The 144179-nt window shown below is 31.2% G+C and overlaps 5 protein-coding genes, 2 long non-coding RNA genes and 2 pseudogenes across 8 annotated transcripts; 5 read left to right on the plus strand and 4 right to left on the minus strand.

Moving 5' to 3' along the window:
• Positions 1-9297: 9297 nt before the first annotated feature.
• On the plus strand, positions 9298-11459 carry LOC137810736 (expansin-A10). Of its 2 annotated transcripts, none has more exons than XM_068612148.2 (4): positions 9298-9436; positions 9569-9711; positions 9851-10163; positions 10534-11459. In XM_068612148.2, the coding sequence occupies exons 2-4, from the start codon at positions 9573-9575 to the stop codon at positions 10838-10840; spliced, it is 759 nt and encodes a 252-aa protein (XP_068468249.1). In that variant the 5' UTR covers positions 9298-9436; positions 9569-9572; the 3' UTR covers positions 10841-11459. The 2 variants fall into 2 exon arrangements, with proteins under 2 accessions (XP_068468249.1, XP_068468248.2); XM_068612147.2 differs by having other exon boundaries at positions 9400-9474.
• Positions 11460-17118: 5659 nt separating this feature from the next.
• On the minus strand, positions 17119-24818 carry LOC150029012 (uncharacterized; annotated as a pseudogene).
• A 2658-nt stretch (positions 24819-27476) lies between these two features.
• Positions 27477-29185, plus strand: EMB93 (Mitochondrial transcription termination factor family protein). The gene has a single exon (XM_068612149.2). It carries the CDS (start codon positions 27520-27522, stop codon positions 28372-28374), a length of 855 nt encoding a protein of 284 aa, XP_068468250.1. The 5' UTR covers positions 27477-27519; the 3' UTR covers positions 28375-29185.
• A 3046-nt stretch (positions 29186-32231) lies between these two features.
• LOC137810738 (uncharacterized) lies at positions 32232-34480 on the plus strand. Its single transcript, XR_011080959.2, has 2 exons — positions 32232-33833; positions 33987-34480. It is a non-coding gene; the product is annotated as an uncharacterized LOC137810738 (long non-coding RNA).
• Positions 34481-71794: 37314 nt separating this feature from the next.
• On the plus strand, positions 71795-74373 carry LOC137810741 (transcription factor MYB117). Its single transcript, XM_068612154.2, has 3 exons — positions 71795-72586; positions 72788-73327; positions 73624-74373. The coding sequence occupies exons 1-3, from the start codon at positions 72067-72069 to the stop codon at positions 73950-73952; spliced, it is 1389 nt and encodes a 462-aa protein (XP_068468255.1). The 5' UTR covers positions 71795-72066; the 3' UTR covers positions 73953-74373.
• A 3539-nt stretch (positions 74374-77912) lies between these two features.
• On the minus strand, positions 77913-78891 carry LOC137809625 (putative calcium-binding protein CML46). The gene has a single exon (XM_068610731.2). The coding sequence runs from the start codon at positions 78591-78593 to the stop codon at positions 78042-78044; it is 552 nt and encodes a 183-aa protein (XP_068466832.1). The 5' UTR covers positions 78594-78891; the 3' UTR covers positions 77913-78041.
• A 32567-nt stretch (positions 78892-111458) lies between these two features.
• LOC137810742 (cyclic dof factor 1) lies at positions 111459-114792 on the minus strand. Its single transcript, XM_068612155.2, has 2 exons — positions 114589-114792; positions 111459-112953 (listed from the first exon to the last, which is right to left on the minus strand). Exons 1-2 carry the CDS (start codon positions 114790-114792, stop codon positions 111715-111717), a joined length of 1443 nt encoding a protein of 480 aa, XP_068468256.1. The 3' UTR covers positions 111459-111714.
• On the plus strand, positions 112793-114927 carry LOC150029013 (uncharacterized). The gene is made up of 2 exons (XR_016518459.1): positions 112793-112930; positions 114603-114927. It is a non-coding gene; the product is annotated as an uncharacterized LOC150029013 (long non-coding RNA).
• A 26282-nt stretch (positions 114928-141209) lies between these two features.
• On the minus strand, positions 141210-144068 carry LOC150029014 (uncharacterized; annotated as a pseudogene).
• Between the last annotated feature and the right edge of the window lie 111 nt (positions 144069-144179).

Below are 144179 nucleotides of genomic sequence, written 5' to 3' on the forward strand. Positions count from 1 at the left end.
TGAACTTCTTTGGTGGTTATGACCATCTGCAAAATGTACAAGCAACTTCGTTTATTGGTGACCTGTTATTGCAGAATTTTTTATATGAAATTTTGTTTGTTTTAAAGTTATAAAAATGTGTTTTAATATAAAGTGTAATTTGAAAGAATTGAAATAAATATTTTGATTACAATGAGTAATTCGTTAAACTAATTGGATAATCCGTTGAAACTTTTAAGTTTCTAAAATTAAATTATTTTAATATTTTTTATAGACACATAATACGATGGTGGGAAGATTCTCAAGTGGCTTATGATCAACTACAACTAATCATAAAGTTAATTTTATCCTTAGGTAACAATGCCGCACACAGTGCACCAGATTCATCCATGCTTGTCCACCGGATCAAAACAAAAAAACAAAAACATTTTGACCAACACTTCTACGATAACATTTATGTTGGAGTTTTAGGGTGTGTAAAAATTATATATTGTATAAAAACAGTAAATTAAACTCATTACGACTTTATAATCTAATTGCATTCTCATCACGTTTAATTCAATCACATACAACATCAAGATTGAATATGCTGTCATATTGAACAAATTTGCCCACTTACACAACACATAATGCACAAGGATAAACTTATTATAGAGGAGGAAATGTAGAAATTTTAAGAAATGTTAATTAAAAGTAATTTAATTATCAACAAATTATAAAATTATTTGATCTTCTGTTCATAATGCATATCACCATATTATGCAAACTCAATTTCATGAAAATCATATTATGCAAACTCAATTTTATGAAAATTGTAAGTGAGTTGCCTCCATGAGCAGGAGATTGAATGAAATAAGTATTGTCTAGTAGACTCTCACGTGAATTATCTAATAGATCATCTAGTAGACACGTTCTTGTAGAATCATCTAATAGATATTCTATTAGTAAGAATTAAAACATAAGCAAGAACAAGAGTAAACAAGAGATCAACACAGGAATTTATCTTGGTTCAACCAAATTTAGACTATATCTAGTCCTCTTAAGCAACTACTTAAAAACTTTCACCAACCAATTGGTTATAACAAGTAGTCTCCCCCTCTGGATTATCTTTAGGTTACACCTTCTTAACCTTTCCTGATATTAAGAACCCTCAATAGAAACAAAGAACACTCTTAAAAATAGTACAAAGAAAGCTCACATAGTGAAGAGTTACAATGATTTTGCACTCAACCTAAAAGACTAAATGCTTTAAAAAAATATATTAAACGCTCATTGCAACTCTTTATATGTGTACTTGGACACCTGAACTAGTTAAGTTTGGATATTACAATACCTCCGTCTTTTTCGTGCTAGATGCTCAAAATAGAAAACTTGGATTTATAATCTTTCAAAAAAAAAATTGCTTCAAATTTGTTTAAGAAACTAATTTGAAAGTATTTTTAATATGACTTAGCAAAAACAAATCAAAACATAATAAAAAAAATTGTTTCATTCCAGATAACACATGATACGAAAATAGGGTACTTGAGATTTTCAATTTATTCAAATTGCTTATGTTTAAAGAAGATTGAGAGATATTCACAATTAATTAGATAATATATTTCCAAAATTTATGTGAGTAAATTTGTTTAGGAAAAGATGGATTTTTAAGATAAACGAAAAATAGGGTCGAACCCCAAAATAAAATCTCTATAATTGAACACGTTTTTAGAAAATATATGAACTCAAAAGATTTGGTTTAACATTTATAATCAAAACCTATTACTCGTTAAACACATGCGTCAAACAGTTTAGCATGAACAAAATTGTAGATGCTTGAATGGTCTATTTTATACTATAGTTGTGCAAAACATTGTTATAACCAAGTAACACATTCATTCTAAATTATGTTATGCACTTTTATCATGTTGTCTAATGAATATAAGTTGTAGAAACTCAAATCTTCTATCATGAACTTATATTGTAGATGTTAAAATCGTCTCTCGTAATTGATACTACAATTGTAGAAACATTGCTTAGATATTTCAATATGTAACTAATCCATCCATTTAGTTTTTGTTATCATTAAAACATAAGAATGTAAGGACCACATATTATATCGTGGTTATTAGACTATGTAATGTCTCAACAGACCGAATAGTCGATGATGAAACCATATAAGGGGCTTATCAGACCATCCAAGGGCTTGGTCATTACACCGTCTAGAGGCTTGGTCATGAGATCTTCTAATAGCCTGATCAAACCATCTAATGGACTGATCATGAAACCACTTAGGGCTAAACAATTTTTACTTTTGGACAATCAACATAAACTATTTTTTTATTATAGTCATCCTATTCTAAACTCTCAGGAAATGTCTATAATTAATTATATTAATGATACATGTGGTTTTTCTAAAAATAGATATATGTCAATGTTTAGCTGGATAAGGTTTGAAATACCTTACATTTATATGGATTAATTGACTCGTTTCCATCAACTAGTGTGAAAACTCATGGTACTGGACTAACAGTCTATCTAACACACTCACAACTTATATCCTGCATAATATCCCTCCTTGATTATATTACATAAATGCTCTAATTTACCTGCTTAATATCCCTTATTATATTACATAAATGATCTAATTATATTACATAATACTTTGATTTATATACATGATATTTAGATTTTTTGAAAGGATATTCTAATATGCCACATTAAAACCTAGAGAAACCAGGGTCAAAGATCCAAGCACATGAAGGCTTATGAATACATGACCACTCACAGGGAGTAGTCTGAACTCGCATCTTTGCACTATATTCACTACATACACAGTATTTGGTGATCTTACTGACTTGAGCTTTTTTGGAGTGTCATCGCAGGAGGAGTTCTCATCGTTCCCTGAATATTGAATCACTAAAGCATGAAGGGAAACTGCTAGTAGCTCATCCAAATTTCGACCGATCTCGATCTCGAACCGACGAAAATAGTTTCTTAAAAATGTTACATGTTTCTCCACATTGGATTCACTTCTTTGATGAGTTTTTTTCTTATATATGTACATATATATAATATGAGTTTTTAAACTAGTAATGCACTTCTTTATTTTTTTTTTCCACCAAATATCTTTTCTCTTCCATGCAAAAAATGGCTCAAAGGGGAAATGATTTAGAAATCTAACACTTGTCTTTCTTATGCATAACACCTCTTTTAATATTTTTAGTTTTAATGATTTTAAAGTTTTGTGAATCTTCTTTCTAGTACATTCTCTGCTTCAAGAATAAATGATATCCTCCTCCTTGCATTTGTTTGATTTTTGTCTTTGGATGGAGAATGAAGAGATATGAGTTGCAGAAGCTTCAAGAAAATCAAGAGAAGTTTTGATGCAAGGAAATGAAAGAAGGTGAAAGTGTTAAGTGAGAGGTGACACCAACTCACTAGGAGATTTTTAGTTTTAAATAAATAATATTTTTTTTATAATTTATTCTAAAGATTTGGATTTTTTGTAATATATAATAATAATAAAAATTTAAAGAATAAATTATTTTAATAAATAATATATTTATTTTTGTTTTATTTATATAAAGAATGTTTTGTAATCATTTTAAGACATGACAGTAGTTTTTATCTAATTATTAACATCACCAAACCTTTGGGCCTCTTTCCTAGGCTTGTGTGAAAGTCTCCTTCCCCTAAGTTTTCTGTTTTAAAAACGGACAGTGTAGCAGCAAAATTAACAGTAGCTTTTAAAACAATTTAATTAATCCGTTTTATTTTTTATTTTATTGTTTATTTACTACTATTATTATTATTATAATTATTATTATTATTATTATAAACTAAACACATTTGTGTTTCTACATATTCTTATCAAAATGATATAATTTAAAAATATAAAAATAAATATATTTATACTAGAAGAGTTAAACAGTTATAATTGAGTTAATATTGCTAAAACTTATGCAATTATGTGCTTTATTGTATAATAAAATTATTTTAAATTAATAAAGGGTAAGATAATCTTATTAAAAACCAGTTACAAATTACTTATGTCATTTTCATTGTAAAAACTATTATATCTTCTCTTAATTTAATTTTTAAGTTCCATCATTTCTGAGATATTTTTATAATTTTTATTTGAATATAACATATCATAAGTTAAATATGTTTTCAAGACTATATTCCTTATTTTATTGACTCACAAATCTTATCTAAAATTTAGTGTCTTAAATTTTACCTCATGTTATCATATTTTTATAAGAAAGTCTTATAAAATCTAAGTACTTAAAGTATTTTTATCATATTTTTGCTTAGACTACTACTTTATTATCGTTAAAAAAATTAATTAAAGTTAATTGTGTTTATAAAGTTAGAAATGGTAAGAGAAGTTGTAAGAAAATGGTTAAACAACCCACATTATTAATTGCTATAAATTATTATTATTATTATTATACGAATTTTTCTAATAGATAAAACATACTAAAAAAATGTTTTTTTTTCATAAACTAAAATTAATTTATGCATAAATTAAAAATAATAATTTATAAAATTATTTTAAAAGTATTTCTACAGCATAATTTATACACAAGTAAATTTTAACTTTTTCTTACAAAAAAAAAGTAAATATTTTTTTATCTTAAAACTAGTTATAAATTTTTCTATTTTCTAATCGTCTTTTTAATATCATAATATATAAATATAATATGATTTTTTAAGTAGTGATATATATAAATAAAGCATTTAATTATTTTTATATTTTTATAATTAAATTTTAAGTTTAATTAAGTTTTAAGTTTCTAATAAATTTAAGTATTTTTAATTTTTTATTAATTATTTTTATCTATTGACTACTTAAAAATTTTATATTTTTTAATCGAATTCTTGTAATTTAGTATTTTTTTAGTTGTGTAATTATTATTTTGTCTTATCATCTTACTTACTTGTCTTCACATATTAAAAATATATGATATTTTGTTTTTAATAAAACAATATTACAATTAATAATAAATTATTTGTTGTTTTCATTGAAACCATATTAGATAATAATGGATCATCGTTGTCACCTACCTATATCATATAATATCTCAAAATATATCTCTTTTCATAAGAATTTTAATATTTACATAACATTTAAAACAAAACATTTCAAAAGAAAATAAACATGTCATTATGCTCACTGTGAAGCTCTCTCACCTGCAGTCTCACCTACTCCCGTGTAAATACACGATCATCACAAATAAAAAAACAAAACACAACAAACAACATGGTAAGCTATATATATATATATATATATATATATATAATTTTAACTTCAATCAACAATCATAAAGTCATCAACTCTCATACATTTTCACAAAACCACCAAGTTTCTATGAAATTCATCATTCACATTACTCATATTAGACTTCTACTGACCCATATACTCACCCACTCTACATTTGCACTTGTTATACTATCTCACTATGAATCCACACAGCTATGCTCATAAAAATCTCAATGTCTTCAATAATCTCATAAGACAAGGTTAATTCATATGAATATGAAAGACCAGGTTCTTTTTCACACTCCAGCCAAAATCATATGAATCTCCTTCGACTTTCACCACCTGAATAACTTCATATATACGATTTCATTAGAGTCATGATACCTCCTTCTAGACGCATCACTAGTCAATGCACGTCCTAACAATCTCAACACGATATTTCTTTTCCTGAAAATACTATGTCTTGATCTCAACTTCATAATTCACATCTCACATTATACAAAATTACATCATTTAATCAAACCAAAACTTAGAAATTCAAAACACATAAAGATCTATCCAACAAATCACATAAACATCCTATTTATATATATATATATATATATATATAACACAATAAAATCTTGCATAAAATTAAAAACAATAGAACAGGAATAACCCAATCTTTTAAAAGCAAAAATAAAATTTTAAGTTTTTTTTAGGCTAGCTTGAGCAAAAAAACATCTAGCTTAAGTGAGAATGGGCTTGCTTAACCGAAAATGGGTCTCGAATGAGCGAGATTCTTTCTCGCTTGAGCGAAAACGGGTCTAGAACTCACTGTCCCAAGCTACCTCGAGCGAAAATATTTTGCCTAAGCAAAAATACCTCGCTTGAGCGAGATATGCATATTAAGACTGCATAAACCTGTTAAATTTTTTTGATTTATCAACCAAAATTACATTCAAACTCATATTTTTATAAATCTAAAACATTAAAACGATAGTTCTTACTCAGAAATATTCAAGCACTCTCGTTGAGCTATTATGTCAACCTACACTACAAGAAAATTATTAAATAACAACCAAATTTAGAAACAAAAAATAATTAATCACTACATTGACTAAATTAGATACTATTTTAGAGACTAAAAAATTATTCGTATGTAAAGGGATTTCTATTATTAATAAAAAATTATAAAATGGTTTCTAAATTAGTATCTAAATTAGCTACCAATGTTTTAGTTACTAATTTTTTGAATTCTAAATTAGTCTCTAAAAGATTAATAGAGACTAATTTAGAATATAAAGTAGTAAGTAGGTAAAACCTTGATAACTAATAGTTAGATACCAATTTAGAAACTATTTTGTAAATTTTTATTAATAATAGAAACTAGTTTTAAATACCAATAATTGTTTTAGTTTATAAAATGGTGTCTAATTTAGTCAAATAACAATTAATCATTTTGGTCTCTAAAATTAGTTTCTATTTAATGATTTTCTTGTAGTGTTATACATGTACACATATATATATGCTCTTTAAACCAAAATCATTCAAAATCAAACAATCAATTCTCATCAAACATTACACTTTAAGTGATTCAACAAACTATTAAATACATTTATTAACTCATTCAAATAAAAACCAATATGAATTCTACAACATTTTCCATATCTACAATTTCACATTCCAATCTCAATCAAATTCTAATATACTAAAAAAACAAGCAATCCTATAAGAAAATTTGAAACTGGTGACCACATCACCCCCACATCCAAATCTTCTAACCTAGGATTCTATTTAAAACTTAAACTAGCTTCCCTTACTTAAGTTTAAGCAGATGCTCACTAAAAGTTCCAACTCCTACAGACCCCAAGGACAACTTAACTTGCATCAACATAGTCTTAATCCTAAAGCTTAAAGCGTCACATGCAAAAACCTATACTAAAGGCAAACTTAACCAAAACAACATTGACTCAAAGGAAAAGGAGTGAGATGAACTTACTTTATTTGAGATTTTGATCGAGAAGTCTTGTGGGGATCGTTGTCAAGAGTCCAATGGCGGATTCTGATCGTAAATTTGATGACCGAGGAAGTTAGAATTTTGGAGAGAAGGTAGAGAAAGGAAAAATGAAACTTATAGAGAGATAGTGGTTCTTTTAAAATGAAACCTGAATAATTGAATTTTCTATTTATATATTATTTTTACATTAATAATAAAATATTCAGGTATTATTTAAAATATACTACTACTACTCTAAAGTTGTTTTCTAGATCCTTACAACATTCCATTTGTCGCTATGTGGAAGCCATCAAAGAACATGACAATTTTATTATCCAACATGCATTCAGTTAAAATAATAAAAGATTCACTTTTCGTTTTACATTAATTAAAATATTGTTTTATATTAATTTCAAAATCTCGCACTTATTGTATAGATAAGTAAGCAAAATTACATATAGATAATTGACACATTACCTAGTTAATGAAAAAAATTAAAAGATGGAGTTTTTTTAATAAAGATTCATTTGAAAATATCCAAATTTGAGAGAGATTTGAAATTTAATTAAGACTAAATTTTAAGAATATGTGTGCTTTTTTATTAATAAATATCGAGAAGATTAATTTTTCAAAGTAATTAATCTATAATATATAATATATAATGAGATATCCTATTTTCTGGGTATGTTTTATTTTTTTTTCTATTTTTTTTAATTATATTTTAAAATTTTAGTATTTTAAATCTCAAAACTATTATTATGATACATAAACAACATAAAGAAAAAAAAAGAGAAAAATAGTAGTAATAAAGCACTAATCTACTTAACATAAAAAAAGACATCATTATTCTAGAATATAATTTTCCTATTTTCATGCAACTCTTCGATTTATATTGTTTTTCAACATCATTTTCCTTCAAATTATAAATTATCCATCAAATACAAAAATAATAATATATATTTTTATTAAGATATATTAAATTAAAATAAATATAAATACTAAATTTAGACCCATTAAAATAAATAAGATAGTATGAAAAAATATGGGTTCAAACTTTTTAAACATGTATTTATTCTAGTAATTAATAATACGAGTAGATTTTATACTTCTTTATTGTTAAATTCTTGATTCTTAAAACCTCTCAAATTTATTCCACATCTTGATAAGTTCTCAAGTCTCATCATTCCTTTTATCCAAAATATACTCTTACTTAACTATAGTACTTATCATTATTTTCTTAGGTTGTAACACGTGTTACTTCCTTTGTTTATTTTTTCAAGTATAGAGAACTAAGAAAATTTAGTTTCTTAACTTTAGTAAAATATTCATAAAATTTTCTATTTTAATTTTTTATTTCGACTTTACAAGACATTCAAATATATAAACTAGTTAAAAATTATATAAAAGATCATAAGAATATAAATAAAAAGTAACTAATATTGTCTTAAACTTTAAAAGTAAAAATTAAATAGATTTTTTATAAAAATATAACACTTAAAAATGGACGAAGAGAATAATGATTTTAAAACTCTAAATAGTAACTAAAAATATTCTAGACCAACTATGATATTTATATTTTTTTAAAAACACTGCACCGTTTTAAACGTGTAACTTTTTCAGTAAGGTTACTAAAATTATGTTACTCTTCTAACAAATATATTATATTTGTTAAGATAAAGGGCAACTCATATTTGGGAACAAATCAATATTATATTGAAAAATAAGACTGTCCAAATGATATAAGATTATAAAATGGATACTGTAACTAGAAATTAAACTTTTTTTTGTTTTACTTCTAAATCCCCATAAACTTTTCTTGTGACAACATTTTCCGTATGAGAAAAAAAAACAGAAAAAAGAGTTGAAAAAAGCGTAGGCAAAAGGGTATTTGCGGCAAATGGAAGATGCTTGCATGTGGCAATGGCAGAATAACTTAAAACCGCTATGTCCCACATTGATTTCGTAGATTTTCCAGCAACGAAAGCTACAAAACCACACGGCTTCAGCTACAAAACAGCTTTTAGTAGCTTCAAATGTGGGCCCCATTCGCAAATTGCACTGTTTTAAAGTGTTTCAGAAACCGCTTATAACCTCTGCAGTTTTTGGTCCCAACACTTTTAAAAGCGTTAGTTAAAGCTATGGCTGACCCTATTGCTTATGCCTATAAATTGAGTGCCACACCCCTTCACTTTTCCTTCACTCATCCACATTCCAATTCAAGCTTCTCTTTCAAAGTAATTGCAAATTTGCATTGCATCATGTCAAGTATTTGGTGCACATTTCTGGCTAAATGTTGCATGCAATTTCAGAGAAGCATTACTAGAAGGAGATGAAATGACTAATTGTTTTGTTTTGGATTTGTTCAGGAAAATGGCTCAATTTTTTTTGCTGATCTCGGTGGGGCTCCTTCTCACAATGTTCTCCTCTGCCTACGGCTATGGCTATGGTGGAGGCTGGGTTAATGCACACGCTACCTTCTATGGAGGGAGTGATGCATCTGGAACAATGGGTATGTAGAAAGTTAAAGCATTATGAAAAAGATCCATTTTTTTTTGTGGGGGATGGGTGGAATTTGAAATTTGTTAACTATTTAAGGCCTAATGAAGTAACTCTTTTGACTGATCTGTTTGGTAATGAAATTGGTGTAGGCGGGGCTTGTGGTTATGGGAATCTCTACAGCCAGGGGTATGGAACAAATACTGCTGCTTTAAGCACTGCTCTGTTCAACAATGGTCTGAGCTGTGGTTCATGCTATGAGATAAGGTGTGTGAGTGACCACAGGTGGTGCCTTTCTGGCTCTATTTTGGTCACAGCAACCAATTTCTGTCCTCCAAACAATGCCTTACCCAACAATGCAGGAGGGTGGTGCAACCCTCCTCTGCACCATTTTGACCTCTCTCAACCTGTCTTCCTGCGCATTGCACAATACAAAGCTGGAATTGTGCCTGTGTCCTACAGAAGGTAATAGCAATTGTCTCCATTTTTTGTTCTTTGTAGTTTTAGCAACTCAACCTACTTTGCCCTCCTGTCACCTTCAACTTTTCAAAAAGGAGTTTTTCTTCAACTTTTTTTTAACTCAAGTTCTTGGAAGTGTCCCTGCTTTCTCTTTCCAAGTGGTAAATGACCAAACCACTTTCTTCTTAAAGTTGGCAACTTTACAGTGAAATTACTGTTTTCCACCTAATGGGTTAATGTTTAAATTTTTAAGAAATCTGATTTCTGTGTACTATATAGAAATAACACAAATTATGCTATTGGGTACGGTTTAGTTTATTCCACAGAGGCAACAAGAGTAGCATGGTTAATTTTTCTTTGTGTGGATTTTGTGTAGGGTGCCCTGCAGAAGAAGGGGGGGCATAAGGTTCACAATCAATGGTCACTCCTACTTCAACCTGGTCCTCATAACAAACGTAGGAGGTGCTGGGGATGTGCATGCTGTGGCCATCAAAGGGTCCAGAACTGGATGGATGCCAATGTCCAGGAACTGGGGTCAGAACTGGCAGAGCAACAACTATCTCAATGGCCAAGGCCTCTCCTTTAAGGTCACAACCAGTGATGGCCACACAGTGGTGTCCTACAATGCTGCCCCAGCTGGGTGGTCCTTTGGCCAAACATACACTGGTGCTCAATTCCGCTAGGAACCATAATCATTCACAAGACCAAGTTCCAAATATTTAGATACACCACTATATATAAGAGTATATGTTTCTATAATTTCTCAGTTTAAGTGTTAGTATAACTCAATAGTATACTAGGGTATTACATAGTATGCTACTTGGTGGAGGGGTGGGTGGGACAATTGGCATTCTTGGGATCATAAAATGGTTAAGGCTTATTTTAAGCTGGCTCTTAATCATAAGGGGTTCCCCATTCTTAGGGTCTTTTTTACTATTGGGGTATTTTTTTTTTTTCATTTTTGAAAGCCTTTTCAACCTTTCTGCAGCTGAAAGCTAGCAGAGATGGAGTTTTTTATATATATTTTATGTAACCTACTAAATTGGAGGAGGTGGACTATGTTGTACCACCCGCCATTAGTATTTTTTACACCATTGTGATTTTCAGAAACATTGTTGCTTACTCATAATGTTGTAAGCACCCTTGGTTTCAAGTATATGTATTTGTTGTATCCAACTTTCATAGTGTTTTAGTATGTCTTTGGTCTTTGGTTGTATTGAACTTTCAAAGTGTAAATTTCACTATTTCTACATGTATGGAAGGTTGCTGTAATTTACAAGTACTATATGTTCCTTCTCTTTAGTTTATTCTGCCAATTATTTTGTTCTGTACATGGAAAGGAATGTATATATTCTGAAATCTAACACTGTGATGGCAAGTTATTTTATTAATTAAGAAAAAAAATATAAATTGTAATGTAAAAAAGTTAGCAATTGAAGCTTTTAACTTTTGAAATTATATAGATGATATATTATCAGAGGTTAATTTATTAACTCATTTTAGAATATTTCATTTCAAAACTGCCTTCAAAGAAAAGTATCACAAAAATTACAACAATCTTTCATTTCACACTTGTGCTATTGCTAATTGCATATATAATTAATGTGAGTGGATGTTTCAGATATCTTTTGGTTTTGTTTTACACCGTTTTAAAAATTATAATATCTAACTTTTAAAACTGATAGAAATATGCTAACTTTTAAAACCACATCATAAGGTGAACAAACGATGCAAATGTTTTTTTATGGAGTTTTAAACACCTTGAAGGCGTGAATGGTTAAAGTAACCACCAAGTTAGCTAATATTTAATGTTTGTAAAGACTAATTGTAATAATTTTATTATTATTTTAGTAGTGGTTTCAAATAATACATATTAAAGCCACAAAATCTCCAAGGTCATTAAAATATGCAAATATTGTGTCCACTTTTAAAGTCGGCCAAAGTTTAAAAAATAATTTTATATATATATATATATATATATATATATATATATATATATATATATATATATATATATATATACTATTATTCAGTGTACGTTTCTGCATTTCAATCATATAAAATCCAATACTTCATGCTTATATTTATCTCACATTATTTCTTAAAATAATCTTACTAAAATATATATTTTTTCATTTCCAGAAAATGCTTTCTGAAAATAATTTTTGAGAAAAAAATTTAGGACGCCAATTATTTTTGAAGACTTAATATTTCCAAGAATTTGTTTGAATAAAGCTACGCAAAACGAGAAAGAAAAAAATAGAATAAAAAATAAAATTATTAGGATTTAGTAAAGAAAAAATAGTAGAAAGTTTGTAAATAAACGTGATTGAGATATGATTGATCATGGATTGAGTTAAAAATAACAATCTATTTTATTTTTTGGTAAACCAAAGATTTTATAACTCGGCTTGATTCATTATAGTTAGTGAATTAGGATTCACTTAAATATATTTTGTTCTTTTAATTTATTTTATATTTTTATTGTAACATAATGAATATGAATTGAATCAACTCATCTATTTAATCTATTTATAGTCACATGTCTAAACCTATTTTGATACCTCTAGATAAAAATAAATAAAGTGTTATAACACAAATAAATAAATAAAAACAGAGAATAGCTTGAGACTACTTTCCAACCTCACCTAAAAATAGTGCCAATTAATTAATTGGCACTAATTATTAGTAACACACTTTTAGCATATGTATGTTTTTTTCAAGGATTAATGTGGATCCCATTGATTTTTTTTAATAATTCATGCACATAATTAAATGAGGTTCGTTAAATTACGACCAATAATGTGTGTTATCAGTATTTTTCACCCAATAATTTAAAACTTATTCAAAAGAGAGTGTAAAAGATATGTTAAGGCCTTTTTTTATAAAAGAATTTGCGGCCCAAAAAACAATATACAAAAGAAAAAAATGTTTCCAAATTTGGGGAAAATTCATTTTGCACCTCTATAGTTTTTTTTTTGGCATTCCCATATTTTCAAAATTATCAAAATTACCTATTCTAAATTTTACAATTCTGTTTACAATCTAATTCAGAATGAATTGCATTATAAAATTTATTAAGAAGTAAACTTAATTTTATAAAATAAACTTATAAGGTGAGATTTGCACCTATTTATATTTTATGAAATATCATAATCTCTTAACAAAATTTAAAATACAAATTTATACTTTAAATTTATTTAAAATATAAATTTTGATTTATATTTTGGATTGTAGAATTCATAATATAATAATCTAAATTTCTATAATCGTTTTCAATAATATATTTAAAAGAAAAACCACATAACTATAACCATTTTTGAAACTAAAAAATTATGGGAGTTTCAGAAGAAAGAAATAATTTGCCTCGTAATGGATAATTGGTACAACGATTAGGGCTTCTAGTTTCTGCACCCCTTAATTTCTAATTGCACCCAACAAGTTTTGAAATGATATTTTACCCTTTGCAAAATTAACTTCTGGATTACCTGATCAAGAAATATTTTAGAATAAATTTTTAAAATATCTAAAATATAACCTCTAGAACAAGATTTTTAATTCTTCTTCGTGACAGTAACAACAATAACGACGACAACGGTGTTATACATTGAAAAACGATACGTTAATCTTTTTCTATTAGTACAGAGATACAATTATAAATAATGGGGTGCAAGAAGAAAAGGCTTACAATTAGTCTCTTAGATACATCAAGATGTTATGCATCAAGATGTTTAAAAAAACAAAGATAGGTAAGGTTATCATACTCACACAAACTCCTAATATTATTTTGTTTTATAAATTCATTTGTTCAAGTAATAGAAAATTTATACAATATATTTACAAAAATTTATTACGGTTTTAGATTTGTTTATTGAAATATAAAAGGTAGAATTTAATCTATTAAAACAAATACAACTTTTAAAAAAAAAATCAAATAAGCAATAGTGTTTGGATTGAACTATATCAAACATAGCTATTATCTATTGATTTTAAAATAGTTAAACTTTAAGTTTTATTAAACATTAATCTTTCCACATAATAAAAGAAATTGTTTTAAGATTGAGAATGCATAATAATTAATTAATCAAATTCATTTCAGAAAAGATATAAAAAATATTTTTTAATCATATACCATATATAAAAATAAACCATGAAGTATGAAACATAAACATTGAATCACTAAAATGGAATAAAGATGAATTAATTATATATAAATGGATTAAATCCAAAACAAAACTATTGGTTGATTATATTGAATACCAAGAAAAATGAGCACTAGTAATACATAATGAAAAAAAGGAACAAACTATTTTGAAGCTTCGAACGGTTCTAATGATGTTTTGTTCATTTTTTTTCTTGGTTGATGATCGCTTGCATAAGCTTAAGGTCCCTACAAATACAAAGCTCACATTTCAAAATAAAGGAAGTCATTTTCAAGCAAATCCACTCATCAGATTATTTTATACTAAACGAGTAATCAAATTTCAGATTTTCGAATTTCTTCAACTTCAAATTTCATTGAGCAAAATAAATTCACTAGTGACTTTTGTCCAAATTTTCTCAATCTCAAATTCGCAAATAAAGCTTTTTTTAATCATTTTTCAAGGTTTGCTGAGCAAAATATATTTGCTTATCAAATATAGCTCTATAAGTTTTTTTTTTTTCGTTATTCCTTCTTCATCATCTTTCAATAGTTTAAATCATTGTAGAAAACAAAATTATGAAAACAATGCACCAAACTACATATTTTAAAGACATACCTTTTTTTATTTAATCACTTACAAAACTAATAAATTTAAGCATAACAAAGCTTTAAATATAGGGAGAAAGATAGGTATTACCTACTAGAAATACGCAAGTAATATAAAAAAATCGTAGGTAAATTAAATTATCTACATATTATCTATAATAAAAAAAATAACTACTAGACATTTGTTACATGAATTTTGAAAATTCTTATGTAAATTAAGACGATTTGGGTCTATAAAAAATATTTGTAACTAACTAGATATGGATAAATTCATAAGTAATTACGTATTCGTACGATAACGTGGTATTAGCCATAAATATATCTGTAGGAAACTTTTTTTTGTAATTTTAATACAAATTGGTCTTTCCTACTAGACATATATACGAATCCTGCACATATGAATAATAAACTTTTAAAAAAATATCTCAATGAGACAGGAAAAATTATAAGAAATTTATAAAAACATTTTAAATTTCATTAAAGCTAATTCAAAGTAAGAAATGTTGAAAGGAATATTATCTAAAATCCCATCTAGTATGCTAACACACCAATAGTTATTATAACTAGTTCATTGTCCTATGCTCCTTACTTGCTAATTGTTATCTTAGTTGATTAATCTTATGTGAAACTTGCTAACTAAAACATGCTTGTGTTTGTTATAGGTAACTTTCGACACAATCATCATGAGCATCAACATGCCTAAACCATACATTTGTCCTTTATACCTTCCACCTACATCCTCTAACCAACATTAATTCCTAAATGTCTCTTTGTCAACTGGGTCTAGAGGAGTGCATTGTGAGATACACGCATATGTAGACGCAAACAATGCTTAAGAAAATCTACTTTCAAAATCTTCCTATTAAAATAAGAGATATCTTGTTAAGACTAATGTTCCATGAATGTTTTGTAATCGATGGAATACTTGTCTTAATTACTGTGAGAAAATCAAGTTTAGGGTTATTCATATTTTTCGTGAAGGGAATGCGTGTGCTGATAAGTTGGTTAATTTAGGATTTATTCATAGATAATCATTTCATTGGTATAATAGGCTTCCATCTAGTTTGTTCTTAGAATTCTTTATGAATAGGTATAGTCTACCTATGTATCGTTTTTGTTAATGATGACTTTTTACGGCAAGTGTACTGCGTTTGTCAGAAGTAATAACTGTCTCTAAGGACGAATATCAATCCGACAAGGAATGGTGAATTATCAAGTATAATAATCGCTAAATATAGAACAAAACAATTAAAAGTGTGTTGAAAGTGATTGTGTTGACAATGATTAATAAGAAAACAAACAAAGAATTAGTTGCTTCAATTGAAAAAATAGGGATTAAGTTTCATCTCTCCCACTCTCATGTATTTTTATTAACATGTTAATATTGAGTTCTTTGATTGAAATTGATGCCCGTAGAAAATTCATTTATATCGATCCCTCGCATATAAAATTCTTAAGAATGTTTCCTAAATATCGATCCCTCGCATATTTATAAAAACAACTTAGAATCACACACGTTAATGGCAATTAACATTTCAAGTCTATCCCTAACACTCAAATATGTTAAGTATTGTTGTTTAGGTCCGAACCCTAAAAATACCTCCCAGTTTAAGATTCTCAATTTGTAACGAAAAGTTAAAAGTAAAACAACAATACCAATAATCAATCAAGAACTGAATATTAATATATAAGATAAATCCTCATAAGTGTCTATATTTTAATATGAAATATTACTGAAATTAGATACTTATCAGTTAACATATGAGTTTTGGTCTAGTCTCCCCATATTTTTTTTTTGTATTTTGTTTTTTTCTTTTTCTAATAATACTTTTTTCATGTGATGAAAGATGATTGTTGTTACTTGAGGTATCGACCTAGCTAAGATGTCAAGTTGCATAGTGATGCATAACATGAAAGTTTTTATAAAAAAAAATATGATATCACAATTAATAGACAAAACATATTTAAAATTTAAAAATAAAATATAAAATATCCATTACATTCTAAATGACAAAAACTAAAATATCCAATAATAAATTTAAACATGCATATATGAGATGAGACTTAACTTTACTTATTTGAAAAATAACAATAAATTCTCTTTAGTATCTTCAAGGTTTTTGATCTGCAAAATAAATAAATAAAATAAATAATTAATATCAATAAAAATTTAATTAATAATATTTTAGAAATGTGTATTTGAAGAAACATTTAAACTTTAAATGATAAAACTCCTAATAAAGTCGTCATTTGACATTTCATTTCCCTTTCAATGTCTTGCTTCATTTGGTCATGTTGAATTTTGATATCAAGTTTTTGATCTTCAATTAATTGATGTTGAGGTTGCAATTCACTTTGAAGTTGAATATTAGTCAAAATTTGCACTTTTAATTCATTTGCTCTTTTTTATGCATTCTCCCCTTGAATTTGAACAAATTGTCTCTCTACATTTGTTTTTGTCACTGATACACTGACTATACCTTGTGAGTGAGTTGGTTTTGTTCCTAGTACAAATACAAAATGTTTAACCAATGGCACACATGCTTTTGCAATTTCTTCTCCATACACTCCATCTACATTTTTCAAATCGTCCTACACAATGTTAACACAAAATAATAAACATTTATAATATTTCATAATATTAAAATAAAGGTGCTATGAATAGGATGTTGAGTTTTGTCTTAAAGTCATGGAAAAAACAAAATCTAACTTTTAAATATATTAAAATAAAAGTTAAAGTAATACTTGTATTTACCATAATTTCTTTTCCATTACGAATACACCAAGTTCCATTAGATTTCATACATTTAGCCTTCTATTGTATTCGACCACTCGTCACTTTTTAATTATTCTTTCTGTTGAAAATAAATAAATAAGGTAATATAATGATGGATTAAATAAAAGAACAAAAACAAACTTGTATATGTGAAGCATAAAAAAACTATATAAAACCTATATAAAATTTGCACAAATTTGTATATATGAAACATAAAAGCAACATTACCATTTCAAATGCCTTTTGGAAAATTTATTTTGTGCCAATAACTAATTTAATTTCGTGTTTACTTCGACTAGTTTTATTTTTCAAGCTCCTTTCCTATAAATGTAGAAATAATTTAATATTATAATACATAAAAAATAAAATTCAAATTTAAGATATAGATATACAAAGAAAGTAATCTTACCTTAAATTTAGAATCATTACATTTGTTATGTACTAACCAGTTCGAATTGTCAGGACATACATCATTTAGTCTACAATTGTTTTTTTATGTAAGTTTGATATTCTACCCTTGTTTTTGGATGTAAGTTTGATATAAATGGTGATGTCTATTTCTATATTGGAATTGCAACTCTTGCATTGCATGTTCTTTATACTCTTCCATTAAACATAATGCATCCTAAATAAAAAAAAAGTACCAAATATTCAAAATACATTAAATATATAAATAAAAATTGAGTATACTTACATTAATAGAGTATACTAACCTTTTTATGTTTCTACATTAGAGTTAAATCATGCTTAGATATCTCCTTCAAAGTTTTAACTTGTAAAAGAGTTTTTTGCCGTATACACACAGTTGCTTCTACCTTAAAATATTTTTCATATTTTCCATAAAGTTTAAAATAAGGAGGGGGAAATTGGATGTCAAATGTCTTTCCCATTACCATTAACTTTTCTCTTTTCTTTGGAAGTTTTGAATTAATAGTATGTCCACGTCACTTCTTAACAACGCGTTGACCTAAATTAAATTAGAAAAAATAAGTCAATACCAATTTTAATAATGATTTATTCAATCTAGAAAAACATGTTATACAAATACCTGTAATTTTTTCATGTTGCTCAATGTTAACCAACTCAGAGGAATTGATTATTTTATAATTTAATTTTAATGGTCTTGTTATCTAAAATTATAAAAGTAAATAATCACAAAAAGTTTAAGAAAAATATAAATTATAACAATTATTTTTATTTGAAAAAAAAGCACTTAAAGAAAAAGTGAGTTATACTATCAACCTAAATTAGATACATCAACCTAAATTAGATACATATTACTTGTGTAATTAAACTAAACACAAACATTTACAGGTTTTAAGAGTCTCACACCTTTTTTTTTACTGTATTTTCATCTTTTTCACTTGAATATTGAAACTTTTATAATTCTTTGGGTTTATACCCTTCATCATGCTCTTCATCTCTTTTTTCTTTTTTTTTATTTATTTTGAGTTGAAACTTTCGAAAAGTAGACTATATCTGATAAATACCGAAGTCTCTAATTTCTTTTTTCTGCAATTCTTTATAACTTTTGTTCTTGGGTCAATTTTCTTCTATTAACTGTATATTTTATCTTGAAACACAATGATAATAGATCTCACATATTATTAATAGTTTCTATTTTCTTATCTCTAAATTAAAGAATTATACAATTGAAAAAGAATCACGTTTATTATACAATAATAATAGATCTCAAATTAATAAAATCAATCACAACTTGAAAAAGACAAGTTCTGTTTTGTTATCTCTAAATTAGAGAATTATACAATTGAGAAAAAATCACGTTTAAAAGAAAATAGAACGCACCACTTTCAAAGTCATAATTAAATTCTTCCAACAATATTTGGTTGAATAGTGCTTGTTATTGTATTTTAATCGTCTTTTGATTCTCACGACAGATATTGCAATGAAAAAGAATAAAAAAGATAAAACAAAGAAAATAAGAAATAAAAGGCATGGTTTAGTCTGGTGAAAAAACTGGAAGAGAGAAACATGTGGTCACATGAATGTTTTTAATGAAAAATTTATTTTTGACTGAAAAATTGAATTTGATAGTCTCTTTTAAATGTTATTTCTTATAATAAACATTTTTTTAATATATATACATATATATTTCTTTTATCTTATAACAATTACATGACTGAATTACAAGATTTTTTTTAAATTATATTGCAGCTACTATAATATTATAATAAGCATCAGTATGAATTCATATTGGCAATATATATATAAACCGTGAACTATATAATCTGTAACAAATTTAAATTCAAAGGACATAGCTTTATTTGTTGGGGGCTGAGACATTATGATCCTTCACTGTCATCTTAAAATGCTATGCAACCACTATTTCAAGAAAACCATGCATTTAATTCATATGACCAGTCAACGAAAAGGGTAGCGATCTACTGAGAAATTTCAAGTATTTAACACTCTTCCAGCATTCAAAATATAAGATAATCATGGGATCTGAATGGAGAGGATTATAGTATTTAAACAGACACACATCGAAACGGACACGGATATGATACATATACGGATACAGAGATACGTATAATTTTTAAAATGTATGATACGGAGACACAAATCTATATATTATATAATTATGAATTATATAAATTGACAATAAAAATTTATATGTATAAGTATGTTACAAATTATTTTTTTGAGCAGAAAGATGTTTTTTATTACTGGTTCAAAAGGATTTACTTTTTATTTTTATAGTTATAATAAAAATTTATACAATAAATTTGAGTTTTTAGAAAATTAATGTATTTTTCCTTTTTAAAATTGTGTTAGAACCGTACTAGAATTGTCATAAATCCAACAAATATTTTTTGAATTAGACACTTTACAGATACGTGTCCTACAAGTGTCATACGAGTATCGGTGTCCGATACGAGTATTCGACACCGTCACGCCATTTAAGAGAAGTGTCTGAACTTCATTATAAGATAAAAAAAATGATAAATCAAGTATTATAAATAAGAAAGACATTATTATGTTGAGCACGTATTATCTCTATTTTTCAACTCAGCTTCAAGAATTAGAAACAAAATCTATACAAAACAAAAAATAGTAATTGAAAACTAAAATTGAAAAAAAAAATAAAAAAAATTCTGGTTGCATTTGAAACCCATTTTGAAAATAAAAGACAGTTACTCACTAATTTAAAATTAAATTAAAAAACCCAAATCAAAAACATAATCAAAGAAGCTCACCTCCTAAACCCTAACCATGAGAAAATTCCAAATTTCATAATAAATTCACGTATAGTTATTGGAATTAAAATCATTGGATTTTTTGTTTCCATACCTTTCTTTGTTGGTGTCTTTGTTGCGGTTCCTTTTCAAGAATTTGCTAAACTTTCTAGATAGCAAGCGAAGGTTCTCTTCATCACTTTCATCACTGGATTCTTGCTTGCTTTTGTGCTTGACCGCTTTTAAGGCAATGTTTCTCACATGCTTGTCTTCACTTTCTTGAACATTGAGTCTATTCATCTCTAACTCATGTTCCCTAAGCTTGCCAAACAAAGAAGCCATACTCAATGATGTTAGATCTTTTGATTCAGATATAGCAGTTACCTTAGGTTGCCAAGATCTATCAAGACATTTGAGGATCTTGATGTTTAGCTCTTCTTTTTCAAAGATTTTCTCAAGGCTCATGAGGTGGTTGATGATGTGAGTGAACCTCTTCTGAACTTCAGCAATAGTCTCACCCTTAAGCATTCTGAACATTTCATACTCTTGGATTAGAGTATGCTTTCTGGCTCTTTTCACCTCATTGGTACCTTCATGAGTTACCTCCAAGGTGTCCCACATTTCCTTTGCTGATTTGCATTGAGAGACCCTGAAAAATTCATCTGAATTCAAGGCAAAAGTTATTATGTTTTTAGCAATGCAATCAAATTTGGCCTTCTTGCTTTCAGAATCAGTCCATTGAGACCAAGGTTTTTCAATGGAAGATCCATCTTTTTCAAATTTTGGAACAAAGGGGCCATTTTCAATTGCATCCCAAATTCCTTTGTCAAGGGATTCCACAAAGATTTTCATTATGACTTTCCAAAATTGGTAGTTCAAACCACAAAACAGAGGTGGTCTGTTGATTGAAGCACCCTCTCCAAAGGGTAATCTATCAGCCATATAAAAACAGTTTTAGGATCACACTTTAATAAATTTCAATAACCAAGCTCTTGATGCCAATTGTTAGAATGTATGGCTTTAAACTAGAGGGGGGTGAATGGTTTAAAGAGGGTTTTTGCAAACTTTTTAGTCTAGAATGAAATTCCTTTGAGAAAACTTGATTAAGAACTCAGTTTGCCAAAAACACAAAGCAATTTAGCACAGCACCAGAAAAACAATAAGTTGTTTCGCAGAAACAATCGGTTGTTTATACCAGATAAAATATACAAATTGAATTTAAAGAGTTTAAGGGATAGAGAGATTGCACACACAGTTTATACTGGTTCACTCTTAAACCAAGAGCTACATCCAGTCTTCCCAGAAACCACTGGGGGAATCCACTAAGCAATCAAACCTAGATTACTTACACACACCACCAAATAAGTGACCTTGATCCCCTCAAGACACACACTTCCTTTGGCTCAGCACATACACCACCAAGAATGCTGATCTTGACAACCTCAAGAGCACACAACACTTCTTAAATTATCACACCAGATTTTACACAAAGTATAAAAGGATTACACTTGTTACAGAATGATCTGAAATCAATACAAGATGAAAATCCTATTCCACTCTCTCTTGATCAAAGCAATCTCAAAGCAATCTTTAACTCTTCAAAAGCAAAATCAGTGAAAAACTCAAATTTGTTTTTCTTTGATTAAATCTCAGTTCCTTATTTGTTACAAAAGTTGAACACACTATTTATAGCTTTAAAAGATTTGTCAAAGCATTTAAAACAGGAGTGCATTCAGTTATAAAAACATTTAAAGCTCAGTCAAAGCACAAAACAATTTTCTATTATGGTTTCAAAACAAACAATCGATTGAATGCTCGAATCAATCGGTTGTTTTGGTTTGACAGCAAGTCAAAGAGCAAAAACAGTTTTCAACCTTTCTGAAAACACCTAAGTATAAAACAATCGGTTGTTTCGACAAAACAATAGGTTGTTTTTCACTTAGTTTGAAAAACACTTTCAATTCAAAAGGTTTGAGAATACTTAAGCTTTGGATTCAATCAAGAGTGGATTTACACAGATAATCTACCCCAGATCCTATTCTAAAACACCTCAGCAACAACAAGCACATCAGGCCTTCCATCAAACTCAAAGGATTTGGATTCTTCAAAGCTTTGAACACGCTTGATTCAACAAAACCCGCATCCTAGGCTTGTCCTTCTAGAAACTAGGTCAAAATGCCTTCCAAAAGGGCTAGGAACAAGCTAAAATGCTACCCACAACCCTTATTATGCTAAAGACACCTTATTCTAGCCTATCTTTGCTATCTGGACCCCTAAAGTGAGCCCAAATTATTTACAACGTGTTTTATTCTTAAGTAGACCAACAGAGAACTTGAGATGCTCTGGTCTTTGTCCATTTCTCCCTTTAGTGAGGTCTCCACTTGTATGCTGAGATGACTTCTCATAGTGTAAATGGTCATTTGCATCCTTGGTCAACTTCTTGTTGGCTTGGCTTGTATCACGACCTAACTCGGTGTTACGACTATCCTAGTACAGGCGTCTTGCGTATAAATTGGTTATTTAGTATCAAGTAAGACGACCTAGCTCGGTATCAGTAAAACTACCCGAGTATAGGTGCCATGTGCGCAAAATTGATATAAAGGAAGTATTTAGGCAAGGTAAGAGGACCTCGCTTGGCGTAAGAACGACTACCCGAGTACAGGCGCTCTGCAAAATAATTTGTTTGACTCAATGCAAGGTAAGACGACCTAACTCGGCGTAAGAAAGACTACCCAAGTATAGGCGCTCTGCAAATAGATGTTATGGATAAGTTGTTTTGGTACATGGTAAGTTGGGTTAACGCGGTGTGTGAACGGTCACCCGAGTTCTATCGCTCTGTGAAATGATTAAATGATACGTAGGAAAATCATTCGCACAAGAGGGGTTAGCTCGGTGTACGAGTGGTTATCCGAGTTTAGTTACCCTGAGTGATGAATGAATCATTCTTAGCACGGAATAAGACGACCAAGCTCGGGAAGGTATGGTTATCCGAGTAGGCGCTCAACGAAGCAAAGCTTGGTGAGATCAAGGTATATGGCCCTTGGCCAAGTTTGTGGAATACACCTATGCAATTTGAGATTGAGTATAGGCTTGTCTTAACTGTGGGTGTATAGTTCATCAAAAGGTTAGTTCTTTGTTAAGTGGGAACTCTACGATTTTTCATGCTTAGATTCACCTAAGTTGGATTCTTGCTATTTTTATTACTTCATGCTCAAGAGGTAGAAATCAGTTAGTGTAAGTAATAGAGTATCTGCATGTGTGTTGATAGTAGTTGTTATACTTAAGTTAGTCGAAGTTTGCTATATGATAAGTTAAGTAGCGAGGCATGCATTTGAAAATGAGAAAAAGCAAAGATGCTAATAACATAAAGTCAAAAAATGTTCAAATTGTTCAAGGGGCAAGCAAATTGTAGCATATTACAGACCATTACTCTTCAAGCTAAGCATCCCTTAGTTGGCCATCAACCACGGTTTTACCCTGGCCGAGTTCGGTCAAGTCCAAAGAGGAATGAAGTGTCATTTCTTGTTCAATAGTTGCCTTGAATCCTACAAGGTAGGATTGGGCAGCATCTTGCTTAAAGGAATCAGTGGTTTTGGCAAAGGTTTCGTCCTTGAGGGTTAACTCCCTTTTAACTTGTCAACTTCGATCAATAGTGTGTTTCTTTCTTCAGCCACGCTAGCTGCCTCTTGGGCTCGACCCGCTGCTTCCTTAGACTTCTCAGCTTGAAGTCGTTCGGCTTCTTGAAGTAGGCCATTTAAATGTTGGAGCTCAAACTGAAGGTGTTCCATCTTTTTGCGAAGCCCCAAATTCTCTTGGACTGTTTGATCTTCTGCTGCCTTCCGAGCTCTTGTTTTTGAAATGACCAAGCATCCCATGGCAAAGGCCTGCCCGATTTGCTTCATGCAGTCACGATATAGTTGGTCTTCCTCGTTGGCCATGAGCCTATCCTTGTCGACGATAGGCAAGAAGGTATGTTCACCATGGGTGGGGACGTCGAAGCTCGGATCCCACAAGTTCTTCCCCTTAGAGCTCTCCACTTTGCCCTCTTGGATAACAATCACATCTAGGGGCGAAACCTGGCCTTCTGAAGGAGCAACATGTTGAGAAGGAGCTCGTCCATCCAAGTGAGAGTGCTCGGTAGGGGGAGCAGTTTCCTTCCTTTTTCTTTTGAAAACAAGCCCCGAGGTGGTTTCCTCATCTTTCTTAGTTGGGGCTTGAGCAGTGGTGGTTGGAGCTTTTTTTTTGTGCTGAGGAATCTTTAGGCATGATGGCAGTTGCCCTCATCCTTTTGGCCATCTCGCCTAGCTCCTTCTTGTTGATATGGGTCAACATCCTCCCAGTAAAGAAAATAAGTAAATGGATATCAAGTGGTGGCAGAGTTATTTTCACTAAGAGTGGAAAATAGGTGTACCAGTATAAGCCTTTAGAGCACCAGGAAGGTACTATTTGGATATTAGATAGAAGGTGTCGAAGACAACCTTCAAGTCTATCAAATATTGGTAGATCCCTTGGTCTTTGGAAGATAGTTCTTCCAGGCGCTGAGCACTCCGAAATTTGGGTTTGAGGGTCCAATACAAGGGAAATCCATCTAGAAGGGTTGGATCTCCTGTGGAGGATCGGACTTTAACGAACTTTCCTTTGAATTTTTTGTATGGAGACTAGAAGAGGGTAATTAAGGCTCTTCTAGGGACACCTTGAGGGACACCCACAGTTTGCTACTGACGTGTTTGGCTTCAAAGAAGTATAAAAAGACTTTGACAAATGGTGAGATGTCGAAATGAGCACACAGAATAATAAAAGAGCAGATGAATGCCCAAGTATTAGGGTATAGCTGGGTAGGGGCGATGTTGAGCTCGATTAAAAGCTCTTTTTCGAAAATGGCCAAAGGGAGCTGTAAGAGGACCTTTTTGAAAAAGGTAGCATAAAAGAAACAAAACTGACCTTCGGGATCCGAGGACTCATCGTAACAGATAGGTTTGCCCTCTCTACATTTTACAGTTTTTACATGACTCTCATGCCTCTTACTCATGGTACAACCATTTTCTCTAACTCTCTAAGACGCTGATGGGTGGTGTAGTAACAGGTTCCTTTCAAAAGATCATTTTTGGTCCAGGGGTACAAGACACTATAAACCATTGTCGAAAATAGCTAAAACAAGTCAACACAAACAGAGTATAAATACAGTTCAGGCCAGGCGGGTTGAACAAATCAATGGTAGAATAAAAAACACATTATATGCAAACGGTAAAGGAGAAAGCGCGACAGAACTTCAACAAGCAAGAACACCAGAGGAAGTGAGAATGTGAAAGCTACATAGAAAGTTGAAGTGAGTTTCGTAACGTTAATCAGAAATGGATGGTTTGTGCCAATGAAGTTAAGTTGGATACCTGGTAATGGCAGTGACCTTGGTGCGACGGTGATTGTGGAGGCACGAGAGTGAGAAGGCAGCGTTAAGGAGAAGTTTCTGAAGCAAGGAGAAATGAAACAGTGTGGTGCTAAGTGAAACTCGAGTAAGGTATAAGTGAAGGGTGGAATTCGAAACGGTAAGGTTTTCTCCACCGTCGATGTTGCGCCACGTGTATACTCTTGATCAAGTGCGATGAGACGTCCCCTCAAAAGCACCTCATTCATCGTGCCTCACCTACCTTTTGGGGAAATTGTCGAGTCAACCGCCAAAACGATAGAGAGCCTCTTCGCCTAGTTAAGCTCAGCTTGAGCCCGAGGGGGCTTGTCTACTGGACAAGAATGCTCGGGACCTTGGTCCAAGCATTTGGTTGTTATCAGCTTGGCTTTGGACCCAAAAGTGAGTCATGGACTCGACCCAGTTTTAATGGTAAGGTCGGTAAAAGAACAAAAAATATTAAGTTTGGTTATTTGATATTACAAGGCATACGTTAGTTAAATATGTATGTGTGTGTAAGTTGTTAACTAAGTAGCAACATAAAGATGCACGATATTTTCTTTTGTTGTTAGCACCGTGAGTAAAAGTGTCCATAGGCAAAATATTTTTGTGTTATATATGCTTTCAGTTGAGATTATATTCTCATGAGAGTATTAGAGACTGAAACTGATTATTATTTTGTATGCTCTCACTGACTTGATTGTCGGAGTGTGATCAACAGGGTTGTCTCAGCGGAGTGTTGTTCTAGTGCACCAAGAGGAGACATACTAGAAGCGGAGCTTACCCATCAAATTAACCCGAGATCAACTGGCGAGAAAAATGACAACTGTCTTGTGTGCTTAATTTATGAAAATATTGTTATTATTAAAAAAAATTATTAAGAAATTTTATTTTAAAAAATAAGTTTTGTATTATATAGCTTAAAAAAATAAATAAAAATTTAAAAAATGATAAAATATGTATTTTAGATTGTGGAATTCAAAATAAATATTTCTATTCCATGTTGTATTTCAGGGTGTATGATAATTCATATTTCTTAATAATACAATTGCAAATTCAATTTTTAGTTTTACGAAGTGTAGCTTTAAAATATGGGGTGCAGAATGTAATTACAGTCCTTCTAACGAACTGGTTCAGCCAAGCCCAGTAACGAAACGACATCGTATCTTAAAAAATAAACGACCAGTGTTTCTATAACCGCGCCAAGTCACAAACATCTTCATCGTCATCCACTCGACATGGCGATACTCCAACTATTTCCAACAAACTCCCAGTTTTCTTGCCACCTCAAACCTCCAGCAACATTGGACCGCGGCATCGTATTCAACGAAAAGGTGCGCTACCTTAAAGCCCTCAAAGTGAAGCCGGAGAAGGCCTTCCACTTAAACCCCATACTCCGCTCCTCCCCTCTCGCCGTCCTCGAATCCGTCACGCGCTGCCTCTACTCCCTCGGAGTTCCACGCACCGCCATGGGTCGCATCCTCGACATGCACCCTGTGCTCCTCACGTGCGACCCCTACTCCCAACTCTATCCCCTCCTTGACTTCCTCCTCCATGAGGTCCGAATCCCCTTCCCCGACGTCCACCTCTGCATCCTCCGCTGCCCCAGATTACTTGTTTCCAGCGTCGATAACCAATTGCGTCCCACACTGCTACTTCTCAGGGAACTAGGTTTCTGTGGGCCCCACTCCCTCACGTGCCAGACTACCCTGCTCCTCGTATCAAGCGTGGAGGACACCATTTTGCCCAAGTTGGAGTTTTTGAAGAGTTTGGGGTTCACCCACATCGAGGTTTGCAACATGGTCGTCAGGTCCCCTGGGTTGTTGACTTTAAGCGTGAAGAAGAATTTGGTGCCCAAGGTGGAATTTTTCTTGAAGGAGATGAATGGGGATGTTGCTGAGCTCAAGAGGTTTCCTCAGTATTTTTCTTTTAGCTTGGAACGGAGGATTAAGCCGAGATTCGGGAGGCTGAGGCAGCTTGGCGTGTCGATGCCGTTGGAAGATATGTTGAAGGTTAGTGATGGCGGGTTTAATGCTAGGTTGCTTGAATTGAGGTTTAAGACTCTTGAGTTTGGAGTAGGACAATACTTGTAGTAGTTTGTTGTTGTTGTTGGGAAGGTTTAAACCATTTTAGTTAAAACATCAAGGGTTTTAGGGTCACCCACATTTGTCTGCAATTTTCCACAATGTTGAGTGTGATGAAACTGAAATCATGATGGTGACCGCAATTTAAACCCTGGATGTTGGTTTTGCTAAAGACTAAAGTATCGTGGTTGATACTGATAAACATATGGGCAATCTGTTAAAATAATGTAGAGAAGAAGCTGATTGTGATTCAGAGAAAAGGAGATTTTGGTGATGGAAAATAATAATAAGGATGTATGTTCTTTGAGATTTAGGAGGGTTTAGGTAGGACAACGGTTGTAGTAAGTGGCTATTGTTGACAAGGTTTTCAAAAATGTTCCGCTATTTCAGCTGCAACATCAAGATTTTTTGGATTACCATGACCGTATACCGCTATTGCAGCCCCATTTGTCTATAATTTCCTAATATCAAGGATCGCAACTGCTACCTAAAACATTAATTGGTTGTAAATGCAGTTGCTTTTGTCTGCAATTTCTAACAATGTTAAGGTGAGTGAAGTTGGTTTTGCTGAATTATAGTGACTGATATAAAATGTGCAGTGATCAGTGTGGTTTAAATAGCCGCTAAAGCTGCAATACTCTGAATTTCAAGGATCCGCTATTGCGTCCACAATAACTGTTGTGGTTGCAGCTCAATCCTGCATCTACTTTCATCTTTGGCTAGCCTCCAGCCAATTGAATTTTTAGATAACATTATGCCAACTTTTATGTATTTTATTTTTAATTGCATACAACTTAATTTTTTATACATATATAATTGATATATTGGATATATAGTATATTTCAACCGTAATGATTTACTCTATATGATATAACAAATTATTGGCTTTCCGCTATTCGCAATATGATATAGCAGGTTATTGGCTTTCTGACGTTTTCTGCAATCCGCAGTTGATTACACTGATTGCGGTTGATTATTATATCTGTGTCTTTTAATTTGTGATAGATAAAGCGCTGTTTGTGATTCAAATAAAAGAATATCTTGGTCGTGGAAAAGAAAGATTTTGATCGACAGTAAAGTGGGAAATTGAGATTGTGGAATTGATTTTGATAATAGAACATGAACTATAGAATTTTCAGAACCCAATCAGTTAACTTTCTATTGAAATAGTATAAGCCTTGAAAAGGAAGAGTCAAAAACCAAAATTTAAAATATCCAGGAATCCTTGACACTGAGTGTATACCCCATTAGTGGAAGCCTCACAAATGTGGCGCACTTTGATAATCCTAAAGATTTATCAAACCAAAAGTGTAAGTCTTTGGTGATAAGGTCTTCTCGATTTGGCTCAGTCTTGTTAAATCTCGAAATCGCAATCAAAGCCATCAACAATTTAGGTTCTACTGTAGAGATTATGTATATTTCATGTGGAATATTGCTACCACTTTTGTGTGCTTGCATGATAATTCTAGATTTCTGAATGTTACTATACCCTGTTTAATTTGTTCTTAATTTAGCAAACTTGAGTTTCTTTGATGTATATGTGAAATTATGTTGATACTAGCTCATGTTCAATCTCATTCTTAAAACTAGATTTGTGTCACTGAAGTCGTGTAAAATGGACAAGGTGTTCTCGATGCTAATGCGCAAGAATAGTCTTTGCATATTTTTTGTTTTTGTTTCTGAAAAATATAATCTCAATAATTGATCTTGAACGAGTAGAACTGACCTGCATATACAATGTTGTATCAAGTTTCATCTTTGAAGTTGTGTAATGAACTGATATTACTCAAAGAAGTGTAGAACCAAAAAAGGGGTTGCATCGGTAGTCTTTTTATCCCAAAAGAAAAAAAAGAATCGAATAGTGTATTTGGATAAAATTAGGGTCGTCATGGATTTTTCGAAATCCAAATAAATGGATTGAATTTAAAATCCATATTCATTTTAATTAGATCAAATTTAAATGGATCTTTTTAAATTCATTTAAAGTGGACTAAATTTAGATTAAATCCATTTAATTAATTAAATTAAATCCACTTTGTCAATTACATTAAATTCATTTTGATATGGGCACATACTAATTTGGCTTGAACCGGGTCTAAGCCGACTTAACCTGAATGCGGACCAACTCGATTCGACATCGGTCCGGGCCCGGACGACTCAACATCGGCCTGGGCCCAGATGACTCGACAATGGCCTGGGCCCAGGCCTGGATGATTCGACATCAGCCTAAGCTCGTTTGACTCGACATCGCCTCGGGCTCGTTCAGCTTGACATCGGCCCGGGCCCACTCGTCTCGACATTGACCCGGGCCCGTTCCACTCAACATCGACTTGAGCCCGGTCGACTCAACATCGACTCGAACCCGAACGACTCTACATCAGTCCGGCCCCGGACGACTCAACATCAGTCCGGACCCGGACAACTCCGCATCGGTTCGTGCCCGGACGACTCCACATCGGCTCGGGCCCACAAGGCTTTTCATCAGCCCTAGCCTGCTTGGCTCGACATTAGCCAGGACCCAATCGGCTCAACATCAGCCCAGACGACTCGACAATGGCCAGGGCCTGAATGATTCAACATCGGCCCGAGCCCGTTCGACTCGACATTGGCCCAGGCCTGCTCGGCTTGACATCGACCTAGGCCCGCTCAACTCGACATTAGCTAGGGCCCAATCGACTCGAAATCGACCCGGGCTCGCTCCACTCGACATTGGCCTGGGCCCGTTCGGCTCGACATTGGCCCGGGCCCAGGAGACTCAACATCGACCCGGGCCCGGGAGACTCGACATCGGCCTGGGCCCGGGAGACTCAACATTCGCCCAGGCCCGTTCGACTTGACATCGACACGGGTTTGCTCAGCTCAACATTGCCATGGCCCGTTCAGCTCGACATCGGCGTGGGCCCGGCGACTCGACATCAGCCCGGGCTTGTTCGACTCGATATTGGCCCAGGCCAGCTCGGCTTGACATCGGCCGGGCCATCTCGGCTCGACATCGACTCAGGAATGCACGGCTCGACAATGGCCTAGGCGTGCTCAGCTCAACATCGGCTGGATTGTCTTGACTTAACTTGGATCGGGTCAAGTCAAAATTCATTCCAAAATGCAATTTGGATAATCTAAAAATGTATTCAATTTATATCTAATCCATATTCAATTAAATGGATTGGATTTGAAATCCATAAATATGAATTTGAATTTGAAATAAATTCATTTAAATGAATTAAAACTAATATGAATATGGATAATTATAGATTGAATTTTGTAATTTGAATTTTTTTGCTTAGATAAGATAATCAATCACATATAGCATCATATATAGCACAAAATCACAGTATTTACCATAAAGAATAAAACAGAAGCAACTGTTTCTCACCTTACCTTCACTGTTCAAATATTAGCTTTTGATTTGAGGTGAGAGCATTCTCTCTGAACAAGAGAGAAATACAAATAGACTTAATTCATGTTCCCCTCTTAGATTACTAAAATGGATAATACCCTATAGTATATCACTGTCATGCAAAAAACAGAAACAATAACATATTCCTAACAATTTCCGTCTAGAACCTAGCTCACTCATATTTCTTATTATTAATTAATGAAAGATAAAATATGCTCGAAAGATTACATTGAGCCTTTTTGTAAGAATTAGTTGGGCCGTTTCATTCTCCATGAAAAGAATAATTGATTATTTCTTTTTATGAAGCTGAGGATTGTAACATGGCCTGATATTGGAAAGAAGAAAGTAACTAGATTCTCCTCCCTCTGCCTTTTTACAAACCAGAATGAAATTGTGATGTAATGTTACATGTGTTGAAACTTGATTTAAAGTAAAGATAAAAGAAAATGCATTAAAATAGGTATATAATTAAGAAGATTGTAAGATAAACTGAGAATAGTTTGATATGGTTGAGAGAAGTTTTTAACTAGTTGCAAAAGGCTGACAATAATGGGTGAAAGGTTGAAAAATAATATTGAAAAAATGAAATAAATCAGGCTTTTGTTTGTTTTTAGTTATATATTCCAACCTGTATCCATGTGTTTCTTCATGGAATTCAATATATGTACATGTGGTCTTGCTTCTCACTATAATCTTCTGGTGTCGGTCATGATTCTTTCTTTAATCATAATTTTCTTCTTTCTGTTTTTTCCCTCCCAGAAGGGTTATTATTACATTAGTTTCATCTTCTATTACGATATATATACTGGGTTGGTCCTTGTGTATAAGTTGTAAAGAAAACCAAGTGAGGAATTGACTGTCTCTTGGATGTAATAATGTAATTGATGATGCTATGTGAACACAATTAATATGAGCATATGACATAATAGTAGTTTAAGATGTTGTAGTTGATGGAAGCATCTGGGTCACAAGTGGACGAGGTTACTGACAGGTTGGTGCCAAGTTTTAACAACTATTAATGGGTTTGTATCCAGTTAGATGAAATTGCAGGAGTACTATCTCCAAGCAAAGTAGCAATAATTCTCATGGCAGTCCGTAGAGTAAGTTAAATTCAGACCCTGTTTCTTTTTCACCCTATCCAATTTTTCCACTCACAGTTATCCTGTAACCATTTCAAATTAACTTTATGCAACATACAGATAAGGTAAATCATTAATTTATCATTGTTTTCGGTTGTTTTACATCCTTGAAAAGTTATCTCATTAATTTATACACTTTTGATAAGTTTCATCTATATGCTGATATGATTTTTATTTAGCTTTTCAATAAATTATCTTACAATAATAATCACTGCTATACTATTCAGTATATAGTGACTAACCAATTAATATATCTAGGATACTCTTGAACTTTGAGTCTAGACTTAAATCAATCTTATAGAACTGATTTTTTGTAAGGAAGATTGTTTTCTATCTGTATACACTATGTGTGATTTAGATTTTTTTTAATAACACTGTCAAAAAGTGCTTTCTTATATTACAAATACGGATCATATTATTTTTATATTGCAAGAAATTACATATAAAAATGTAAAGAAATAAGAATACAATTAGGATTAAAATTAAAAAAGTTTGACGTTGAATCTAAAATTATAGTCAGAAATGATTCTTAAAACCTGCTTAACGTTTGATTAATATATAAAGACTGAATTTTAAAGTTTTCAGAATAATTAAACATACATACAGATAACTAGACTAAGAACTAAATGAGTGGTTGTTTAGCCTAAGAATTATGAAAATGATGGGAATTATTTACTGTTGGTTCCTGTTTGACAGAGAAGACAGAAAAAATGAAGTAGGGTCGAGTAATTTTATGATTGTATCTGATATCTGATGCTATTCTTGAAGCATTTGATGGAAGTTGGCACTAGTAACTGCGAGAAGCCATGATGCCCCTCATCTCATTACCAATTATAACAAGGACATGTCACATCACGGGCACGGAATACTGTGCCAAAATGCAATGTAATTTTGCTTCAATGACGCGGCTGGATCAACAACTAGCTTTGGAGGTACTAGGATTTTTCTTCCATTTTCTGTTAATTGTATTATATGTTCAGGACCCCTTTTAAGTTGATTGCTGGAACAACTCTCAAGTACTTCAATATTTTTATGAATTACAACAACATCTATGAATAGTGATTCTTGTTGTGCATGTGTTATAGGGTAGCAAGGTTTTGATTGGGGTCCTCTTGGCACTACAAAGAGAATGAGAAAGAAAAATATCAGAAAAGGTGATCACAGTCCTTGCTTAAGCACCATTTCTCTTGTAGCAAAAAGCTTTTAAACAAATCATAGGGTTCTCAAAGGGTTACAGATACCCGTCAGTGTCAGATCCTCCTGCATTATTACGAGAATAATAAAATAACATGGTTGTGCTACGTTGGCCATGAACAACCGTTGGGCCTGCCATGTTTCTTCACCACTGCACATCACGGGTCTACGCACGTGGCCTGCTACAATCACGTCCCAAAAAAAGTATTCTGTGGTGAAAATTGTTAGTATTCAGCCTCAGACAATTTTCTTTCTAGTGCTACATGATCATTCAAACAAAATGCTTTCTTTTAAGTGTGTAAATAATAGAGTTCATCTCTTTTTCTTTTAAGTAGTAATAGGTTTCTTTCAATCTACTTCTATTACAGGGTTTCTTCTCTAAAAACTCTTCTCACTTTGTTAGTAAAGTTGCTTCTTACCAATCAAATGACATATAAAATCAAAGATGTTCTCTCTGCTAACCATTCTATATCATCTATGCTGTTACTTAATCATTGATCACAACTATAACTTCAAGAGTACTGTTCATTTGAGCATCGAGAGAGAGTCCAAAGTTTGAAGGACCAGAGTAACAATAGAACACTCTCACAGTATTAACAGTCTTTTTTTCAGCAAAAGGGATTATATATTGAAAACAAAATAATTAGAACAAAAAGTTAACAGATACTCATATTTTTTAACACAAATACTAGCTATCCACATTTCCTTCCTAAAAGAAATAAGATTTTGGTTCCTGCCAATACAGTGAAATTCTAACCTGAAAACAGAAAGCAGATACAAAGGTTTGTAATTCTACTTCAATAGGCAATCCATAACGACTCAGCTTATTTACACTTAATCCACACTCTTTCCTTTTCAGTCTCAGCCATTTTAGACACATCATAATACTTATTAAATAGACGTCACATCTACATTTTTCCCTCCTCTATCTTCTTATTTTTGAAGCATAGATGGCCTTCAAACATTTTACTGTGCTGTTAAGCCAGTTATCTGTGATGAGTTGTTCACATCGGGGAAATCGTTGGGAAGTGTGGAGAAAAACCACTACGAACTTGCACATATTCAATGTGCAATGAAGTCATCTACTTGTTGAGCTCTTTATTTATGGTGTTTCTTATTCAGTCATTTTCTTTTCCTATATGAATCAGCATGAGTTACTGTCTGTTGAGGCTTATTAGTTACTACATACACTGTACGTCTAAACACCCTATCTTCATCGTTATTTTTTACATCATAGCCTTTTACACATTCTTCCTTTGTTTCAATGTATGTTCGCCGAGGATTGCAACCCCATTATAGAAATCATTCACCAAAGTCTCAGTTATTTTCAATGCGTTTATAAATACATATATTTTAAACTAGGATCTATTAATGATATCTTCCAAGTGTCATTACTTTAAAAATCATATATAAAAACATTTTTTCTTTTAAGATTTTATATATTAGATATAAGACTAGTTCATAATATATAAGTTGGTGTAAATTTTACCTTCAAACCAATTTTCTAAAGTTTGATTAAACTTAGAATCCACTTCTTAAAATAGTATTAAAATCATTTAAAATTTATTCTATTAAGAGTTTATTGAATCTATCAAATCATTCGTTATCGGATCACTCATAAATATATAGTGTCACGTAATCGACTAGAGATCAAATAAACAGTTTATTTTTTTTTATTTTTTTTAAAGATATGTATCTTCATTTTTTTTAATTTGTGGAATAATTTCAATAAGTTTAGATATGTACTAACCAAAAAGATCTTTATGTATGCATGGTTTATTTATTGCACATCTATTATTTCACTTATGTTTTCAGCTTATGTAAGCAGTAGAGAAATTCTCGAAAATACAAAAAAACAGAAAACTATAATATTGTGAGATTACCTTCATATCGGTAAGAAAAAATCACTTAATTTTATTTTTTTTCATCACAATTTCTAATTCAAATTGACCCAATTCAACTATTAAAATCACCATGAGATATTTAATAAAAAATACAAAATTAGAAATTAAGTTGAAGGTGAGTAGTTGATATTTGTTGGAGATCTTATATCGACTAGAGATTAGAGTCATTCATAGTATATAAGTGGGTGCAAACCTACCTCATTGAGCCGGTTTTATGGGGTTGAGTTAGGCTTAAAGTCTACTTCGTAATATGGTATCAGAGCCATTTTGAGTCTATCCTGACGAGTGTTTGTGTTGGGCCATTTTGAGTCTATTGGAGATCTCACATCGACTAGAGATTAGAGTCTTTCATACTATCTTTAAACTTACTGATGATATCTTTAAATTGATCCAAGGCCAATCTTGAATCAATGTCAGAGAAAATACTTCTATGTCTCCAAATCTCACAAAGTTATCCAAATATTTTTCATAATAAGATTAACTAATTAGTTGCATCCAAAAATCTTATGTTAGAAATCCGGATAAGATCAACCGAATATATATGAACGATATATATAAGATAATCAAATTTAGGTTGTTAACGTTGAATTGAGCATAGGTGTTTGAATATTATTATATTGTCTCTTCTATAATATTATTATATTGTTCCAGGTGTCATGCATGCATATCTATGAAATATAGAACAAAAATCACACCGCGAAAAATGCAGCTAATATGTACCACTCCACATGCTTATAATAAATATATTTTCAATTAGTGAAGAGTGAGTGTTTTGAAATTTTTTTACAAAGGAAAAATGAGGTTGATCTTCTCCATTGAAATGTAACCAATATTATTCTGCCATTAAAGTTGGTTTCTGAATCTGTCAGCATCTACAGGAAAAATCATAAATCGAAATTTCTGTTTTGATTATGAATTTTTTTTTCTCCACTGCCAGACATTTGTTCTTCTAGCAGCTTTATAAGAAGTTGGATTGAAGACACCATTAATGATGGGTTATTAAAATAACTATAGCACAGTTTTAACATTAAATGCATATGCTGTAGCCTTGTAATTCATAGGACTATATAGCAGCACATAGTGAAAATGATTTATTGAGAGGAACAATAGTACAAAATGCGAATAGTAAATGCATATGCTACCAAATTTTAAATTATGATATTAAAATGTTGATAGTTAATTAAATATTAATTTAAAAATTATTTAATAATAATAGAAATTAATTTAAAAATTAAATTATTTTTAGTTTTTAAAATATTTAATCGTTATAACAATTAATTATTTTTATTTTTAAAATTAATTTTTATTTTATAATTCTTTTGTAATGATTTTAAAAATAAATTACTTGTAAATCGGATGAAAACTGAAGTCAATATATAATTTATTGATGAAATACATGTGTTGTTTCATTTATTGTACTACTTAAATGAAATACATTAGATAAGAGTAGAATAAAAAAAATTTATGTATGGTTATATAAAGAGAAATCATGTATAGATATATTCAGACACAGAGAGGGGAAGAGTCCTAAATTGAAAATTCATATTATTATAATTATTTATGTTAAATTTTTCCAAAATTAAACAATGATAATTAAATAATTTATATTTTTCAATGTTTAAAAATGAATTAAATAATTTTAGATTAATATAAATTTTATATATAAGATCTATTAAATTTTAATTTAATAAAAACTGTAAGAAAATAATTTGGTTGAAAAATATTAAACAATATAATGTCTAGTGTAATTTATGGTCTTTTATTATTATTATTATTATTATTATTATTATTATTATTATTATTATTATATAATGTATGAAAAAGTTAAAAATGATATATAATAAAATAATTGACTTAAAGGTTTATGGACATATTTGTCCATTTTAGGAAAATCAAATATTAGACTTATGCCGTGGACTGAGGAATATTTGTGACAGAAAAATAACTTTCTATTTGTTTCGATAAAAATATTATAATTAATAAATAATAATTCAAATAAATAACTTTATTTTTATTTAGGTTCCCAATTAAACATAATTTTTTTAATTTAGATATATTAATTGATATTTATTTATCAAAAATAATAATTATATTCATAACCTATGTAGTATATACTGACACCGATACTGGTACGACATGAACATGAACTTGAAGATACGTATAAACTTTAAAATATAGGGTATGGAGACACAGATCTATATATTATATACTTATGAGTTATATAAATTGACGATGAAGATTTATATGTACAAGTATGTTTCAGATTTTTTTCTAGCAAAAAGATATTTATCATAGGTAGTTCAAAAGGATTTGTTCCTTATTTTTATAATCATAATAAAAATTTATACAATAAATTTGAGATTTAGAAAATTAATGTATTTTTTCTTTTTAAAATTGTCACTACAGGGAAATCATTAAATAGAAACTAATTTTCTGAGACAAAATATCATTTGTTACTACAGTGACCAAATTAGAAACTATTTTGAAGACTAAAAAAAATTTTGGTTTCTAAATTAGTTTTTATTAGTGTTAAATGATTTCTAAATTGGTATTTAATTAACTACTAAAGTTTTAACTAAAAATTATTTAGATTCTAAATTTGGTAGCAAAAACATTGGTAGTTAATTAGATACCAATTTAGAAATCATTTAACACTAATAAAAACTAATTTAGAAACTAAAAAATTTGTTAGTCTCTAATTTGGTCACTATAGTAACTAGTTATTTTTTGTTTTCTAAAATTGATTTCTAATCAATGATTTTCCTGTAGTGTGTGTTAGAACCGTGCTAGAATTGTAAAAAATTCAACAAATATTTTTTGAATTGGACACTTCATCGATATGTTTCCTACGAGTGTTGATGTCCAATACATGTGTCTGACACAGACACACCATTTAAGAGGTGTGTCTTCGTAGTCCACAATTTTACTGAATATACTTATAAAACTTTTTTTTATATATAATATAACATAAATTTTATTCATCATATTAAATAAACAATACTTAAATTTAAAAGCATTTAAAAATTATTCTGTTTTCAACATAAAGAATAATTAGCATAAGTTTGAAGTATTTTTTTTTAAAAAATAACTTAAGAAAAAAAGAGCAATTTTATATATTAACAAAATATTTTAATGTTTAAAAATAAGATATGTAAATGTAAGAGAAAGTAAATAGCAAGATATGTAAATGTAAAAAACATAAACACTGACTCTCTTTCTTTTTTTTTTTTTTTTTTTGTCATTTTCAATTTGGTTTTTGGTGTTTGAAAGATCATAACTACAAAAGATTGTTTTTTTGTCTCAAGTAAAACTTTCTATATATAAAAACAGTTTTATGTAGTAACTCGATATTAATATTTTTCTATATGAAACCTACAGTATATTACATTAACTAATGATCCACTTATCGTTTTTTTATGAAGAGATACGTCTAATATGCAAGTCTAATGAATTACTCCACATCTATGTATAACGCCTTCATCAATTAACAATTTATTTTTATATATATTTAGTGCATAATTCATTTCTCTGAGTTTATTTCTTACAATATTTGTAATGATGATATTAACAATTTCTCAAAACTTCTTTTACTATATCGGTAATCACTATTAAAAAATTATTAAATAAAAATTAATTTTAGAAATAAAAAATAATTAATTATTATATTAAATAATTATATATTATTTAATTATCATTATTTAAATTATTTTCTATTATTAATAAAAAATTATAAATTAATTTTTGAATTAATGTCTTATAAATAAAAGCACATTAACATGTTTTAATTCAATGTAATTTAAAAAATATATATAAATTGTTAACGAAAATAACTATTAACTAACTAAATTAAACAAATTCTTTGATTGTTGTGAAATGATTTAAAATCAATTATTACCGAAAACAGAAGTTGGTGATAAAAAATTAAATGTTTCCTATATGTTTTAATATTTATTTGACTGATCTAAGAGTGCGTCCTTTGATTTTGATTCTTCATGTGTCCAAAATCTTGCAGACGATCTTTCTGTGTATGCACCAAAATTTAGACTTACATTTATTCCGTCCAATTCAATTTTTATCATTAATGCTCCCTTCCACTTTAATATCATCTTCCTCCTTTTTTGTACACACTAAACAATACATATTTCTTAAATTTCCACCCAACTTTTCCTTTTAAAATCTTATTTCTTTTATACCAATATAATTAACGAAAATACATTGTTTCTATCTTATCAATGTAGATGTTTCAGTAGTTTGCTTTAAGTTAAATTAAGAATAAAATTATGAATACTTGCTTGAAAAATAAGAACATCAACTATTTTGTTTTCAAAAAAACTATAATGTCTTTGATAAGTATTAGGACACTTTGGTTATAAGCTTATGTCTTTGTTTTCTTAAATTGACTTAGACACACTATGAAAACTCAATTAGTAGTAATTACTTATACTTCATTTAGCCGACTATGAACCATGAAATAAATTAGATTAACAGTTGGTTTGGTTGAAGAATGAGAGAAGAGAAGAAAATAAATAGAAGAAAAGGTTTTGTAGATCTATCTTTAACTTTCTTTTATCCATGGATTGTGTTTGACATACATATATAGTTATTTATGTTATGAAAAAAATTATGTAAGAAATTGTTTTAATCACTCATAATGAATTAGGTAAGATTTTATATATAATGGGTTAAATATGTTTTTCATCTTTGAAGTTGATTTTTTTCATAATTCAAATTTTAAATATTCTAATCATTTATAGTTAGAAAATTATTAAAATAAGTCATTATGAGTATATTTTTACGTAAAATAAAATATTTCATGCTGATTTAAATAATAAGAATATATACAATTTTAACTAGAATCGAAAATCAATTTCAAAAATAAAATTATAGATCTAAAAACATATTTAATCTATATATAATTAATTATGATGGACACTTATGCTCCTAACATGCTAGCATTGATAAATCTGATTCAATATATTTTTTGAAGCTTGTTGTTCTTGTCTTTATCAAAATATGGTCAAAACATTGTTGGAGCTACATAGTGTGAAAAAGAAAGGAAATGTAATACGGAATGTTGTTTTGCTATGTTCATTTTACCTTTTTGCTATGTTCTAGGTCTTGAATGTTCTGTAAATATTAGTTAACTTTATGCAACTAAAGTACAACACACAGAAGGTGGTCCAAACCTTTTTGCAATTAATTACGACATGGATTTCGTTTTTGTTGTTTCTTTTAATTCTTTGCTACGCAACGTAGGTCTTTGTATATTGGCTGCATTTCTTCATTAATACCTCTTATACACAATATTCTCTCCTTATGAGAAAATATCTTTATAATATAAATGAGTATTACTTATTTAAAAAATAATAGTTGTTATATATTTTGGTTTCATGAGATGAATCATATTGCCATATAATGAATTTAACTAAATAGATATAGAAATATACCTCTAAAGTCATCGTAAAAATGTCTAAGAACTTAAAGTGAATATTAGTTGAATTAGACATTAAAACTCCGCTTTGTTTAGCCAGCTTATAGTCATCATATATATGTTGACCTAAGTTTTGTTTTTGAACAAGTATATGTTCACAATCCTTTCTCTTTTTTACATTCACCATAACACAAAAAAATTATTTTATAAAAATATAATATTGGATTAAAAAAGATGTAAGATTTTTGAACAGTGGTGTCAACGAATATTTTCCAAAAAATTTGTTTTTATTTTTAGTGGCTCGCATCTACAGGTGACAATAAATAAACAAAACATTACTAAAAGTTATCATTTAACTCACATTATTAGTACAATTTAAGTTGGGATTTGTTATTAAATAAACTAGGTTAAATATTTTTATAAAAAATGTTTTTAAAAACCAATACTTTTTATATAAATAATGTTTTATTGATCAATAAAAAAATAATACCTTATTACAAAAAGATAGATTATTTATCTGCATAATTACCAAACTAAATTCAAGAAAACATAGAATAACAATTGTTTCAACAACCACCCTCACCAACATCTACCCACGCGAGAAAACATGTGGAGTAGTATGTCTGGCAACAAAAAAAACTCCACTTAATGGATACAAAAAATTTAACAGCAAAATTGTGTGGGAATACATGGAGTAATTTCTTCAAAGGTTCATTGCACCCCCTCCCTCCATCAAGTAACAAGAATTGAAATTGAGGAAGGTTTTCCAAACATATAATGTGCTATATGTGCTTCGCTTGGTCCTAGTTCTCTTCATAACTCAACACCCAAAGGCTTTGTTCCAAAGAACAGAAACAAAAATTTGGTTAAGCAAATATGTTGTGCAACCTCCTTTGCAGCCATGTCTACTCTGTTGCATACAACAACCCCAGTATGCAAAACCATATTGCAACAGGAAACAACTAATTATCCAGCTACAACAGTCCTTCCTTGGCTGCCCAATTACCTACATCTTCTATCCACATGTGTTGTCATGTCTCCATGCTTTATTCCCTACAAAGTGTGCAAACACCTTTTCCAATTAGTTAAGCATTGTAGTTAAAATCTAGCTTAAAGAGAAAGTGTGAAAATATTTTGATATCATGTAATTATTCAAAAAGGCTTGCCTAACAAATCCAAGGACCCAGGGAATTTTAACCTTCTCGTGTCTATAGGTGCTTTATTTGTGGACAATGCTTTACTGGATTTGGGGGCAAGCGTAAATATAATTCCTTTGGAAATGCTGAAGAAAATAGGTGATTTGGAGATTAAACCCACCAAGATGACTTTAAAGTTAGCTGATCGAGTAACCAAGTATCCATATGGTGTGGTTGAAGATGTTCTCGTCAAGGTGGATAAATTTACATTCCCTGTGGATTTTGTTGTGATGGACATGAAAGAAGATGAGGAGGTTCCCTTGATACTTGGAAGACCCTTTATGAAGACTCCTAGAATCATAGTTGATGTTGACAAAGAAGAACTTCAAGTTAGAACTCAAGATGAGGGGAGGTAACTTTAAATCTTTTTTATGGTCTAAAAAATTTTAATGCAGGGGAAGAATGTGTACAAAAGGATATAACAAAGAGAGATTTTCACCTTGAATTAAACAGGTGTCAAGTTAGATGACGTTAAACGAGCGTTTATTAGGAGGCAACCCAGTCCACATTTTAGTTTTATGTTGTTTTGTTATTATTGTTTTGATTTTACCTTTCAAAAATCATGTTTTCTTGCAGGGATTCTCGCTCTGGCGAGTCAACTCTCGCTTGAGCGAGTTTGATGTCGAAAAATAGAGTTTTCGTGCAGGGAATTTCGCTCAAGCGAGACAAATCTCGCTTAAGCGAGTTTGGCGTCGGAAATTCTCGCTCAAGCTAGAAATTTTTTTTGCAAAAAAAAAAAAATCTTTCAAAGGTAAAACCCTCCCTATATGCCTCCTAATCATTTTGCAGGTTATGTATTTTAGCCTCGGGACAGGTTCTATTATTCAGGGGGGGTAGATCCAACAAATAAAGAAAGACTATAGATGAAAACTTTAACAAAGAGTTGGATGACTTCTTAGGAAGAGACAATTGGGAAAAAATATGATTTTATCTTCTCTTTTCAGTTATTTGAATTTTGTTTTATTTTTCTGTTTAGTTTTTTATGCGGTTATTTTGTTTATTTGTTTATTTGCTTAGTTTGTTTATTTGCTTATTTGGTACTTTGAATAAATTTGTTGTTTCTTTAGTTTCATGTCTTAAATTATTTTTCTTGAATAAATTTCAGTTTTAATTTGTTTGTTTTCTAGTTTTATTTTTGCTCAAATAAAAAAAACTAGAATATTAATTTTGAATTATGAAAAAATGAATTTGTGTTTATATATTAGATAGTGAGATGAATTAGACACAGGTTGGAAAAGAAAATATGATGGAATCCTTATTCAAATGTAGTTGAAATTGTGATACATGAAAATTTAACAGGATGATTGATTAAGACATAGAGTGACGAAACAAAAAGGAATGAGACCATTTAAACCAATTGTGTGTGTGCGTGAACCTTAAACAATTTTGAGAGTTTTACTGGTGAATTGACAGTTGCGGTTGCTTTATTTTTATTTTTGTTACATCATAAAAGAGCATGAGGATGATTGAGACATTTGTTTTAAATTAATTAGGAACCCAAAAGCCAAATAGCCAACCTTTATCTTAGTAGAATTCCATTTTTTTAATATCCCCTTTGGGCCAAGAATTTGTGTTATTATTGCACCCTAACCTTTGATGATATATTTTCCTACCCTTTAGCATGTTTAAGGAAGGAGAAAATAGATGCAATACATATAGAAAAGGGAATGGTTGGTTAAAAGTTCAAAAAGTTGAAAATAGGAAAAATCTATTTTATTGACGAACCTCTATTAAGTCAATTACCCTGGGTTGTAGTTTCCCTTGCTAAACCATCCTTAGGGAACATGTTCCCTAGTGTTTTTAAAGCTTAGGAAAAGCCTTTCAAAACCCTTATTAAATACCATGACTTTAAAAACATCCGTAAAATACCATAGGTTTCAAAACCTCCATAAAATACCATGGGTTTCAAAACCTCATTCAAATACCATGGGTTTAAAAACCTTCGTAAAATACCATTGGTTTAAGAACCTCAATAAAATACCACGAGTTTCGAAATTTCCATAAAATGACTTGCCGTTTGAAATAACCTTCAACCCCATTTTCCACCATCTTTAATTATCCTCTTGACTTCTCTCTTCCACCATAAACACACTGTTCTCCGACATAGGCTCAAGGAATCAAAATTCAGCCACACTTATGTTTATTATATCTAAGGAGAAGAAACATTAAATAAGGCACTATCTTCTTCTTACTCCAATATTGTTTCTTTCATCACCTTACTACCCCAACTTGGGTCACAAGCCACTATTACCTAACTCGACAACAACTGGTGTTTATCACTACTTTATATATCCTAAATAATTGCATTACCTATCATATGTGGGCTTCAAAGCTATGTGTGTTCTTGGCTAAAGATTGCAATAACATATTTCGAGAAGAAATTAACTTTATCACTTCTCACTTTCACAACAAATTAATTATTATATGTATTTTAAAATAAAGGCTTTAATTTTAAATATTTCAAAATTAGGAGAATTAAATATTAATAATTATAACTAAAACTCAAATTGCACATAAAATAGACGCACATCAAAAGCTAAAACAAAATAACTCAAGTTTTTTGAAGTATGAACTTGTAACGAAAAAACTAGAAAATATATAAATCAACTATACCATCAATCATAAAAAAATATGCAAATACTGTTGAAATACTTATTATCCAAGATTAGTTGTTGATATACTTATTATCCAAGATTATTTTGCTGAGTTTTTAAAATAAATTTTTGAAACTTTAGAAAACTTATTTGTAATGTAAAGTTACACTTTCAAAATTTTAGAGAATTTAGTTATAAAATATATTAAAACTATGTAGTTTTTAATTATTTATTTATAAATAGATTTAATTATATTTATTTATTAAAGTTTGAAAATTTTGAAGTTATTGAGGTTTTACAATAGATCTTTGGAATTTAATTAAGGTTAAAAAAATTTGCATTATTTTGCTGAGGTTTTAGAATAAACTTTTGAAATTTAACGAGTGTTAAAAAAAACCTCCGTTATTTTGCTGAGGTTTTAAATTAAACCTGTGAAATTTAACGAAGGTTAAAAAAACCTCCGTTATTTTGCTGAAGTTTTTAAATAACCTTTGGAACTTAACAAAGGTTAAAAAAACCTTCGTTATTTAAATCTATTCCTAGGATTATATAAACTTTCACTAAATAACCTCTTTTAAAATCATTTTTTTCTTGTAATGTAAGATGCCTAATAATCAAACATATAACTATGAACCTAGATTAACAAATATTATTTATCTCTCGAATTACATGCGACCCTAAAAATAACTAAAACAAAAATAAGAAACTTAATTTTGAGAAAAGAAGAAAAACTTACTTTAATGAAAATTATGATTAGTGAGAATTTATTCTTACCTCGTCATCATTATCTCACTTACACTCGCTAATTTAAACTCTACATAAGAAAATAATAAGAATTAACACTAGAAAGTAAGAGAGGAGTCTAATTTTTTTTTAAAATAATATAAAGACAATAAGACTTAAAAATAAATAACTGAATAGTTAAAATTATAATTTATATATTTAATATAAAATAAAATTATAACTTTTAAACAAAGATCTAATTTAAGTTTAGGAATTATAAAGTTTATTACAATTCAAATCATATTCACCTCAAAATTAGAAGGAAAGATTAAGAGAGTTGACAATGAGGGAGGTGACACTAGAGTAGAAAAGACATATTACACCGGTTTTAGAAGATATATTACACTGGTTCTCTCACCAAAGATGTGAGCGATGTAAAATGCCAATTACATATAACATTGGTTGCTTAACGATGTTATACGTAGCCTCATATTACACCAGTTAATAGAGTCAACCAGTGTTATATGAGGCTTAATTCGTTCAATGTATGGGGTATATATTTCACCGGTTGCTATATTTCACCACCAACAACAAGATTGGTGGCAACAAAGAGGAAGAGCGGTGGCACCAAAGAGGAAGAACGACGACAACGTATTGAAGGAGCAGTGGTTACGAAGAGTAAGAAAATACATTGAAGGAGTGATGGCAACGGAGAGGAGGAATAAAAACTGTTGGGGGCAGCAGTGGAGGAAGAAAAATGTGGTGGAAGTTGAGTGAAAGCGAAGATGGAAGCGGCGGTGGAAGAGTTCGCAAAAGGAGACAAATAGTATAATAACGCGAATAGAGCAGTGCATGCGCGAGCAAGAAAATAGGGTAAAAACTATATTACACGGGCTCTTCATAATAACTGGTGTAATATATAAAAAAATTTACTCATAAATGATATATAACACCAATTGTATAGCGCAACTAGTGTTATATATATATTTTTAAAACTTATAAAACTTTATTTTCCTCTGGACACTACATATTACACAAGTTGAGCTATATACTGGTGTAATATATATTGCCTCATATTTAAATTTTTTATTTTTTTTTGTTTCGGGTAGCATATATTACACTGGTTGGACTATCTAACCGGTGTAATATGTGCCAAATATTTACAAAAATATCACCGCGTTTTTGTTTATACCGATTATCGTTTAACAGACCTAATATGTCGTTGTAAAAAGCGTTTTTTGTACTAGTGTGTAAAAAACCTGCAATGAAGTTTTTCTAATGAAATGCATAAAGTTATTGTTCTCGCCGGTTGATTTTCTTGACGGTTGACCTGAGTGAAAAGCTCTGCTTCTAACCCGTCTTCTCTATATTCTATTCTACGTCTTCTCATTGCACTGGAATGTGGCTCTGTTGGGACAGAGGGGGCTCTACCTGTTGATCATACTCCGACGATCAAGTCAGTGAGAGCTTACGAAAATAAGATAAGCATTCAGTTTCAGTCTAGTATTCAGAAATACCGTATCTTTACCTAGGGTATCAAGCCCCTTTTATAACTATCTCTTTAACAACTTTCTCATAAGAGAATATAATCTCAATTGAAAGCATAACAAAAACAATATTATGCGTACGGGCACCTTTACTCACGGTGCTAACTTGCAGAAAAGAATCTCGTGCACCCTTATTCTCGGATGCTCACCATTTAACTAATATCACCATATCTTCAATTAACAACTTTATGCACATATTTATTTACCAACAACTCTTCATATATTCACATATATTTTATTCTAACCGCTTAATGAATATATTTAACTAATAATCTTATATCAACATATGACCAATTTATTATTTTAACTATTCTCTATCAGACTTATCAATATAACTAAGTCAAACTCATAATCCACCCTTTAGGTCCAACAATCAAGCTAATCTACCCACATACTCAAATCGAGATCCCGAAGTCCCAAGATCGCGACCACTCCTGTCCCGTACTTTACATATTAAGAAACAAGAAAAGGAGAATTTGCAAGAAGCATACGGAACATGGTTTGTGCTTCTTATTGTCTTGTGTCTCTAGAGTACAAGCATGAGTGGATGCACATACACACATGATTGATTTCCAAGAGATGAATGAGAAGTATAAAGGCAAAACATTTTGTTTTATTGTTTGTAACTACTTATGCTCCCTCTGTGTGTGGCTCAGTATGAGACTTCAATTTTGCAAGATACAATTAGATCTGTCCTGTTCTTTGTTGCAGCATCTGATGTTGGAAGGAGGGAGAGGGGCCTGTGCCATTATACTTTGTGCTTTGTATTTTTCAAGTGCTTCCAAAGGAAGAGCCTCAATAGAATCTTGTGGTTGAGCCCTACTATTAATATGGTGGGCCATTTCTGACCTTTTCATATTTATACACTTTTGGCATTTTACAGGTTTTTGGAGACAATCTCACATTGTCATTTATCTGGGTCACTTCCCCAAAACCATGTTCTTCAAATGTGTTCACTACACCAGGACTTAAGCACACCAACTAATTGGGGTGTTTGTTTCTTTTGTGTGGTGCCAACACACATAGCTTTTTCTACAAGAAACCTCACTTTCATATCCTCATATATGCACCCACTTGTGCAAGCAGCACACACAAAAAGCATTGTCCCCAAGTGCCAACTTCGTGACTTCCAAACTTAACTTCATCTCCATTTCAAGCTTCACATCATGTGCAACCACCTGGTTGCATACACCTCTTTGTCTCCAAACTATAATTGGCCATACCATCTTATGACCAGTTCTTAAAAAAATAACTTCAAAGGTGCTTGTTTGTCACATTCACTGTACAAATCTCTACCAATGCTATTCATTTTCATGATTTGTAAGTCATCTTAATTTTTTCTTATAAAATTTTCTTGTTAAGCATTAAAAGAAAACGATTGTAAGTCACCTTAGTTTGTGACACCATTCGTTTTCATTAATAATATCAAAGTAAACTCAGATCTTTTAAGGTTAAATTAGTTTTTGAGTTGAAATTCATTTAAGACTTTCTTGAATGAAAAAAAAAAACAGAAAGTAAAATTAAGAAATGCAAGTATGGGAACAAGCAGTGTTTGCATGTTCAGTACTTGAGATTTTAAATTATATTTGGTATTGAAATGTTACTTTCTTCTGGTTAATTAGGAGTAGGTGCAGAATGTGATCCTTCGAGAATTGGAATATTTGAAAATCTTTCTAAGGATTTGTGATCTGTGCCCCCAAAGCAAATAATTGCTCCAACATATGAAATAAATGCGATCTCTTAACTGATGTTGCAACACAGATTTTGAATATAGCACTACTCAAAGCTTGTATTTTTCTTTTCATCTTGCAGAGTTTTGTAAGGCAGTTTTTACACTATCCAACCAACTCACATCTGCTTTAGCATCATTATGCCCCTCAGTAACTAGATTCTAGAGTAAAGGGGCAGGTTAGATTTGGCTTTCTTTTTCTTTCTTTTTTACTTCCAAAGATAATCTAAAAGAAATATAAAATATGTAAATTTGAAAAGTTACGAGATAAAAAGTAGGTTTTCAAAATACATTTTTGTTATATTATTCTTTAAACTAGTTGTTTTACAATATAACTTCATTCTACAAAAACATGAAATGAATTTTCTAAAGACAAATTCAATTTATTGTTTTACTTTAAATTCAGATATTTTGATTTATTCTAACCGTACTTTGGACTTAAAATTGAGATATTGAAATTATTCATAGGAATAAAAATAAACTTATTAGATTATTATTACTATTATTGTGTTTAGTCATGAGATTTATTTTATTATTTTTAAAAGTTGAAATTAATGATAATTTATATATATATATATATATATATATATATATATATATAATTCATCTAATATTGTAAAAGTATGAGATTATTTTTATCAATTTGAGATAAAAGTACTTTTAACAAAAAGAAAGTATTTTAAAACACCAATTATTCATAATTATATTTCTCAACAACTAGTATGTTCTGATAAATTTAGAAAACAATTACCCAAAAATATAAGTTAAATTTATGTATTTTGTTTGTTTCCTTAGAACCAATGTTGATATTTTATTTAAGAGAAATGAAAATATAATTATGTACTCTTAAATATAATACTATTTATCGTAATTTATTAATTATAAATAATATAGTTTATTTCTTTTTTAAGAAATTATATTAATAAATTTATAACTTGTATGTCTTGTTTGAGGGTGAGTTTTACTTGATTGAGGATGACCCATACGTAAGTACAAAATTTGCAGGAGATGACTAGTTAGAGTAACTCGCTATTATGAGAAGATACACATAAAAAACCAGTTGGACAATAGGAAAATCACCAAATTACTTTTTTTTTTTTTTCATTGTAGTTAACATAATCGATTATATTTACATTATATATGTAAAAGTAATTGATTATATTATAAAATATAATATAATAAATCTATATAATATTATTAATAAAAAATAATAAATATAACTGATTATTATATAATATATAATATAATAAATTTATATAATATTAATAAATAATAATAGCAAAATAGAAAATATTAATAATAGTAAAATAAATAAAAATAATAATAAAATTAAATATAAAATTAATAATAATAAATTAATTTTTTAATTAAAATTAATTTATTATAATAAAAGTAATTTGATTATTTTATAAATATATTATTTTTCTCTTATTTTTTTTACTCTCTCTCTCTTTTCCGTCTTGTTAAAATAAACATGTAAAATATGTGTTGCTAAATGCTAACACTCCTGGTCTCCTAACATTTGGTATGTGCTTAACCGGTGAGGTATTTTTGTGCAAGGTGTACTTAATTTTAGAATATTATCATTTTTGCAACAGTTTCTCACAATAAGTTTTTACGACCAAGAATGATATAAGAAAAGAGAAATGTTAAATAAAAAATTATGCAATTAATATGATAATGATAATAATAAATTAAAATGATTATGGGAGAATAACGTTTTTCATTTATGTTTTTTATTTTGGTTCTCATTTATAATAAAAAAAATTGCAATAGAAAATTATCTGTTAACTACATTAAATTTATAATATATATTAAAAATTTACAATAGTTATTTTATATATTGTAACCGAGAAAGAAGGTGGTACGTAATAGAAGATTTAAGATTTATGTAGTAATAGAAAATAGTTAATGATGTGGCAGTGTATAACTGAGGAAGCTACAGAAGACAATGTTGTTTGTATGAATAAGAAGTCCCCTGAGTGGATTGCAGGGTTCTGAGACCATAATTTGAGTGGATTCATGAGAGGGTATCCTAAGAAAGGTGAAAGGCACTGCATCCACACAGAAATAGTACACATAGAAACTGTGAAGGAGTGCTTTAATTTGTATTATGAAGAGAAGGTAAAAAGAGGAGGAAAATATATTCCTTCTGCTGCTACTTGATGCATCATTTCACCATATATTACTAACATGCATGTACCCATCATTGTTCAATCTCTTTCCATTGGGTTTCACAATTAGGAAACCAACTAAGTTATCCACTTTGTCCTCATACATATATACAAGAGAGGATTTGGTTTAACTACTTCTCTCCCCAAATGGCCCAACCACATTTATTCTTCCTAACTAATCCATCTTTTCTTCAAAATATTTCTGGGAATTTTGTTTGGTAATAGAAGAGAAGAGAAAAGAAAGATAAAAAAAAAAAATTGTTGTTATTTGGGTAGAAAAAGAAAGGAAAGAAAAATGTATAAAAGTGAAAAGAGTAATGTTGTTGATGGGGAGGAAAAGGAAATAAATTGAATAATGAATTCGTTACAAATGATGGGAAGTAGATGGGAGGCAACGTCTTAATCATCATTTATGGTTTTACGTCAGAAAATGAAGTTTGATTGAGAGAGAGAGAAAGAGAGAAAATGAAATAGAAAGAATCGTACTAGTGACCGACCATAGGATTATTGGATTTAGGATGTTGTTGTTCCCTCTTCGCAGGTTCCCGATGTTAGAAATGAGTGTGTGAATTGCAGTGCGCGCACACACCATTGATCACCAGGAAAGATACAACAGATAAATCTGGGAATGCAGAAATATTGTTCAATTGAATGCATATTTCCACCTTTCTAATAATGGCATCAGGCACAACTAGCCACCCTATGTTTCTCAATCAACTTTTCTCACCCCATCATCTTCAAACTGGAATTTCAAACCACTGTTGAGTAAATCTATTTTTATATAAATAAACTTTCTTAAATTCTATTTATATAAATACATTTATTTACTGTTCACATATTCAAATTCCTAACATGTGACACTGATTTTCCGTCAACGTTTTTCCATAAGGATCATCACTCTTTTCGGGACACAATTCTCGATTCTCTGTAAATCAAATTCTAATTTATGAATAACAAACAAGTCTATATATATAAATAAAGTTTTCAGAAATAAATTGTTCGATTTAAATGGAAAAAATATGCTTTTTTCTATATTTTAATTCTTCGTATTAGACATCAAACTTGTATTCTTTTTTTTCATTTAACTCTCATTTCAAAAATTGTTATTAAAAAGTACTTGTATTTTTCAACATTTTTAGATTATTTTAATTTGAACCATACCATGATTTTATGGTGCCAATAAAAAATGATTTTATGGTAAAATTTAATGCTTTAAACAATTTTTTTTTTATAAATGACTCATAGTATTTAAAATGTATTAACAGAAGAGTAGTTTTCTGTATTAACTTTCTATTTAAAATGCTTCCTTTTAAATAAATAAATAAATAAATTACTATATGAGGATATTGTGTATTAAGTTAGAATTCTACTTAATTTAGCTAATGATTTTTTTTCTCTTAAAAAGGTTAAAATAAGACATAAATTTATTAATGTATTCCAAAGAGTAAATAGTAATCAGGTTGGTTTGACATAAAATAATAAGACTTGATTAGTGATTTGGTCTGAGAATTTTAGGACAGTAATTTTTATATCGTGTTCTCCTTAGTCTTCTTGTTCCTTTTTATATTTTTGGTGTTTGTTCTCTTCAATTGTATATGTGTTGTAGTCCAAGTATTGTCTTTGATTACTCAAATCCTTTTTTCCTCCTAACATAATCAACGTTTCTATAATATTTCTTAAGATAGTATCAGATATTTGATGAGATGTGTTTTCCCCCTCACAAATTAGGGTAAATGTAGTCAATTATTCCAAAATTTTCACCCAATAGAATCACCAAAATCGAAACATTCCTTCAATGAACATTCCTTCAATCATGGGCACTACATTTGAATAATTTACCATCCTCTAGCTTTGAGAGGATAAGTGTAAGAAAGCTTAACACCACAGATCAATTATTTTAAATAATATATTATTTTTAAAACTTATCCAAAATAAACTCTTATCTTTAAGCCATCATTTCTATTATAAGTAGGAAAATAATACTTTTGACACCTAAAAAATTACATTCATTTAAAAATATTTTAATAATATAATATTGTGCATTAAAATTTTAAACTTAGGATTTAAATAATAATATGTATGAAAACTTTAAGTTAAAAAGAAAAAAAAATATAATTAAAATATTACTATTTTGAATTGTTAAATAAGTGTTTTTTTTATTTGCTTCTTTTAAAAATATCACCAACTTTTTAGGTAAGATAAATACAAGTATATTTTTATAAGTTTTGAAACTTCACATCATTCATCTTTCGTAGATTTTCTAGATAGTCTAAAATAAACTACAGTTATGTAATGTTCGAATTAGATTAGTTCTTTCCTTAAAATAAATTTAAATAGACATGAATCTATCTTTAATTAAGAAAAAATTTATAATATTTTGTTTTGATTCAAACTCACAAAAAAATGGTTAATTTTTTTTTTATCTTGAATGGATAACCATGTGTTTCGTACAGTGGTTCCTGTTTAGGTATGACAGAAATAAATAAAACGTCTGGGATTGGGTTTTATAGGTCAGAAATGAAAGCTATAAACTAAAATAGTGTTTTCTCTTGTTTCTTTCTAAATAATATATATTTTATATGGTAAACTGAGTTGTCAATCAATGGAGAAAAAATGAACATTGAAAGCAAAGAAATATATGTTCATATGGTTCCCTCCATCTTTTTCTTCTACCCACCCCTTGTTATCTTCTCATTGAATTAGACTTCTTCTGAATAACGTAAAATATGAAGCTGTAATAGTGTAGTTGGAAGAGAAGGTTGTGGAAATTTCCTTCTTTCCAATTGCTTAATTTGATTTTATAATAGAACTATACAAGATATTATGATTTAAAATTTAGAAAAATATGGTGAGACAATACTAGAATATGGTTTATGTACTAGTCACTTAACCTGATGATATGTCATTGAACATATTTGTTCCAATCGAGTTGAAACACAACGAACCCAATACCCTCAAGTTATTTTAAGGATGAACTGCTCTCTGATACTAAATATAACATTTCTATTTTTTTTTTACCCATATATAATAAAATAAAAGTAAAACAAACATTATCTACTTAACATATGAATATTGATCCTGCCGGCAACTCGAACGTGGAGGAATCGCTTCGTGGCACTCTCTGCCCCGTCTACGCGACTGCGTCTTCTGCGGAATCACTCCCCGAACTTTCTCTCAGATGTCTTCAAATGTGACCTGCAAGACACACAGACGGCGCCTCTAGCGGCCGTTTGCACTCCGACGATCAAGTTAGTCCAACAGAACCACCAGAAACTGGAAACTAGTAATGTGTGTGTGAGAAAAAACTTGCACTCTGTTTTTCGTCTATCTCTTTTTTTTCTCCCCCTCACTCTCACTCTGATTCTCCCTTTTATCTCTCTTTCCCTGCTTCTGGGCATAACAGAATTCTGTTATGCTTTTCTGGCATGTGTCAGAACCCTGTCATGCTTTTCAGAGAAAGCGTACCTTCAGAATCAGCAATGGGGAGCGTGAGAGTCTGCGCATGTCTGCGCTTGGCTGCGCCTGTCTATACCTTTAGCGGTACGGAGTGCTCTTTTGTCTGGACCGCACCCCTCTCAGATGATGACACGTGGAGGCCTGCAACTCACATCTAACCACACACGTGTCACTTACTGGAAGGGCTCTAGCGCCTCTCTTTGTCTGCCTAAGTTACGCCCTTGCGGAGTAACTTAGGATGCTTCTCTTATCTGGGTAAATTGCATACTCTTAGGAGAACGTCGGGTGTGGCTGGTCTAGGCACACTCACCAAACGTTACCCTCTGCGTAGGCGACTTACCCTTCAGGATGACACGCACGTAATGGGTTGAGGGAATCACCAATCACCGACTGGCTTACTAGTTCCCTCAGGCCACTCTCGTGCACGATTCCTTGAGGTGTGCTCATGCGAGGTCCATGCATAACGCTCTCGCTGGGAACCTTAGTCCCCGTTTAACTGCGTGTAACACGAGACCCCGACGACAGTACACCCGATGACTGATCAGTGTTTACTCGCTTATCGCGCTCCGCCTCCAGGCACGAGTCTAGGAACTGATCTGCTGGTGGTCACTTGGCTACTGACCACCGATCACCATTCTGGGTGATCTATCCCCCGACCTCTCTGCCGCCTGATCTGTCGGTGGTAACTTGGTTACTGACCACCGATCACCTCTCTTGGCGATCGTCCCCCGACCTCTCTGCCACCTGGTCCACGTGTCACCCTGCGAGTGGTCCACGTGGTTCTCTGATGCTGACGTCATCGACTACCGATGACCGATCGGATCAAATATATATAACTATCTCAAAATTGTATCTAAAAAAAATATCCCTCTTTATAGGAATTTTAATATATACATCAAAAGTTTTAAAACACAAACAGAGCATTCAAATTAAAACTATCACACCCTCCAGCTGCTCACTTAGGAGCTCTATTACCTGCAATCTCATCTGCTCCCGTGTATAACATGATCATCATAGATAAAGAAACAAACACAAACAAATAACAGGATAAGGTAGCTATAACAAAATTTTCTATATAATTTAAATTTCAAATTGATACACAAAATTCATAAATTCTAATACAATTTCTCAAACATTTCACATAACCATCAAGTGTCTATCAACAATTTCAATATTCATCTTTTTCATGCAGTCCTCTACTGACTCACAACACATAAACACTTAACTCTACTTTTGAAAGACTTGTGCGTTGACTTAGACTCAGATATTTGCACCTGTCATACTATCTCACTGTGAAATTCACACAGCTATACGCATAAATAATTTCAATATCATCTATCTCCTAGTATGACAGGGTTAATTCATATAATAGGTCAAGTTAGTTATCTTTCAAACAACTTACCCATTCATATGAACCTCCTTCGACTCTCACCACCTGAATAATTTCATCTATATGATTTCATTATCTTAGGAGAGTCAGGATATCTCCTTCTAGATGAATCCCTAGTCAATGCACATCCTAAACAATCTTAACACAATATTTTCTTTCCTGAAAATACTATGTCTTGATTAAAATTCATATTCTGACTCTCACAATATCCAAATCACACCAAAGTTTAGAATTTCCAAATCATACAACAATTCATTCACTAATCATATAAATATTTTAAACTTTTCTAAACAATTATATTATATCTAAAAAATCACTTAAACACATAACTAAATTCCAAATATATGCTTTCTAAATCAATCATCATCTAAAATCAAACAACCACTTCTCATCAAACATTTCATTTAAGTAATTCAACAAAATATTCAAAAACAGTTCAACTCATTTATATTATCATTCAAACATTTTAAATTTTCAAACACAAACACTTTCAACAAATTATTCACCTTAAAATCAATATAAAATATTCAGAATTAACCATTTCAATCAATATATTACTTTACTCTTCAAAAGAGAAAATCCTGCAAGCAGAAATTTGAACTGGTGACCACGTCACCCCATATCCAGATCTTCTAACCTAGGGTTCTATAAAAAAAATAAAACTAGCTTCCCTTACCTAGACCTTGAGCAAATGCTCACTAAGAGCTCCAACCCACCAAAAACTTAAGGATAACCTAACCTGCACACAAAGTCCTGATCACAAATCTAACTATATCACTAGGACAATGATCTAATAGAGACTAATTTTGAAGATAAAAACCTTACATGCAAACTTAAACTAAAAGGCAACCATAACCAGATCAAAACTAACTCAAAGGAAAATGAGCCAAGAATGAACTTACTCTATCTAAGATTCTGATCGGGCAATCTCGTAGAGTTCACTGCTAGGAGTCCAATGACAGACTTCAATCATCAAAATGATGAAAGAGGAGGTCAGAATCTTAGAGAGAAGGGAGAGAAAAGGAAAAATGGAACAAAAATGAACTTACTCTATCAAAGATTTTGATCGGGCAATATAGTAGATCTTGATGTCAAGAGTCTAATGGTGGACTCCGATCGTCAAACTGATGAGCGAGGAGGTCAGAATCTTAGAGAGAAGAAAGAGGAAAGGAAAAAGAAACTTGTAGAGAGATGATGATTCTTTTAAAATGAAACCTGAATAACTAAATTTCTATTTATATAGCTTTTTCTCTTTTAATAATAAAATATTCAGGTACCATTTTAATTGTATCATTTCTACTCCAAGACTATTTTTCTCAGTCCTTACGAAGAATCTTATGGAAATTATTAAGAATTAACATGTGAGTTTGTATATGAATTTTATATTTCATTATTTTTTTTACTAAAATTGAGTTGGATAATTTTAACTTTGATAAAAAAAAGAGTCAACTAAAAATAAAAAGTTAAGGTTGCATAAAGGAAGTTTTCTCATCAAATTATGGTTCAAGGGTCTAATAGTAGGGTAAAAAACATATTTTTTTTGTCAAGTATAATAAAAGGAAATAATTATTGTGATAACTTATCGATGTTTCAAATAAACTTAAGAAAAGTGATGATTTCGAGTAAGATAGCATACAATTAGACCTATATAAAAATTATTCTCAAATTATTAGTAATTTGATTAGGTTAGAAGATATATGAGACTTATTGAAAGATGAACTAAAATAGTTAAATGTTTCATTCAAAAGAGCTACTAAAATATTATTTTTTTTCTTAAGTGCGTACTCATCATATTCTAATATGAAAATACCACCAAACAGTAACTATAAGCCAATTTTCTATGGTTCGTCTAATATGGATAACAGTAGAAAAAAGGCAAAAACAATCACACAAAAAATTAAAGAAAAATGGTCAAGTATGAAATCTCATCATCTCCCATGACATCATCACAATTATGATATCATTAAATGTGGTGTAATAAACTAAATGTTAGGAATTAGTTTATTCCAATTTCTATAGAATGTCAACCAAATAAACAAAATAATAAAAGAAAAATAACACCTTGATAATTAAAACAAATAACACCTTCTTCTACATGACGGAAGGTAAATACTAATGGAGGAAGAAGAGATAATTACATATTAAAATTTGATGTGGTTTGATTGATGTATTAATGAATTTTAATTTTTGTTTATGAAGAAATTTAATTTATCATAAATATTATAATTCAATAATTTTTTCTTAAACTAACACTTACTCAAATACTATTTAAATGTTCAATTTAAAATTATTTTAAAATATATAATATCGTATTTATATAATAATTATCGTTATAACTGAAATTTATAAAAACATGCCTTAGATTAATCAGGAATACACTTGAATATTGTTTTTCGTTGCAGAACAGAACAATCACTAGATGGTTTCATCACTCAGTTCATATATCAATAAACCTTAATAGATCAGACAACCTACTAGCAGTGTGTCAAATAGTCTAGAAACCTTGAAGACAAGTTTTTATTGAACCATTAACAACAAAAGAAAAACTATTGACTCGATGTTTGTCAAAATAAATGTTAATTAATATAGATGTAATGTCTTTGTTGTATAATTTTGTGATTATTAACTTTATTAAATTTGGTAAATGACTAAGTATATGTATTCTAAAATCTTCATTTTATATTTACTCATTTAATAATTTAACTTCAAATTATAATTTAAAACATTTCACTTTAATTACTACATAATAATTTTATGTAGGTTGTGGAGGTGTAAAGCCTTGCCTTCTGCTGTTTTCTTGGTCTGGAAGGTGATGGAAAATAGGATTGCGACTAGGGTTAATTTGGTAAGGCGCGGGGTGGTGGTTGAAAACCTTGTATGCTGCTTGTGTGGGAAGGTTGAAGAGTCGCCGAGTCACTTGTTCTCCGTCTGTGACTTTTCTTGGAGGGTCTGGTGTCTTTGCTTGAGTGACTTGGAGTGTCATTCGTAATCCATTTGGATCCTATGCAAAATTTTATCCAATTCAGGTTGAGTCAGACATCTGTTTCAGTTAATGATGTTTGGGGGGCAATTTGGGTTGAAATTGTGAGTGAAATTTGGAAGCATAGAAACTCGGTCGTCTTTAATGGAGGAGTGGCAAATGTGTTAGAAGTTTTTGCCTCAACGCAAGTAAAGGTGTGGTCTTGGATTGCTGCAAAGTCCCGCGAAGTTTATTTTTCCTACCCCTGTTGGGTTCTGGATCATTTGGCATGTATACGGCTGATTCGGTAAAGCTAGTTAGCGCTTGGTTTGGTTGGTCCTTTGTCCGGCAGTTTTGCGTGTCGAGTTAGGAGTTGGATTCTGTGTGTTTTTGTAAAAGAGTTGGAGCACCCCTAAAATGGTTTCCATTTATTTATTTATTTTTTATTGCTGATAAAAAAAAACATAATAATTTTATAGTTTTAATTATTATTATTATATATATTTATATATATCCAAAGTCCTATCTATAATTATACATTTATACATATATTCCTGTATTTATATACATATTTTGGTGGTAAGATTGTAACTCGATTACATATTCCTAAAAGAGACTAGTTAATTAGGTGGCATAATGTATACAATGAATTAACATGAGTAGATGGTGTGGAGATAGTGAATGTGACACTAATGAAACCAGTAACAAAATTTGTAGTTGAACCTTCAGAAAGTGTCAGAAGTGATGATCTATATCCTTCAAAGGTTATTGTATTGTTCTGAGTGTTTACGCTCTATTGCAGACAAGAAAATATAACTAGATTATGATGAGTCATTTATACACTCAAATGACATGTATAAACTCCACTTCTTATAAATATCACTTTTTCTATCTCAAAAGAACCACACTCCTTTCCAATAACAACAACGGTCTTACAATGTTTAACAAAAAATAAAATTAGAAACATCTCACTCAATAAAATAGTATAAAAAATGATAAATATCTCCTCCATGTTATCGAATTTGAAAAATAAATAAAAAATTGACACAAATTCAAAATTGATATCTCGTCTCCCTCAGAAATAATTTTATCACACCTAAGCGTTTTTTTAGTGGCTCCACCATATTTATAGCCACCCTTTATTAATTATTACTTGGTTAAATAACAATCTTACTTTTATGACTAAATTCATAATTTATTGGGTATATATAAGTTTCAAATTAGTTTTAAGTCTATCCTTAGTTAGAGATATGAATAAAAAAAATCCCTAGTGCACTCCTACAATCTTATCCTTAATAAAATAAATTCACCACGTTTTTCTTTAGCTTTAGTTATATAAACATAAGCACCAAAATTCATTAGAATTGAAAACACTCAATCAAATAACTTTTCAATTTATATGTATTACGTTTTTATATATTATGTTTTGTGCATTAGATACTTTTCAATTCACACACGCATATAATATAATATATATATATATATATATAATTATATAAAAATTATTAGATATTTTATATTATATTTAAATGGTAAGATATTTGAGGAAGTATACATGGATATTCCCTATGGTTACAAAACAAGAATAAAATGATTTGTTTGCAAGTTAAATACATCTATATATAATTGAGATAAATTTCTCGACAATGGTTTTTGCAAATTCTTTTCCACCTTATTACTACATGGTTTTACACGGTCTAAAAATGAGATTACTCTCTATTTACTCATGATTCAAGTTTTTCATTAGTCATTTTGTTTCCTTGAGTCAAAGAAAATATACTTCATATTTTCTTGATGATATTGATTTTAGTTAGTAAGCCAACTTCATTACTTAACGATTCCAATTTTAAACTTAGTCTTAATGATGATAGCCCTATTGGGGATCTTTCTATGTATAAAAGATTAATTGGAAGAGTTGTATATTTGACCATTTCCAGACCAGACATTACTTTTGCAATTCACAAGCTTAGTGAGTACATGCGGATTCATTAACTACACATTTAGTTGTAATCATCTTTTATGTACTTGAAGTTCACTTTAGGTCAAGGTCTCTTTTTCTTAGACAATAACAAATTTCATCTTTCAAGATATGCTAATGCAGATTAGACAGTTGTTTATATACATGAAAATCAAACACTGACTTTTGTGTACCTTAGTGATTATCTAATTTCTTGAAAGTCTGCCAAACAAGGCATTGTGTCCAAATCTTTAGCAGATCGTGCTTTATCTTTATTGATAGTGAAGTAGGTTGACTACAATGATTACTCAAACATTCTAAAGTTTCAATTGACACAATAACATTCTTTTGTGATAACAAATATATAATGCATTTTACTTCTAATCTCTCTCACCATGAAAGATCCAAACATATAGATATCAATTGTCACTTCATTCATAAACTTGTTTAAAACAATTTTTTTATTATCATTCATGTTAAAACCGAACATCAAATATGTGATATATTCACAAAGTCTTGTTACTACTATTTTCAATCATTTCATTGACAAGTTAAGAATCACTAACATTTTTTCTTTAACTTGAAAAGATATTATGATAAAATATAATTAGATTATAAATATTATATATAATAATTAATCTTGTTAATATGTTTGATTAATAAATCATTTTATATTTTTATCTGGTCGCCTTATACATAAATTCTTTCGGCGCTATAGTCCTAGAATGTTCTCCTAATGGATTGTAGTGATTCATTTTATATTTTATAACGATAAGTTAATCATGTTTTTCTTGAAAAAATCATAAATGAGATGACGAAGAACTATGCATGATATTGGTAATGAAGAAAACAGCAAGCCCTATAAAAGAATATGAGCATTCATGAAACAAAAACAAAATGTTGAAACTAAATAACAAGAAAAATAAATTTAAATAATAGATATAAAATGAATTTGTGTAAGAAATGGAAAAAATTGTTGATGAAAAAATGAGCATAAATAATCTTTTTGTTATTTTCCAGTTTAGACGTTACATAGTGATTTTTTATCACCTTAGACTACAGTGTATATACATTCCTATTCATTCATCGATTAAAAACTAAATTTAAAGTGTTGTCTCTGAAAGAAAAAATTCCATATTCATAGAATTTGTATATTGAATATTTTGTAGTAAATTTTTTAAAAATGGGAAAAACAAAAGAGAAGAGAGTTAAAGGTGGATATAGTATACGGTTGGTATTGAGAATGACGTTGTCGTGAACTCTTATGTGAATTGGTTGAGCCAGCAGATCTGCAGGAACAGTACCAACAACGTTTATGGTTTACAACTATTCATGAATTAATGCTTTTCGTAAACCCAAAACTCTTTGGTTGTTCGGTCCACTTCAGGTGGTTGAAGTCTTAAACTGAATCTCAGGTAAGTCTCTTTCACACTACACTCATTTTGCTTAATTAATCACCCATTTATATTATCTTCAAATCAAACTTCTATACTTTTTTTATTTCATTATCTCATTAAATAATATTGTCTTCAATAAAAACCAAGATCAAAGATATACATTAAAGACAGTAAAATTAGTTTGAATATTTCATTCAAAATATATTACATGAAAGTGATAGATGAAGTTAACAATTAAATATAATTAAATTTAAAGACATAAAATAACTAATGACTATATTAACTAAATTAGACATTATTTCATAGACTAAAAAATTATTAATATTTAGAATAATTTTTATTATTAATAAAAATTTATAAAATAATTTTTAAATGGTATCTAAATTAGTTACTCAAGTTTTAATTACAAATATTTTAGATTAGTCTCTAAAAAATTAATAGAGACTGATTTAGAATATAAGTAATAAATAAATAAAATCTTAGTAGCTAATGGTTAAATATCAATTTAGAAACTATTTTATAAATTTTTTTTAATAATAAAAACTACTTAAATACTAATATTTTTTAATTTAGTTAATATAATAATTAATTATTTTAATATCTAAAATTAGTTTTATTTCATAATTTGTTTTAGTATTCTAATGCGCTTTTTTTAATATATATATTACTAATTACTACTTCAATTTTTCCTTTGAAATTTTTGATAATTTTTAAATTGATGATTGTTTATTTATTTTAATATAATAATTACAATTTCATTTTATAAATAAGATGTTACAATGATCTAAATTCCTTTTTCATTGATAATAAATTAATTTGATAAGACCATATTATTCAAACATAATTAATCATTACAAATTAAAAATTAATCAATTAAATAGAAGAACAATATATATATTTAGGAAAATATATATTATTAGATGTGCTGGAAGAAACGTATAATAATTATACCATTAAATGTGCATCAATTACGAAAAATGAAATAAGGAAGGGTGTGGAGATATTTTAATATTATTTTAGTTATTATTTAATATATGTAATAAAACTTTAAATTACATATAAATTAGATTGAATAGGTAAATTTACTACAAACTATGAACAGAAATAAATGTTAAGTTTTAATTTTAAAAAATAATTAATAAATTAGGTTGATTTAAGATACCAACATATAATGTATTATTGGAAACTTTACAAAAATAATTTAAAAAATGGATAAAATTAAAAAATACAAAAAATAGTAAATCATATTTATAAATATAATTTTATTTTAAACAAGTCATATTTGTAAATATGGTTCTTATCTTATTGTTTGAAATTGAAAATAAAGTTGCCGTAGTATAACTTTTTATTACTGTTAGTATTGCTGTTGTAACTCAATCTATTTTTAGTGGTCTTTTTTGTTTGTAACATTCTTAGTCTCTTATAGCACACAAACAAGAAAATATGGTAAGGAAAAAAGTTATATAAGGAAAAAAGTTATATGCTTTTACTTTCAAAGATAAATATATTTAAATTTATAGCACACAAACAAGAAAATATGGTAAGAAAAAAAGTTATATGCTTTTATCTTTCAAAGATAATTATATTTAAATTTTTATTCTTAGTCATTTATACACATCACAAAATCAAGAATCTTTCATAACATGTGTAATCTATAAACCATACTAAAATATTATTGAAATGTATTTCAAAACACTTACTTTATTCTTGCAACATATATACATCGTATTGAACTCAGAGGTGTGCATGTGTCATACTTTGCATCTTCAACAAAACTACACTAATATCAACTAAATTTACTCATGGCATTGGTAAATTTTTATGATCGATTAAACTAGCTATCTTTTAAACTGCAAACTCATTCATTGGAACCTTCCTCGACTCTCATGACCTGATAATCTTCATCATCTATATAATTTTAATATATCAGTAGAGTTATGATATCTATTTAGTACGAAACTCGATTTCAATACATATTTTATTCATCTCAACGTACATCCCTGGAAATAATAATGTTTATATCATACTTCATATCATATACAAGCATTTCATCATAAATTTCCATCCATACATATCCATCTAACTTAAATCAAATTCCAATAAATTAAAAATTTATCATACATTACATTATAAAAATGTTCAAATACAATATATTGGTCAAATATTTTAAAAAAATAATGAAAGATAAACACATTTTAACATATAGAAATATTTAAAAACATGTTTTTTCAAAGTTAAAAAACGCTCTCTTATTTAGCCAGATTTTGTCTCGCCCTATCGAATTAAGCACATGCTACAATTCGCTCAATCACCATTATGCTCACCTAGGCAAAGACTTTAGCACAACCAACCACTTTTACTCGTCCAACAAACAAAACGTTCACCCAATGACTACTCCAATGGGATTTTTTAAAATAACATTTCATCCAGTGAGAGTTGGCTCGTCCAATGGCCGAAACACTAAGAGTTTTTATTTAAAAGGCTCGCCCAACAACCAAAGCTCTCAGATTTTTAATTCCACGAATTTTGCGCAATAAGAGCTTGGCTTGCACAATGATCAAACAACTGTGAGTTCCCATTTAAAAGACTCACCCAACAACCAAAGCTCTTATATTTTTAATAAATTAAATTTCACTAAATTAGTGAATTTCCACAATCCAGAAAAGATGTAAAAGAATACATAGGTATAAATTAGTTTAATATGATTTTAAGTTCATTCCTTCTACATAATATTGAATATATTATCTCAAACTAACTACATCTTGAACCAATATACCCAAATTATAGAAAGCTAACATCCATATTTTGGTTTCAAAATTATCCAAGGAATAAATTCAAGGTGAATTCCTTTAATTAAAAATAATCAATTCAAAATCAAATCAAGATAAACTTATTTAAATCACAATCAACCAGAGAAAATATAAGATAAATTTTTTAACTTAAAAGAATCAACCAAAACACCAGTCCCTGCAAGAAATTCAGGATAGTGTAACCAAATGTTGATGTGGGTTTGTCAGCAATAGGTGTCATAGAAGAGTCTTTTTCCTTGTGTTTGGGAGATCATGATAGCATGTGTATCTGGTTTGGTGTATGGAATCCAATTCTTGTATACGAGTTGGAGCACCTCTCAAGTGTTCCATGTTATTTAATTTAATTAATTATTTGTCAATAAAAAAATCATTTAGATCGTCACTAACATCCCTATTTTATCACATCTAAAAACTATAATATGCATGAAATATAAAAATAAATATTTACATATATACATCTCTTTCATACAATATTTCAAAATATATCCCTTTTCATAGGAATTTTAAATATTTACATCAAATTAAAAATAAAATATTCAAAAGAAAATAAACATTTTCATCTTTTCACTGTGGAGTTCTCTCACATGTAGCTTCATATGCTCCCGTGTAAATATTTACGATCATTACAGATAAAGAAAACAAAACACAACATAAATAACAAGGTAAGCTAACTGATGACTTATTTTATGGAAAGTGCACCGTGTTGTCATAAGTAATAATTTATCCATAAGGACGGATATCAAATCCACAAGGAACAGTTGAATAATCAAGTATAAGATTTGGTAAATAGAAAACAAAATGATAAAGTTTGTTGGGAGTTTGTTATAATGATTGCAAGAATTGTAAATAAAACAAGTTAAAGAGTTTGTTGGTTTAATTGGAAAAATTGGGATTGATGTTCTTCCTTCTCACTCTGTTGTATTTTGAATAGCATGGTAATATTCTATCATTTGATTGATGTTGATGCCCATATAAAAGTCATTTATATCAATTTCTCGCATATAAAATTATTAAGAGAGTGTCCTAAATATTGATTCCTTGCATCTTTATAAAGACTTCTTATCATTACGATTAGATGTTGATAGCAATTAATATTTCAAATATATTTCTAGCATTCAAATATGTTAAGCATTATCATTTGGGTAAAAAACTTAGAAGTACTTTCCAGTCAAATCTAAGGATATCGATCATGGTAAACAAACATTGCAAATAAAATTACAATACTAATTATCAATCAAGAACAAAATATTATATTTAAATATCACCTTAATACATAAGAGTTTGAACAGATTACTCCTAAACCCAAATGGTAGAATTAGCCACTCATGTTGGCCATTACAAGCATGAAAAACAAGAAAAGAAGATTCAGGATGTTTCTTCTTGACGATTTCCTCCTCTAGGGTTTTTAACACCTTTTATTCTATCAATTGATGTCTAGGGGTGTGCCTCACGCCTCATATTTAACCTAGTTGGGCTTTGGCTAAGTGACTTCTCGCCTGGGCGAGTTGGACGAAAAAAAGCCCAACGTCTTTGGAGTAGCGAGATCCTTTAGGAGCTTCTGGCTTGGGTGAGCTTGAACGAGTACTGGAGCGTTCAGCTGTCCCTTTCTTGCTTTGTCTATTCTCTTTTTGCCCTTTCATCTTCATTCCTCCCTAGAATCTTGAAATCAACACAAATTTGGGAATAAATCGTTCTTATTCAAATTATAATTACAAAATATGTAAAAAGGTTTAAATTCATAAATTAGGGGTTATATTATAGTTATTTTATCAATTAATATCCATAAGTGCCTATATTTTAATATGAAATATTACTGAAATATGATACTAATCACTAACTATTTTTAAAACTTCTCATATAAATGTAAATATTAATAACAAGCATAAATTCATGAATTCTCATACATGTGCACAGAGCAATCAAGTGTCTAAAAATAATTCATCAATCATATTTCTCATGTCAGACTTCTACTGACTTACATCTAGAGACTTGAGAATGTCATACTAGCCACTTTGAATCCACACATCCATGCGCAAAATAATCTTAATATCAAATCACCTTGTATGATAGGATTAATTCATATCTCCTGAAAGACCAAGTTCTTTTTCACACCTAGACAAAATCATATGAACCTCCTTCGACTCTCACCACTTGAATAACCCCATCTATGTGATTCCATTATATCAGTAGAGTTAGATCGTCTCTTTCACAAAACACTCACAAATCAATACACTATCCTAACAACCTTAACACATTATTTCCTTTCATAAAAATACTATGTCTCGGTAACATTTTCACATCATTGCATACTTCACATTTCACGTGATTCAAAATTAGGGATGGCATTGCGGTCAGCCCGCAACCCGCTACCGAAAAGCGTGGGGCAGGCTCACTAATCTAGCTCGCTAACCCACTTAGGCTCGCTCCACATAACCGGCAGCTCGCGCGAGCCAACAGCTGGGCGGGTTGGGACGGGTTGACCTGCATAAATAAAAATATAATTATTTTATTTTTTCTGCAAAAAAAAAATCATATCTCACTCACTCATTATTGCAGTGTGACCTTTATTTTATTTTATTTTAAAAAAATTGAATTTAATGTACTAAAAATTAAATGTATTATTTTAATCATCTAAAGGAGTTAATATTAAGAGTGACAATAGATTTAGTTTTAAGTAAAATCTTCTATTTAAATTTTTTTAATAAAAAAGATAATATAATGAAGAGATTTTAATAAGATACTCTTTAATAAATTAATCATCTTCATTAAAATATTTTGTAATAAAACTTCGATCAGATACTCTGATACCTTTACATACATATAGAGGGAAAATAGATGCAAAACAAAACTTTAATTATTTTTAAAGCCTTCTAACAACCCTCATACTTGAATTCATATTTTTTTCTTAATTGAATTAATAGAAATATGGATAAAATTTTAATATTTTAGCAGGAGAATTAATTTCTTTTTATAATTAATAATTTTTTAAAAATATTTTCCTTATGCGGGCTGATCCGCTGACTACCTCTTATGCGGAGCGGGCTAGCCCGCATTGTCATCCTTATTCAAAATCATACCACTTAATCACACCAAATCTTAGAAAGAAAACAAACCAAAAATTTATTAAAATTTTAAATAAACACATAAAACTAAAGAATTTTCAATTAAATATATAATTAAAATTCACATGTAAATTAATTAAAAACAATAAACAATAATAAAAGAGAAACACAAAAGCAAATCTTAAAAATTTAAGTTTTTCTCCTTAAAAAATTTATTTAGCTTGAGCGAAAATGAATATCGCTTGAGCGAAAATCCTCTCGCTTAGACGAAAATGGGTCTCGCTTGAGCGATATCCTCTCGTTTGAGCAAAAATAAGTTTGGAACTCACTGTCTCAAGCTAGCTTAAGCGAGAAAAGCCTCACCTAAGCAAAAATACCTTGCTTAAGCGAGATATGCAAAATAAAACTACGTAAAACTGTTAAAATTCAAGCTTTTCAACAAATTTTTCATACACAAACATATTAGACCCAAAATAATGACATTTTCCTGCTCATAATTGGATGGTAATTATGATAAAACTAATTTGTCAATATGTAATACCATATATATATATATATATTCAACATCTCTAAATCAAAATCAATAACCAATACTCACAATTTCTTAACTCCAATTATATCATAAAACAATTCAACTCATTTATACTATCATTTCTATACTTTCAATCTCAATCAAAACACATTCAATGACTATATTCATATCACAATAAAAAAAATCTAAAATTTTACAATTTAATCTCAATCAACATTCTAATTTTTCTTAAATACAAACAACCCCACAAGAAAGTTTGAGCCTGATGATCACATCACCGCAGTCCAAATCTTCTACGCTAGGATTCTAATTGAAAATTTAAACTAGCTTGCCTTACCTGAGTTTGAACATGTGCTAAGTAAGAGTTCCAATCCTACAAAAGCTTAAGGGTAGCTTAATCTGCACCCCATAGTCTTGATAAAAAATATAACTATATCTAGGACTCTAAGTCAACAAAGACTAATCTTGAATATTAAGGAAATAATAATTATCAAATTATATGCAATTATTGTATGCAATATTTGACGATATTGTACCTAATTATATGCAATTAATTTAATAATTATAGAATCTCATGATTAGTATCCTACCTAATTAGATTGTAATTGGGGGGAGAGAAACTCCCTATATATTTCCTATACATGAAGTGATGTAATATACACATAAGAGAATAAGAAACATCTCTTATTCTTACCATTTTTTATCATTTTCTTATATGGTATCAGAGCCATTTCGAGCCTATCCTAGCGAATATTTGTTGGGTTTATCAGGTCACCCGCCATCGGGCCGTTATCGGACCACCCATAACATATATTCCACGCACGAGTTGGTAGCCTCGGCGTGAGGGGGGTGTGTTGGAGATCCCACATCGACTAGAGATTAGAGCCTTTCATAGTATATAAGTGGGTGCAAACCTTACCTCATTGAGTCAGTTTTATGAGGTTGAGTTAGGCTTAAAGCCCACTTCTTAATATGGTATCAGAGTCATTTCGAGCCTATCTTAGCGAATATTTGTTGGGTTTATCAGGTCACCCGCCATCGGGCCGTTATCGGACCACCCATAACATATATCTCCACGCACGAGTTGGTAGCCTCGGCGTGAGGGGGGTGTGTTGAAGATCCCACATCGACTAGAGATTAGAGCCTTTCATAGTATATAAGTGGGTGCAAACCTCACCTCATTGAGCCGATTTTATGAGGTTGAGTTAGGCTTAAAGTCCACTTCTTAATATTGAAGCTAAAAATGTCAAATGCAAAGTCTAAATTGAGACAAACCTAACAAGTTCAAAATTTGACTTAAAGAAAAAAAGTAAAAATGAATTTACTCTATATGATATTCTGATCAACAATCTTGTAGTCTTTGTTGCTAGGAGTCCAATGATAGACTCTGATCGCCAATCTGATAGGAGGTCAAAACTTTAGAGAGAAGGTAGAAGAAAAGAAAAGAAATTTTTTAAAGAGATGGTAATTCTTTTAAAATGAAACATGAATAAATGAATTTTCTATTTATATACTTTTTTTCATTTTAATAATAAAATATTAAGGTGTCATTTAAAATATATCACTGATACTCTAAAAATAATAAAGTTGTACTTGCAATAATAATAATAATTATTAATCATTAGAATAATATTACTTATTATTATTAGTTTTTAGAATTATTTATATTATTAAAATTAAAATTAAAATTAAAATTAATATTTTTACTGTAATTATTATTACCATAAAACTTGATTTTTCAAAAGACTTCAATTTGATTATAGTAACAATAAAATAAAATCGAAATTTATGAGAATTTTAGTATTTTAAAATAAAATAAAATTAAAAATCGTGTTTCTAAATCCAATATTTGAAAATAGTTATCTTTTCAAACAGAATTTACTCATCACTCTTTCGTAAGATAGTTCACAGCAGCATAAGTGATATTAATGAAATTGCACAAAACCATGCATCTATTTTACTTATTTAAATTTTGTGGGAAAAATATGTTAGAATAAAGAGGGTTAGAAGTTTGAAGCATGAATGATAAGGTTGAGTTAGTGAGTGGTGCATGTAATGGAACTCTGATAATATATATAGTGGTAAATGGTGATGTGATGGCGACAGAGAGAGAGTGATAGTAGTAGAAAGTAGAAAGAGTAGAAGTATGTTATACTACTATTACTACTCCTAGGTGAATGCATGAATAGGGTAGCTATGTTATAGGGTGTACATGAAAGATGTCAGGTCCTCTTGTTGTGTATCAATGGCAATTCACAAAATATATAATAATTTTCATTTCATTTGATTTGTAATTTGAAAAGAAAGGTGTCTGTGGTGGTGCACAGCCACGACCCACAAGTAAGCATCATCCACCAGGTTCAACCCTCTTTTCTTTTGTCAATTTAGAGAGAGACAGCCTTAGACTCTGCAACCCCATGAATGGAGAGAGAAAGAGAGTCACACGTGTGAATGAGTAAGGTGATTCCAGAGAATGATTATGGTAATAGTATAATGACACCATCTCATCTCTTCTGACTTAGGAGAAGGAGTAATAGTTAACAAATAAATAATATAATAATACTTCTAATGTTTCTTCTACATTTCTCAGAGGGATAAAACCCACCATTTCTCAGAGGGATAATATATGTATTTATAGCTTCTTTTCATCAAAACATTTACTTTCTATTTTCATTTTATAAATAAGTTTATTCAAAGCATATTTTGTGTTTGTTCTTCTCTACAAAATAACTAGAATACCAATTTTTCTTTGGAAGTTCACTTTCTCTCGGCCCACGTCCCAAAATTGTACTGATGGTAAAAAAAATATAAAAAGAAAATTATCTTTTCAAGTCTTGCACATCTTAGAAGTGCGTGAAATTTTCACATTTGGTGAAAAAACACACTTGACACTTTACACTGGCGGTGGTGTCCAAGTCTCTCTCTGCCCGCTGAAAAATCTTTTCCTCTTCAACTTCACCGTGTGTCAAACATTTCTTCCCTCATGCTACACTGTTTCTAGCATAGCACAAAAACATTGTTGGTCGCATAAGCACTATGTAATGGTAACTGTTGCAAACCCAACATCATGAACAACAAACATTTGCGTCACGAAATTATGAAATGAAGTCATGGCCAGCAGCAAGTGTTGCATGATCTCTTCACAACAAAACCAGAATGCCCCCACATGTTGCCCTTTTCCATCTCCTCCTTCAATGGGAATGGTCTATGCAGACATGATGGGATCTCTCTCTCTTTCTACTGTTTCAAATGCTCTTTCATCTCAAGAGAGCTATGGTTATGGTCATAGTCATGATCATGGTCAAGCTTCTGGGGTGGAAAATGGGAGGAGCACAAGCTGGACTTTTCCTTTCATGAGGGAGTTCCTTTCCTCAAACTTTGAAGACTGTAGTGATGTTGGGGCTGGGGAGAGTAACAGCAATGACAAAACAACCAACAATGGCAAGTTTAGTGAAGAAAGTAACCCTAACGAGAACCCTCTCAGTGGCAAAGAGGTAGATAGTGGACACTCTAAACTGTGTGCAAGAGGGCATTGGAGGCCTGCAGAAGATTCCAAGCTCAAGGAGCTTGTGGCTCTTTATGGCCCTCAGAATTGGAACCTCATAGCTGAAAAGCTAGAAGGAAGATCAGGTGTGGAAGAAAACAATTCCAAAGTGCAAAATGATAACCAATTAACACAACTTACATTATTTCTCTCATGGTGTGCGTGTGGGTGTATTTTATGAAATTTAATGAAAGAGAGGAATATATATTGTTGGCATTTTCGTGTTTATTTTTTAAAAAAAAATCCCTTAAGTTCCTTTTATGTGATTTGTTTTGTATTTGAATTAGGGAAGAGTTGTAGACTGAGGTGGTTCAACCAGTTAGATCCAAGAATCAATAGAAGAGCTTTCAGTGAAGAGGAGGAAGAGAGGCTAATGCAGGCACATAGAATTTATGGCAACAAATGGGCTATGATTGCAAGGCTTTTCCCTGGGAGAACAGATAATGCAGTGAAGAATCACTGGCATGTTATAATGGCGAGGAAGTACAGGGAACAATCCAGTGCTTACAGGAGGAGGAGAATGAGCCAATCTGTTTACAAAAGGGTGGAGCAAAATCCAACCTTTCTTTGCAGCAGGGATAATGCCTCAACTGCGGAACAGGACCCAACGCCTTCTTATTGTCTTCATCTCCTCCACAATGATGTAGGAATTACAAATAACGTGTTTAGTTTCCCATCCTTCCATGGAGTAGGTGCTGGGGAGATTGTTGAGTTCGGCTCAAACGGTTCTCCACAAAACATGACTGGGGGGAGCGAAACAATGTCAAACACCCCACAACTTGGCCTGTGTGCTCAACCTCAACAAGCACCATTTGATTTCTTCTCCGGTGAATCCTTTCTCTCCTTCATTGTTCCCTCTAATTAAAAATCCTTTTGTTCCTTTAAAGAGCTTCCATGTAGGTCTCTCACTTTCTTGTAGCATCATCCAAGTTTCCTTAATTACCAAGCTTTAGCATGCTGTTATTTTCTCTTTTATTCCAAACAATTTTAATTATTGTTTTGTTTTGATAAACCTTTTTGGTTTGTAAAAGAGACTGATGCAAGTAAACTGTGTGTTGCGTTAAATTCTTTTACAGACTTCAATGCTATTATCTGACTTTTTCCATTGGGTTGGGTTTGCAAGGTGGTGGAAGCAAAGACACGATGGGAGAGGCTAATGGCCAGATCAGAAGCTGGGAAAGGACCAATGAATCTCTTCATCATCATTGCCAACAATCTGGTTCATACCCTCATTATCCCCAACAATATTTGATGGCAATGCAACAGCTAGACAACAACTCATGCAACAATTTTTACAGTTTCTTGAATTCCTCATCGGCATCAACAACCACAGGCAATGAACCATCATCATCACCATGTGTTGCAGGAATCAGAGATAAAGTGGTGAATAGTGACCCCCCAGATGGTGTTCCACCCCCATTTTTTGACTTCCTTGGAGTAGGAGCCACATGATCAGATGATCCAAAAGCTGCAAACTTCTCCGGAAGTTCCTCAATATAGGTGTGGTCCAACATAACTGAGAAACCATTCGAGGCAAATAGAAAGGAATAGTTGCTTGAGTTTGGTGCACTGTGTAACCTTGCGTCACTACCTCTGTGGTGATGGTGATATCACCCGTCTCTATTGTGATTTCCTTTCTTTTCTCACAAATATGGGGGACCCTTCTGCAAACTATTTCAAAATACTGATCTCATAATTTAATTCCATTACTATTATCTTCCTGTACTGAGTACCATGTCTTTTTTTCCTTTTTATGGTTAGCAATATTAGTTAAAACCAAATGAAAATGAAAAGGGTGATGTGGAATATTAAATAATGTGGTAGACATTCTTTGTTTCTTGTAATGTATGGCTAATCCGTTAGGAATGTCAAATGCGTGTGCGTGATGATGCTAATGAAAACATGTTAGAGGGAATAATGTTTGGACAGGAATTGGAATTGGCACGATCATGTTTTATGATCTAAGGTTGTTTTTGGGTAAATGTGCTTTTCGAAGAAAGGGTAGAATCTGGTTGTGGCTGCTACATAGAGAGGGTGTGGACTATTTGGGAGAAGATGATGAAAAATAAGGAGAATAGTGCCAAGTTCAAGAAGAAGAGGGAAGTGTTGAGAACATCGTTTTCTCATGGGCCTACAATCAAACTCAATTCATATCACCATTCATTCATTCAGGAGAACTGTTCAAATATCCTTCTCATCACCACAAACTGCTATGTGTGATTTTTTTCACCACCCACGCTTCTAATCACTAATTTAATTTCTCTATTGTATCTCATTAATTGTACACTAAACTATTTCTTAATTCATGTTTTATATTTATATAGTCAAAGTAATTACTTCATATTTTGTGATAGTTGAAATATTTTATTTAAAGAAAAAGATTAAATAAAATAAATTTGAATTACTTTGTTTAAAAGATATTTAAAATATTAAATAATTTAAAATAAAAAATTCAAATTAAATGTATTTAAATTTTATGTAAATTATAAAATTCTGTCAAAACACAGTGTAAGCTTTTATCTTTTATCTTACAAAAACAACTATTATAATATTTTTATTTATTTGCATAAATAAAATTGTTGAATTAAATTAAAATAAAACACATTTTTCAGTATATAGTCAACAAAAATGGGAAGAAAACTAGTGTTTTTATGACGGGAGAGAAAAAAAATGATAAAGCTTTAAGTTTAAAGTGGAATGTAAAACACAAAAATACTTAAGCTACTTAATAAACAACAATATATTGTGAATGATGTTAAGTATTAGAAATCAAATGGTAACCAACCATACAATTGTTTAAGAACAAATGACCATTTTATTTGTTGAATGTGTAAATAGATGATAGTTTTCAAGAACACAAATTTTGATTTAATCTCATGTGACAATTATTTTTTATTGTATTGCTTTATAACTTAATATGAAATCAGGTCTAAATAAATATAATTTAATATTAAATTAATTTTAAACTTTATGACTTTATTAAAAAAGAGTACTAACATAATATAACCATAAAACTGTAATTATCTTACTTTTTCTACAGCTACAGACTAAATTCAAAATTAACCCTAAATTACCACCAGTTAACACATTATGGAATTAAAATAATAATTTACTTATATTTACAAAATGAAAAAAAAAAAACTGATTTTGAAAAGTAATAAACACTCCTTCAGTTACTTTTTAGATCTCAGTTTTTTCAATAAAATTGTTTTTTTATCTGTTACCTTTTAAACTTTAAGATAATATAACTTTTTTAACTATACTCTTAATTTACATGAACAAAAAAATTAGTTATGATAATAGAGAAATAAAATGTCATAACACGTAAATGTATCAAATAAGATAATTAAAATAGATATAATAGATAGCTCAACCATTACTACGTAAATCTTATTATATATTATAAAATTTTATATTTTTAACAAAAAATATATTATTTTATAATTTTTAATTTTTTAAAATGATTAAATTCTTGCTAAACTTTTTATGACTTCTATTTGTTCTTTTTTTTTAAGTTGTATATATTTTTTATTTGGACAAGTCATCTTATTTAAACTTCTTAGTTTAATGAGTATTAATTAAATTTAATTTTGTTTGTTTTATAGAAATTTAAATTTTCATTCTATATAACTAAAAATAATAAAAAATATTTTTCAAAAAGAATAAAAAATGTAATAAAAAATATAAAAAATAATTTACAACTTATATCTTTTTAAAAATTAATAAACATTTTATGTTGATTAAACTAGTTTATAATTTAATTAAATAAGTTATGAAACAAATTATTAAAGAGAGAGTTATAACTAGGAAAGAGAGTGTTATAGTTGTGTGGGAGTAGTTAAGAGTTTGGACATGAAGAGGGTGTTTGGAGGAAGATATTTATGGGAAAATGAATAATGAGCAACAACCTTAATAATAGTGCTTCTACTAAGATGAAACAAGTGACAAAGTGAGCAAAAAGAATTGGAGAGTGGTTGAATGACATTTTCTTCATGCACTTCCAACATCTTAGCAGTTGCAAGAGGTTGACCTTCAGTGTCTATGAAAATGACTCCTAAGCCCATCAATCTCATCACACACACATGCACTTTGCTTTCATTCATTTTTAGAAAGATAGTGTCCACATGTTCTAGGACTAAGGAAAATAATAGGTTGAAGTTTTAAAAAAATTATAAAATTTTGGTATTTCATAATTTTTAGTATATTTAACTGATACTAGAAAAATGTAATAGGAAATATGTTTTTAATTATAAGGCTTTTTATGTTGTATCTCTACCTTCAAAATATAATCATTTTCATATATTAAATTTTTTTAATTATATTTTAAAATATAGATTAATATATTTTGAAAGTAAGGTAAAAATAAAATACCAACAAAAATATAGTATAAATCCAAATTGCTTCTTATACTTTTACTTTTTTTTATCAACAATCTTATACTTTTACTATAAATAAAAAAAAAACATAAGTTGGTGACAAGAGACGAAGTTTTTTTGTGGCTATGGAATACGTATTTTATAAGTAAAATGTGTTTTTGAAATAAGAAATCTGAAAGACATAAAAACCATTCCATAATATTTTTTTTGGAACAAAATTTTTACTTCCAAAATGGTAAATTAAGAATTAAAAAATGTGTTTCAGAAAGGATATTTCAAAATGGTTACGAATTGTCCTTTATAGAAAACAAGTTATGGATTTATCTTTTCGAAATATAATATGCATGTATTCTCCCATTTTATTATGGATTTGTTACTTTTGTAAATATTACGGATTAGAAATTCTAAAATAAAAAAAACGACACTTACCTTTTTAACCACTCTTTCAAAAACATTTAGTTGTCATTGATTACAATTAGAAACCACAAAGGTCCACTAAAAACGCACCAAAATTATGAATAAAGAGAAGGAATCTCACCGCAGGTGCTTGTTCTCGACCATATCCATGAAAATGCAGGGGTGCAGGAAGAAAAACGCCCAAGTTTTTCCAATTTTTGGGCCAGTGCAAGAATATGGCTGCCTGCTTCATCTAAATTTGTTGGGTCTAAGAAGTTATTTTGAGCTTCGTAAAAGCCCAATGAGCTTGATAACTGCCACAAGCATTGTACTTCCGAGTCTAACTAACTTTTATACTAGTAAATCCAAGAATTTTTTTTAGTAAATTATTTTAAAAAAAATTCTTACCTCTAAAGTGAGATGAAGATTGTATATATATATTTTTTTAAAATTATTAATCTCTTCTATTTTTTAAATATGTAATTTTGATATGCTTTAGTATCTAACGTGAAAAGTAATAAGGATTAGAAGACATTGATATTAACATTTGAAAAGTTTTCTTGAGTAAGCCTTTGTCTCAATGTTTGGTAATCGCTTACAATGGAATAACATGGGATGACGATAGACTACAAGTAACGATGATTAATGAAACCAGATTATTATTTATTGTAAATTACAAAAATTAAGGTACACAGTTAAGCAAGAAGATGCAACAGATCTGGACCCAACACATACACCCAGCAAAAGATTCAGAAAAAGTGAAAAACTTTCACCCAAAAGTCTGTTCCATAATTCCAACAAACTCACTTCTATCAATTAGTTGATCACCATTTTGATCAACTGCATTGATCATTTTCTGACATTCCATTAAATCCTTAACTAACCCCAGAGAGGACAACACCCTTTGCAACTCTCTTGCCTCTATAAACCCATCTTTGTTTTGGTCAAACACATCAAAGGCTTCTTCTACCTCCGACAAGGTAACATCTTCATCGAACAATTCCTCAATTTCTTGAACACCACATTCCTCAATCCCATCACATTCACACTGAACGATCATTCCTAGCTTTTCCATCACCAAAACCACCTCTTCTTTGCACACTCTTGGCCCTCTCTCAGTGTAGTCCAAGCCCTGCTTCACAGCTTCACAATTTGACTCAACTGTAGTTTTGATCCATGTCTTCCCTTTTTGAGAGACACAACTAAACACAAACTTGAAGTAAAACAAGAATGAGAAGAAACCCTTTGTTCTCCACGCTAGAATTCCAAGACATGAAGAGAGCAAAAATAAGGTTGTATTACTACCGTGTTTGTTCTCCATGTTGATAGCTAAACTTGGGAAATAGCACACTGAACTATACTATTGTGGATGATGTACTTGTTCTAAGATCCAATGTCCAATTATTTATTGGCAAAAAAGAGACCCTTTTCTGAGCTTCAACTAGAAGCGTCAACTCTTCAACGTGATACAAGGGGAAATGTGTCTGCGACTACATTGCTTCAAGCTTTCCCGGAAGAAAGGAAGTGTTTGGTAGAGAAACATTTTATGCTTAGTGTGAGGAGAAAAAAAGTTTCATCAACTTGAATTTCTGTGAAATTTACAAAGGGATATAAAATAGTGACATATGGATCGTGAACGCTTGAACTTTCTTAATGATTCATAATAAAGTTCACATGCAATTCTTGGTAAAATAAGTTGTTTCAAAAACGCGTTCAGAAGGGAGTTTCTCCACAAGTTCTTCCAACGAATATGCCAACAAAATGTCTGGTCACTTCACCAATATTCTTTCCTTCCCTTTAGTGAGGGCTTTTCTTACGGAAGTAGTCTAATATTTTTCGTAAATTATAAAGATGGATAGATTTTTAAATAATTATATAATTGAGTAACTTGTACTATAGTAATAATAACAATTCTAAAATAAAGAAGTCGTATTTTAAAACAGGATTTCAGTTCATATTGTAATTTTTGTCTCGTAAGAAGTCGTGTATGAGTGATTGAAGAATTTTATTTTCCTTTTTTAGTAAAGTTGTCCTAACAAGAATATTTTTTTTTGGTTGAAGTGGTGTTTGATAACATGTTTTACAATTTTTTTTTTATTTTGTGAAGTTGGGCATGCTTAAAAATCGTGCTTCCTAGCATGTTTTTATTTATTTATTTCTTTATTCCTTATTTGTTTTTTCTTTTTATAAATTTAGATAATGTAGTTAACTATTTATTTAAATTCTAATTGAATGTATTTTGGATAATTTAAAATATTAATGTAGTTAAATTTATTTAATTTTTTTAAATAGTTAAATATTTAGTTAATTTAATTAATTAATATAATTACTTAGGTTAATTGAATGTAATTTCTAAAAAAACTAAAGTAATGCCACTAAAATATATGTTACCATTGAAATAAGATTAATTCAAATAAAAGGAAAAATATCGTTAATAAGAACAAAAAAAACATATGTATCTTAGTGAGAATCATTGTCACAAGATGATCTTCTAAGTTGTCTTCTCGACTTTTTATGTGTTGCGTGTCAGTAAATGATGGTGCAACTGGTGATCCATGTTCATTGTGATCATGTTTCTCTTCACTGTTCTCACTTCTATTATCGGACGTTTGTGAAGACATGGTTGGTCGATCGCAATTCATAGATTGTACTAAATTGTATGCAGAGAGCAGAATGGTCGAAGAAGTAGCAAATATATTATTTGATAAAGTTGAAAAAAAAATCCGTTGAGATGAAAATATGTTATGTGTGGAAGGAACTTGATGTTAAGATGATAATTGACCAAGCAATGTGAGAATGTTACCGATGTATCTGAACGTTGGAGGTGGTTGAAAATTAAAATCAATAACATATTGAGTTAAAATTATTGAGAAACAGAAGAAGATCCAATATGTTGATATTGTGGTTGAGATTGTGTTTGTTGAAGGTAGTGGAACATGTCATTGTGTTGGAAAAGTAATGGGTGTGATTAAAATTATAGTATGAAATGTGATATAAAATGAACTTACATTGTCCATTCCATATGTTGTGTAGTGTCATGCAAATGACCATTATTGTCGAACTGGTGTCCTTGAATTAGGCAGCTATGTTGATCATTTTAGATGACAATCCACTTTTCATAATATTGTGGTCAATTTCTATTCGCTCTTCCTCTCATGTCATCTTTATGAAGTTGGTCTAAGTTTAATGTATTGTAGGAATACATTGGTGAAACCCAAATTGCCTCATGACCCTATCAACTTGATGTTACTGTGAAAAAACATATAAGAGGAACAAATGCGCAACTCTCAGGAGGGACATCAATGTGATGAAATACCTGACGTTATCTGCACAATAAGGAGTCCACAAAACTAAAAAAAAATTATTATTAGGATGAGTGATGAGTGTGATAAAATACCTATGTGGGAAATAATTGGATTTAGGAATGATCTCCTTTGATTGCAAGTGGTTAAATGTGCTTCATAATAGATAAAGTGCATATGTAGGTGTGTGCTTTTCCTTTGTGTTGGATGAGACCACCCACGATAAAGAATAATTACTTAATTAACAAAATAAGAAATATAAATGTTGCATTTAATTACATTGTGAAGGGAATAAAATCCAACCTTTTCGCTAATGGAAAGCGAAGAACAATTTCAATGTCATTAGCAATTAACAACTTAATAGTAGAAGAAATACATGTAATGTGATCTCGTGCTTATGACCGCAATAATAACATGCAACCTTCAATATTTTTTTGACTGAGGTCAACGCCATGATATAGAGAACAATATAGACATGCCAAAAGAGTTAAGCCCCAATTGTAATTTTTCACATAATTAAGGTTTGTCAATAACATACGATACATTAGATGAACTCTACTAGCTAATGTTTATGAAATCAACAAACTTTTGATTAATGTTAAAATATGTGCTTGTGCATGTCGCCTTATAATGAGCTTGGTTGCATTATCAACCAACTCTCAAAATGCATTGTTAAATCAAGATAATTTTATCGTATTTTCTTTAACCACTTTAGCGGGTGGTAACAAACTGAGTAGTTGCTCACAAATTAAAACCAAGTAACCATATGTGACAACGATTATAGGTTCTCCATCAATTTGGAGACCAAGTTGCAATACAACATCCTCTAAAGTGATAACTTCAAGAGATGACCAAATCCAACGTGATAAATTAAAATTTGTACTTATGGGTTAACCATGTCCAAATGCTTTATTATCCAAATTGCCTGATGTGAAGGTCGAAGTAGTCTTTCATCACTTTTCAAATTAATTTAGTTACGTGTTTGTGTTGTAGTCATAATAAATACATGTCGGATTAGAAGTTATGATTGAAAGCCATAACAACAATAACCTAATATTAAAGGAAAATGGTGTTTATTTATAAATTGCATGAAAAAATTAATAAAATTATTTTAACCAACAAATAATAATTAAATTCATAAATACATGAAAATAATAAAATAATTTAAACCTTAAAGTTTTAGTTTATTAATATTTTATTTTAGACTTAAACAAGTTTCATATTTTTAATATTTGACCAAATTTTATTTTACTAACTAATATGGGTATCTAAGAAATTAAACATATTTTTAAGTCCTAAATAAAATATTTATTTTGATTCACTAGTGCAAAAAGAGGACTTTACGACGTGCATAAACACCCGTTTAAGTGGAGACATCATCTACAGAAAAAAAATTAGTGGCAATTTTGGAAATAAGATCAACATATAGACTATAGTTCTAATTATAACTGTCATCTATTTGAAAAACGAGCATATGGACTACAATTTGGTGGGCAACCGTAATCTATAGTGACTACTATATACTATGATTTTTTAGACAACCGTTGTCTATACCTGTTTCTATCATATAGACTACGATTATTAACTCATGATTGTCTTCTATATACTTTTTTATATTCCACTCCAGGCCTTTTCGTCTTCGTGCTTTCTTCTCTATTGCTCCCATTCTTGTCTTCTCTACGACCTCTCCTTGCTGTCAGTGTTCTCATTCCTTGTAATGTGCCTTTCGTATTGTTTTCTATGTTGTTTTTCATATTTTTTAGCTTTCTTGATGGGTTTTTCTCCATGTTCAATATTGAAAGAAGGGGTTCCCAAGTTCGAAACTACTACTTGTGTTCTCCTTATCGTTGTTGTTGTGCATCATCACTGAAACTCTTGAGCTCCTCCACAACCTCTGTCCACCATCTCGATATCTAACTTTTGTTAAGATTAATAAAGTCTAAGTTCAAGGGGGGGGAGGTGAATTGGACTTAGGGAAATTTTCGCAAAAGTACAATTTCAGAAATCTTGACAAAAAAAAGAAGAGATTGATTTAAAGAAAAACATATTTGATTCTTTATTCCAATAAGCAATTTGAAAAATATAACAAATTGATTTTAGAATCAATAGATTTTATTTATGGCTTATCAATTCTAATCTTTATCTAGAGAATTGTTATGAACAAACCAGAAATAAAAACTTTAACAAAACAAGTGAGCTAAGATCTTAAATTCAGATTTAAAGAAAAGTATTTTATACACACAATTTCAAAGATCTAATCAAACTAGTTATTCAAAGATTTATTCAAGAAACAACAAAATGTAATTTTGCACCAATTTTTCTTTTTCACACAAATTTGATATAGGAGATTAAGAACAATTCTTAATTTAGGATTGCTTTCAATATCTTTATGAGAAAATCATTCAATGATCCATGTTTTCTTGGGTTCAAAGATTGATTAAAGGCTTTAGAATTTGGAAAACAAAATGTGATATATGTCAGAAAAATTGTTAAAAACAACCGATTCAATTTTGAAACAATAGGTTTATTTTATCATAGATATCCAAATTTCAGATTTAAAAATGCAGTGATTAAGAGAAGAGAGAAGTACACACAGATTTATATTGGTTCACCCAACATGAGCTACATCTAGTCCCACCTTACACCAAGATGAATTTCACTAAAACCACAACAATCTTTACAAAAAGAATACAAACACAATAGTTCTTGAAACCTACAAGAACCAGAAACACAAATTGAAAAACCCTTTTTCATAAGCTTTCTACTTCAAGAAACACTATCAAGAAACATACACTAAAACACTTATACAATGAAAGAAGATTAGGAAAGAAAACACCTTGATAGTAGACTCAAGAGTTCGAACCAGGATCCTCAAAGCTGCAACACTTGCCATAACCTTGAATTTCAAGCCAAAGGCACCAACACAAGAGCACTTAAAAGTTTTTAAGAAAAACTTTCAAAAACTAAAAACTCAATGTAAAATCTCAATGAAAACACTTGAAAACTTAATGCAAATCGTGATTGCAAGGGGTGATTTGACCTGAGATTAACCTCCTTTTTTATAGGTTTCAAATCAAAACAAATTTTTAAAAAACAGTCAATGACTGTTACAAAAACAACAGATTAAAGTTAAAAAGAACAATTTTTTTTAAAAATACTCTTGGTGGTAACATAACTACTTTCTGATTAGTTGAAGAAAATGTGAACAAAATAGAATTTGGAGTTTAAAATAGAATTGTGAAAATGCTAACAGTTTTGAACCAGTACCAAAGAATCAATTGTTTTGTTAAAAACAGATTAAATTCTTATGCAGTAAAACAGTTTTTGAAAAACTTGGAGCAGATTTTTTAGAACACTTTTTAAGAGACCCTTGTGCTTAAGTTCATCATCGTGGCTATTAGATAGGTTTGACCAAGGTGAAAAGGCTACTTAAACAATTATAACCTAACTAATACCATGAATTACATTTTTCATAAACCTTTTAACAAGTTGTCTTTATCAAACACATCTTTCATTGTCGCAATTATAACCTAACTAAGACCATGTTACAATATTGGTCTTGCAACTTACGTTGTCGCACATTCTTCTCTCTGGTGCAGAAAACACTTTTTATGACGGTTAAAAAATATCTTTTATGTCGGTTTTAGAACCTTTATAGATGTAGGTGGCATTGTACAACCTTCATGAGAAGTTCACTTTTTTATGTTAGACCCAAAGGAACTGTCATATAAAATTCACATTATGACAATTGAAATTACACCCTTCATAGAAAATATTACTTCTATTACATATGATATTTTAACCGTCATAAAATATGTTATTTTCTATGACAGATGTTCTTGCCGGTTGACTTGCTTGCCGGTTGACTCTGATGACAAGCTCTAACTCTGTTTGTCTTTTCACAAATTTGTCTTATCTCTTGTTGCTCTTAAACGTAACTCCGTTGAAACAGAGGGGGCCTTCCCTGTTGATTGCACTTCGACGATCAAGTCAGTACAGTACAGAGTTTATAAGATTTTAAGAAGTAATAAGTTTCAGTTTTAGAAACAATGTACCTTTACCTAGGGTCTCAAGCCCCTTTAATGGCTTACCTCTTGTAACAACTTTCCATCACGAGAATCTAATCTCAACTGAAAGCATACTCAACAGGAAAATATTTTGTTCAGGGTTACACTCTCACGGTGCTGCAACAGAACGAAATCCTTCCTTCAGGGAGTGCATAAAATAATAACAGAATAACCACCAGGGTACCAACTCATGTACTACATCAGGGGTCCAGTCTGTTTATGTAGGCACCCTCTGGGTGGTGCTACGTTATCTTTCATTATACATGTAACCTAACCTCTATGTGACCTAACACACATGGGCTTAGGTTTAAAAGAAAACACTTACTTAACTTATACCCCATACATGCTGAAAAAGATGCTTTGAAGTCTCCAAATCCAAGAGGAAAGCTTGAAGACCTTGTTGCTGGGTGTGTGTGTGTTGTCTAGTTATTTGAAACTTGTTAATTCACTCCTTAAGTTGATCCAATTTCATTTGAATCTTTAACCTTTTGAAAAGATGTGTTTTCTAAAAAGCTGTCAAAATTTCAACAGGTTATTTTTCAAAACAACAGGTTATTTTACCTTAGCAGTTTTTGAAAAACTTGGTTGACTTTGCTGTCAAACCAAAACAATCGATGGTTTCGACAAAATAATCGATTGTTTTCCTCAAAACCTTAACAGAATTATGTTAAGCAGTTTTAATATGTTTTAAATGATCCTAACTAACTTGGCTCCTTTATTAAATGTTTTTGACCACTTGGTGGGTCTATATAAAGGTCGTTTTACGCTCTTAATCTTGGAGTAACAGAAAGAGTTTACCAAAACAGTTTTTCTAAGATTTGAAAGAGCTTTGGATCATTCTTAACTGTGTGGAATATGATTGGGTTGTAATTCTAAACTTTAAGCTTTGTAATACCCAGGTGTATTCTATTCCCTTCTTCCTTGATTACTGTATTTCTGTAGTTGTGTTGCCAATGAGTGTTGTGTGTTCTTGAGGTGTTCAAGATCAACATTCTTGGTGTGGTTTGCCAAAGGTAGTGTGTTTCTTGAGGGGTTCAAGGTCACTACTTTGGTGTGTGGTGTTTGTAATTTGGTTTTGATTGCATAGTGGAATACCCAGTGGTTTCTGGGGACTGGATGTAGCTCTTGGTGTAAGAGTGAACTAGTATAAATTGTTTGTGTGCTTATATCTTACCCTTAACTCTTTAAATTATGTTTTTAAGTTGTTTTTATTAACTACTGATAAAAATAACCGATTGTTTCGACAAAACAATCGATTGTTTTTCTGATATCATCTTAAAACAGTTTTGGGTATTTGTTTCCTTGATTCTTTTCTCTGTAATTCATCATTGATTTTCATTATACCTTCAAAGTTTGCGAAAATCCCTCTTAAACAATTCACCCCCCTCTCGTTTAAGGCCATATATTCTAACAATTGGCATCAAGAGCTTGGTTCTTGAAAGTTATTCAAGTTTTGATCCTAAATCTTTTTTAAATGGCTGAAAAGTTTTCTTTTGGGGAAGGTGCCTGTTTAAACAAACCACCTCTGTTTTGTGGACTGAATTATCAATTATGGAAGGTTAGAATGAAATTCTTTGTTGAATCTATAGATAGAAAAATCTGGAATGTTATTACAAATAGCTATCTCATGCCTATATCTGAAAATGTTTCTTCTGAAAGAGAACATCTTGATTCTGTAGCTATGAACATCATTGTATCTGCACTTGATTCTGATGAATTGCTCAAGGTTTTAGAATGTAGTTCTGCCAAAGAAATGTGGAATACCCTTGAAGAGTATCACAAGAATCCAAGGAGTGCCTTGATAGAAAAAGAAGAATCTTTTGTTGAATCTTTTTCTTCAGAATCCAGAAAAGAGGTTTGTCTTATAACAAAAGAAGAATTTGGATCAAGTCAAGCTGCTGGGAACAAAAACTGTCAGTACTCAAGTGATGAGAGTGAAGAGGAAACATTTAGGTTGCTGTTTAAGAAATTCAGCAAGTTCCTAAAGAAGAGAAACAACAAAAGTGACTCATTCAACAAGTATGATAACAAGAAACCTACCGAGTTTAACACTAACAAATATACATGCTTTGGATGTGGTGAACAGGGTCATATTAAAACTGAATACCCCAACAAAAAGAGGAAAAACTTCAAGAAGCATGAGAAGAAAGGAAAATCGCGAAGAGCTTATAATGATGACTCATCAAGCTCCTCTTCAAGTGATGAAGAAGAAGCAAATTTATGTCAAATGACAAGACAAGAAAGTGACACAAGCAGTGTAAGTTCAAGCTCTTCCATTAATGTTGAAAACTATAGCCAACTTCTTGAGGTCTTCAATGAGACTCATGAAGAAGCTAACAGGTTGGCCCTTTTGAACAATCGGTTGAAAGATTTAAACATCTGGTTGGAAAATCGAGTCAAGACTTTGGAAGAAGAGTTGAACCATTCAAAAACAGATTTTGAAAGTTTGGAAATGATTTACAAAAACTCCTCTTGCAAGTGTGATTCTAGCTTTTGTGAAAATTGTGAATCTCTTCAAAAGAAGGTTCACTATCTTTTAAAAACCATGGACAAGTTTTCCAAAGGCCAATCCAATCTTGAAACTGTTCTTGCTTCTCAAAAATGTGGTTTTGGCAAGGTTGGGTTGGGGTTTAATCCAAACAGCAATAACAGATATGTTTCAAAACCCTTTTCAAGTTTCTTTGAAAAACAACCTGTTGTTTTATCGAAACAACCGGTTGAAATTTGTCATTACTGCATGAAAAGGGGCCACACTATTAGATTCTGCAGAGTAAGAAGGTTTTCTGTTCCTAAAGGTATTTTGAAATGGTTTCCTAAGGTTTTTAAGGTTCCTAAGGTCCCTACTAACTTCATTGGACCCAAATTCATAAGGGGACCAAATCTTGCTTCTTAATCTTTTCTTGTAGGTATCCTTGGCAGCCAAGAATCATTTTTGGACTTGAAGAATGACTGCTAAAGGGAAGTATATCAAGAGCAAAGACAATCTTTGTACCTATACTTTCAATCGTATATGTCTTGCAAGGTTCTTTGAATGTCAAGAGACATCCTTGGCACATGCATAGTGTTGATCAAAAGAGAAACTTCAAAGAGAGTATGTGTGTTTTCATTTCTCAATTTATGTAAATGTGACTTGTGACCATATGAACATCTCAAAGTCTTCTTTTTGAGTGAATCTATTGGGGTTCTCTATGCAAAGGTATGAACAAATTGCATACTGCATTTTCATCAATTTAAAAGATATTGTTTTGGTTATGAAAAATGTTCTTTTTGTTATCACAGTAAAACAACCGATTGTTTTTTCGAAACAACCGATTGTTTTTCCTCTGACACCTTTGTATAATGCTGCCAAGTTTGCTTATGCATGATTAAACCTATTTCTCTTTTTCAAATCTTGGTTTTGGACAAATATACATTGAGTGTGCCTCAGAATTTGATAATAAAAGATTATATCCACTTGTTTTCTTGAAAGCTCTATATCATTTTCTATTTCTTGAAATGTCAACATTGTTTGTATTGGTGATCTACTATATTATCATTATGATTTATGCTTTGTACAACCCTTCTCATTTTCTATTTGTGAGAGAAAATAGGGGGATCTGTTTATGCTTAATTTGGTTGTATAAGATAGCTTTAAAACTGATGCATTATGTTGTTGCTTCTCTGCACTTGAAAGCACTTGATTACTTCAATTTTTCTGGTTTTTCTGCTAATGTTGTATATGCAGAAAACTGGTTTGTGTGTGTCTTGTTATCTTGCTGCTATACTTGCTTTGTATATGCATCAATTCTGTGTTACAAGACCTTTCAAGTACATGTGCTATGATGAAGAATGATCAAAGTGGAACTTATGGTTCAAGAGCATATACACCTTACTCATATTCTTGACAAGTCAAAATTCATGACCTATGTAAAGAAACTTCAAGAATAAAGAGTTTGATTTGGTGTTGTTGATGACTTATATCTGTGGAGGAGTCTGTCCATGTGGTGTTTGATGAAATCATTTGTAGTGATCTAGGTTCTACAAAGGTTTATACAAAAGAAGATGAGTAGAACATCACCTTGGAGAAGCTGGAATCCTGTCCAGAAAAACAACCGATTGATTCTGCGAAACAACCGGTTGAAATTCTGCAGCAGAAAGAGCTGCCAAAGGAATGGAGAATTCCAAGGGATCTTTCAGTGGAGAACATCATTGGATGCAAATGGGTTCTCAGAAACAAGCTGGATGAATCTGGAGTAGTTACAAGGAACAAGGCAAGGCTTGTGGCTAAAGGTTATAATCAAGAAGAAGGCATAGATTATGGTGAAACCTTTGCTCCAGTTGCAAGATTAGAAGTTGTAAGGTTGCTGTTGGCCTTTGTTTGTTTGAGTGGATTCAAATTGTTTCAAATGGATGTTAAGTGTGGTTTCCTCAATGGAATCATCAATGAGGAAGTCTATGTTGAACAACCACCGGGCTTTGAAGATCATCAACATCATAACCATGTATACAAGCTGAAAAAGGCCTTGTATGGGCTTAAGCAAGCTCCAAGGCAGTGTGGTATGAGAGGCTTAGTAACTTGTATATGTTCATCCTATGTAAAGTAAGTTGTATATGTTCATCCTATGCTTTTGGCTTCATAAGACCAAATGAGATTTTAAACATGCTTGAGGTAATGCAAAGGTATGAATGTATTTCATTATGCATTTCCCATGACTTTGAAAGATGATTTGCTTTGAAAAATAACATTTTCTTGTTGTCTCAGAAAAACAACCGATTGTTTTCACGAAACAACCGATTGTTTTACCTTTGGTACATTTGAATAAAGTTGTTATGATTTCTTATGCATGATTACAACTGTTTCTTTTCTTTCATAACCCATTATGAGTCAAATATGCATTTTTTGTGCCTCTGAATTAGATCATAAAGAGATATATTCTTTTTTTTCCTTGAAATTCAAAGCTTTTTATGAATGGAACCACATTGGTGGTTATGGGGTTGATGAATATTTGTGAATGTATCTTTGGAACGTCTGGAAGGTTTGCTCTTAACAAAAGAAAGAATATTTCTACCAAATCCACCTCTTGAGCAATCATTTGACCAACTTGAATTGCTAGATGAAGAAAAGATAGGGGGAGAAATTGTGGTCTCCTTGCTGAAATTTCTTGGAGTCTATGGTACTTTGATTCTGCTGCTGTCATAGCTCTTATACACCATAGATTTTGCTGCAATTCTGATATGGTATCAAAGATTTGTTGCTGCAATGGTGCTGCTACAACACACAGGTTTTTTGGTTTATCATGTTTCTGCTATATGTTGGTTTTCAATGCTGGAATTTCTATTGTTTGTATCCCTTCTTTCATTCTATTTGAGAAGACAAATAGGGGGAGAATGGTGTGGTTTTATGTGTTGTAGTGTTGCTGCTACACTATGGTGTTATCATGGTTTAAATTCTATTGTTGCCATGCTCTTATTCACCATAGTTCTGTTGCACACAAGTCTCATTTTGGCACTAGTTTTTATGGTTATTTGACTGGTTTTTCTGCTTAAAGGCTTATGCCGAAAACTGGTTTTGTGTGCCTTGGTATCCTGCTGGTATACTTGCTTTGTATATGCAAAAATTCTGTTTTGTAGGACCTTTCAAGTTCAAAAACAACAACACAAACAAACCAGGGATTTGTCTTCATCAAATAGGTGGAGATTGTTGAAAAAGATGCTTTGATGTGTCCAAATCCAAGAGGAAAGCTTGAAGACCTTGTTGTTGGGTGTGTGTGTATTGTCTAGTTGTTTGAAACTTGTTGATTCACTCCTTAAGTTGATCCAAGTTCATTTGAATCTTTAACCTTTTGAAAAGATGTGTTTTCTAAAAAGCTGTCAAAATTTCAACAGGTTGTTTTTCAAAACAACAGGTTATTTTACCTTAGCAGTTTTTGAAAAACTTGGTTGACTTTGCTGTCAAACCAAAACAATCGGTTGTTTCGACAAAACAACCGATTGTTTTCCTGAAAACCTTAACAAAATTCTGTTAAGCGGTTTTAATATGTTTTAAATGATCCTAACTAACTTGACTCCTTTATTAAATGTTTTTGACCACTTGGTGGGTCTATAGAAAGGTGATTTTACGCTCATAATCTTGGAGTAATAGAAAGAGTTTATCAAAATAGTTTTTCCAAGATTTGAAAGAGCTTTGGATCATTCTTAAGTGTGTGGAATAGGATTGGGTTGTAATTCTGAACTTTAAGCTTTGTAATACCCAGGTGTATTATATTCCCTTCTTCCTTGATTACTATATTTATGTAGTTGTGTTGCTAAGGAGTGTTGTGTGTTCTTGAGGTGTTCAAGATCAACATTCTTGGTGTGGTTTGCCAAAGGTAGTGTATTTCTTGAAGGGTTCAAGGTCACTACTTTGGTGTGTGGTGTTTGTAATTTGGTTTTGATTGCATAGTGGAATACCCAGTGGTTTCTGGGGACTGGATGTAGCTCTTGGTGTAAGAGTGAACCAGTATAAATTGCTTGTGTGCTTATCTCTTACCCTTAACTCTTTAAATTCTGTTTTTAAGTTGTTTTTATTAACTGCTGATAAAAACAACCGATTGTTTCGACAAAACAACCGATTGTTTTTCTGATATCATCTTAAAACAGTTTTGGGTATTTGTTTCCTTGATTCTTTTCTCTGTAATTCATCATTGATTTTCATTATACCTTCAAAGTTTGCAAAAATCCCTCTTAAACAATTCACCCCCCCTCTCGTTTAAGGCCGTATATTCTAACAATACGTACTTAGCGCACCCCAAGGTCCACAATTACCCTTCGCTAGCTGCCTAGCCTTACGTATGAAGGATTACCTTAATTATACGAAAACTGGCTTAGTCATACAACCAGAACCCAGTCACATGGTCCATTATACTAACCCAATAGTCAAGCTGACTTGCCTGTGCCATACACCAAGGTCCGACCACCGAGTACTGAGTTTTGAGCGTTCTGGTTGAGTACAACATTAATCATTTAAATGTTTTTAGTGAAATTCTGGCACCTTTAAAAATTTTGTTAATAGGCGAATAATCATTAACTTTTGGTGAATTATAATTATAAAATAAGTTGGTGCACTTATAAGTAGTTTATATTTTAAAATAAATTTTTGGATTAAATTGTTAAATAAATAAATGAGTACGAGGAAAGTTTTGTTATCTTAATATATTTTGACATTGTAACATACATCTTTAACTTAAGTGAGTTAATATATTTATCACTTATTTCAGGAGTTGTTGTATGTAGTAAAACCGAACACAAAAAATCTCTCTAATTACATCGTTCGATAACATGTAAGGACAAAATATAATCACTTCACCAACTAATACGATTTATTTGTTCTCTTAATTAATGGACACCAAACTTAATTTTATTTATATTATATTAGAATATTTAGGATTTTAGAAAAACATATATCTTATGTCAAATAGAAAATTTAATAGAGAGTTATTCAGTTTTTGAAGACATGTTTCAATATTTGAAAAAATTACAGGCACTTAAAGATTAATATAACAAAAATAATAAGATTTTTTTTATAGTAATTAATAAAGGAAAGCATGTGGCAAAAGATGGTTTCAATTATAAAATCATGTAAATGTTGCCGTGTGGTAAATTCACAATAAAATCAACCCTTGTTTTTGGAAGGGGGATTGGATTAATTATTGATTATTGAGCTTTTTTATGCACTAGTTAGATTAAGTATGATCAAATACCTTTCCAATTTGAATATTAATATGATTCCACCTACCCACCTAATCTTGGTTGGATTGTCTAATCTAATATGAATTTTATGACTATGAATAAGACATTCCACTCATGTGTACATACACTTCACAAAGTATTACCAATTAGTTGGTGTTCTCGATAGAAGTAAAAATGGAGAAAGTCCAAAATAAATCTTTGATGGAAGATTTTATTGACATGTTAATCAATGTATCAAAATAGGGCGCCATGACACAATTAAAAGAAAAATTAAGTTAAGAAATATTATAATTAAGCAAGAGATAAGAAGTTTTACTTTTAAGTTCGATGAAATTATAAAGAATTAAAAGAGTTATTTTTTTCTTCTACAATGGTGGTGCACTTCTTCTAATTAATTATAGTTGTTTTTCTCTCTAGTGTTGTAAAATGAGGATGAATTATTCTGGTTTTCATATTTTTTTGAGGTATTTCAAGGATCAAGGTTGTTCTTCACAAGCCAAATCATCTTATGCGACTCAAGCACAAAAGAAGACTTTTGCACAAGCATTGAATAACGCATGCGATATCCCTCTTTAACAACTTCCTTCTCCTTGCATCAAGGGAAACTTGATATTTGTTCAGATTGTTGAAGATGTGTATCTCACAGGTTTTGAAGATTGTAAAAATCACCTTAATGAAATAATAGTACTATCCAAATGTGACAAACCTCTTACTCGTATGGATGTGTGCAAAAAGTTGGATCTTGCCTATAAATCTCTAGAATCTTGGAAAGTTATTCCTCTAGGAAAATGATTTTATGAATTTGTTTTTTCTTCCCATGAAGACTTCAGAAGAGTCCTAGCAATGGGGTCTTGGAATCTCAATCCAAGTATCTTGAGAGTCTTTGATTGGACTAAAGACTTTGTGCCATCTTCCATGAATCTCACCAAAGCTCAATGTTGGGTCAGGATTCACAGTTTTCGTATGAAATATTAGCAATCAAAAGCAACTTTATCTATAGCGAGAGGGATTGATACTCCTTTTTCTCTTTGATGAATGCACCATGAATAAAACTATTTTTTTTTCTAGAGTGTTGGTTGATATTGCTATGCTATCTACTTTGCTAATCAAATTTTTGTGGAAAGATCTGTTTTTTCTTTTATTGTAGATATTGAATTCAATCATCTTCAACGCAAATCTCACTATTTTATCTCATCGTTTTTTCATTAGACACTAAAAAAAAGGAAACTTTGTATTTGCTTATGTTTCTTTGACAATTTCTTGAAACAATATAAGTATTAGTGAACATTATAATCAACATAATAATGCATGGTAATCACTGAAACAATATCTATTAATATTTTCAAATTTATTGGGATTTTTTTTCTCGGGTTTTTCACTGTAAATACAATCTTAAATACTTTCCAAGTTAGCCTATAATTTCAATGTTGGAAATAAATAGATTTTAACTTGTATATCTTTCCACTAGATGTATTTCGGAAAACCCTTTTATGTGAAAAAAGCACATGTTGTGTTTTTTAAAAGTTTATTGTTAATACACTGTTCATATATAAAAAGTTTATAATAAAGTCTTAATCTTAGTCATTAATGCATAATTGTATTCCATATTCTATAATGAATATAGAAATTGTATTCATTCACAAAATAATTAAGCAGATGTCCCTCGAAAGATTAATCTTAACCTGAAATCTAGCACAATTCTTCATATGCCATATTATCCAAATAGAGAAGGTGCTCACAACAAGTTTAATCAAAGTAACCAAAGGACTACCATCGCTCTTAATTAAAGAAAGCAGATCACCCACATTAGAGAATTGAGAATTAAGAAAAAAAAATGATTTCTTCATAATATCACCAGTCCAAATGAAATTTCTGGTCCACTGCTCAACTTGAATAGAAACAAGCCATTTATACACATTAAAACTATAAGCAAGGAAACTAGAAACCATAATATTAACCCAATTGGATCTGGCCCATCATGCTAAGAGATTTCCCTTTCAAATACGCAAACTTCAATTTGACTTTATCAGTCAAAGGTTGAAGAAACGTGCGCTTGGAAGCACCAACGAAGATAGGCACCCCTAAATAGTTAAAAAGGTAAAAGACCATTAAGGATTTCACTTACATAGTAGGTAATTTGTCTAAAAGCTCTATGAAGAATGATATGTTTGACTTCAATGTGCTTAAGTTCTATGATATAAATACTCGTAATGGCAAAGTTGTTCGTCCTCTTCTGCTAGGGGTTCTTCTGATCTTGCTGCTTGTGGCGGTATTTTTTATGGGAGTATGGGGGAGTTTATTGGTGGTTTTTCTGCTTTCCTTGATATTTAGACTGCTTTGGTTGCTAAGTTTTATGAAGTTATATATGTTATTGAAGAAGCTAAAAATATTGGTCTTACTAGTTTATGACTTAAATGTGATTCTGCCTTGGTTTGTGTTGCATTTACTATTAGGACTAATGTTCCTTGGATTCTTCATAATAGGTGGAAACACTTGCCTTGATTACTGTGGGAAAATCAGGTTTAGGATTTCTCACATTTTTCATGAAGGTAATGCTTGTGCTGACCAACTTGCTAATTTAGGGTTTATTCATAGAAAACAATTTCATTGGTATAATAGGCTTCCATCTAGTCTTTTCTTAGAATTCTCTATTAATAGGTATAGATTATCTAAGTATCGATTTTCTTAGGTTATTTATATATGGGTTTTGGTCTAGTCCCCCTATATTTGCTTGTATTTCTTTTCTTTATTTATTTTTTAATAATACATTTTTCATGTGGTGGCAGATGATTATTAATACTTGAGGTGTTAGCCTAGCTAAGATGTAAAGTTTCATAGTGATTCCTAGCATGAGATCTTTTATTAAAAAAAATTAAGCAGATAATATTTTAGAAATTCAGTGTGCTTTTTCTATGTTTCAGTTTATGAAATCATTTAATTATTAATCTTATTTGAAAATTATATTTTATATAAATTAACAATGTCAAATAAGATTCGAAATCAAGCAAGATGTATCATAAAGCATTCTAAAAATGTAAAAGTTAAGTATAAACATTCCCTTATGTAGTAGACTGTTTGACGGGTAAAAGATAATAAGATCGTCTGGTATATGCAATCTTCAGTGATCGTTGATGAAATCATAAGCACTATTTAGTTAGGCTTTTCACGTGCTTTGTGATCAAAACGATCACTGAAAATTGTCCTTTGGCATCTTTCTCCTCTTGTAGTGTTTAAAGGGATTGTCTAACAAAATCTTCTGATGTATCCATGAGCACTAGGGTCGTCTATCAAGGCCATTTGACAAGAATGTCTTATGTATACTAGTGTTGTTAGACCGTCTCACATGTTTCTTCACAATTGAAGTTATCTATTTGCATAACATTCTTCATTCCAAATGGTTCTCTTTAACATAGACACTTAAAGACTTTTCTATCACTGAATGAAGACTAGATTGTCTGATATGCCTTTTCTAAACTGTCTAATGGATCTATTCGTTATGAGATTGATAGCATCCTCTCATCCCATTTGGTTTTGCTTGAATTTTGAAGGAGATTGGCGGAAGCTTTGTGGAAGAAATGTGTCAAGGATGGACCCATTGGAGCTATGGATTCCTTGGAGTTGCATGAAGAGTAGGAAGAGTGATTGGTTCAGCCGTATCACTTGGAAAATGTGAAGAAGAAGACCAAGGTGTCTATCCTATAGAGGTTTAGACATAGAAGTGCTTAGGCTTGCAATTTGGTAGTATAACACTCATAAAATTGATCTTTTTTTTCGTGAGCCAAACACCTAAATTTATAGGAGAGAGGGTTGAACATTTTGGAGCCAAAATTTGAAAATTCAAAATAAAACTCTCCAATGAGAAGGTGCTATGTGGACTCATGATTTCCATGTTTAGCTCACACCTTCCATGCTAATCCTCTCCACTCCTAGGCTACCATGTGGACGTCCATGTGCTCCATGCAAGGTAATTTTTGTCCTGTGTTATATCCTAGACGTTCTAGGGTTACATTAGGCTCAAAGAAGTCAAATTATTACCCTAACTAGTCACTTTTAAGCCTAACTAGACATATTATACTATTGGCTCAAATACAAGCCCAAAAACCTATGCTACTTGGCCCAAATATTTGGTCCAATTATTTTATGTTACTAGGCCCAACACATGACCCACATTTTTTTGTCACTATTCAACTTTTTTTTAGTAGTAATTAGAGGGATTAAAAAAACTTTTCAAAAGGAATTATATAGTCTTTCACTAATCCCACTATATAATGAGTTAGACAGTTTATCACATAGCACATTGTATAGTGAGTTCATTGTTGTAATTTTTTTAATATGTGGAACGAAAAGTTTTTCATTAACCCCACAACATCTACCATGTCACCCCTTTTTGCTCATTATGATATATACAATTGTACTTTACTGATAATTTTTTTAAAACAGATTCAAAAATCTTTATAAAGGGATTAGACAATCTTTCACATATTTCACTATATAATTAGTTAAAGAGTTTATCACATATCACACTATATAGTGAGTTCATTATTGTAATTTTTTAATATGTGGATAAAAAACTTTTCACTAACCCTACAACGTCTACCATATCACCCCTTTCTGCTCATTATGATTATACAACTATATTTTACTAATAAAAAATAGTATTAAAAGGATTAAAAAAAACTATTTAAAGGGATTACACAGACTTGCACCCATCCCATTATATATTTAGTTAGACAGTCAATCACATATCACACAGTATGATGATTTCATTGTTATGAAGTTTATAATCTTATGTTTTCATGATATAAAAAACTAATTGATATGTCGTTATGTATCTTTGATAATCTAAACAATGTTTCTACAACTACATTAGTCTGTATATCCTCTAAGTTCATGATGTTAGACGATCTAATGAATGTGTTCATCGAATAACAAGTTTTTTTTATCATAACAGAAATCTTCTTTTAAAACATGTATCTTTTAAAAATATATTGAATCAAACTGATATTATATCAAAAACCAAAAAAATTAAATTTGCATTGTTTATGTAATATTTTGTTCATCCATATTTTATGTGCATCATTTAAATCTATCTATTTCTAAACATATTTCTTCAAATAAATATTGAGAATATTTTCTTAATTTATTGTGAATATTTCTCAATCTTTTATAAACAAAATCAATTTGAAAATCTCCAATACTCAATTTTACTATATCGGGTACGTTAATGCAGGCTTTTAAATAAAAGTTCGATATAGCATCTTGAAGATGGAAAAATAGACATGGTACACTAAATCTTTTATGGGGCCAACCAAAAATGTTAATGAAAAATTTATGTTCGTGTCCTTCTTTATTCACTAAATCATGCATATATCAGTTATTTAAATTTATCAGATCTTTCATATTTTTTTCATAATTATTCATGTTTATTTCTTTATATTTTTATACTTGAAATTAATTTGTTGTTCTTATTTTGTTAATCTCAAATTCAATTTTAAAATTCCAAGTTATTTATTTCTATTTTTAAACTTTCTTTTCAAATTTAAACCAGTGTATCTTCAATTAGTTTTTTTTTTTTGCGCGAAATTTAAAAACACATTTACATTATAATCCAGTTTGTACAATAAATTGTTTTAGTAATAATTTAAACTCAAAGAATCAGTAAAATATGTACAAGTTTTGCGTCTATAGGCTTAATTGTGAAAACTAAATGTTTTTTAAAAAATAAGTATAAAAATAGTTTACTATGAAGTTAATGGGTATGTTGAATTTCATTCTTTTGCATGAAATTATCTGGTAAAACTAATATGCTTTCCTTAATTTAAATTGAAAATTTAGAAATTACTAATTAAAATAAATAAAAACTTAGTATCTTTTAAAAAATTTAGATAAATTTGAATATTTATTTTTCACATAAAACCATACTAAAGAAAGAGCCATGATCATGTTCTTGTCCCCTATTTTCTCCCACACGATGAACCCAAAACCATGACATGCTGAAAGAAATAGGGACCAAACAGGCCCTTGTTTATGGAACATGGAGAATGAATAAAGAACTAGAAAAAAGAGAAGAAAAAAAAGAAGAAATTGAGGACCACTAAAACCAGTTGTTCCTTAACATATAACAGCCATATACATGACTAAAACTTGTGGCCAACCTAAACCTGGTGGCTACAACGAAAATCCAAGTGTTTATAAATTCTCTGACTCAGATTTTTCAGTGACATATTAGGTTATATGAGGGTGACATTATAGCTTATGATGAAGAAATAAACAAATGGAGGATAAAATGAATGTTGCTTTTTGACGATTTCTAATTGGCCACACCTTGTTTGGCTTACACATAAAAGATGAAAAAAAGAAGGAAAAAAGTAAAGTGGATGTCTATAAAGTTAGATCACTTTATGTTGTTTTTTCCTGTTTTGGATGCTATATATCGACTATGTGTTTGAACTTTTGTCACCAATTATTCGAGTTTATCCATGCAATTCAAAACCTTCTAAGATCCTTTCTCTTTTTAACTTTTGCTTTTCTTATGTTTCTACAAAGTTTTTCTTAAACAACTATAGAGGAGAAAAATATAAATCAAAAATAAAAAATTATTTTTTTATTATAAATTAAAATTAATTTATATATAAGTTAATCTGTATAAGTTTTTTCATATAGTTTTTTTAGTTTTTATACAAGCTAATTTCAACTTTTATCAATTTTTTTTTTTAAAAGTCTTCTTATAAAAACTTATCCAAAGTGATGTAGAATTTGTACAGTTAGGAACTATAAATACACATTAAATTTGATGTTAAACAATTATGTTTAAATTTGTACAAAATATAATTGTAGCTGTATTATGGGGATAAGTGTAAGTAAATAAATTTTGGAATCAGCAAATTAAACAATATATAATGAAGTAGAATAGAGTGATAGACATTTTTTTAAAGATTTTGAATATGTGAAATTTTACTTGTATATCTCTTTCAGTGTTTTATTTCTTTCATATTTGAGTATAATATTTATCTTTACCATTTTAAAAAAATAGTGATAAGCATGCTTAAATTGAACAAAAAAAATATGTATTTTATTTTATTTTAGTTTCTAAGTTAATTATTTAGTTTTCTTTTTTATATGCTATACTTATACTTTGACTGTTTCATTGTGTTATTTTAACTCAAATGAATAGCATTAATGAATATATTCCCTACTTAAATGCAATTGATTACTAATTAAGCATTTCTATACTAACAAGTCGTGGTATTGTCTTGGAGTTAGATGAATCTCTTTATAAAACATTTTAAGAAAAAGAGATAAGAAATTAATTTTTTTAATAAGTTAAAATTAATTTATAAAATATTTATCATATAAATTTTTTAAAAAATTATTTTTAATTTTTATATTAGCCAATTTTAATTTATAAAAAGATAATTTTTTTTCTTTTATTTTTTCTTTTAAAAGGGATTGCATAGAAACTCGTTGAAAGCCTCTAGATTCTATGGGAATTTTCTTTTTGTGCCATTATAAAAAATTTTAAAACCTCAATGGTCAATACACTCAGTTTAAGATTATCTTATTAAATTAGTATTGATAAAATAATTAAATAATTTACAGAATAATATCAAATAAATATACTATTACATAATATTGTTTATTAAAATCTATAATATTATTTTCAAGTTTTTAATATTCAAAATACAGAAATCAAAATCAAATATTTTATGTACCGACCAGTCATCGGGCGTCGTTGACCACTAGTAATGATGAGACCACGTAAGTTGGGTTCCGCGAGCGGTGTGGACCAGTGTCTCGTAAGACGTTGATCACCAGGATGTATTGATGTGTTATTGGCAGTATAGTGAGGAGGATGAGAGATCGGACATCGGTGACTCAAACAGTAGAGTTGAGCCATAAAAGGTGGACCCCAGACCACACACCAGTTATCAGGAAGGGAGAAGTCTAGGCCATGAGAGTCCATGCGTGTAGTGCGAATGGCGCGTTCAGGCGTAACACGGGTAAAGAGCCACTGGAAGAGATACGACCTGTAAGGGTCACGTTCCAGGGGTGAAGCTACACGCGTGGCACGTGAGCAGCTAGGGCACTCCCAGGACGGGTGACCCCAGAGATCAGGTGCACGAGGTGGCATCCAGGTGGTCATCCGTTAGAGGTCGCACTCCAGTTAGGGAACCCTATGCGCTAGGGCCCACCCTCAGAAAAACTATTTTTGGTATTGGAAACAGCGGAAACCCTGGACTATATAAAGGGTAAGGATAAATCTAGTAAGATATGCTATTCATTTGCGTCGCTTCACACACACAGTTTACACAACTTTTACGCTTAACAGTTTTGGTGTTTCCTAGCCCTAAGATTGACTTGAGCGTCGGAGTGCAAACGACCTCTAGCGCGCCCTTTGTCTTTGTGATTTCAGGTGTTAGATTGAGAGAGGCACGAACGAAGGCACAGAGAATAGGGTGTAGGAGTATCGTGAGACGTACGAAGGCGATCGAGTCAACCGCCAGGAACATTTTACAATACTGAAATTTAAATTTTATTATAAACACTACAAGAAAATCATATAAAAACCAATTTTAAAAACAAAAAATAAATATTTTTTTTTCTAAATTAGTTTCTATTATTATTAAACGGTTTCTAAATTGATATCTAATTAGCTACCAAATTTAGATTCTAAATAATTGGTAGTTGTTCCTGTCGGTTGACTCGCTTCGTTAGTTGACTCCAACTGCAGCCTTTGACCATCCTATCTCCGCCTGAGAATTGTTCTTCCTTTATCAAATAATCTCTCACCTGCAAAGACAAAGGGCGCCTTGACGGTCGTTGGCACTCCGACGCTCAAGTCAGTATAAGGGCAAAGAAACACCAAGTGTACAAAGTAGTTTCAGTCTTAGAAACTGTGTACCTTGCTAGGGTGGTTAACACCTTTTATATAGGTTGAAACTAGGGTTTACCTTTGTGTTGTTACCCTTGTCTAGGGTTCCTTGAAGAATGTCCCTGCGCCGCTATTACATAATCTTAGCATAATCTGGCACATGGAACTTCCCTTAACTGGAATGTAACAACTAACAAAATGGCCGCCTAGGTACCAACTTGTGCACCAAATCTCTAGGGCCATCTGTTCCACGAGTGCCCTAAGTATTCACGTGTCATGCATGTAGCTTCCCTTCGAAACCCTAACCCTAATGTGCCTTAGTGCTTCCAGGAGCTATTCACTCGTGTCGCGCCTTAATGCGCTATACACAACACTTATATGGATCCCTCGTGACTTAGGTTTTCTTCATATATGATGATTTCAACTGATAACTGTGTAATTTTGGGACCCACCTTACGTGGCCCAATATAACTGTTCAGACCGTCGACGTCCGATCTCTCCCTCTTTTGGCGAGGTCTGATGTCGATCTCCAACGTTGGAGTCTATGGTACCGATGTCCGAAGACTGACCAATACCTTGATAGGTGTGTCAGGGGCCCACCTTACGTGGCCCTTTTCCACTATCAGGCACCGGTATGCAATGTCTGAGGTCAGTCGCTGGAGTCGATGACCAATGACTAGTCGGGACAATAGTTAAAACCTTGGTAGCTAATTAGATACTAATTTATAAACTATTTAACAATAATAGAAACTAATTTAGAAACCAAAATTGTTTTTAGTCTCCAAAATGGTTTCTAATTTAGTCACTATAGAACTTATTATTTTTTGCCTCTAAAATTGGTTTTTATTTCATGATTTTCTTGTAATTGATTTCTATTTCATGATTTTCTTGTAGTGAAATGAGTAAATTCAAGTTTTACAAATAAATACTTATAATTTATAACACTTTTTAATAGATATTAAACGTGTTATTTTAATTTTTTTTTGTTAATTTATATAATAGGTTTTTATTTAGTCTTTTCTTAGAATTTTTTATTAATAGGTATAGATTACTTAAGTATCATTTTTATTTTATTTTTTATATATGGATCTTGGTTTAGTTTCCTTATTTACTTGTATTTTTTTTTAATAATATTTTTTTTATATGGTGGCAGATGATTGTTGATACTTGAGGTGTCAATGTAGTTGAGATTTCGAGTTTTACAATGATGCCTACCATAAGAGTTTTTATAAAAAAAAATCATTTTTTCTAGTTTTTTTCATTGATTAGAATGATTTCATTATTCTAAAATATTTCAATTAGTTTATCGGTTTGGTTTTAATAATTATGTGCTTTTTGTAGTGTATGTTTTACTTAACATCTTATTGATTTTAATAAAGTTAAAACTGATTTTTATAACATCCACGTAAAACTGTTAACTTTACTATAAGTTCAAGGGAAAACAGGTTCAAAGATTTATATTTCAAAAATCAAATTTAAACATAACAATATATATATATATATATATATATATATATATATATTAAAAAAGAAAATCTAAACTATATTTCTAGTTTCTTTTAGGCTCATTTACATTGTACATTTATATCATATTTCCATACAAATAATAAAATATGAGTTATCAAAAGAAATTATCATAATAAAATATCTCTATTTAAATTTATTATAAAAAGTTAAATTAATCAATCATTTCATCAATTTTATATATATATACTACTACTATTGGACTGTTACAAAATGATATTTACCAAATAATATTTATTGGTATCTTTCAGATGATTTATATTAAGCATTTATTATCAAAGACTACATTAGTACAAAATGTTAAAACAACGATTTATTATTTAATGCGTTCTTACAATTAGATGTTGTCTTTCAAGCGCTTTAATTTACAAATGCGGCTATTTATAATAGGCACATTCTTAATTTTTTTTTTACCCTATCTCAGAAACGCATCACTTACATTTTCATACTCTTTTTTCTCTCGCGCTTCCTTGCCCTTCTATGCGTCCTCTGTTTTGCTTGCTCTCTTGTTTGCATTGTCTTCGTGTCATTGGTAAGCATTGTCTTCCTCTCTTCTTCTTCACCATTGATTTTTGTATGTTTTACGTTTCTCTTATGTTTTGTCTTATGCCACTGCTAAGGTCATTGTTTACCCTAATTTTGAAGCGCGCCACTTACGCTTTCATACTTTCTTTCTTCTTGGCGCTTCGCATTTTCTCTTTGTTTCTACTATGGTGTTCTTCTCTTCTTCTGCGAGTTTCATTGTGTTCTCGTACCATTGTAAGTTCGTTTCGATATGCTCTCTTTGATGGAAGAGGCCCAAGCACAAGCCCACATGCAAGCCCACCAAAGGGTAGATTTGGGCCAACCATAGAGTTATGGCCAAGAGGATCCAAGAAGACGTTCTTTTACATGTTCAAATGCCATAAACTCTAGTGTAGAGTAGACTTTAATTTCTTGTCAAAATTAGCATAGGAACTTTATTTGTAATTTTCTTAGAATTAATTTTGGCACCTAAAACTCCAACCTAGGTAAACTTAGAGTTTCTAAAAAACCCTCTAAATTTACCAAGGCCGGTCTAGAAAGCCCATGGAGGGGGTGAGCATAAAAACTAGACACACCCCTCCCCATGTGCTCATTTCTGCACCCATGTGCCATGTGCACCCATGTGCTTCACATTTACATTTCATTTGGCTAGCATTAGGGTTGCATTATGGTCCTCTTTAGCCTATAAAAAGAGGAGCCTACACCTTGTATTTTCAAGTTTATTGTGAGTAAAGTTATGCTGCCATTTTGTGCCAAGCTTTGCTTCTCCCTAGAATTCTAGGCTCTAAACTTCATCTCCTTCACCTCTCCTTGGGTTGGCCGAACCTCCCTAGCTTCATACACATCATGCACCTTCAAGATCAACACCACTCTTAGGAGGATCTTGCCCACACACCTTCATAGCTTCCGCACCCCTTTTCCTTACATGATTCAAGAAGACCTTCATGAAATGCCATCACTCTTTCTTCTTCACCAATGGTTTATAAAATTTTGTTGTTTCACTTATTTGTTTGTTTTCTTGAATTGGTGAAGGGTTCTCTGGCGCTTCATTTTCTCTTTTGTTTCTACTCTCGAGCTTCCTCTCGTTTTCTGCGAGCCTTCATTGTCTTCTTTGTGCCATTGTAAGTTCGTTTTGAGTTCTCTTTCTTCTTCACCATTGGTTTATATATTTTTTTTCGTTTCTCTTATCTATTTGTTTTCTTGTATTGGCGAAGGTCACCACTGCTTCATTGCCTGTTGTTTGGGTTTTTGCTATGTCGTATGTGCTTTGTCGTTGTTGTTGTCGTCTTCGTTGATGCCTTAGGGTTTAAGGTTTTAATTTTAATTTTTTTAAATTTAAATAAGAATGCGACTATTTACCATAGCCGCATTTATAAATTTCATTTACGAATGTGGCTAAATAGTCGCACTTGTAAATCTTCGATTTAAGAATGCGTGCTGATCAAGTGCGGTTATATAGTCATCCTTATAAATGTAAAATAGTCGCACTCGTTTTGCCTTTCTACACTAGTGATAACCCGTTTGTGCTCATTCTTCTCTTTCATCTGTTGTAAAGTCATTGATCCATTAAAACTAGATGAACTTGAAGATGAAATTGTTGTTATCTTGTGTGAATTGGAGATGTTTTTTCCTCCATCTTTTTTTTACATCATGGTTCATCTAGTTGTGCATCTAGTAAGAGATGTTAGATTGTGTGGACCAGTGCACTTAAGATGGATGTGTCCTATTGAGCGGTATATGAAAAATTTGAAAGGTTATGTGAAAATCATTATCGTCCAGAAGCTTCAATGATTGAAAGGTACATAGCTGAGAAAAGTATTGAATTTTGTTCAGAGTACATGTTAAAAGAAAATCCAATAGGTCTTCCAGCTAGTTCATGGCACCACAGACATTCTACAAGAAAATGTATGTGTGGTGTGAATATTGTAAGAAAATCTCAATCATAAGCCTTGAAAACACATTTGTATATATTGAACAACACAAATGAAGTTATACCTTACATAAAAGCTCATAAAACCATTGTGAAGGAAAATAACCCAAGACAAGTAGATAAATGGGTCTTGATGGAACATAATAGAACTTTCATGTCTTGGTTTAAAGACGAGGTGTTAAAGGATTCAACGGCATAGGAGACCTTGACGTGGTTGGCTGCTGGATTGAAGTTTGATGTCATTTCTTGTACAACGTACGAAGTGAACAATTCATTACAAGAAAATCATGAAATAGAAACCAATTTTAGATACCAAAAACCATTTTAGGGACTAAATAAATTTTTGGTTTCTAAATTATTTTCTATTATTGTTAAATGGTTTCTAAATTGGTATCTAATTAGCAACCAAGGTTTTTGCTACCAAATTTAGAAACTAAATAATTGGTAGTTAAAACCTTGGTAGCTAATCAGATACCAATTTAGAAACTATTTAACAATAATATAAACTAGAGACCCCTTAGTAGGATGTTGTTTCTGAGTACTAGAGACGGAAACTGATTATTATTTTGTATGCTCTCACTGACTTGATTGTCGGAGTATGATCAACAGATAAAACCCCCTCTATCTCAGCGGAGCATTGTTCCAGTGCACCAAGAAGAGGCAGATTAGAAGCGGAGTTTGTCTATCTAGTCAACCCAAAGGTCAACCGACAAGAACATATTTAATAATTTTTTTAAAAAAATAATTTTAATGACGTATATGTGCTAATGGTAAAACAGATATAACATGTATACGTTGAACTTTACTAAAAACTTATATTAGACAAATCCCTTTTTCGCAATTACACCACTAAAATCACATGTAAATTTATTTCCTTAGTTGGTGGATAGTAGTTTGAAGGGCTCCACCGATCTCAAAGCCATCTAGGCATTAATGGTGCATTTGAGATTAGGTGAAGAGTGTTTCACTATGATACAACATGAAAGAAATTATTAAAATCATTAAAAAAAAGAAGGAAATACAAAGTTAGCTTAAATCTCAACCACATTTTGTAACATCAGTTGAAGTTAGTATATCGACGTAAATAAAGAAGGAAATACAAGATGTACCATTAAGAGAAACTCGTTAACAACTGATTGAAGTCAAGATCTAACAAATATGTGCTTACTAAAAAATTTAAAAACTTAAAAAGAGTTTTTCTTATTTTATAAATCAATTTTGTAAAGATAAGTTAAATTTAAACTCACTTCTTAATGTGATATTAAAATCTATTTTAATAAAATTTGTTAAATTTATCTTATTATTGAATAGGTATATAGCGTAAAAAAGATGTATTAAAAATTATAATTAACTAAAAATAAGATGAAATTACATATATTAAGTATATATGTAAGAATAAGTTTGAATTAAACTTACTTATTATAATTTATGAAAAAAATAGAAAAAGAAGAGAAAGGTTTGTATAAAAACAAAAAAGATTGTGGGCTGCTACTTGTTAAAAGGTGGGATATAGTGCTACTTGTTCAGAGGTGGAAGATAGTGATGTTTAATGTTTTATTTGGATTAAATGATGAATTTGGAGATGTGAAAAAGAATGAAAAAAGAGTGAAAAGTAATATACAACCAACCATAAGAAAGAAAATATTTGACGATTATTTAAATCGTTATCCAATATTAGATGATCATGTATCATAATAATGTTAATTTTAATAATAATTACTTTAAACTCACATTTTAAAGATTGTGGTGGTGCTATTTGTTGTGGGGGGAAAAAAACCCACAAAGTTAAAAGTTAAACTCATTGGTGGGAAATGGTGGGTTAGTGGGTTTCAAAGAAAGGTTTTGGGAGTTGTTTCCATAGATGAGGATAAAGGCTAAAAGTGATAGAGAAAGAAAGAATATAAAAAACAATGAAACGAGCATACGAATATTTTTATCAATAACTTTTTCTCTTAAAAATACTCTTTTAAATGCAACCATCAAATAATATTTTGGATGACTTAATATCTGAAATATCAGTTCATTGCCTCTTTAATCCTTAGGTTTAATGAAATTAAATAATAGTCTCCAAATTCATAATTTATTTCATTTAAATCCAAAAGTTAATCGTAATTTCATTTTTAATATCATCATACAACTTTTACATAAAGTAAGTGATGAATTATAGTTTTGAAAATATTTTTGGGTTTTTATTAATTTAAACTATTGAGATAACACAAAAGTTGCAACTTCAAATATAAAAGTGACCATTTGATAAATTATTTTATAATCAATATTATTGAATTTGAACTTTGAGTTTGCAGTTATATTAAATACTTGTAGATAAAGTTTTATTTTACCAATATATGTCTGACTGTTCTCGAACATATTATCTCTTGAAAATACACGTTCTGGTATTTGTTTTTAAACTTGCAGTTGTTGAAATTTTTTAAAAATAATTATTTTACAAAATACTTTAGTTTATACGGATTGTTAGTGCAAAAAAATTATACTAACAAATCAAGTTTTCACTGAAATTATGATTTTGAAATATCATAAAAACTAACAAGTTTATCGAATATAGCAATTTACTATTAAATTTATTAAAATATATTATACCACTCAAGATATTTATTAATAATAATTAATTTTAAAAATAAAAAATAATTAATTATTATATTGATTAAGATAAATATTATTTTATAAACTACAGAATTCTTGATATTTAAAATAATTTATATTATTAATAAAATATTATAAAATAATTTTTAAATTGGTATTTAACTTTAGTTATAAAATTTTAATTCCTAACTATTTAGATTCTAAACTAAAGTAGTTAATATCTAAAATATTGGTAGTTAATGTTATATACCAATTTAAAATTTACTTTATAATTTTTTTTAATAATAAAAACTACTTTAGATTTTTAATATTTTTTTTTTATAAAATAATATATAATTTAGTGAATATACTAACTAATTATTTTGAAGTCAGTTGTTATTTAGTGATTTGTGTGCTAAGAAGTTATGTAATTTTTTTTTTCATATATTTAATATGGGGTCATATACTCAAGTTTAAACTAATAAAAATAGGTTAAAACTTAGATACTACATTAATTATAAATTATTTTATCATCTTTATAAAATATAATTTTCTTGTTTATATTAATTTATATTTTTTATATCTTGATTTTTCATAATTTTACATCATATGAATTTGTCAATTTTTTTTATCTAAAATTGTTAATTTAGATTATTGGATTTTTCTTAAGTGATAATATGAATAGTCCATACAAAATTGGGAAGATTTGAATTCAATGGATCATGAATCAACGTATATATATAAAAAAAAATATGATGTCACCTCCAATAAAAAAATCTTGAGACAAAGAGTTTAAGGATCTTTCTTCCTATTTATTGTTCATTTCAATCATATTTACCCAACCTAAAGATTCTCAACCTTTACCGTTGAATTCTTCATAATATTTTTCTCAAGTGAGTCTTCCATATATTTTCATTGAAATCAAAGTATTATAATACAAATAAATCATATACTTAATATTCATATGATAGATGTCTATTATTCAATATACTCTTAATCACCTACTCACTTTGTTAATGATTTACAGTCTTTAAAAAACTTATCTAGTCACCTTTAACAAGATCTCTCCTTTATCATTTTCAAAATTCAAACTCAAATTATTTAAGAAAGTAAAATATAATATCATTCGAATCTATTATTAAAAAATTTAAAGACAAGGTATAATATATTTTTCAAGACAAATATTAAAAGTATATTCAAGATAAGTATTCTATTTTTCAAAACTCAAATTCAAAAGTTTGCTTAAGGCTCCGTTTGTTTATGGGAGTTTAAGATTTAAGGTTTAATGGAAAGAAGAAGATTTACTATTTATGAGTAAAACACGAAAAACAAGATATTAAGTAATATAAAATACAAAAAACGAAAAGAGTTTCCTACTTAAAACTTTCTTTGCATGGTAAGAAAGAATTGAGACGAAAGTTGCTTTATAGTTTAGGTTAATTTTATTTTTATTTTAAATTAAAATTATTATTATTTTTATTTAAAATAAGATTATGATTTAAATATAATTAAAACTGTAAAAAAATATTTATTATAAAATAACATAATTAATTATATATAAGTATAAATAATAATAATAATAATAATAAATATATTTTTAAATAAAAAATAAATTTATATAATAATTATATTAATTATAAAAAATAAAGATAAAAATAATAAAGTTATTTAATTTATAAATAAATCAATCCAATTAATTTTTAATAATTTTTAAATATAAAAGTGAATTTGTAAATTTATAATTTTATCAATTAAAAAAATATAATTTCAATTACATCTATCCCATCACTCATAAACTTTCATAAATTTTTCTCACACTTTCTACTCTATTTACCTTAATCAAAACAACCTCACTTTTTTCACACTTTCCCTTCAAATCATCTCAAATCCACTTTCTTAAATCCACTCCCTAATTCAAACAAGGCATAAAAGAACCAAATATATCATTCAATTCAACAATTTGGTAGTATATATAAAATTACCTACAAAACCATGTTAAATTATTAAAAATACTTAACTAAATAGAAATAGTTAAGATTAAATTTAGTTTTAGTTTATATCATGAAATAAGGTTATCTGGGAAATTGATAATATACATATATATATATATATATATAATATTTAATGATAAAACTCCTGATTTTTTTCTTTTAACAAAAGATAGTGTGAGATTTACAATTAAATATGTAATATTTAATTTGTATTAGGAAATATAAGGTTGATTTAGTGATAAAAATGAAAAGAAAGGAATAATAAGTAGAGGATTAAAGGTCTTACTAACATATTAACAATTAATATTTATCTAAAAAGTAAATAATTTATATTTATATTTTATTTTATTTTTCATATTTTTATAGCCAAAGTTTTCATCTTATAGTAATAAAAATATATATCATAAATATGTCTTAGATATTGGATATTTTTTTACATATATTGGAATTTTTTTTACACATAATTAATACGAAGTATTTATAAATGTAGTTGATGACTAACTTTCGTTTAAGGATTTAATCATTTTTAAAAGGTTTTCCACCTTCAACCCCATCTTATAAGGAATTTTTCACATTGGATTTGGATAGCTTAACTATGCCTGCAACATAGAAAATCTTTTTTTTCCTGCCACTAATTAATCAAACAAGAGATAGGTCGCAAGTTACATATGTAAGTGTGCGCGGTGGGTACTTGTAAATTACTTTCATACTTGTCATCATGTATGGAAAAAAGTATATATAAATATATTTTTTAAATCATTTAGTTTCAAAACTAGTTTATCATTTTTAGAAGTGAGGATATCCTAGATAAAATTGTTTATTAAAAGATAATTTAAACATGAGCTTGTCTTTTATATTACTAGATGCAAATTTTATCTTTCACTTTGTTTTTTTTTTTATAACCTTTTGGGTATGCTAACTAAAAATTTTCACATAGTTTTCAAGACTTCTTTTGAAAAACAAGACCATGATGAAGGTATTGAATCTCAAAGTAAGCAATAATATTAGAAATGAAATAATTCTCGTGACTTGATAATTAAATAATAATGTAAATGTGAATAAGGATTTTAAAGAATTTTTAAAACATTTCAAGAATTATTTTTTGATTAGTTGTTGTCAACTTTATTAAGTGATCTAGTGTCTTTAGTCGTCAGCCACCACAAAGGAAAAGAAAAAGAAAAAGAAAATGCTCTTTGACTCCACGCGTGTGAAGGTCATATCAGTACTTTATCTTTGGCACATCATGGATTTCTGCACTGTATACCCATTATTATTGTGCAATGCTTGCTAGGTGGCTGATGCTACAAGATATTTTAAATTTGTCCCAGGTGTAAAACAAAATATTAAATGCACAGAAAATTATAAGTAAAAAATATGTAGTATCATCTAACAGCATCATAAACATTAATAACTCATGGAAACTGACATAACACAGTAAAAAACACAGAATTAAATGTGAACATATGTCACAATCTTTTGGAACTAATATATAGGAGAATTACTATTATATTAATGCACAAAAAACTGGAAATAAAAACAAAGGAAGAAGCAAGTGCAGGTTTGAAACTTAGACCCTGAACTAAAATAGCATTGGAATTTAGTCCAAGAATCTTCTTTCCTTTGTCTTTTCTCCTTGTTATTTATGCTGTCTCTTATATTTATGTATATTTATATGTACAGCAAAGATATTTACTCAAGAAGTCATCTAAATCTGAAAAAACACCTGTTTCAGTCTGACAGGCTCAAGATGGAAACTAAACTATATATAACTCTCCTGTCCTACAAATCCTGCAGAAAGGTTGGTCAATAATACAAGTTCTCACGGAGAAAAGAAAAATCATGTCATCACCACCTAAGAACAAGGTTGTTGTAATTGAACTAGCGTGGCCTACATCACAAACATTTTTGGATGAGGCTAGCTCAGATAACTGCAGCAATTCCCAACTATGTCCTCTCATGGAACACAAGAGACCTTGACAAAGCTGCGGGGTTAGCTTGCAACACTGGGGATGCTTCAACCACCACATGGTTCTTCTTGTCATCACTGCCTCCCTTTGATGCAAATGCCTTGAAAAGGCCTCCTCCATTGAGAGAGTTCCCCTTCTCATTCTTGATCCCCAGTGTTGACCATATAGAGCTCTTTGCAGCTTCTGTAGGGTCATCAATTCTCAGCGTCTTCGGGATCAACACAGTGTTGCTATTTTCTGCCATGTTGCTGCTGCTTTCTGTGCCAGGCTTCTGCAACAAGATGTCTCCATCTCTTGAATGTTTCCCCAAGGTTGGTGAGTTTGGACCAGAACTAGAGGCAGATTGGTAATTTACACTCCAAGATGGTGGTGGCATGCATCCCCAAAATGCTTGTGTGGGGTAGAATGACACAGGTTGGTAAAAAGCAGAAGGAGTCATTGCAGGGTTCCACGGATAAGGCCAAGGAGAAGAAGATGATGAAGAACCTGGGAGACACAATTGAGGACTGAAACCTTGATGATAAATCTTATCCACTGATTCATCATGAGAGCTAGTAGCATTGTCTCTCTTCTCACACAAAGTTGAAGCCATTACAGAAGCACCAACTGAGTTAATATCATCCCCACTATTATTATTATTAACAGTGCTAACATTATGCTTAGGTGAATGAAACCCGTTGAGGACACCATTTTGTGTTTTCTCAGCAAGGCTCAACACAGAAGCCATGGAGTCACAGAGAGGGAAATCTGATCCAAAGGTCAACACAGCACTGTGCAATGATCCGTTCTGAAGGGTCTCGGGAACCATGATTTGACGATAATGTGATGCAGCAGAAGAAGTGTTTTTGTTCTTGCGGCGACCTGCACCAACTGGCACATTCCTCATGGTCCCTCCTGCAGTCCAGTATCTCTGGCAGTGCTTGCAGAAATGGCGTGGCTGATTCACGTTATAGTTGTTGTAGTAGCAGAACTTGGTGTCCATGCTGTTGCAACGAGGGCATGGAAGTATTTTGTCTGGTTTCTTTGGAGTTTTGTCCTCTGATGCGCTTGTCGTGTCAGTTTGGTCTCCCTTTTTAGGTGATTTCATTAAGGAAGTTTCTATTTCAGTTGAGGGGGTCTTGGGGTTCTCGAGATTGCATGAAGATGTTGGAGATTTTAGTTCTTCATGTAAGGCTTCGTCATCTTGTGTTGAGGTGAGTTCTTTCCCTGATGGTTCCTGAGATTAATACACAATAGTTAGATAAGACATGATGCACTTGTATTATCAAGATTTTTTATTATAAACTCAGATTCTGATTTTTTGCAAGAATTATTTAATAGTCACTGTATAGCTAACATAAAATGTGAAATTACAAAATTCAAAATCTAAGAAACTAACTAAATTGGTTTAATTCACATCATTAAGGGGCAAAGAAGATTGCTATATTTGTACATAAATTGACTATAGTAACTGGTTTGTTTGACATATAAATAAATAAGCAAGAGAAACATTAAAAGGTAATTATTTTTGACATTATACTATGTTATATGTCAGTTTTGCAAATCTCATGGTTTAGAGGCACACAACGCAATTTTGTATTTTGTAGTGATTAGGATTCACACACATATTGCTTTCTCCTAGTAATTTGAAGCGCATAGTAGATAAAACAGGGGAGGAAACAGAGGTTAGGTATATGGTTTCTTCTTCCTTGTTCATCAGGTTTTAATTTCTCATATATATGACCTTTGCTTGATGCAAGAGAGTGTTATGTGAAAGTACAGAGTAGATAATCAATTGAATATTTGAACAATATACTGGAAAATTCCTTAATTTCTGAATAAAAGACTGATATTTCATGAAGTACATAATTAGACGAAGCTTTCAGAGGAAACAAACTAGATTATGGTCATTGGAGGAGAATTCAAAAAGCGAGAAAAAGCACGTTAATCCTGAACACAACTGTTATACATCAGCTAGCATTGAAGGAACAAATTGTTTTTTCTTTAAAAAAATTCTTCAACCCCATATGAAAAGGTTTAAGCAAGAAAATAAAAGAGTATAATATAGTTGAACAATAAAGAAAGTGAAAATATTCTTTAAGCATTTCTGTGTGAAAGTCTTAATCGGAAACAAAAATAAGGTATTGAACGTGGACAGTGTCAAAGTATAATGAAGTTAGATCCAATAGAAGTCCGACGCGTGAAAAGCAATTATAGTTTGGAAGAGCAAGAAATTCAAAGTTCAAACTGTACAAATGGCTACAGAACTTCCGGGATGCTGCAAGAGATCCAATAAGAAATGAACTCGAAGTTGCATATTAGCAACCAGTTTAGGATAAATGTTTTTCAAATATGGATAAACTGAGCTAGAAAAATTGGTTTGGAATTTGGATTATTAGAAAAGTCTAAAGCAAAATTATTGATTCACCAATAGAATGGACAAAACCAAAGCGTGTCCAACCACATAATATTATTCGTTATTCTTAAAATTATATTCTGGGAATGAACTGGATCCAGTTTCGATGACAGTGCCCCACAATGACTTGTAGCAACCACTAAAGAAATGATTAAGCAAAATTAAAAGAAAAAAGTAAACAATTTCATGAACCATATGTGATCATGCAAAACACTTTGTGTACTTCTCAGACAACAAGGTTCTCAAAACAGCCATGGAGATTTCTTGGCCCCTTAACTAGGAGCCAAAAAAGATGAAAAATTGAATGAACCCATCAACAATTGTGAGCTTCTGAAAAAAGGGTCACTTTTAAATTTGCAAAACACACCAGTACAAATTAGTTAGTTCCATGATATGTTTTTTTTTGTCATATTTCAAGCTAAACCCTTATTATATAGACTCCATCATGGCTCATACCTTATCCCTCTCAGGTTCACGTTCCGTTGTGGACATCACTTCACGTGGAAAAGATGAAGATGAAGGAGGACTGTGATGGTGAGAATAATCTTGAGGAGGAGCAGGTTCAGAAGAAGAACCATTAGCAGAAACCTGGTGGTGGCGTGACAGAGAAATTGTTCTACCAAACAGCTTTATGGCCGAGTCTTTAACAGCCCCAGACATTCCTGTGTTATGTTGTAACTAAACTATAACAACTCAGCTTCACCACTCTCTCTCTCTCTTCTTGGCTCAGGCTCTTTGAAAAAAAAAATGAGAAAAAATAGAAACACACGTATATAAAGAAAAGTAACAGTTGTAGCAGTAGTTGATGTTGTTGTAAGTGTAGCTAGCAGTGTTGGTTTTGTTTCTTTTCTCTCTCAGATTACTTGATCATCGTGTGCAACGAAAAATGGATAGTGAATAGTGGAGAAAAGAGAGAAAGAGAGAGAGAGAAAGAGTTGTGTTGTGTGAACTGGTTTATTAACAAGGTTGGAATGGAATGCCACTTCAGCAAAGGGTAAATTTTGTGAGCCACAAGTTCTTGTGGCCTATGAGATCTTTGTGTGCGGTTGGATTCCCCCAAGTTACATATAAAGATAGTGGTGTATGTGTGTGTCCCACCCCTTTTTCATTCCACGTCATCTCCTTTCATCTTTTGCCTTTTTCTCAATCCCTCCCTCTTTCTTCCTCAATACTTAGTCAAATCACTTCCCAACCTTTCGTTTTTTACCATAACCTTCTTCCTTTCAATACTCTCTGCTTCGGCTTAGCCTCTTTTCTTTCCCACTTTTAACTCTTTTCTCATTAAGCCAATTTTATATTGCTCTTACCTAACTTTCTAAATACTAATGGAAGGAAAATAAATGTTCACATTTACTAAAAAACATGTCTTTATCATCAACCCTTTGCATCAACTAGGGTGAAGTTCTATCATTTTTATTTAAAACTTTTCATTTGAAGTTGTGAATATGTATTTTATTAAAAACTTAAAGTGAGAGTTTTTGTAAAAATTATTATTAATTAATATATGTATGATGCTTGATCAATTGCTATTTATTATTTCTTGTTGATTATAAAAAAATGTGAATACGTGTTATTTTTTTTATTGGTTTGCATTATAATCTAATAATTTATCTTTTTATAGTGATTTTATATACTTGAACAAAAAACTGGTAAATGATTCAGGAACTTTAAGATAAGAGTTATTATCCCCCGTGTTTTAAAATTATAAATAGGTTTTTGTGTAGATGTAAAGTTAATCATATCAAAAGACTATAAATGTTAGATTGATTTTTGAAACCTATGTAAAACAACATTGTCTAAGTGTCTAAGTTTAATGTATAGAATGTGTTTCCAATATTAACTCTAAGAATGACTAAAGTTCACTTTCAACATGATTCTCATTCTATATGGTTTTTTCCAAAAGCTAATATTAATTATTGTGTTAATTTGTTTATTATCTCTTGCATAATTTTTTCCTTTTTCTATTTTGAAATAACTTTTCTCTCTCTTCACTTGTATATATTTGTTTTGATTAAAAAAATTCACTCAAAGTACACATGATTTTAAAAATAATAAAGGTTAAAGTTTTAATTTATATTTAATATATATATATATATATATATAAATTATAATTTTGACTATTTGATTTTATTTTATAAATTTTGTCATATTTTTAATAACATGTTAAGTGTTTGGTATTATTACGAGGTTAATTCAAGTTAGAACATTGCAATATTTAGTATATATGGATAGTTCTAGACGAGTATTTTGAACTTGTTGATTGCGTTCATGAAAGAATAAATTGTTGAATAAATTGGTGCATGTTAATATAAGTTGGTAAATAATTGAATTCTTAGATTGGAAATTTGGACTAAATGAGTAGGTTTAGCTTTGTTGTTTACTTGATAGGTTTATATAATTGAAGTTTACTTGATAGATTCTAAGTAATCTTAAATTGGTATCGAATTGCAATTTGGCTTTGTATGGTCAAAATTAATTAGTATGGTATGGATATAAAAATAGTGCTATAGGTATTTGAAGTTAAATTAAAGTTGTAGTTTTGGTTTAAAAAGGAATTAAATGGAGTTTTGGAATTTGTTTTGAAAATGCCACAAATTGGAAATTTTTCATAACTTCACTGTAAAAATTTTACCAAGCCAATTTTATGTTGACTAGAGTCAACATTAGTCTTAGGCTTGAATATGTATAGAGGAATGTGAGGTTTTTACTATTATGGGTCATTTTTTTTTTCGTTTTTATAAAAAATGGGGTCGCTTTAAAAACAATTACAAATTTGGGCAAGTTGTGACAACTTGGCACGACTTCATACGTAAAAGTCGTGCCAAGTTGTCACGATTTTGTCGCGTCAGTCCGAAGTCGTGCCAAGTTGGCATGACTTCTGCCATGTCAACCCCTGAAGTCGTGTCAACTTGGCACGACTTTGTCCATGTCATATATATATATATATATTTTTTTTCTTCTTATTTATATATTTAGTAGTAAGTTATGTAATGTTTAAAATTAATTTGATATATACTTTTCTAAGGGTGTTAGTTTTAAGCAATAAAAAAATGAATAATTGTGTATGGATCATGTTTGACGGTAATGTAATATATTAATTTGGTTATTAGATTAATAAAAAATATGAAAAAATTGTTATTGCATTTGGAAATAAATAGAAATGAGAATTAATTGTGGGGAATTTCAAGCTATACGTCTCCCTTGTCCACATGTAATTGTTATTTGCTCATTTTGTCATTTACAGCTAACAACATTTATCGCCCCAATGTACAGTCTCCACAATATTTCCAAGCTTATGAGGTCTAATTTAATCCATGAAATAGATTATTCCATTCTTAAATAAACAAAAAAAAATGTTCATATTGTAGAACCGAAGATCACAATAGAAGCAATTGTCTGCACAAACAAGCTTGATAATAAAATTCAATTTCAAGTTTGATTATTAATTTTCTCATTTTCTTTACCTAAGTATTTATTCTTTCATAAAAAAATTATTTATCAAATTAATTTCAAATATTATATAACTTATAATTTTAATTATAATTAAATAATTATAATATATTTATTTATTTAAAAACAAAAAAAATTTAAAAAATGATGTGGACAAAGTCGTGCCAACTTGGCACGACTTCAGGTTGACGTGGCAGAAGTCATGCCAAGTTGGCATGACTTCAGACTCACGTTGTAAAGTCGTGCCAACTTGGCACGACTTCTACATATGAAATCGTGCCAAGTTGACACGATTTGCTCCAGATTTGTAATTTTTTTGACAGCAACCCCATTTTGGTAAAAACAAAAACAAAGTTCCATGATGGTCAAAAAAACGAGGAATGTACTTTGCTCAACGAAATGATATAAATTCAACAAATCAAAATATGCTCAATAGATTTAGACCCAAGAGTAAATGGACAAAAACTTTCGTTAAATTTCGCTCAATGATTTTCTAAGCACTAAGTGTAAGAATATTATGTGGCACCTCACGATTATTTATCTTATTAATTGATCAATTACCATATTTATCCTATTATATTATTGGTAATTACTTGATGGATGTAATTACTCTTACCATAAATAATTAGGGTTTCCCCTTAGGTGTATTATAAATAGAGATTACCAGACAACTAAAGAGACACTCTCATATTCTAACATCACACGACCGAAACTAATTCCCTAAAGGGATTTTCGAGCCTCTCATCTCTTTGTCTCTCTACTCACATAATTCCATTCTAAACGATACACCCTAAAGGGGAACCCGATCAAGATCATATCTTCGTCCCTCAGCCATACGATCACGGGTCTACCAGGTATTATTTTATCATTATTCACGTTTCATTATATGATTAAGGAATCCTAATCCAATATTTGGTATCAGAGCCACAGGTTATGTTGCTTAATCGATTCTTCTTTCTTTTTCCCTAAATTTGGAAGAAACGAGGATTTTGATTCAACCTATTGATTTTCGATGTTTTTATTTTAATATATTATTGAACCACTTATTTTCGAAAATCGACCTTGATATCATAAAATAAATTTTAATTTTATCGAGATCCATAATTATTTTAAGATTTCAAAAATTAAAATATAATATGAATGTTATGTGTTCTTCATAATTTTGGTGAGTATTCCCTTATTTGGAATGAAATTAATTTTGATTCTATGTTCATCATCATTATTTGTTGTTCATATGAATTTTTGAAAATTAGGAATAAAGAATTTTTGAAAATTAATTATTCCCTTAATTAGGAAATTTCGAAAATAATATTTTTCCTTAATTAAAATTTTCGAAATACAATTGATTCCCTTAATTAGGAATGAATTTGATTTGATTGTGTTTTCCTAAACAAATAGTCTCCAAGTTTTTCCTTATTTAGGATAGTATATTCTTGCCTTATTAATTTTCGGGTATTATTATTATTATTACTATTTTCGAAAATAGCAGTCGTGTTAAACTTGGAAACATATCAATCTAATTAAAATTTTGAAGACCAAATCTAAAATCAAATCCCTAATATTCCGCTACTCACCTTATCGGGTTTACGAGTAACATATTTACGCATTTCCTTTTATTTATCGAATTAAATATGGTAAATCTCATGATACCGTAATTATGTTTAAAAAAAAATACTTATTTTGTTAAACTCTTAAAAAAAAATATTAAGTTTGACAAAATTAAAATTAAATTTTTTGCTTAAACTTAATAACATGAGTCTCCCTTCTGTCCAACGATGATGGGTTATGTCTTGTTATTTGAGTCTAATTAAGCACCTTCACTTACTTGTGAGTACACTTAATTATTAAATATTCACATGACATTTGCCTAAAAACACAATTATTTCTATTCTGTCCAACGATGTTTGTTGCACTTGTGTTTTGCAAACTTAATATGTGCATAAGCTTAAATGTTCACTTCTGTCCAAAGATCATGTGTCACATTCTTATTGCATATACCTTACTTATAATTGTTCATTATGCTTAAATAATTGGTAATTAACCAAAGTGAAAGCTGATTATTTAAGTAGAACCTAATCTAGTCTATTATTTTGATGTTATAATAGATTTTATCACAACTTCATTATCATAATGGTTCTTACTTATGCCTGGTTTAGATCTAAGTTTCCCTATGTCACTCTAACTTTTTCCTTAGCCTAAGTATCTTAATTCGTCGTCTAACGAACCTCTAATATGGGAATTGAGACCTTGACTAGTGAAAATCATTCTTTTTGGAAAGATTCCTTGATGCTGACTCTTGGGATGCTGGATTTTGATCATGCACTAATTGAAGTTGCTCCTCTTGCCCTCACTGATAAGAGCACTGATGAAGATAAGATGGCTTATGAGAAATGGCAAATGAGTAACAAGATGTGTCTTATGCTTATCAAGAATTCCATCAGCCCAATCAATAGAGGAGGCATTCCTGATTCACCTAACGCTAAGGCTTATCTAGCTTCTGTGGAGGAACAATTTCAAGGAACCTCTAAGGCGCATGCTAGTACTCTTATCTTGAAGTTGGTGACTACAAAATATGACGGGCGCATCGCAAGCACATCCTGATGATGAATGACATGGCCCGTAAACTTAAGGGATTAGCCATGGAGATCAGTGAAGGTTTCCTAGTCTACTTCATTATGACTTCTCTTCCTTCTGCATTTGAAGCCTTCAAAGTCAACTATAATACTCAGAAGGACAAATGGTCCACGAGTGAGTTGATTCATATGACTGTTCAAGAAGAAGAGCGCCTGAAGCTGGAGAAACCAGATGTTGCTTACCTCGTGGCTGTTGAATCGCAGAAGCGGAAGGGAAAATTCCTAAAAAGGAATCTAATAAGGTCCCTAAAACTGATGCAAGTGCACCCTCCAGCTTTAACAAATCCACTAGCAAGTCCTACTGCAAGTTTTGCCGCAAGGTAGGACATAAGCAGTCTGAGTGCTCAAGCTTTAAGGAGTGGCTGGCTAAGAAAGGTAATCATCTAAATATGATAATTGAGTCCTTTAATTTAAATGTTCCAATTAATACTTGGTGGTTTGACTCTAGTTCTATGGTTCATGTGACCAATTCAATCCAGTGATTCCTTACTATCCGGAAGCTGGAAAAAGAAACCAAAGAACACTTAAGATGGGGAATGGACAAGAACTATTTGTCGAAGCTGTGGGAACCTTAGAATTACTTATGAAAACTAGAAAATGTATTAAACTTTATGATACCTTATATATTCCCGAGATTACTCGGAATCTTGTATCAGGACCAAAGTTAGACATTGATGGTTTTTATGTTTCCCATGGTCATGGCAAACTTACTATTTCTTTAAATTCTCAATTGTTTGGTACTGGTTTTCTGGATAACAGTCTCTATAAGTTAGAACTAGATGATAGCTTCTCCAAATCTTTGTTATCATATAATATTAATGAGAACTTAACAAAGACCAAGAGAAAACGAGACTTAGAAACTTCATCCATGTTGTGGCATCAACGTTTAGGCCACATTTCACGAGATCGTTTATCTCGACTTGTGAAGGATGAAGTCTTACCATCTCTCGATTTCACTGATTTTGGAACATGTGTCAAATGCCTCAAAGGCAAAATGACATCCACGACTAAGAAAGGTGTCACTAGGAGTTCAGAATTATTAAAACTTATTCATACTGACATTAGTGGCCCTTACAGTATTGTTGGAATAACAGGACATAATTCATTTATCACTTTTATAGATGATTATTCTTGTTACATGTACTTGTATTTCATTAAGGAAAAATCTGAATCACTTACAACTTTTAAAGATTATAAAACTAAAGTTGAAAAACAACTTGATCTTCAAATAAAAGTTGTGCGATCAGATAGAGGAGGTGAATACTATGGTAGACATACTGATTTGGGACAAGCCCCTGGTCCATTTTATGAGTTTTGTAAAAGCTAGGGGATTGTGAACCAATACACCATGCTCGGTACTCCTCAACAAAACAGTGTTGCTGAAAGGAGAAACAAAACCCTAAAGAACATGGTGCGTAGTATGTTAGCCAACTCTAATTTGCCCTTATTCCTTTGGACCGAGGCATTAAAAGCAGCAGTTCATATACTCAATAGAGTTCCTTCCAAATCTGTCCCTAAAACTCCTTATGAACTTTGGACTGTAAGGAAACCGAGTCTTAGATATATGAAAGTATGGGGATGCCTTGCTGAAGCTAAAGTTTATAACCCTTTCTTAAAGAAGCTTAACATGAAAACAGTAACTTGTCACTTCATCGGGTATCCCGATCACTCAAAGGGTTATAGATTTTATTGTCCTTCCCACGTCACCCGCATTGTAGAAACCAAGCATGCTTATTTCCTAGAGGATTTCAAGATCAGTGGGAGCAGTGACAATCCTTACCTGGATTTACTAGAAGTAGAAGAGGCGGGGGGGGATCTTGATATGAGTTGCATTGAACATAGACACTTTAGAACTCTTAAAAACAACATTATAGGAAAAGGATAACAACAATTAAAGGATCAAAGAGTGCTTGAATAAGGAAAACGAAATCAGAACCACAAAAAAACAACAAGCTGAAAACATAATGGTTGCAAAGAAGCTTAAGGAGTCATCAATGGAGACCAAGCCTTCCAAAATGATGATCCAAACTCATTATGAGTGCTATTTCCTTGTACACAACCTTAGAACAAGATACAAAACATAATTGAAAACAGAAACACCAAGAACCGAACAGAAATTGAAGAATAAGCTAAGAAACACAAATTCAAGCGGTGAAAAGGATGAAGAACACTAAAACATTGGAAACTACCGATTGAAATTGCAAGAGATGAAAGAATGAACACTTATTGAATGAAGCTTGCTGGATTTGAGAATTTGGAACTGCATTCACGCCACTTGGAGTCTTGTTCCAAGATAAGTGAAAGGTTGCCGCCACTTGAAGCTCACCATTGGCACACAAGATAAGGCAAAGGAAGAAGAAGACAACAAGACTCACAATTTCTCTCTAAACTTGAGTAGAGTTTCTCTACTTCTAATTTCCAATTCTGAATTTTACAAAGGCAAGCACCTTATTTATAGCCTAAGAGGTGCTGAAAAATAGGTGGGAAAATTCAAATGAAACTCATTTGAAATTCCCACAAAAAACAAGTCACATGGGAGGTGTGACCTTTTTCTACTATGACACCTCCTAAAAACTACACCTACGCCCCCTACTAAGTCACATGGACAATGTGACTCTCTCTAATACATTCACACCTATTTATTTAATATCCACACCTCCTACAAGAGTCATTCAAATGATGCTCTTTTATTTAATGTTTGGCCTTGCCCCTCATGGTTTGGACTTGGGCTTCTTGGGCTTGGGCCTTCTTGGGCTTGGGCCTCATCTTTTGCAAAGACTAATAAGAAGAACTTTAAATGCTTTGGCCCTTGTCCATTTCTTCTATTGATAACATCTTTTTGATTCTCATCAGATCTACATCGACTACTAATTTGCCTCTGATCACTCCTCTTGTACCCACTCTGCGCTTCACTGCACCACCTACTCCACGCTCAGAACCTGATGCTACTCTGAATCCATCCGAGAATGAAGGCACCCTGAACGACAAACATCAGTACAATGCAAAACCCGCTACTCAGCTCAAGAGGTCATCTAGAACTAAAACTGCTACTAATTTTGATGATTATGTAACCTACCTGACTGAAGCAGATGCTGGAAGGTATACTGATCTTACCTCTTACAATGAAGCCATTACTAGTGATCAGTCTTCTGAATGGAATAATGCCATGCTCAATGAGCTTGACTCCATAAAGAAAAACAATGTTTGGGATCTAGTAGAATTACCCGACGGAGTAAAACCCGTAGGATCTAAATGGGTGTTCAAAACCAAGCTAGATCAGAATGGAAACATTGAACACTTCAAAACAAGATTGGTTGCAAAAGGGTTCACTCAGAAAGAGGGAATTGATTATCAAGAGACCTTTTCACCTGTCTCTCGAAAAGATTCCTTAAGGATCGTAATGGCCCTCGTAGCTCACTTTGATCTAGAGCTACATCAGATGGACGTCAAGACCACTTTCCTTAACGATGACTTGTATGAAGACGTGTACATGCAACAACCAGAAGGTTTTAAACCTGAAGAAATCCATTTACAGGCTGAAGCAAGCCTCACGACAGTGGTACATAAAGTTTGATGAAGTCATGAAGAAACAAGGTTTCCTTAAGAATCAAGTGGATCAATTCACCTACCTCAAGATGAGTGGGAGCAACTTTACTATACTTTTCTTTTACGTAGATGACATTCTATTGACAAGTAATAATATAGACATGTTGCACGAGTCAAAGCGCATACTTTCGCATAATTTTGACATGAAGGATCTTGGAGAGGCCGCTTATGTTATTGGCATCAAAATATACCGAGATAGAGCTAAGGGGATTTTGGGATTATCCCAAAGGGCCTACCTTGACCGTATCCTCACTCGTTATAACATGCAACATTGCTCTCCTTTTGTGGCTCCAATAATTAAGGGATATGTTTTCGGTTCTTTTCATTGTCCGAAAACAGAGGCTGAAAAAGAGCAAATGGCGATGATACCTTATGCATATGTAGTTGGAAGCATTATGTATGCTCAAGTCTGTACTCGTCCGAATATCGCGTACATTGTTGGAATGCTAGGCCAGTATCAATCTAATCCTGGTCTTGATCACTGGAAAGCAGCTAAGAAAGTACTTCAATATCTATAAGGCACAAAAGATTATAAGTTGACCTATATGAGAAGTGATAGTTTAAAAGTGGTGGGTTATTCTGACTCTGATTTTGCAAAAGCAAAGATGACAAGGAATCAACTTCTGGGTATATCTTTATGTTAGCAAGCAGGCCTATCTCATGGAAGAGTCATAAGCAGCAATTAACAACAACCTCAACAATGATGGCAGAATATGTTACAATGTACAATGCAACTTGTCATGGAATGTTGTTGCGAAATCTTATCGCTGGACTCAAAGTCATTAACTCCATTTCCAGGCCATTGAAGCTTTATTGTGATAACTCAGTTGTCGTTAGTTTTTCGAACAATAATAGTTCGAGTGGCGTTGGATTATATCTTGATACAAAGTACTTGTTCGTACGTGAGCGAGTTGAGGAAAATAAGCTTTGTGTTGAGTATATTAGTACTAAAAATATGCTTGCGGATCCGATGACTAAAGGTCTCCCACCTAAAGTATTCGAAGAACATGTTTCGAAGATGGGATTATCTAAAGACCTTATTTAGCATATTTATACTTACTTATGTTTAATAAAATTTCCTCATTTACCTTGATTTGTGTGTCCTTAAATATGTTTATGCATACCTAAATATACATAGACACTAACTGTACAAATCAAAGCTAAAGGGCTTACTTATCAATTGATCCTAAAATTTACTTAAGTTTTAAATTTGTATTGTAGTATGATTAATGGGGGTCTTGAGTTGAATACAGATTCAAAGACTGTATTTCTCTGCTACAATTACAGTTTAGGACTAAAATGAGTATTAAAATCTGGTCAGACGTATCTAATGCTCATAATAAATAATCCTTTGGCCAAGTGGGAGAATGTAAATATTATGTGGCACCTCACGATTATTTATCTTATTAATTGATCAATTACCATATTTATCCTATTATATTATTGGTAATTACTTGATGGACGTAATTACTCTTACCATAAATAATTAGGGTTTCCCCTTAGGTGTATTATAAATAAAGATTACCAGACAACTAAAGATACACCCTCATATTCTAACATCAGACGGCCGAAACTAATTCCCTAAAGGGATTTTCGAGCCTCTCATCTCTTTGTCTCTCCACTCACATAATTCCATTATAAGCGATACACCCTAAAGAGGAATCCGATCAAGATCATGTCTTCGTCCTTAGCCATACGATCACGGGTCTACCAGGTATTATTTAATCATTATTCACGTTTCATTATATGATTAAGGAATCCTAATCCAATACTAAGTGGTTAAATTATTTTTGAATTAGGCGTTGTATTCTTCATGAAATTTTTAGCTTTGGTTGCTAGCTTTACAATGACTTTGGAATCATTTAAAGAAAAGGTCTAGAACTTCAGTTATGAGTATGTTAGTTAGGAAAGATCAAATTATCAATTTTAGCTGAAGTTGTTACGATTTTCGAACTTCTAACCTAAGTAAATAATTTCTTAGAACTTGAAGTATTCATAATATGTGTAGCTTATCTTCTTTGCTTTCTTATGAGTTATGCTAGAGCATGATTGGACAACTGGAATTTAGTATGAGTTTATATATTTAACCATTGTTGTGAAATCATTTATATATTGAGTTTTTTTTTTAATTTTAGTGCAATATAATAAAGTAACATAACTTAATATATTATGTAAAGGTTCTATTGAATATTATTGAATTATTTTATTTAAATATATGCCCTATCACGGGTGTGTTGTTCCGTTGTGGGTGATTAGTGAGGATACTTGAGATGATACTGTGTAGTATTAGACACGAAACTAATTAAGAAAAGAACATATTCTAACTTCACTAATGATCTTATCACATAGATAAGAAATTAGGTGGTGAGAAACTAAAAGATGTTTTTGTATCAACACTTATTATAACATATGCAATTAATCATCTTGATATAAGATACTGGGATCAATTTTTATTAGTGGTAAAAATACGCATAATGTCACCTAAACCTAAACCGTTTTTGATGGTCATAAGGAGATATAGGTGTTTACAATATCTCATTTATTTTTTTTGTTATTATAGCCACTTTGTGCTTATCTACTTGAGAGAAAATTATGTTATGAGTGAATATGATGGAGATATTTGAGAAAAAAATTGTTGATCTAGTGATCAATGTATATGGTTTGACAAGAACCCTATCAAGCGACAATGGGAGGGAGGATATAAAGTTTTGGAAAGATAATTAGGCAGGGAAGAAAGTATTAGCTAGATTGTAATTAAGTATTTATAATAAATCAACAACTAAGATTGTTAAGAATATAAGAACATGGTGTGAAATATAGTGAGAAGAAGAATATAATTTTAGTGGAAAAATAATATTTACAATACATTCACAAGTAATATAAGCACAACTCAACCTTTTTAAGATGAAAGAAGATAGGGGGTGATGGTGAGAGGAGGATAGTATAAGGACTTATATAGTTAACTTAATGTACAAAGTAAGTACTTAAGTTTTCAACAATGCATAAAGAAGTGTGGTAAGCATCTAGTATATGAAATTACCTCCAAATCTTCACATCATCTATAAAAGGTGTTTAAAGGTAAATTACAAATCTTGCCGCTTGACTTGAGTGCAAGAGTCTTGCCGCGTCAAAGATCTTTCCTCTGGATCAGCTTCGCACCACGTTAGCTTTTGCTCTTCATGCCTTAATTCCTCACAAGAACCTGAAGAAAACAAAGTGGCGCCACTGCGGCCGATCGCGCTCCGACGCCCAAGTCAGTAGAGGAATCACCAAAAACTCAGAGAGAATATCTCAACTCAAGGAACCGTGCGTAGTGAATCTCAGTGTATGAAATGCATTCTGAAAAGCGTACCTCATAAATCTGTTAAGTGTTCCTTATATACCTGAGCCTTTTCTCTCTCCTGACGGTTACACCTCTGAACGCGTGGCTCACATCCAGCTGTACACGTGTCACCATCTGAGCTAGGATAGCTTGAGCGTCATTTCTCTATTGCACCCAACCCTACACGTGTCGTCATCTGGATTGGAGTAACAGGTAGCATCCAACCCTACACGTGTCGTTATCTGGGGCTTCCATAACTTGAGCGTCGCTTCTACTCTTCTTGCCATTCGACTAAGTTATCCACACAGGGAGTAACTCGGTGCACGGCTTTCCTTGGAGCGCGACCCCTTAAGTGGCGAGTACCGGGTGCCACCACGTGCATCATCTCTGTGGTCTCACCTGCCGCCATCACGATCTGTTTCACTTGCAGACCATGCATGTTCTGGGAAACTGTTCCCTCGACCCGACCTCTGGCTAGGGTGTGATCATCTGATAACCTCATCCTCCGCTGCTACGTGACAAACACATCACTCGTCTTCCATACTTGTACCTCTTGGAAACCTTAAATAAGCTTTCCTGATCGTTCGGCGATGTGCCCCTTTCGGCGGTGTGTAAACCACCTGATCTCCTGGCATTCCCCGACGATCTCTAACCACCTGATCTCCTAGTACTCACATACGGCGACTGTGACGCAACTCTGGTGACCGCCGGTTACGCACATCAGAGATCGGAGAACGCCACTTCAGCGATCGGCGGCTGTACTGACTTCCCGATTTACTTCCCTTCCGTCGGCCATATGTCCCGTTCAACACGCCTATATTGTCGCTTGCTGCCACATCATCACACCCGATGACCTGATCGGTACAATTACTAATGAAAAAAAATGAAAGGAGGAATATTTTGGTAACAACCAATCTTTTGTGTCCTTTTTTATGGATTCATTAAAGAGAATGTTATTGTAATGTCCTCTTTTATTTATTTTGTTAACTTATTAATGTAATCAAATTATTAACATGTTTATATTTTTTAATTTTTTTTCAAATATTTAAATCATGGTAAGAGAAAGATCTAGGATAAAAGGTTTATATATATATATATATATATATATTACAATTTTCACATTGGATATTTTTTTTTCTATTATACATATTATTTACTTGTTTCTTAGAGAGAAAAAAAGAGTTTTATTTATCTATAAAAATCTTTCCTTTCTTACCACTACTACTTTACTTTACAATGACAACAAAGAATGAATTGGGATAATTTGGAGTCTTCACCTCTTTATGTAATATTTTCAAATATGCATATTTGTTTTCATCCACCCATAGTAAAATAGGAAAATGAGAACAAATATCATATAAAATAATATCATATCAAAATAATATAAAAATAATATTTTACAATTTTAGTAATATAATATTTTTTATTTATTTTTTCATATCAGAAAGATTTAAATAAATTTTGTAGTGATTAGTAAGTATAAATTAATTTACAAGATTGACAAAATAGTACAAAGTGATATCATTTATATCTTAAATAATATTTACTCATTTATATCTCCAAGATCCAACCTCTATTTAGTATGTACTCAAATCATTACTTATTAATAGTCTTATTATACCTGTATAATATTTTTTTTAAAATTATTTCTGTCATATTCATTTGTTGAATAAAACAAATAATAAAAATTATAGTCAATACATACACATTAACGAAATAAAATAATTAATATAAATATAATAAAATAAAATAAACCAATGAATATTTAAATATATATTAAATAGAATAAATGAAATGAACCAAGACTAAAGAAACATAATATAAATAAAATAGATTAGTGCATGACCGTAAGATAATATAAACAAAATAAACTAGTGCATAACAAAAAATAATATAAAAAAATAACCAATGTATAACTAGAAATAATATAAATAAAATAAATAAGATTAGAGATTAAGAGAAGAAATTTATAAATCAAGTAAATATATAAATGATAGATTTCTCTTTTCTCTTATTTTGATTATGGAAGTATTAAAATGCGACTACAAAATTTATATATATATTTTTTCTCTTTCTTACTTTTTCTTTCCTCTCTTTTTCCTTTTCCCTCTTTCTCTCTCCTCTCTCTTCTCTTTCTCTTCTCTTTTCTCTCTCATCTCTCCACTTTTATTAATATTTTTCCTGCTACATCTAATGACCAGCCAATTTTTACCAACCATGCTTATCTCTTCATTTCATTTCAAGGTATAAGTCCTTATTACCATCAATACTCATCTCTTCCTTTCAAGATATAAGTCCTTATCATTTTTTAATAAATAAATAACTTTTATTTGATCTGTCAGTGGAAAACATCATATGGCAGATAAAGGAAGGTGTGTATACACAAAGCTCCATCTCAAACTTCTGCAGGCACACAAATTTAATCTCACAAATTGAACCAAAGTCAATTGATGAAGCTCTCAAGGATGAAAAGTGGGTTGAAGCTATGCATGAAGAGTTGAATCAGTTTGAAAGGAATGAGGTATGGTTTCTTGTCCCTAGAACAGCTGAGATGAACATTATAGGTTCGAAGTGGGTGTTCAGAAACAAGTTGGATGAAGATGGTGTGATCACAAGGAACAAAGCAAGGGTAGTTGCCAAAGGCTACAATCAAGAGGAGGGCATAGATTATGGTGAAACCTTTGCCCTTGTTGCAAGGTTGGAGGCTGTGAGGCTGCTGCTGGCTTTTTCATGTATGAGTGGTTTTAAACTCTTCCAAATGGATGTCAAGAGTGCTTTCTTGAATGGCTACATCAATGAGGAAGTGTATGTGGATCAACCACCGGGCTTTAAAGATCATCAACATCCCAACCATGTCTTCAAGTTGAAGAAAGCTTTGTATGGACTGAAGCAAGCTCCAAGGCAGTGGTATGAGAGGATTAACAACTTTCTGCTATCTCAGGGTTGTGAAAGGGGAATGGTAGACAAGACTCTCTTCATCAAAAAGTTAAATTCAGAAATAATTCTTGTGCAAATCTATGTTGATGACATCATTTTTGGTGCTACACAAGATAGTTTGTGTGAAGAATTTGTGGCTGCAATGAAAGATGAGTTTGAAATGTCTATAATGGGAGAATTGTCTTTCTTTCTTGGATTGCAGGTTAAGCAAACAAGGGATGGGATCTTTCTATGTCAATCAAAGTATTGCAAGGAGATTCTCAAGAAATTTGAAATGGAGAATTGCAAAGAAGCAAACACTCCAATGCCATCAAGCTGTTACATGGATGCTGATGCTACTGGAAAGGGAGTAGATCAAACCAAATACAGAGGATTGATTGGCTCTTTGCTATATCTAACAGCAAGTAGGCCAGACATCATGTTTGCGGTGTGTCTTTGTGCAAGATATCAAGCAAATCCTAAAGAGTCACACTTCAAAGCTGCAAAAAGAATTCTGAAATATCTCAAAGGAACATAAACTGTTGGGTTATGGTATCCTTCTCACTCTCCCATTCATTTAATTGGTTATTCAGATTATGACTTTGCAGGTTGCAAGCTAGATAGGAAGAGCACAAGTGGCACTTGCCACCTTCTTGGCTCAAGCCTAATTTCATGGCATAGCAAGAAGCAAGCATGTGTTGCTCTCTCTACTGCTGAAGCTGAGTATATAGCTGCTGGAAGTTGTTGTGCACAGATTCTATGGCTTAAACAACAGCTTGCAGACTTTGGATTACAAATCAACAAATTTCCTTTGATGTGTGATAACACAAGTGCCATCAATCTTACCAAAAATCAGATTCAGCATTCAAGGACCAAACATATTGAGATACGCCATCATTTCATCAGGGATCATGTAAGCAATGGGGACTGTGAAGTGAAGTTTGTAGAAACAAAACTGCAGTTGGCTGATATCTTTACTAAACCATTACCAAAAGAGAGGTTCTTCTTTCTAAGAAATGAGTTAGGTATCCTTGATCTTAATAATCTCTCCTAAATCTGTTTTAATACATGTTAGAGTCTATTTGTAAAGACAAATAGGGGGATAATTAATTGGTTCTTGTGTATCTTTCTCTGAAACTGTTTAAATTTGTTAAAATCTCTTATATAAAATTGTTTCTGCTGCTGCTGATAGAAACAACTGATTGTTTTGTGTAAACAAATTATTGTTTATCAGGAAATATGCTTTCAATGTGTGAAAATCTAACCTGCTGCTGTAAGAAGCATTGGACTATGAATATGCTATTTTTGCAGGTACTGCTTCAGATTCAAAAGCCTTGTAGGTTTTTCTATGCTCTGATATACTGTTTCTGTTATAACCCTATATCAGAAGTGTTTTGCTTAAACTGTATGTTGCAGGAACTGCTTCAGATTAAATCAAATCCAACACAAGCAATTAGGGATTTGTCTTCATCAAATAGGGGGAGATTGTTGAACCAAGTGTGTTCAAGCTTTCAAGAATCCAAACACTTTGAAGGATGATGAAAGGCTGACTGTGCTTGCTATTGCTGAGTTGTCTTTTAGATAGGATCTGGGGTAGAATTAATGTATAATCCACTCTTGATTGAATCCAAAGCATAGACATCCACTCTTGCTGAGCTTAGAGATTGAGTTTGATCAAAGAGTGTGAGATAAGATTTTCTGCTTGTATTGATTTCAGATTTGTTCTGTAACAAGTGTAATCCTTTGTACTGTTGAAAGAAACCTTGTGTGTTTGCTGAGAAGTGTTGAGAATGTCTAACTTTGAGAATGTCTTGGCATCTCAAAAATGTGTTTTTGGAAGGGCTGGTTTAGGCTTTAATCCACAAAACAAACAAGATAAGTTTTCAAAAAGATTTTCAAGAAAGCCAGAAAAACAACCGATTGTTAAGTCGAAACAACCGGTTGTTACATGCTTTTACTGCATGAAAAAAAGGCCATTCAGTTAGATTCTGCAAAATAAGAAAGTTTTATGTTCCAAGAGGCTTCATGAAATGGATTCCTAAAGGATGTGAGGTTTCAAATGAGAAAAAGAAATCAATTGAACCCACATTTGTGAAGGGGCCAAATCTTGTTGCTTGAACTCATGTTTGTGCAGGAAATCTAAAGAAGAGTGAGGGACTGAGTCAACTGATCAAATTCTTGGAAGAAAAAGGCCAACATTGAAGCTAAATCAATGTTTTGTACCTATCAAAAGGCTCTCAACAGTTAAATGAGGCTTCTTGATCACAAAGCACATGGCTCTTTAAAAGAACATCACAAAGGATAAGACCTTCCTTATCTTTGTCTTTAATTACTGTTTAAGTTCATATTCATGCTTAAATATCTCTTTTAAAATGGTCAATTTCATCTGCTTTGAAGTCTTTCTGCTCATGATTAAAAATTCAAAATCAGTTTTACTGTTACAGAAAAACAACCGATTGTTTCCTCGAAAGAACCGATTGTTTTGTGTCTGACAGCACTGTGAAGAAATCAATTTAATTCTTTTTTGAATTTCTATCCGTTGCAGATCAAATTAAAGAAAGAATCCTTGGTCAATGAACCTATGTTGAAAGCTGATCACGCTCAGAAAGAAGTTACAACAGTCATAAAGGAATATATTCCACAATCTTGAAAATTTAAGAGCTTTTATAACTAGTCAAAGATCACATGTGATGACCATGTGATTTTTTGCTTTTTCTGACGTTTTCTGTGCAGGGCTTGGTCAAGTCTTTTCTTTCTGAAAATCTGGTACCCACTCACGTCATTGAATGCAATGTGATTTTGTTTTTGCTATAAAATCTGTTGCAGCTTCTCTCTTTCACAAGAACAACCAATTGGACCATCTCTTACAATTCTTGTGTGAGCTTTTCTCTGCTTCTTCTCTGCCATCATGGAATCAACTCCTCCCACCTCAAAGAGAGTTAAAACCATAGTAGTAAGGTCTGGAGGAAGGCTAGAAGGATGGTTTTCTAGAGATAATGATCTTATTGAAAGGTATAGGTTTGAGACTAGCACCAAAGTGATAAACAACCCCAAAGTTGTTTCCTTTGATTGGTTGAAAAGCCAAAAGCTAGATAATGTAAGAAGGCTGCTCAAAGATCAATCTCTCAAAAAGTTCTTGGAGATGAAGGGGAACATCTACCTAGATTTGATTAGATTGTTCTACACAAATCTCAAATTTGAGGGAAACAACCTTGTCTCTCATGTGAAAGGTGTAGATATGGAGATCACCTATGATGTGTGGACTGCAGTGGCAGGTCTAAAGTATTCTGGCCTCAGAATCAACAAGGGGAACCTTGGTGTAGTGGAGGATTTCAACAATGTCTAATACTACAAAAGTTGTTTGAAGAATCAAAATGCTCAAGTTAGGACTTGTTTAGTTGGTGGCTTGAGGCTTGATGAAAGGTTGTTGTTGTGACTTGGATTCTAACTCCAAGGGGGAGCAATCATTTTGTTCTTACAGAGGAGGACCTTGTGTATATCTACTGCATAATGAAGAAAATCAGAATAAATTGGATCCACATCATCAAGGAGCACATGCAAAAGGCAATGAGGTTAAGTGACTATCACTCTCCATATGCTGTTTTGATTTCTAATTTTTTGCTGTATTTTGAAGTGAATCTGGAGGATGAAACATCGGAGTTAGTCAAGTCAACTCAAGAGATGAACAATGGATCTCTCAGCAAAATGGGATTCACCAAAATAGGTGGCAAATGGATAAGCAAAGATGGTGACCATGGTGCCTCATCAAGTGCTTCTGCTGATCTTGAAGAAGAAGAACATGCTGCTGATATGGATTTTCAACATGAAGATCATCCTAAAAAAAATCAAGATGCTGGACCTAGAGCTGGAAATCAGAAAGATGGAATGCCAACCATGTCTTCTTTTGAGAGATACATGGTCAATAGGCTTGATGGATTTGCGGAAAATCAAAGAAATCTCCATGATCTGTGTGTAAGCAACTTCCACAGCTTTGATAACAGGTTCAACAGCATGGATGCACGCTTCATGACTTTGGATGAACATATTGAAGCTGTCCAAAATCAGATTTTTGATCTACATATGCTGATGATGACTGAAGAAGGAAAAACAACCGGTTGATATCTCGGAACAACCGATTGTTTTTAGGGCTTGTATCAGTTTTTGTTGTTTTCTGCTTCTGCTATTTAATTCTGTGTTATTATCTCTTCTTTTTGTCTATTTTTGAAGACAAATAGGGGGAGATTATGTTGTGTGTTGTTGTGTGTTGTTTCAGTTTTAATTTTCTACAAACAGTTTATGGTTGTTTAAAGAAAGCCTTGTAGGTTTTTCTATGCTCTGATATTTTGCTCTGATATATTGTTTCTGTTCTAACCCTATATCAGAAGTGCTTTGCTTAAACTGTGTGTTGCAGGAACTGCTTCAGATTCAATCAAATCCAACACAAGCAATCAGGGATTTGTCTTCATCAAATAGGGGGAGATTGTTGAACCAAGTGTGTTCAAGCTTTCAAGAATCCAAACACTTTGAAGGATGATGAAAGGCTGGTTGTGCTTGCTGTTGCTGAGCTGTCTTTTAGATAGGATCTGGGCTAGAATTAATGTATAATCCACTCTTGATTGAATCCAAAGCATAGGCATCCACTCTTGCTGAGCTTAGAGATTGAGTTTGATTAAAGAGTGTGAGATAGGATTTTCTGCTTGCATTGATTTCAGATTTGTTCTGTAACAAGTGTAATCCTTTGTACTGTTGAAAGAAACCTTGTGTATTTGCTGAGAAGTGTTGTCTGTTCTTGAGGGGATTAAGATCAACATTCTTAGTGTTGTTGTGCAGGACCAAAGGAAGTGTGTGTCTTGAGGGGATCAAGGTGAGTTCTTTGGTTGTATTGTAAGTGATCTAGGGTTGATTGCTTAGTGGATTCCCCAGTGGTTTCTGGGAAGACTGGATGTAGCTTTGGGTTTAGAGTGAACCAGTATAAATCTCTGTGTGCATTTTCTCTATCCTTAACTCTTTAATTTTAGTTTTGATATTTGTGAACTGGTATAAACAACCGATTGTTTCTACGAAACAACCGATTGTTTTTCTAGTGCTGTACTTTTTGCTTTGTGCTTTGGTAAACTGATTTCTAAATCAAGTGATTCTCGAAGTAAATTTCATTCTTGGCTTAGAAGTTTTTTAAAACCCTCTTTAAACCATTCACCCCTCTAGTTTAAAGCCATACATTCTAACAGAGTTTCTTTACTATCCAAATTCAACGTCTTAATACATGAGATAAGACACTCTATTTATAGGAGAAAATGTCTTGGAGAACAAGATAGAAGGGTAAGAGTATCATGTGTGAGAAGCCTTCTAGAAGGTAGAACAAAGAAACCCTAAACCTAGAAGCACTTGTCTTGAAAGGTGGGCTTGGCACAAGCTCATATTACTAAGCACACCTTACTCAAATTACTAAGCACCACCCTACTCATATTACTAAAGCACACCCTACTCAAATTACTAAAGCACACCCTACTCAAATTACTAAGCACACCCTAATTAAATTACTAAGCACACCCTACTCTAGCTTATTCTTCTATTTGGACCCCCAAAGTGAGCCCAATTTATTTACATAAGTTTCTCTTGTGGAAAGACAAGAAGGAATAACTTCTGATATTCTGGTTTATATTTGGTTCTTCTTCTGTTGATGCTCTCTCTCGAGGTTTGGTGGGGAATGGCTTTGTATACTGAGATAATTGACCTTTGTGTGAAGTGATTGATGTATCCTTAGTCATTTGCTGGTTGTTGTGGTTTGTATCATACCCCCCAGGTTGGAAAGAATTCATTCTCGAATTTAGAACTCCTTCAAATAACATAGCTAGTTTGTTTACTCGATTTATATATGTGAGTTGTGAAGAAAACTTATGTTCATTGATTTTTCGGAGTTTGGATGGAATGGTTCTAGTTACATGTAATGTTTGTAGTGAATTTGTAGGCTCAAAGTGCATTTGTTGTGAAAAACTTCTTATAAGGTGTAAACCTTTAGAAGGATTTTGAAAAATATTCCCACATTTCTCTAACAAATGTTGCATGTAATTAGATCTATGAATAGATAAACAAGAGAAGGAAGGAAAGTACCAAAGTGAGTCAATAGTTTTTATTTTTGGACGAATCAACATTACAGTTTTCACCATGTTTGGTGAGGTGACGAGTCTCATTTTGTTATTTTCATCCTCTTTTTCATTTTTTTTTCTGTTTCATTTTGATTTGGTCTTTATTTACCTATTTTACCATCATGGTTCTTTTGGTTGGACAGTTGGCAACTATGTGCCCAAAACCTAAACATTTAAAACATTTTTTGTTTGAGGTTTTGGTGAGTGACTTAGGGGTAGAGATGGAAGGGTTGTCTTTAGAAACTTTATGGTGAGTAGTTGTTTCCTTTGAAAAATTGGAAGGAGAAGTTTTTGTAGAAATTTTGTTTTTATCCTTCCATGAAGATTTATAGAAATCATCATTATGAGTATTTTTTAAAGTTGTTTTCTTCAAAATTTGTGATTCCACCTTGATGGCTAGGTGAACCAACTTCTTTAAAGAAGTGTACTCATATAATTCTACAGTATCTTGAATTTCTCTCCTTAAACCACTCACAAACCTAGCTATCTTTGACTCTTCACTATCATGCATATTAATTTTAGTCAAAGTAGTTTTTAAGTCCTTAAAGTATCCTTCTACCATCCTAAGTCCTTGATGAAGCCGTTGGAGCTTCAACAAGAGTTCCTTCCTATAATAAGGAGGAACAAACCGCGCGCGCATGCATAACTTTAAATCGTCCCAAGAGACCACAAATGGCCTCTTGTTTAACCTAATTTTCATTACAGTTTGATGCCACCATTGCATGGCATAATCTAAAAAATCTAAGGAATCTAACTTAACTTTTTGGTACTCTTCTACCTCATACACATTAAAGATTTGTTCTACTTTAGCTTATCGTCCTAAATATAGATTTGGGTCACTATCCCCACTAAAACTAGGTAACTTTACAAAAGGAAAAGAAGTCTTTGGTGGTTGGTGTTAATGGCGCCTTTCTTCAAAATTGTAGACTCTGCAATCTTGTTCTTATTCTTGACTTCCATGGTGCATGTTCTTGATCAAGAGTGATCATGTGCTTTGAAGAATCCAAATTCAAGGTGTTTGATGAAAGGTTGGTGTTGCTGCTATGTTTGGGTGGGATCTGGGTAGAATAAAGTGTGATCCACTCCTTTGTTGAATCTAAAACTGATGTGATTTAAAACCTTTTTTGAAATTAAGTGTTTTTCCAACTAAGTAAAAAACAACTTGTTGTTTTCTCAAATCAACCGGTTGTTTTGCTCTTAGGAGTTTTGGAAAAGGTTGAAAACTGTTTTGGTTTGGGTGACTTAACTGTCAAGCCAAACAATCGGTTGTTTCGTGGTTTCAACCGATTGTTTATTTGAAAATCCTAACAAAATTCAGTTTTGAATGATGAATATGCTTTAAATGTTTTCTAACTGAATACGCTCCTTCATTAATTACTTTGACCAATCTTTGGAAAATATAAATGGTTTGTTTATGTTTTCAAATAAGAGAAGAAACAATTTTGAGAAATTTAGTTTGACAAATTTGATTCTAAGATTTCAAGATTCACATCAAGCTTTGGATTTTCAAGAGAGAGTGGAATAAGATTGCAATTGTATTCAATTCAGATTGTACTGTGATCAGGTGTAATCCTTCCTAAACCTACTGTATTTCTAGTATTTTGTTGCCAAGGAGTATTGTGTGTTCTTGAGGTGTTCAAGGTCACTACTTTGGTGGTTTGTGTTTTGTAATCTGATTTGATTGGTTAGTGGATTACCCAGTGGTTTTCTGGGGACTGAATGTAGCTCTTGGTTTAAGAGTGAACCAGTATAAGCTGTTTGTGTGATTCTCTCTTACCCTGAACTTATTTAAATTATGTTTTAAGCTTTGCTGAGATAAACAACCGATTGTTTCGAAGAAACAACCGATTATTTTCCTGTTGCTTTGTTGTATAACTGCTTAAATTCTTAGCTAACTTGATTCATGTTCTGGATTTACACAAAGAATTTCGTTAAACCTGAAAAAGTTTTAAAAAAACCCCTCTTAAACAATTCACCCCCCTCACGTTTAAGGCCATATATTCTAACACATGTAATTTCTAGTAGCTCTTCTAGGATCCCATCTCATTTATCTAGCTTGTCTCTCTTGAGCATCCTCTAGCCTTTGCATTCTTTCCACTAGTTGTTGCATTTCCTCTTCCTTGTGGGCCAAACTCCTCTTGGTATCCTGAAGCTCTCCCGAAAGACGTGCCTTTTGAGGAGATTGTGGTTTAGAAGGTTCTCTTGAAGATAAATGATACATGATATTGGATAAAAGAAAGCAAACAATTAGTGAAAATAACAATTAATGCACTCACTCACGTGTATCACTCAACATTTTTTTGTAAGGATGAAAAAAAAGGTTAAATTCACTCAAGAAAGGTTTTTTCAATTTTTCCAAAAGGTCTACACTTGGTAGCAACACTTCAAGTGAAAAAAGGTCAAAGCTCTTATCACTAGCTCACCAAAGAACCCCCAACAAACTCAAGAAAGAATTGAAGACAAGAAAAGTTGAAAGAAAGAAAGCTAAACCAAAATGGAAGTAATATAATGACAAAACTTAGAGAAGACAAACAAGAAAAGAACTTAAAAAGACTCAAAGACACTTACTTAAACTTTTAACTATAAAGTTTGATTTCTTAAAATTTGTAAAAGCAAGAAGGATAAAAATCCACAAATATGAAAACAATTTTCCACGTAAAAAGAATCCTCTTTAGTAATTGAACTTTGTAAAGTGAATTGAACTAAGTTTTCTTTTGTTTTATGGATTGAAAATGTCCATAATCTTGTCATGCATATTTTTACTTCACTTTTCAATTTTCACAAATGGATTGGGATTCAAATCATGTGATCACTTGAATTCTTTGTTTGGAACTAAATCAACTACCACTTAAACAAATTCTAATTGTTTTGGGTGCTTCACAATTAAAAGCAAAATAAGTAGAATGGATTAAAGACTCCTAGAACACTAAGAACATAAGGCTTGAGCAAAAAAAGTAAGGTAAAAAAATGAAACAAAATAATTCAAAAGCAAAATTTAAAGTGCTAATGAATAAAAATGGCGAAATTGTAAATGAAAAAGGTTGAAAGGCCGAATTGAAATTGCTTGAATATAAAAGCAAGAATTGAAATCTGCTGAAAATTTAAAGAATAAAATCAACTTTGAAAAGATAAGCACAATTAGAATCATGTTCTGATTACCACGTGATGTGAGTTTATTTTAGATTGATACATTAACAATTTAAGGTGAGAACCCAAAGAAGATCCCCACTGGAAACGAACTTAACCAAGTGGTTAAGTAAGTGTGAAGGTTCACTTCTAGAAGGCAAAGAGAAAAAACACAATATGGTGATTATGATGATGATAGTAAATTGCAGAAATGGAAGGAACATAAGATGAAGAAAGACAAGTGATAACCAAAATTAAAAGACAAGCATGATATCATAAAGAGGAATGGAATGGATGGCACAAAAAGAAAGATAAAAAGAGGAAGGGATGAAGAAAGCTTATGGAAGAAGAAGGGTTGTGACGCCACTTGGAGAAAAGAGGCACTCCAAGATGAGTGGTGAAATAGCTGCCACTTGAAGAGCTCACACACTCGAGATAAGACCCAATATGAGAACTCTCAAGTCTCACAAAAATACTTCTACAGAGTTTCTTTATTATCCAAATTCAATGTCTTAATACATGAGATAAGACATTGTATTTATAGGAGAGAATGTCTTGGAGAACAAGATAGAGGGGTAGGGGTATCATTAGTGAGAAGCCTTCTAGGAGGTAGGTAAAAAACCTTTAACCTAGAAGCATTTGTCATGAAAGGTGGGCTTGGCACAAGCCCAAATTACTAAGCACACCTTACTAAAATTACTAAGCACACCCTACTCAAATTACTAACTCACCCTACTCAAATTACTAAGCACACCCTACACAAATTACTAAGCACACCCTATTCTAGCTTATTCTTCTATTCAAACCCCCAAAGTGAGCCCAATTTATTTACATAACTTTCTCTTGTGGAAAGAAAAAAAGGAAGAACTTCTTATATTCTCGAGGTTTGGTGGGGCCTAGCTTTGTATATTGAGATGATTGACCTTTTTGTGAAGTGCTTGATGTATCCTTAGTCATCTATTGGTTATTGTGGTTTGTATCACACAGTGAATCATATGGCACCATACCAATGCTAGAATGGAAACTATTGTTGTAATTGAATTCAATCATTGGCAAGTATTGATCCCAACTATCAGAATTCTCTAATACATAAGATCTTAACAAATCCTCCAAGGATTGGATGGTTCTTTCTAACTGACTATCGTTTTTAGGATGATAAGCTGAGCTAAGATGGAGTTTAGTCCCTAGAGCCTGATGTAGGCTTCCCCATAATTTATAAGTAACTTTAGGATCCCTATCAAATACAATGATGGATGGAATTCTACACAACCTTACAATTTCTCTTATATACAATTTATTCATTTTTTCCAATGAATACCTATTGTTAATGGGTAAGAAGTGAGCAGATTTTTTTTAACATATCCACGATAACCCATATGGAATCAAATTTTTGAATGGTTCGCAGTAAGCCAACTACAAAATCCATTGCCATACTATCCCATTTCCATTTAAGTATATCTAAGGATTGTAGCATTCATGCTGGCTTTTGGTGTTTTATCTTAGCTTTCTGAAAAGCTAAAGATAATGCTACAATTGTGCTATCTCATTCTTCATCTTGGGCCACCAAAACATTTTCTTAAGATCTTGGTACATTTTTTGTAGTTTCTGATGTATATTCAAATTGCTCTTACGTGCTTATTCTAAAATTATATTTTTAATCTTTACATCATTGGGAACACATATCCTACCATCAGATCTAAAAATTCTTTCCCCACTCGTGCTAAAGTTTTTCCACTATTTTTTCTGTCAACTTCTTTTTCTTTTAAATGAATTAATAACTTGCCTGAGTCTAATGGATTTTCCTTTGTAATTCACTGGTGATTTCAATTGAGTTCAATTTCATTCTATCATGGCTTATGGTAATTGGAAAATTCATGTCTATAATTTTTCCAAAAAACTAATTTCTTGAATAGTTAACGAGGAGACATGTAAGGATTTTCTGCTTAAAGCGTTTGCCACTACATTTGCCTTTCTTGGGTGGTAATGTAGATCAAAATCATAATCTTTCAAAAACTCCATCCATCTTCTTTGTCTCATATTTAACTCCTTCTGGTCAAATAAGTATCCAAGACTTTTGTGATCACTAAAAACCTAAAATTTACCATCATACACATAATGTCTCCGTATTTTGAGTGTAAAAATATTGGTTGCTAGTTCTAGATCATGAGTTGGGTAATTTCTTTCATGTGTTCTTAGTTGTCTAAAAGCATATGCCTCTGCCTTTTATCTTCCATAAGAACACATCCTAATCCTACTTTGGAAGAATCACAAAATATCACAATTTCCAATAAAATTGGGTAATGCTGACACGGAGGGAGTGGTTAATCTTTTCTTGAGTTCTTGAAAACTATTTTCACATTTTTCTGTCCATTCAAAAGTTTTTCCTTTTTGGTAATTATTTTAAAGGCATAGTCATTCTAAAAAATCCTTTTATGAATCTCCTATAATATCTAGCTAAACCTAGGAAACTATAAATTTCAGTCACCATTTTTTGTGGTTCCCACCGTAGAACTCTTTCCACTTTGGTTAGGTCAATTGACACTTTTTTTTGGAATTCATGTATCCCAAAACTTATATTTCCTCTAACTAGGATTCACATTTAGACAACTTAGCATACAATTGTTTGTCTCTCAAAATTTGAAGAAGAAGTTGTTCTTCATATTCCTCAATTGTGTTAGAATAAATGAGAATGTTATCTATAAAAACAACTATAAAGTGATCCAAAAGGGGACAAAAAATCTTATTCATAAAATCCATGAACACTACAGGAGCATTAGTTACACCAAAAGGTATAACTTGATATTCATAATGACCATACGTGGTTCTGAATGTTGTTTTTTGAATGTTTTATGCCTTTACTCTAATTTGATGATATTCTAATCTTAAATCTATATTAGAAACACAAAGGCTCCTCTCAGTTGGCCCATTAAATAATATATTCTAAGGAGAGGATATTTCTTATTAACGATGAATTTATTTAACTGATGATAATCTACCCATAGTCTAAAACTTCCATATTCCTTCTTAAATAACAAAACATGAGCTTCCCAAGGTGACACACTAAGACAAATAAACTGTTTTCCAGTATTTCTTCTAATTATTTCTTCAATTATGCTAGTTTAGAGGGAAACATTTTATATGGTGCTATAGAAATTGGTGTGGTTCTAGGGATCAAATCTATTGGAAATTCAATTTCTCTGTTGTGTGACAAACTAAATATCATCAAGAAAAACCTAAAGAAAATTTTAAACAACTACTATATTTTTCAAATGGACTACCTCTTTTCAGTCCACATAAGACAACAATAAATATCCTTGAATTTCATCCTTTAAAGACTCATTTTAGGGAGTTTGTAGATACTTTCAAAAGATCCTCAATATTGAAAAATATTATTAATGTCTCTGCACAATTTAGAAGGACTTGACTGAAAAATAACCAGTCCATGCCTAAAATTACATTTGATTATGAAGAAGGTAGACAAATTAAATCTACATGGAATTTCCTATTATCAATTAATAGAGAAAAATTTAGACAAACTTTATTGGTAGTTACTTATTCACTTATGGGAGTCGAAACAACGAAACTAGCATGTAAAAATGAATGAATGTGTTGTGTTTAAGTCATACAGTACATTTAAAGTTTTACCTTTAATGAAACATATACCTTACATCAGATCATGGTTTTTAGTGGTTTCAACTCTACTCACGGTATAGACTCTCCATGTTGTCATAGGTATTGCCTTAGGTGAAAAATGCTTGGAATGTGACTTTTGTGGTCTACATTAAGAAAATACATAACCAGATTTTCCACAATTGAAACAAACATGTTCTTTAAGGTCTCTGGCATAATGATGTTGTCCACACTTTAGACACTCAATCTAATTATCTTCAAGTCTACTTGAATTTCCTAAAGAAAATTGACTAGGTGGGGATTTTCGTTGGGGGCGTTTGAAGGGTTTTCCCTCATTATGTCTTTTTTTTTTAATTTGGTTGAGGTCCAAAATAACTCGATTTATTATTTTGTCTATTCTCGAAATCTTCTAGAAATATATACTTGTGAATAAGCGTAGAAAAGTCATAAATTTCTAATATTCATACTACTTTTCTCAATTTAGGCCTAAGTCCATTCTCAAACTTTATACACTTCACTCTCTCACATGGGTGATAAAAGAAAGTAGAAGAATACTTCCATAACTCCTCAAATTCGGAGGAATATTCTCCTACTGACAAATAAAGTCTATTTTGCTCTCTTCAAATCATTGGGGAAATATTTTTCAATTTTTTTTTGTTCTAAATACTTCCCATGTAATGATTATTCTCCCTCATTCTAGTAATTTTCTAGTACTATCCTGCCAATATTTAGCCTCTCCTACCAACATAAACACAATGTAATTTATCTTTTGGTTATCAGAACAATTTATAACTCATAATATTTTTTTTCCATCCCCTTAATCCACAATTCAACTTTTTCTAGGCTATAACCTCCAGAGAATTGTGGACGTTTGTTTCTCCTGAATTCAAACTAAATCTTGTGACTCAGTAGTTTTTTCATGCCATTGGTTCCTTAATAGTACAACGACCATATCTCTGATAGCTTCTACTGCTTCAATCAACTCATTGTTTCTCCTATTATTTGCCAAGTGAAATTATACAAGTTTTAGTGTACATAAAAAATTACGATTAACACATTTCACAGATCTCACATGAAACGTCGCTCTGATACTGTAAAATGTAACATCCTCTTTTATTTCTTTGTTAACATATTAATGTAATCAAATTATTAATACGTTTATATTCTTTTTGTAATTATTTTTCAAAAATTTAAATCATGGCAAGAGAAATATATAAG

The sequence above is a fragment of the Phaseolus vulgaris genome, chromosome 2 (assembly GCF_051622355.1).
Source record: "Phaseolus vulgaris cultivar YP4 chromosome 2, ASM5162235v1, whole genome shotgun sequence".
Taxonomy (NCBI): Eukaryota; Viridiplantae; Streptophyta; class Magnoliopsida; order Fabales; family Fabaceae; genus Phaseolus; species Phaseolus vulgaris.

Coding starts and splice junctions, on each gene's coding strand:
- LOC137810736 (XM_068612147.2), top strand. Junction 9,712..9,850: donor TGATGCATCTGGAACAATGG/GTATGTAGAAAG, acceptor AAATTGGTGTAG/GCGGGGCTTGTGGTTATGGG. Junction 10,164..10,533: donor GTGCCTGTGTCCTACAGAAG/GTAATAGCAATT, acceptor GATTTTGTGTAG/GGTGCCCTGCAGAAGAAGGG.
- EMB93 (XM_068612149.2), top strand. CDS start 27,520: ATGGCGATACTCCAACTATTTCCAACAAACTCCCAGTTTTCTTGCCAC.
- LOC137810741 (XM_068612154.2), top strand. CDS start 72,067: ATGGCCAGCAGCAAGTGTTGCATGATCTCTTCACAACAAAACCAGAAT. Junction 72,587..72,787: donor AAAGCTAGAAGGAAGATCAG/GTGTGGAAGAAA, acceptor TATTTGAATTAG/GGAAGAGTTGTAGACTGAGG. Junction 73,328..73,623: donor ACCATTTGATTTCTTCTCCG/GTGAATCCTTTC, acceptor TGGGTTTGCAAG/GTGGTGGAAGCAAAGACACG.
- LOC137809625 (XM_068610731.2), bottom strand. CDS start 78,593: ATGGAGAACAAACACGGTAGTAATACAACCTTATTTTTGCTCTCTTCA.
- LOC137810742 (XM_068612155.2), bottom strand. CDS start 114,792: ATGTCTGGGGCTGTTAAAGACTCGGCCATAAAGCTGTTTGGTAGAACA. Junction 112,954..114,588: donor GTGAACCTGAGAGGGATAAG/GTATGAGCCATG, acceptor TATTAATCTCAG/GAACCATCAGGGAAAGAACT.